The sequence below is a fragment of the Sebastes umbrosus genome, chromosome 16, assembly GCF_015220745.1.
Source record: "Sebastes umbrosus isolate fSebUmb1 chromosome 16, fSebUmb1.pri, whole genome shotgun sequence".
Classification (NCBI taxonomy): Eukaryota; Metazoa; Chordata; class Actinopteri; order Perciformes; family Sebastidae; genus Sebastes; species Sebastes umbrosus.
This window is the reverse complement of record NC_051284.1, coordinates 699,038-843,216: the sequence shown is the minus strand read 5'-3', so window position 1 is coordinate 843,216 and position 144,179 is coordinate 699,038. Positions and strand designations below refer to the sequence as shown.

The 144,179-nt window shown below is 42.5% G+C and overlaps 1 protein-coding gene and 1 long non-coding RNA gene across 4 annotated transcripts; both read left to right on the top strand.

Moving 5' to 3' along the window:
* Window positions 1-20,493: 20,493 nt before the first annotated feature.
* LOC119504419 lies at window positions 20,494-30,086 on the top strand. The gene is made up of 4 exons (XR_005210565.1): window positions 20,494-20,506; window positions 22,879-22,881; window positions 26,942-26,947; window positions 29,832-30,086. It is a non-coding gene; the product is annotated as an uncharacterized LOC119504419 (long non-coding RNA).
* Window positions 30,087-32,572: 2,486 nt separating this feature from the next.
* LOC119504417 (peroxidasin) lies at window positions 32,573-133,363 on the top strand. 3 transcript variants are annotated; one of them, XM_037796496.1, is made up of 23 exons: window positions 32,573-32,946; window positions 59,562-59,633; window positions 63,977-64,048; window positions 70,401-70,472; window positions 74,501-74,572; window positions 80,238-80,309; window positions 81,803-81,972; window positions 88,395-88,512; window positions 88,774-88,943; window positions 94,587-94,859; window positions 97,671-97,946; window positions 99,707-99,819; window positions 100,224-100,380; window positions 104,892-105,000; window positions 108,091-108,248; window positions 114,510-115,516; window positions 115,954-116,450; window positions 116,718-116,852; window positions 118,568-118,776; window positions 126,613-126,724; window positions 127,027-127,159; window positions 127,595-127,708; window positions 130,756-133,363. In XM_037796496.1, exons 1-23 carry the CDS (start codon window positions 32,759-32,761, stop codon window positions 130,897-130,899), a joined length of 4,443 nt encoding a protein of 1,480 aa, XP_037652424.1. In that variant the 5' UTR covers window positions 32,573-32,758; the 3' UTR covers window positions 130,900-133,363. The 3 variants fall into 3 exon arrangements, with proteins under 3 accessions (XP_037652424.1, XP_037652425.1, XP_037652426.1); XM_037796497.1 differs by lacking the exon at window positions 70,401-70,472; XM_037796498.1 differs by lacking the exons at window positions 32,573-32,946; window positions 59,562-59,633; window positions 63,977-64,048; window positions 70,401-70,472 and adding an exon at window positions 70,491-70,623.
* Window positions 133,364-144,179: the final 10,816 nt, after the last annotated feature.

The following is a 144,179-nucleotide window of genomic DNA, read 5'->3' as shown; positions in this document are numbered from 1 at the left end:
ATAACCCTAACCCACTATCCTAACCCTAACCATTTCATTTCAATGCCTAAACCTAACTATTTGATTTCAATGCCTAATCCTAACCATTTCTGTCCTTAGAGCGGTCTTAACCTAACCCCAACCTAGGCTCTTACCCTAACCATTTTGACTACAAGGAACTTAAGTTCATAATAATTATAAAATAAACAGGATCTCATCACCAAACTCAACAACACAATAACCCCAAAAATGCAGAGGTGGGGACTCGAGTCACATGACTTGACTCTAGTCAGACTCGAGTTGAAAATTTGAGGACTTGAGACTTGCTTGACCATTCTTAAAAGACTCAACTTGACTTTGACTTGGTATTCATGACTTGAGACTTGACTTAGATTTATGACGGATGACTCGAAAGGACTTGACATTTTTAATTTAATTAAATATTAAAAATGTTCTAGATATTGAGAAGTTACGTTTTGTTTTTGAAACATCGGGTGATTTATAGTGCAATGCGCGCAAACCTGGCAACCTACTAGGACGCAGCAGAGGCCAACGCAGGAGGCAGCGAGCTGTCATGGAGGGGCCGAGTATAAAAATAATAACATTTGGATTCAATGATTAGGTTGTCGGTGACGGTAGTAAGAAGAGAACAGCGGTATGCAGGTCTGCAGCTCAAAAATCAGTGACACGACCACCACAACATCCAACTTCATCCGTCACCACAAAACCCACAAAGAACGGTACGTGAGTGTGTCTTTTTAGCTAACTTATTGGCTGGTTAAATGTTAGCTAGAAAGCTAACGTTATGTTTAAGCTACGTTAGACTTGGCTTCAAATCGATTTTGCATTTTATTGAGAAGACATATCGTTAATGTAAAAGACAATCAGGGGACTGATTCGGGGCCATATAACCAGTTAAACTATGGGGGCACGTTACTAGCTAACACAGCTGTGTGCTCAATTTCACAGGTTATCAATGTGGGTGATGAAGGCACCGGTATTTTGGTGTGTTGTTTACGTTGACCAGACATCCCGGTTTGTCCGGGACTGTCCCAGTTTCAAGCTGATGTATCCCGAGTCCTGACAAATATCTGTAAAACACTCAAATGTCCAGGTTTTCAACAGTCACTAATAAATTGTCCCAGTTTCACTACAATTAAAATAACAATATTATACTTACATAGACGCTTTTCATGTTCCACTCATTAATTCATTTGTGCTCACGAGATAGTATACAGACAGCCAGCACAGCGCACCCCGCTGCTGTTAAGGCATAATTACACACGGACACCAACAGATCCGTTAGTTACATTTAGTGTAGTTTTGAACCATAGAACCCTCCGTGCTTATACAGTATGCGCACATCAAACGTGTCGTTTTGATTAATTATTCTACACAGTTCCTTCTGCTCATCAACAGGCATTTAGCTCCTCTTATAACTCCCTCAGGACCGTCCGTCCTGTCAGTCTTTCACCCGGACGGTGTCTCCATCCTGACCAAAATGTGGTCTGAGCTCCATATTTTTAATTATAATAGGCTGAGACTGTGGCAAGCAACATGATGTGACAGAGATGGTTCGGGTTCAAAAGTAAAGCTGAAAAATAATGTACGTAGGCCCAGACAACAATAAGTTTCCTCTGAGAGAAACTCTCTACAGGACTCCCAGACTGTCAGTGTGTCATGAGGGGGACAGGCCTGTGATTAAAGCCTTGTTATTTAGCTAGTATTTCATGTGTTTTCAAGGTACATTTCGTTTGATTTTAATGCTAATTCAATAATTTATTTGCATGCAAATTACGTTAATGTTATGCTAGATTTATAGTGGACCGGAGCTTATTATGCATATCTGATTGAGGTTATTAACAGACTAACGTTAGTAAATTAACTACACTGTGATAATACCCTAACTAAATTAACTCTGAGCCCGTTAGCTAACGTTATGTAAAGTAATCTATAGTGTTTGATATGGTGACCAGGCGTTAGGTAGATTAGCCACAGCACCAGGCAGATGGGATTACAGCCCAGGTGTTGATTTTTATCACGGCAGAAATTGCTTCATTCCTAATTACGATGCATTATTTTCTGATGATCAAGTTCATTGTTAAAAGTTTTTCTAAAAGTTTCTGAAAGGTATTCCTTTGTTGTTTTATAGCTAAGGGTTAGTTTATAGCCTACCAATGCACAATTAATAATCAGAAGAGGTTTGTAAATGTTTCATTTCAATATGTGATATTCCCATAACATTAGCTATTATTATCATTATCATTATCATTATCATTATTATTGTTATTATCATTAAAGCAGCATCCGGATCAAAATAAAAGTAAGAGAGAAGGAATGAAGAATACAGATTTTGTTAGCAATATTTATTTATCCTTAACTCAATATTTTCAAGGGACTCTTCACTTGCAACTTTTTTTTATTTGCCAAGGTGAGCATTTTAATTTGACTCGCCATGAGCCCTGTAAAGTATGTCTATAATCATCCTTTCATGACCACTGTCTTTGAACTGATTTTAAATGTGGAAACTGGGTTAGATCATCAGAATTTCGTATGGCTTGACTTGTGACTTTCTTGACCTGAGTAGTGACTTGACTTGACTTGCTTGACTTACAGCAGGGACTCGATTTGACTTGCTTGATTGTCACCACAATGACTTGGGACTTGCTTGAGACTTGAAGGTTAAGACTTGAGACTTGCTCGTGACTTGCACATGTGTGACTTACTCCCACCTCTGCAAAAATTTAATTTCTTACCTGAAATGAATCCACTCCTTTTCCGAGTTTCAGACACAGACCCAATACACTGGCCCCAGGACACCGCAAGAACCATCTGTAATTACTGGCAACAACAATTCAACTTTTAACTGGGGACAACTGTTCATATACAACTCCCCACTCATCAAATATAACTAATCTCTGATCTACATTTTCCCTCACCCACACACAGCTTACAGTTTTGGAGAAAGGACTCACCTTCATCCCAACCCCGGCTCCTCCCGGTCGGCCGGAGCTCCGAGGGGACCTCCTCACCTTCCATAGGCGACTAAAACTCTGTGAATGTTTCCGGAATGCTACACAACGAGCACCCATACCGTTCACTGGACTGTCCATATGGGAACCCAATTCCCATTAACCCATTAAAACCTGCAGATAAAGGAGGCCAAATCGTTTTACAGGATAGGAGCATTTACATATTAGAAGCAAACAAACAGTTAAATTACATCATTTATTACAAACCACTATTACATTCCCTTCAATTAGAAACACAAACATTAATCAGAAACATCATCAAAAAACGATACGATCAAAAACACCTTACAGCCAAACAAAAAACCTACCTGGACAGTCCAGATGAACCAAGGCCTCGTCTATTCTATCTGCTGCCAAATATGCAGTTAAATATACATCTACTGATTCACTTAGACACATCGTCAGTGATGGAACCTGGGATCATTGGGTGTTTCGGGTCTTTCAACATCATACACCCTCACCCAGGCGACCCAGCCGGGATTGATCAGGTCCCAACTTGTGTCTAGGTAGCATGTACCCACGGATCGCTCCTCTTGATCCACAGCCATCTAGAGGCCTTTTCAGCTGCCTCTGTGGTGTTCTTGAAGGCTTTTCTCTGGTGTGCACCTGTGATGGCCAGAAAGCTGTATGCTTTGCAGAGAGACCGAGCTGCGAAGCCTCTACAGCCCACCTCTATTGGCACACACCCTGCCCACCAGCCCCGCCTGCCGCACTCCTCCACTAAGTCAGCGTATTTGGTGCGCTTCCTCTCATTTGCTTCTTCCATCCGCTCCTCCCAGGGCACGGTCAGCTCCAGCAGGACCACCTGTTTTGATAAATCTGAGAACAGCACCATGTCTGGTCTCAGGGTGGTTTCCGCGATGTGCTCTGGGATCAAAACGGAGCTGCTTCCCCAGGTCAGCCTTAATCTGCCAGTCCGGTGCATTTCCAAAGAGTCCCACTGCCCCCTTTGGCTGGGGCTTGGGCTTCTCCCCTGCTCAGAGGAAGGCAATCGCCTGTCTTGCTGGTCGAGGAGGCTTGCTCTGGGTGATGCCGATGGAGATGGCTTCTGCTATTGCCTACAGCACCTGGTCGTGGCGCCATGTGTAGCGTCCTTCTCCCAGGGCTTTTGGGCAACAGCTGACGATGTGTTCTAGAGTTCATCTTCCGAGACACAAGTGCCCGGAAACCTGGACAGTCCCCTCGGTGGTTCCGGTCGGCCGGCCGATCATGAGTGATACTCTCCTCTTTACAAGAGACATCAACTCATTATACACCAACATCAAAACCCAACTAGGACTTTCAGCCATTAAACAAATTTTCCTCAAACATCCAGACACAACTAGACCGGACCATGCCATTTTACAGTTACTGCAATTAACACTTACTAGGAACGACTTTCAATTCAATGACAAATATTAGCTTCAAATGTGTGGCTGCGCGATGGGGAGAAAATATTCTCCGTCTTATGTGGACATTTATTTGGCCCAGTGGGAGAAATCGGCTATTGAAAAATGTAATTTAAAGCCTCTCCTTTACACCAGATATCTGGACAACATCTCCGGTCTGTGGGACAAATCAGAAGCGGAATTTGGGGAATTTGTTCAGATTTTAAACCTACACCACCACAAAATCAAACTCCAGTATTCCCTACAAAATTCTAGCATCGAATTCCTGGACACACAAGTTTTTTTTCACAATTTTAGTCACACATTTAAGGAACTTGCAACCAAAGTCTATTTTAAAGAAACTGACAGACACTGACTATTGCACAAAGACAGCTACCACCCTAAACACGTTTAGAGGTTTGATCAAGTCCCAGCTGATTCGTTTTAATAGGATCTGCACTTACCCGGAAGATGTGGAGCAAGCCACTAGAACCCTCTTTAGTGCACTGAGGCCGTGGGGATATTTGAAACGCTTCCTCAGTAGCATTAAAGCGGAGGTCAACGGCACCTTCCAGCACAATAATGCACCTGCTTCACAACCACCCAACCAAACCCTCATTCCCCTAGTCATCACACATTCACTCAGTACCAAAACTTTTAATACCAGTCTCAGAAATAAATTCCAGGAAACTCAAAATAACAATGAAGCGCTCGGAGGGTGCCGTATGATCTCCGCTTACAGGAGAAATAAAAACCTTAAAGACATTTTAGTACACACAGCTTTTAATCCCAAACGTCGAAAGGAAGCGCTTCACAAAGCTGATATTGATTTTATCCATTCACCCCATGTTTTTAAATAAATATGGTAAAGTGGGTATTAATTTGAAAAAAATATATATTGGAGAAACAAAAAAATGCCATAATACTCAGAATAAAACAACACAAATACATTATGGAATGGGGACATGGTAGTACAGTTTTATATCGACAATTTGAAAGACACGGCCCACACAACCTTCAATCCATGGGCCTTGAAAGCAACAGGGATTGGTCCACTGCTCAACGGAGGTCAGCGGAGAGAAACTGGATCTGCCTGTTAAAAACAATAGAACTTAAGGAAAAATATTAAGAAGAAAAATTATTCATATATTTTATCAAACATTTACAAATAATAAAAAGCAAGCACTCACCTTATTACAACTCCTAATGCAATGTTTTTATCTCTCTTTTAACCATAAAGCCCTTTTACTCCACAGCAATTTAACCTGCAGCAAATTTGTTTTTTTCCCCCCTTTCCTATTTATTCCTCCACAGCACCATGACTTGCACTCCTCGTCCATATTTAATATGTATTACTAACTGCATGTTTTTTCTTATTTACACTAATATATTTTCATTCTTTTCATGATATTTTAATTTATTTTATTATTCCCTTATGTTATTTACTTGTGTTCCAACATGCTACTTACTTTTAAGCACTAACCATTTTGTACAGGACGAGTGACGTTACTTGGTGATTTGTGAGGTTTTAATGGAATACCTTGCACTAAGATTGACGCCACCTGCAGGACGCTATATTAATAGCAGCTCACCCCTTCTTCGCACCATTTCTTATAATCTCACATATCTTTGATTTGTCTGTCTTAATAAAAATTCTTCACATAGACTTCACGCTTCTTTTATCTCACGTGCAGGTGTGTGCAACAATTCAGACCAATTCTCATCATTGGAGACTCAAATATTGCCAGACTGCCACGCATTTCAGATGACCGGATTCAAACTGACTGCTACCCAGGCGGCAACCTTAGCCACGCCACAAATCTCCTGAGACACAATACCCCAAGGTCAAATAGTGTGACGAAAGTAATTCTTTCCTTTGGCCTCAATAACAAGAACCAAGAAAACACCTCCCTACTCAAGAAAGACCTGCATGCCATGCTTGTGGCGGCCATAAATACCTTCCCACAAGCAGTTATCCTTATCCCACTCATCCACTACTCACAGGATCTACCAGAGAACATAAAAGCCAATATTAAAGTACTCAACCACCTCATCGAGGACACCGGCCACCAAATACCACGCATCAAAAAAGAATCCTTCTTCACGGAAAGGGACAACATACACTGGACCCCACAAACAGCACGCAACATATAGCAAGCCTGGGAGGCTTTTTTAATTTAAAGATGTCACAGAAGACTGAAATTAGCCACGTACTTTTGACCAACTGAACCCATCCAAAAAAAGCCTTTCCTACCCACATCTCTACGGGAACCAGATCCATAAAAAATTCCTCCGGAAGTGCTTACCCTGAACAAAATGGATCAACAAATGATGAACAACCTGTAACATGAAACTGATGCACCTAATCTCACACCACAAGAGGAAGCAGCACTACAGGAACTCAGGAGTAATACAACCATCGTCATAAACCTGCAGACAAGGGAAGCGCTACAGTTATAATGGATAGTACCGCATATGTCCAGGAAGCTCTATGCCAATTACAGGACAAGTCCTATTATATACCCTTGGAAAAAACACTGTTCGTGGAAACAGCAGATCTGATATCTGATATCTTGAAGACACTACAAGAACAAAAATGGCTTACAAAAAAACAGGTTTCCTACCTAAAAGGAGAAAGTCCCCCCAGCCCGAGGTGTTTTTACCTTCTACCAAAATTTCACAAACCTCCTGAAACCTAGATCGTTCAATATAGGATTATAGGATATAGGATCTCTGATTGTGGCTGTGAAAGTTACAGAACTGCGGAATAACTCGATTCATTCCTGACTCCACTATCAAACTGTCACCCAAGCTACATAAAGAACAGAGGACTTGGTACACCGTATACGCAGCATGCACCTACAGGAACCTTGCATTCTCATCATAATGGACGTTGAGTCTCTACACAAACATCGACATCTCCTTGGGCTGGGCAACCGGGAAAAAGTGGCTACAAAAATATCCATCCAAGGATCGACCGGACCATGAAATCCTACACCTTCTACACTTAAGTTTAACCAGAAACGACTTTGAATTCAACGGACAATTCTACCTCCTAATCAAAGGCTCAGCAATGGGCAAATGATTTGCTCCGGCATATGCCAACATATACATGGCAGAATGGGAAGAAACAGCCTTTCAGAAGTGTGACAGACTCCCGCTCAAGTACTTCAGATATCTGGATGATATCTGGGGTATTTGGACCCATTCCGAAGAGGACTTCTCAGACTTTGTCAACATCCTGAACAACCATCACACTCTGATAAAGTTGAAACCAATAACACACAAGATGGAAATCAAATTTTTGGACACAGTGGTCTAGAAGGGACCAGACTTTGATGACACAGGCACCCTTGGCACCAAGGTCTGCTTCAAACCAACTGACACGCACGCCCTCCTCCACAAGGAAAGTTTTCACCCTAAACATGTCTTCAGAGGGATCCTCAAATCTCAACTTTTGTGATTTGACAGAATCTGCTCAAAACAGGAGGATAGGGACCATGCCGTAAGACTCCTTTTCCAAGCTCTGAAACAGAGGGGTTATCCCAGATCCTTCCTACGGACAATACAAAAAGAGGTCTACAAAGAAAATCCAGATGTGACAAAACCATCAGGACATCAAATTATCCCCTTAATATCGGTTTACTCCAGCACACGTTACGATCCAATCACCAACTCAAGAGGAACTTCCAAGACCAACTGAAGGATACCACACTGATTGACGACTTCAGAGTTATCTCAGTCTTTAAAAGAAACCCTAAGCTGAAGGAGCTTCTGGTTACTTGCCTAACACTTGTCTCTTCTTTTATCACGGAACATTGCCATTTAATTTACCCAATTTCTTCAAAGAATACTCTTACAATATCTTGTCCAAAAACAACCTTACCCTTACTCACTCATGGATTACCTGCCTAAAACTTATCTCTTATTTAATCACGTAACATTTAATACTTACCATTCTAATCTTACCTCCAACCCAAAACTTAAAATACAATTGAATATGGCAGTGGTTCTCAAACTGTGGTACGCGTACCACTGGTGGTACGCTAGCTCTCTGTAGTGGTACGCGGAGGAATCTCTGAAATATATTTTTTTATAATTAATAAGAAATAGGGCTGACCCATAACTCGTATTTTCATCGTCATCGTGATATGAACATGTGCGATGAACACATCGCAAAAGGCTGTCTGGAACACGATGAATCAGAACAATCATTATATTTATGGATGGTTAACGCTGCTTCCTCTCCTCTGCTGCGCTGTCGGAGCTCTCCACTCACATCAACACACAGTCAGTCAGTCTGTGAACAGCTGATCAGAGAGGCCGCGGTGGAGACGGCTACAACTACTCCTTACTGTAAGTTCAATAAAACTTTGCAAGTGTAAAGCCAAGATACGTCATTACACCTGTTCAACAAGCATAAACATGATGAAACGGTTAAACATGGAGGAAAGCAACGTTTCAATATGCTCTGTCTGCAGTCTCTCATCCCTCCACCGCTTTAGACAGGCACGGTGCGTTAGCTAACAGCTAACAGTAAACACGTGTAAGTTATTGAGTTGAGTTGTGACTGACTTTAGTTCCCTGGTCAGCAGTGATCCAGTGTTCAGTGTCTGGGGAGTTTATTGTGAAGGAACGGAAGGCGTGAAGCGGTGAGACTACAGACTACGGAGCCTCTGTGTTATTCATTTATTACCTTCATAAAGTATCATAAACCCTCATAAACCCTCAGCTCCACCAGCTAAAACTAAAGCTGGCAGTAGGCTATGTAGTCGGACTGTTTAGGTTAGTTTGTCATGTATCTTACTGTGGCCGAAACACCCAATGATCCTGGGGCCCAGCGGAAAATTCTAAAAACCAGGTTTAAATATAGATCACAAGATTGTATTACAAACCATTATAAAACAATGGAGAAGCAACCAAATATAACTAAATAAAAGACAACTAACTCTCAAAGTCAGAGCTTTAAATTCATCTATGCAGAACTCTAAAATAAGACACAGAGAATCCCTGACTCAGCTTCTGCCTCTAGCTCCAGCTAGGTGACCCCGCCCACAGAGTGACTCTCTCTCCGTCCGCCTCGTAACTATAAGCAAAGTCTGCTCCTACTTCTGTTAGTCTGCAAGAACCAGCAGAAAAGGCTTCATGTACTTCCATCATCTAAATATAACATGTTCTTTCACAAAGGCTTTATGTAATTACACTGTTTCAACAGGTGATATGAAACATTAATTTGATGTCATGCATGTAGAAGGGTAGCCTACAGGTAGTAAATAGTGACTGTAAGCAACACAACACATTTCTGTTTCACAGTCAAACTTTATTTGAGTAGACAGATGACAATATTAATTATTCACAGCATTTTTAATTCCACCTGCAGTTATGTTGACATGGTACAGGAGAAAGTCTTTCAGCTCCGGTAAGCTCCGGTAAGCTCCGGTAACCGGTCTATAGTCATGGTAACAGATAGACAGCTTCTACAGTAAATAATATACCATTACTCTGATTACTTCAGTACGTTTATCAGGTGTCTTTTACCAAAAATAATGAACTGACTACTGTTTCACATCTTCTATTTTCCACCCTGATGTTCGCTGTGTTTACACACTGTCTCATGTAGTTACATACTAACATGTTACCTCTGTAATGTAGCTACATGCTAACATGTTAGCTCTGTAATGTAGCTACATGCTAACATGTTAGCTCTGTAATGTAGCCACATGCTAACATGTTACCTCTGTAATGTAGCTACATGCTAACATGTTAGCTCTGTAATGTAGCCACATGCTAACATGTTACCTCTGTAATGTAGCCACATGCTAACATGTTAGCTCTGTAATGTAGCTACATGCTAACATGTTAGCTCTGTAATGTAGCTACATGCTAACATGTTACCTCTGTAATGTAGCCACATGCTAACATGTTAGCTCTGTAATGTAGCTACATGCTAACATGTTACCTCTGTAATGTAGCTACATGCTAACATGTTAGCTCTGTAATGTAGCTACATGCTAACATGTTAGCTCTGTAATGTAGCTACATGCTAACATGTTACCTCTGTAATGTAGCTACATGCTAACATGTTACCTCTGTAATGTAGCTACATGCTAACATGTTAGCTCTGTAATGTAGCTACATGCTAACATGTTAGCTCTGTAATGTAGCTACATGCTAACATGTTACCTCTGTAATGTAGCTACATGCTAACATGTTACCTCTGTAATGTAGCTACATGCTAACATGTTACCTCTGTAATGTAGCCACATGCTAACATGTTACCTCTGTAATGTAGCTACATGCTAACATGTTAGCTCTGTAATGTAGCCACATGCTAACATGTTAGCTCTGTAATGTAGCTACATGCTAACATGTTAGCTCTGTAATGTAGCCACATGCTAACATGTTAGCTCTGTAATGTAGCTACATGCTAACATGTTAGCTCTGTATCTCCATGTAAATAGAACTATCTGCTCACAGCTAATATTTGCTTCTCCTCTGGGATGATTCTGTCGGTCATTTCTCACAGATGGACCTGTAAAGACAAACGTTAAAACAGAGTGTATGTTTATGGTTTACAGAGTTGATGCAGAACGTAAATACTGAGCTAACTAACAGAGCTATAAATAGTAGTATAGTTACCGGAGTTAAACCGTCAGGAAAACCTGGAATCCTGTTGGATCACCCTGCTTGTCAGTGCCTCCTGTAGTTGTGCAGTGTATTTGGAACACAGGAAATGTTTGAAGGAAGACATTCAAGAACTGACGGTGTTAACAACTGGTTTGTGTGGGTCAGGAGGTGAGTGTCTTTTTAATTTTGTCAATTCCTAACATATTCCAAATATGGTAATTTAATTTAATTCACTTTAATCTGGTTCAAAAATCTGATTTAAATTATTAATTAAAATTCTAAAACCAGGTTCAACTCCAGATTACAAGGTTTTTTATAACCCATCTAAAAAAGTAAAACAAAATAATATAAAACAATGATAAAAAAGAACCAAGACTTCAAGTCAAAATTTCTTAATCCTTTATTCCGGAATTTAACACAAAAAAAAACAGGAGGTTGAAATCCAGATTACAAGGTTTTATCATAACCCATCATGAACAACTAAAATAAAATGACAAATAAGTTTTATCATTAACCAACATTAAAAATTAAAAAGACCCAAACCGTAAAGCCAGACAATGAAATACAAAGACTATTCATAACTCTTATAAACTTTAATTGCCGACGGGGACACATCCCGAGGCGTGATCAACCTCGGGAGGGCCTCCCTCAGGAGAGGGTGTCTCTAATTAACTAATTCTGTCGCTGGTTCCCAGTGAGGATTACTTGGCCTCTAAAAGGGGGGACACCTGTAGATTCTGCGTTTTTTCACATTAAACTCTGTGAAATTACGGTTGAGTTTGATCAAAGCACACTTGGTGATTGTTGGAAAGACTATCGACGACGGTTAAGGTGAGTTTTATTTTGTTTCTGTCCAGTTTGAATGAAGTGTTTTACGATGCTCCGCCACGTACAGCTGATCTCAACATAAACAAAAATACACGTGAATGATGGCGCAAGCTGCACGGAGAGGGGGGGCAATCATACTCGGGCAGCTTGCCAGAGGTCTGCGCTCTCCGAGTGCCATTCTAGTTTCTGCATGTTATCAATCCTAATTTAATGTTAGTACCCGACTCCTTAAAAATCTTGGTATTGTTCTGGAGCAGTGTTAGATAGGCCACTTACCTAGGGGATATAGTCAAACCCAGTAAGGAAGGCAATCTGCTTCAATGATGAGGTGGTTGTATAATCTTCTTAACTAGTATTGACTTATGTTTGTTATAAATAGCATCACAATTGATATTTCGGAGGATGTAGCATCCATTGGTCCATTGGTTCCAACCATGTCATACTAGCTTGTCAGGAAGGAGGTTAAAGAACACTGCAAAAAAAATGGCCATTTTCAAAGGGGTCCCTTGACCTCTGACCTCCAGATCATTGAATGTAAATGGGTTCTATGGGTACCCACAAGTCTCCCCTTTACAGACATGCCCACTTTATGATAATCACATGCAGTTTGGGGCAAGTCATAGTCAAGTCAGCACACTGACACACTGACAGCTGTTGTTGCCTGTTGGGCTGCAGTTTGCTATCTTATGATTGGAGCATATTGTTTTATGCTAAATGCAGTACCTGTGAGGGTTTCTGGATCAATATCTGTCATTGTTTTGTTTTGTTAATTGATTTCCAATAATAAATAAATTATATACATACATTTACATAAAGCAGCATGTTTGTCCACTCCCATGTTGATAAGAGTATAAATACTTGACAAATCTCCCTTTAAGGTACATTTAAAACAAATAAAAAATGTGCGATAAATTTGCGATCAATCCCGATTAAGTATTTTAATCAATTGACAGCCCTAATGGTGGATATATATAATGATTTAATTTGTTTATTGTATAGAAAAATCATCATTAGTTCATCATCGTTCATCCTTCATCATACATCCGTCCTCCTTAATCCTCTTGGATCACAGTGTTTTAATGTACATACCAGCTAGAAGTTCGATGGTCCAATCGAACTAATACTCTCAAACAAGCGTAGATTAGAAAGACTTTTTTTTCAATGGTATTGCTCTCTATTAAGTGAGGGGATGAACATAAGACAGTTTACACAGAATCCTGCATGTCGCATTGAACTCAGTAGTGTATTTTAGAGAGGTGTATGACCCCAGCAGCAAATCAAATCATGGATGCTGCAGTTATGTGGGATGAGCTTTAACCATTAGGCTGCTGGGGCATCCCAGGAATTGTGTGAATACTTCTGCACTGTATCATTCCATAGTGGTAATAGGACAGGCAGGGAAAATATAACTTTACAGCCCCAAGTGTCTCAGTTTACAGCTGCTATGGGTAGAAATGGAGCAAATACACTGATCTGCCTTAACGTTCAGACCACTGCCAGGTGAAGTGAATAACATGGATTATCTCGTTACAATGGCACCTGGTAGTGAGGGGGGGGATATATGAGACAGCAAGTGAATATTTTGAACTTTGAACTTTGGACGTTGGAATCGGAAAAAATGGGCCAGCGTAAGAATGTGAGCGACTTCGACGAGGGCCAGATAGTGGTGTCTAGACTACTGGGTCAGAGCATCTCCAGAACTGCAGCTCTTGGGGGATGTTCCCGGTCTGCAGTGGTCAGGACCTACCAAAAGTGCTCCAAGGAAGGAGAACCGGTGAACCGGCGACAGGGTCAGACCCGAGGCTCATTGATGCACGTGGGGAGCGAAGGCTGGCCCGTGTTGTCTAATCCAATAGAAGAGCTACTGGAGCTCAAACTGCTGAAAAAGTTAATGCTGGTTCTGATAGAAAGGTGTCAGAACACACAGTGAGGAGCAGGTTATTGTGTATGGGGCTGCGTAGCCGCAGACCGGTCAGGGTGCCCGTGCTGACCCGTGTCCACCGCCAAAAGTGCCTACAACACGTGAGCATCAGAACTGGACCACGGAGCAATGAAGAAGGTGGCCTGGTCTGATGAATCACGTTTTCTTTTACATCATGTGGATGGCAACGAGTTGGAGGTGTTGACTCGGCCTCCAGATTCTCCAGATCTTGATCCGATGGTGCTGGACAAACAAGTCCGATCCACGGAGGCCCCACCTCGCAACTTATACAGGACTTAAAGGATCTGCTACTGACGTCTTGGTGCCAGATACCACAGCAGACCTTCAGAGGTCTAGTGGAGTCCACGCCTCCACGGGTCAGGGCTGTTTTGACGGCAAAAGGGGGACCTACCGAATATTAGGCAGCTGGTCATAATGTTATGGCTGATTGGTGTATATCCTGACAGTAGTGCATGAGACAGGTAATATGAAAAAAATCATGTGCCTCTGTGTCCTCCGGTGTCCTTTGGTGCTCCGAATGGCATCTGCCAGCATCAATCAGAGCCGAGCTGGAGCCTTGCCGTCTCTGAGCAGCTGTCAATCACTCGCAAACTCCGACCAAACGGTCAAACTAGGCAGCGCTGATCAAATATGAATCAATATTCTGTTACTGTAATGACTATTTCTCTCCTCAGATGTTCTCAGAATCATCTTGTAGTGTACTGTTTAGCTGTAAAATTAGAAAGCACCGCCCACCAGCTGGAGCACAGCCAATAGGAACGCTCTCTCTCTGAAATGACCTGTGATTGGTAAAAGTCTCCCGTCACGGGCTAGATGTTCTAAAGCCTGAAAACAGAGCCATGAGGAGGAGCAGAAGTCTAGTTTTCTCTCAGAACACTTGAATTACAATATGCTGAAAGGTTATTATGGACTTTTTGCCCAAAGATGCCAAAAACGTTCTGCCTACTGCAAGGTTCAGTGTCGATACGTTATAAAAATTCTTTAATTTACATACTGTGACTTTCCCTGTTTATTTTCAAAGTAAACATTGCAATGAAATTCTTTTCTCGAGGTCAACTTCTTGGTTCTCAACCTGGAAGATAATATCAGAAGGTCACCAGATGGCTGTGGGGAAAAAAATTAAATAACATATTTTAGACTGGGGGATGTTTTTTACATTACATCATCTGTACGCTACACCAGTGATATCACTTTCCTCAGAATAGATTTTATTGAGTGTTTGTGAGAGTTAAGTGTGCGTGCACATGAGTTTCTAATGGGGGATTTATATTTGTTATTGGACTTTAATAGCTATAATCCACAGAAGAGAATCCACAAAATGTGTACCATGATTTCTAAATATTTCAATATCCACAAACATGTATTTTTGTAATTGTGTTGTGTAAAGTCACATTCACAAAAATACAGGGCGATTTGCAAATACGCATAAATACTCTGTAAACACGTATATTTACAGTAGTTCCACACAAAAATGTTAGAAGTTTTCATGTAAAATGGTGTATACGCATTTGTGGATCCATTTGAACACGTGGAATAACATTTGCACATTTTTGCATCTCTTCCTGTCGGTCTTTGTGATATTTGTAACTTCCCTCCTGTTTGTTTACATAATTTCAGGTCAGGGGGGAGAAAAAGTCATGGAATGCATCAAAAATCCACAGTGCCTGGAGCCCATTGGACAACACCTAGGTGCTAAGCTGTTCAAACTAAACAAAACTCGCAAATACCAACCTAATTATACTGGGGGTCGCGAGAACCTCTGTCGTAAAGCACTTTCTTTGTATCTGTGAAAGGTCACAGGGCCTTGGGTGCTGTACTCTTTTTGGTATTGTTGCCTTTATTGGACAGTTGACAGTGTAGAGGACAACAGGAGACCAGGGGAGAGCCCGGGGTATCACATGCAACAAAGGACCACAGCCAGAGCCAAATTAGGGACACTGCGAGAATGTGGTATGCACCTTAACCATTTTGCTAGTGGGGTGCCCCAGAGCATAAGGGGGTAAAAGGAGGAGAGCTCTCTGGGGCCCAGCCACTAGGGGGGGGGCATAGAGGCCAGCAATAATCATGTTCATCCTAAAGCAATGATAACCACATTTTATTTTAACTAAAATATTCACCATTACTTATTAAAACAGCAAAAAAACATTGTTGTTATTGTTGCTTTCGTAAAATGTAGCCTGTTTCATAAGGAAACCCCCCTCTCTTGAAAATAGTCAAATTTTTTTGTGGGAAACCACATAACCTAAGAAATTAATCTTAACTTACTAGGGGTGTAACGATTCATCTACTACATTGATGTATCGATTTATATTCCTACGATACAACTACATGGATAGGTACTCGGCAAGTTGTCCTTCACGGGAGACGCATATCGATATAAAATCAATTTGAAACGCAAAAATCGATTGTATCGATATTAAGGATTTGCACCATGTATTTAAGGACGACAACATTATATCAAAGTGTTTTTTAGCACTTGTATTAGTGAAGAAATGTTAAACGTAACTCCGGTTCTCCAGACATGCGTCAGCTCTGCCATCTGCAGCGCGAGCCCGCATCCATGTTGTGCATGTAGACGAACGGAGCACTGGACTCCTCCTCTCTCACATGATAACGGCTGGAGGGAGATGAGCAGCGGTCTGCATGAGACGGGGGCGGCTTCACCCACAGGCGCTTTCCCCGTGCGCTGTCGGTTTTTCATTCAGAGAAATGACTTTCCTTTTCCCCGTCATGATATCTACTGTATCTGAACGCAGCATCAGCCTCACGTATCCAGCCGGAGAGCAGACGGTCCGCGAGGTAAAGTATCACGACGGGAGTAAAGTAAAAAGCAAAACAGAAATTCAACTAACGTTAGTCTAACATAGTTTTAACATGTTGTTCCAGATGTTTCCATGTATGAAAAGACCCTAAATGAACCCTGTAGGTGGACTACTGGATTACTATCAGCAGATTATTTAAACAGTGTTTGTATAGGAATGATTCTGTCCCAAGCTGTCTGATCACTATCAGCTGTTTGATCACTATCAGCGGTTGATCACAATCAGCTGTTTGATCACTATCAGCTGTTTGATCACTATCAGCTGTTTGATCACTATCAGCGGTTGATCTCTATCAGCTGTTTGATCACTATCAGCTGGTTGATCACTATCAGCTGTTTGATCACTATCAGCTGTTTGATCACTATCAGCTCGTTGATCACTATCAGCTGTTTGATCACTATCAGCGGTTGATCTCTGTATTATTGATCTACTGTTTATATTGAAAATGAGGACAGAAGCAGCAGGTTAAACCACTGTTCATTTAACTTAAATAGAAGTTGGTTAAATATTTAACTGCCTTGTATCTTGAGAACTGAAGCAGCAGGTCCTACAGTTGCACTTTTTATTATTTTCAAATAAAAGGTGTATGTATTTGCCATTAATCATTGTTTACTTGCTTATATCCATAATTAATTTATCCCTGATTCCCTTTCAAGAAAAACTTTGAGGAATCCTGACCTGTACTGTCCAGTATCCAGTTATTTATTTCACAGTCACACCAACTGAATTTTTGGCCAAAAAAGTTACTGTATCGATTTCAAATCATTGAATTGTATCGTATCGTATCACTCTAGATGAGCCAAATATCGTCCTGAATCGTATCGGAACCATGGAAATCGTATCGTATCGTTACACCCCTAAAACTTGCTATTGGCTAATGTCGGAATGAATTTCTTTATGCCTGAGTGTGTCTCTCTCAGTTTCCATGTATGTTTTGTAGGAGTAGGAGATGTAGGAGAGAGAGAGAGAGCATGCCCATGCGTTGATATGAGTGAAGCAGTTCTGAGGAGGGCCCATTCACTGGACCTGTTCAGGGGCCCGGCTATTTCTGTGGCCGTTTCTTTGTATTTTGAAACATTACAGAGTCGGCTCTAGCCCTTTTGGTGCCCTTGGCAAAATTTGGATTTGGAGCCCCTCCCCAAAATAGCCCCGTAAACCGCAACACACATCATGTTGTGATTCTGTTGGGTTTTTTTTTTATTGTTGGCCTGCTCTCTCTGTTCCCTTCCCCTCTGTATTTTTTGCCTGGCAGGGCATGTGTGTGGCAGGGGGTGTGTGCTCATCGGTTCTCACTCAACATCATCAACCTCACCATAAAAGCCTGGGTTGCGTTCGAAAAGTCAAATAATTACGTCCTAAAGTCTTTTCCTAACCACTTTTCCTTGACCTCAATGGAAATGAGGTATTAAGAGAATCCGACTGCTCTTTCACTAGGCTCCGTCATTATGATGTGACGACGGTGGATGTTAATGACGCAGGTCTGCTGTGGTGAAACTACAATGTTCTGAAGATGGATTACAAAAGGCAGCGCCACCACACCCCGTGCGTTTTAAATAGGTCTTTCAGTGACAGACTCCTTCACCCGAGGTGTGTGAAAGAGAGAGCTGGAACACTCTATCAACAGATAATAAAGATCATCTGACCTAACGTGGACAACCGGTGAAAAATATCACTTCATTACCAAGGTTGGAATTGAAATAAACAGGAATATGGGGGGGGGCATCTCCCTCACTGGCAAAACAAGGCTTGTCATCATTGAAGGCCATCTCAATGCAGTGAGATATCGGGATGAGATTCTGCAGCCAGTGGCGATCCCATATCTCCACAACCTGGGACCTAACTTCATCCTCCAAGATGATAACGCTCTCCCCCACAGAGCCAGGGTTATCACAGACTACCTCCACAATGTGGGAGTAGAGAGAATGGAACGGCCTGCCAAGAGTCCAGACCTCAACCCAATTCAACACTTGTAGGATCAGCTTGGGCGTGCTGTACGTGTTAGAGTGACCAACACAACCACGCTGGCTGACCTGCAACGAATCCTGGTTGAGGAATGGAACGCCATCCCACAGCAACGTGTGACCAGGTTGGTGACCAGCATGAGGAGGAGGTGCCAGGCTGTTGTGGCTGCGTATGGATCTTCCACCCACTACTAAGGCTCCTGACGGTGTATTAAATGAATAAAGTGTAAAATAGCCAATATGTCTTGTTTGTTCCTTGTTACTGATAGAGAGTTCAATCATCCAATCCACCAAACAACTCAAAACAAGAGTCAATACCAACAGGAGAATTCACTGTTTACCATTGACAGAGCATTTTGGCAAGTTTTTCTTGGGCCCTACCCACATAATCAGCTGTGCTGCTCATCCCACAAATGCATGATCCTTTCAAGTTGGACATCATTGTGAAGGTAATTAAACAGGCTTTCCAACGGTGTAAAATACAATGACCATTAGCATTGTAACAACAGAGAAATAATCCACCAAACACAAGTTTGCAAACTTTTTCTACCAGTTTATTTGACAATGGCACGGGGATGTCAACTATGTGTCAGTTCATCATCATGACCAGCACCTTGCCAGGAGATGACCTGGCAGTGTCTGTGTTTCCTGTCCTCCTCTGAGGCTTCAGTTCATACAAAGAACTTCAGGGTAGAAAGCCGAATAATTTGAACTAGCAAGGCATAAAGTGTTATATTGTTTCACTTGAGTCTCCAGGGCAACTCAGCCTGGAGTAGACAAGATTTGTACTCCATCAGTAATTCATGAATCTGATTTCCGTCTTGATGTAGAACAGCTTTGGGAGTACCATGGATCATTTATCACCTTGAAAAGAGGCTTGAATTATGACCCAGGGTGCTATAATTTGACAAATATACAGCAATGAATGTATGTATGTAATATATGTGTCATCTTTTTAGAATCTCTGTCCATTGTTTTGGTGGTTTGATTTAATGATTGAGATTTAAAGCTTCAGTAGGCAGAATATCTTTGCCGTCAATTCCATAATAACCTTTCAGCATATTGTAATTCAAGTGTTCTGAGAGAAAACTAGACTTCTAGTCCTCCTCATGGCTCTGTTTTCAGGCTTTAGAATATCTAGCCCGTGACGGAAGACTTTGACCAATCACAGGTCATTTCAGAGAGAGAGCGTTCCTATTGGCTGTTCATTCAACGGAGGCAGCTGTCAATCACTCGCAAACTCTGATCAAACGGTCAAACTAGGCAGCGCTGATCAAATATGAATCACTGTAATGACTATTTCTCTCCTCAGATGTTTCCAGAATCATCCTGTAGTGTACTGTTTAGCTGTAAAATGAGAAAGTTAGCTCCGGCTGGTGGGCGGTGCTTAGTATTTCCTCAACTGTTCTCAACATGGCTGCCAGGTCACAAACTCTCTCATTTTACAGCTAAACAGTACACTACGAGATGATTCTGAATTGGTCTCTGATTGGTTGTTTTCCTCCGGTCTGTGAAATCTTGCAGATGCCGTTAGGAGCACCGGAGGACACAGGAGGACAACGAGGCACATGATTGTTTTCAGATTACCTGTCCCATGCACTACTGTCACGATATAGTGACCGTTCTATAAAATAACTTCTTTCTAATCATATTTGCTCCATTTCTACCTGCTGCTGTTTTAGCTCTTTGAACTCTTGAAGTGATGGAGAACAAATGGCCTTTGTGAGAGGAAAACATATCAATGCACATTAATAGAATAAAATATTGCTCCCTGTAAATGAAATACCACAGTCCATAGAATATTCTGAAACAATGCCTCCACTGTTAATCGGTGCCTCCAGTCTGTCAGACTGTAGAAATGCTAACAATAGCATTGGGACAGCATTGGTGGAAATGCTAACAATGACACAATAGCATGACGGCAACAGCAGACACAACAACTACCGCTGTCACCCACACAATACAACAATCAGGAGCACAGATATGAAATGATACTGAGCAAAGCTCCAATCTGAGATAATAGAGCAATCAGGAGGTGAGCTGCTGCTGAGTAGAGGCTTAAACTGGAAAGAAACTACCAGTTACTACTTATAGGTTGTAAATAAAAGGTTGTGAGGAGCTCCATAATGGAAAAGAGGGCCGAGACTGCCAGTCATTGATTGACGTGTGTCAATGGAGCTTTATTCAGTAGAGCAGCTATCACCAGTTTTTCAGTTAAACGTGCAGTATGCTGTTTTGTTATTTTAAAGCCCAAACACCTTTATCTGATGTTGGTATTTACATAACACATTTTTCAAAAACACATAAAGGTAGCCTACATTTAAATTAGCCTACCGGCATTATGATGTATCATCATTCTGTGTGAGGACACATCAAATAATAATCAGGCTATATAGCCTATCATGTCTCAGGCCGGAAACCAAGTTCATTATATTGATATGTAGTGTTATTTCTACAATCACCAGCAGATGTCAGCAAACCCAAACTATTACGAAAGGAACACTGTGGTGGAGTAATGCTGCTGTAGGTGCAGGCTGACAGTCTGCATGGAAATCTTGCTGTGTTTTAAAAAATGTTGGGATGTCAACTGATTTTGATGGGTGACATATTTAAATGTTGAACATACATGGATGTATAAAGAGTTACAAAGCATACACATGGATGTGTGTTGAGCATACACACATGGTTCCCGTTCTGGCTTCTGATTGGTGCACCAGTCAAACACACAGTAGGCCTACATACTACAGTAATTATGCACACCTGTGATTAATTTAAAAGCGAATTAGCCCAGCGAACTTAACAATTAGCCTCCATTGTTCGTTGAGAAAATGGTAAGTCAATTTAATTTTCAGTCATATCATAAAAAGGAAATATGTTATGCGTTAGGCTGTAGACATAAACTAGTGGTAATGTAGTGAACGTTTTCTGATTACAATAATGTAGCTTTAGCCTACAATAATGTATAGACTAGCTCAAACTTGACCTTTTATTCTTGCTTGCCGGCTGTTAACGTTAGCTTAGCTAACATTACTTTTCTGAACAGGCCACCATTAACGTTAAATGCTTTTGGGACAAAACTAAAACACGCCAGGCCAGGGGCCCTCTAAACTAAGCTAATGTTAGCTAGTTAGCTAACTGAGAATGTAACTAAGTTTTCTTTGCATGCCTTTGTTCATTTTTGTCATAATTCCCCGAACGTTAAGCAATCCTTTGCATTTCTTTGGGTGGGGGCGCTACTACGTCAGAGCGACTCCCGACACGGCTCGTTCATTGTGTGTTTTCTGTCGTTCATTGTGTTTTATTGTGTGGTTTACGTTTGTCCAGATGTTAACGACAACAACAGTGTTACATCTAGCGTGCATCTGGCTTATGATCGCAAGTTTATGTTGAGGAAATGGACTCTGCTCAGGACCGGCAGCACCACTCTTCGCCAACCCAGGTAGGCTCACCTACTCACGGGACTACCTGTTGGAGCTGAGCCGCGTTCACCTGGAGCCATCGCAGGCATCACCCCTCCTCACTAATCAGATAAATGGTAAATGGACTTGCATTTATACATTTACACTACATGTCAGCATTCACCCATTCACACACACATTCATACACTAATGGCAGAGGCTGCCATGCAAGGTGTCAACCTGCCCATCAGGATCTAATCTAATCCTCATCCACTCACCGATGGCTATGCCTTCGGGAGCAATTTGGGGTTAAGTGTCTTGCTCAAGGACACATCAACATGTAACCCATAGCAGCCGGGGATCGAACCACCGACCTTCCGATTGGTGGACGACCTGCTCTACCCTCTGAGCATGCCACCCCAGATACATCCGGAGTTACTTCGAGGCCACAAGCGAAAGCGAATATGGAGGAAACCTTTACCTGCCATCACCCTGTCAAATGTCCGATCACTACGGAACAAGGCTGACGAGCTTTCCACACTTGTGAGGTTTGATTCGGACTATCGGCAAACCAGTCTATTCTGTTTTACAGAGACTTGGCTTTCCGAGGACGTGGATTTTAATCTGGATGGTTTTAACATCGTATGTTTTGACAGGGATGCAAGGAAAACACGGAAGTCAATTGGGGGCGGACTCTGTATGGCTGTCAACAATAAGTGGGCGACTAACTTAAAGGTGAGAGAGACTGAGTGTTGTAAACACTATGAATTAATGACTATGTCCTTTAGACCGCACTACCTACCATGAGAATTCTCCCAGATTACCGTAATTTGAGTCTATGAACCAGGGCCTGGCTTTACACTAGCTGCCGAGCACATAGCGGACAGTTATAATAGAGCTGTCAATTGAGCCTGGCGACCAGCCAGTATTTTCTATTTCTATTAGGGGAAAATATGACATCACCACGCTGTTGTCCAATCTCACCTATGTCACCAACGATGCTCTAACCACCAAACACAAAACAAAACTCGTCCGGATTATAACGCAGGCTGGCAAAATAATCGGTTCTCCCCAAACCCCCCTAACAGAGCTTTACACCCAGTCAGTAATCAGGAAAGCCACTGCCAGCCTGCCAAAGACAAATTTCTGTTACCTGTGACAGACAATAAAGTTTTTCTTATCTTACCTTATCTTATCTTATCTTATCTTTTGAGGCAGACATTTACGGACGACAGAACAAGCGCAGGTTGAAGGAACTGGCCTTCTACCTCCAAGAGGTCAAGGCCCAGTTACGTGTTGGTTAATCTTGTGTGACAAAGAGAATTTCCAAACAGATGAGTTAAAGCATAATGATTCAATTTATTCCGAACAATCAATGTTGCATAAGTAAAAATAAAAGAGTTTACAGATATCTGGATCCAATCTACGTGTCCCTGACAACATACAGTGCATGGGTCAGTTCGCGAAGTCTGAACCCCGAGCTATCCCTGATCCAGTCTATTCATGGTTTACACAATATTAATATTCATGAGATTATGACATGTGATATTTTTGCTGCATATCTTTTCTTTGTTATCTCCTTCTGACTCCTTCCTCTTCTTGACCTTGCAAAAAGAACAGCACTTGCCTCCCTTTCCTCGCAATCACTCCATTCACAACAAATCCAACAGTCAGGTTATTGCAGGTCATTGTAAGCACTTTTGTACATAATAAATCCAACAGACCCTCTTTTGAACTTAACTAAATTCACCTACAGATAATGTTACATACAGATATATTTATTATAAGCATAGATAATGTTACGTACAGATGTATTAATTATAAGCATCATCATGTTACGTACAGATGTTTTAATTATAAGCATCATCACACAACCTCTTCAGGATCAACATCTTCACTATCCTCCACCATTTCCAGGAGACCCTGTCTCTCAGCTTGGAACATGGCCATCTGATAAGAAGGAGGTGCATCCGGATGCTTTCGTTGCACAGCAGAAATAATCACATGCTCAGTGAGGTGGCGAATACATGGAATACAGCAACAACCGCATAATACTAAGCATGCACACACAGCAAGGATTGAGGAGAATAGAGATACCACCATGGACTTCCATTTCCCAAAGGTACGGTCTAACCAGTCGTTAATGGGGCTGTTGATACCTGAGTCATCGTGCATGGATTCAGACAGCGTCCGGAGCCCCTCTAGCGCCTTAGTTACAGTCCCGTCCGGCGCTGTATTGTTAGGGATGAAAATACAACATGAGTCTTGGAACATTGAGCATACACCGCCTTTCTCTGCCAGCAGCATATCTAATGCCATTCTATTTTGGATCACCATCAGTGACGTAGGAGCCATTTGTTCAGCTAGTCCGGCAATTGCATCACGGGTTAGATTAGTCAAACGGAGAACATTATAGTGGATGTAGTTAATGCGGTCAACATTTTTGTTAGGAGTGATAGGGATCAGAGCACTTATTAGAGGTATGTTTTCAAAGCCTGCAGCGATTTGGTCAGCTAGTTTATATTCATTAGGGGAGCTACCTCACTACATCATTCTTTATAATCTTGGTTTAGCCTTCCCCCCTTGTAGCCCACTCCTTCCACCCTGCTTCTGAGTGAAAGCATTGTCTATTGTTAAAAAGAGTTACTTGTGATTAGCCAGTTTTAGCAGAGTGCAGAGGCGAGGATGATAAGTAATGTATCTAAACTAGTACAGTCTGTGCTTTCCCAGGTTATTCAGATTTATCTGAGTACACAAATTCTACACAAGGGTCATGGTATTTTCTCTCACATTCCCTCCTTTTTTCATGAATAACTAAAATGGTAACTGAAAACACGAAAATACATGATGAATTGCATTAAGATAGTAATATGAAATGAAAACATTAAACATATATGATATATATAATATTAAAACATTATAGCTGAAAATATTTAAAATACATGACAAATCACATTAAGAAAGTTTGTACAGAAGAACGAGGACAAGAGAGGTAAACACAAATGCTACAACAAACGCTACTAGCAGTTTGCCGTACTGCATGATGCTTCTAGTTCGTTTTCCTGCGCGCAACTGAAAAACTTTTATCTGGTGGTCCTATTTTATACTGGTTTGGGAAAGGAAGTGAAACTTCTCTCTGGTGGATTCTCCCCACCCCTGGTTTCTCTTTTTAGCTATTTTAGCATTTATTCTAAGCAACAATTTTTAATACATTGTGATATATAATGTTTTTCAAAAACCACCTAGATGAGTCCACCTAAACAACCATGTTAGCCTGATTTAACTGTAAATACAGGCAAGACCTTGTAACCTTCTTTCCCTTATGTGTATCTCATCACAGTCACAGTTTATACAGTACATGAAAAATAAAAAATTATACGTGACCCTCTTTTCACGTAGCCTGGGCTCCTTGTGGGGCTGCCTCCTCTGCTTCAGGTCCTGTCCTGCTGCTGGAGCACTGTGTTAGGTGCCACCAGTTGAGTCCTTTTCCTTCAAGCTGCACAGCTGTTGCAGTTCTGGCCAGAACCTTGTGTGGGCCTGTCCAACGTGGCTCCGACCACTTCCTCTTTAACACCTTCAACCAAAGGTGTTCCGGGGGTCCAGGGTCAGGTCCTGGAACGTCCTCTGTGACAGGGGTGACAGGTTTGTCACCTGTATAGGAGAGAGCTGACACAAGAGCATTAACCTTCAAATAGTATGGTCTGTAACCGAGGTCAGGAAGGGGAGAGGGGTTTTGGGACGGCCCTGGGAAAGGTCGGCCACACGTAAGCTCAAATGGTGTGAGTCCTGTTATTGTGGATGATACACAGTGCCAAATTTGTGTTGTAGTCCCAGAGCCTTTTCAACAGATTGCAGGTCTTTATTTTTGAAATGTGAACCATTATCTGACCTGATCAATTTAGGAAACCCATGTTTCGGAATGTACTCATTCACCAGACATTTAATGACTGATTTTGCGTCCTCTTTTCCCGTAGGGTAGGCCTCAACCCAACGTGAAAATGCGTCCACAATTACTAGGAGGAATCTTTTCCCCCCCGCCCTTACTCCCATATCTGTGAAATCCATAAAGATTTCCTGTCCCGGGGCAGTGGGAGAAGGATGTGTTCCTGCCCTAGGAGTGATGGTAGGTCTGATGTTACATGTACTACATACATCACACTTAGTCAAGAAGTCAGTTATAGTAGCATGTTTCCGGGGAATCCACCAGTGGCGGAGATCTCGTAACATCTTTGTGGCTTTTATGGTCAAGTCCATGAGTCTGAGTCAATATTGAGGACATCCAACAGGGGGGCATAACTATTTGATCTCCGTTATACCATATACCATCAAACTGTTCTATAGCTCCCTTATCTTCCCAGATGGTTCGTTCTGCTGCTGTGGCAGATTCTTGAGCTTGTATAATGGAGAAATCAGTTATCTCAGAACCGAGATCTGCTGTGGTCATGACCATCATAGTAGGTAAATACCCTGCCGCCTTTTTAGCAGCTGCATCAGCTGCTTCGTTTCCTATACTCTCTAAGTCAGTGCCCTGACTGTGTCCTTTCACTTTGATCACAGCTACCCTCTGTGGTAACTGGATTGCTTCCAACAACTCTTTCATCAACTCCTCATGAGCCATAGGTTTATTCTGACTAGTCTTAAAACCCGCTTGCACCCAGCCAGACATATCTCTGTGAATTGCATTGCACACATACGCAGAGTCTGTGAAAATATTCACTGCCTTCCCTTCCGCTAACCGCAGAGCACAAACTACAGCCGTAAGTTCTGCTGCCTGATGTTTTGGAGCTATGGCTAGGGACACATGGGGAACAGCTTCTTCTGACATGCGATACCATTGTTCTTGTGCTGGGGTTAGTTTTTACTGCGGCTGCTACTCCTGCTGGTGCTATATAAACATCTCTTACCCCTATCCCCCAGGTTGTATCTAACAGGTTCTGTTGGAACTCATCTTGATACGTAAGATCATTATTTCTGTCATAATTCAGAGTGCAGTGGGGAGGATCGGGAACAGGGAGGTAAGGGTGTAGAGCCCTAATCCATGGTTGCCACATGTTGTAAAAGTCAATCAGAGGGTTTCTGTCGGCTAGCAGGGCCCAATATATGTCTGCACAGGGTGGTGGGGCATCAGGTGAGGTATCAGGACTCAACATGCACATGCGATCAGCACTGGAGGGGGAGGAGCACACCATTTCTTCTCCTCCGGGGAAACTCACTATCACAGCTTCTGGTGAACAATGTACAGAAGCCCCCAGTGCTGCCAAAACATCTCTTCCCAGGAGATCACGTGGACAATCAGGTGCATACAAAAAGGGGTGCTCCATCACCTGTCTCCCAAGCCGGACAGGAAGGGGAACAGTAAAAGGCAGTCTTTGTTCAGTGCCGGAAAATCCCAAAACGGAAACATAGTGAGAGGAAAGGGAACACATAGGTTCAGCTAAGGTGGAGTAACGTGCTCCCGTATCCACCATGAACCATCTTCGTTTTCCGTTCACTGTCAACTGGAGACAGGGCTCTGCCAGCCCCTGCCCCTCCATCTCCGTCGGGCACCCCTATGGGAACATTCCTGGTGTATATGGACCAGGTGGAGGTCCCTGCGCAGAGTACCCGCTGTATGCCTGCATTGGAGCTAGCTGTTGGTTTGGTGGATTCTGTATTGTTGGCTGATATGACTGCTGTGGAGGCCCTCTCATCTGCTGTTGTTGTTTCTGAAGACAGTCACGTGCCCAGTGATCCGGGCTTCCGCAGATGTAACAACTGCCTCCTCTTGGTTGGGCATACCCCCTCCCCCTGCCTCCTCCTCCTCTCCCTCTGCCTCTATTCCGGCCTTCATGATAAGGGGGCTGCTGATATGGGGCAGCTTGGTAAGGAACATGATACTGGGGTTGATACATAGCCTGTGGCGGGCCCTGCAGTGGATAAGGATTCTGTGGCGGGGCTGGAGCTGGTGTTACAATTTGAGCCATCTGGGTATCTTTCTCTTTACTCCTTCCGGAGCATGTTTTAACATAGCTATTCTGAACAGAGACTGCTGTGATTCTTTATCTGGGTTCACCCCCGTAGCCCCCGCCCACTCTGTCTTTGCTCTTTCTATGAACGTGCGTCCACTCTCCCCGTTCTTAATCTTAAACACCAAGCTGTGGAGCTTACCCGCTGGTATGGGATACTTTTGTCTAATAGCATTACCGAAGGAGGTAGCGTAGGGGTTAAGGGGGCTCCTATCTAACACCTGGGCTGTTCCGGCCGCTGCTTCTAATTCTTTCAGTGCCCAGTCCGAAACCGAGAAACCCAAAATAGCCCTGAGATCGCCCATAGCTAAAGTCTTCCCTCGGGTCTTGTTATACAGGCTCGTGAGCCACACTCCGCCTCCCTCTTGAATTCCTGGGAGGAGCTGACTCAGTGCTTGAACGTCACCTAAGGTGAACGGCTGATACTCGTCTCTACCGTTGCTTTTGGCTACAATGGGAAACATGCCAACGCACTGACTCCTCTGTTTGTCACCTTTGTCTTTGTACTTTCCATAAACTTTATGTGACCTAGTTTTGGGGGGTGTATATGGTCTCGCCTCTTCGTCCCCACCCTCCCGTCTCCTATGTATCCCTCCTTTGGAGTGCGTTCTCATGGTTCCCTCTATAGTGATAGGAATGTTTTCGTCTTCATCATCATCACCCTCCTCTACTGCTCTACTAGCCTCGTCATCAGCGTCCTCATCTACCTCTCCACTAGTGTGGACATCCTGATACTTTGCACGGGATCTCTCTGTGTCTCTCTCAGTTCTCTGCATCCAATCACTTATGTCTGGACTCTCTGTGTGGGGTTTAGGGGTAGATTGAGCTCTCCTTCTTACGTCTCCATTACGCAAGTCTGGTGGTAACATGGCTTGTCCTAACCTGTACTGTTCAGCCTGATCTCTCAGTTCTTCCCTTAGCCTGTCTATTTCTCTGGCTACATCAGACATACTACCCGCCTCTGAGGCTGAACCTGCTCCTTGTTCTTTTTCTATTTCCTCTTCTAGTTCCAAAGTACCACCTAACACTTGAAACAATGGTGCCATAACTTCGTTTGTATAATCACTGTCCTGTGGGGTTGGTACCGGACTAGGGGTAGGAGGAGGATAAGGAGGGGGGTCGGGATGTGGGCCAGGTGGGTACTGCTGATGGAGGGACATGTAATGTGGTGGCTGGCTAGTATGTGGGTTTGGTGGTGGGGGTGCGCTAGGACTGGGTGAGGGTTTCACTAGTGGTTTTGCTTCAGCGGTTTCTGCGTGGGTGGCTTTCGTCTGGCTGCCTAAGGCTGATAGTGCAGCCATCTGTATCACATTATATTTTACCAATTTACTTGCCAACTCGTCTTCTTTCTTCCTCAATTTCCTCCTTACAAACATATGTCCCTTTTCTTTGTCTTGTCCTGCTTGCAGCAGCTTTCTATGAACCACCTGTATTAATGCTCTCATCACTGGCATGAATTTGGCTTCACTTCCCGTGGCTGGAAAATGCCCTTCCTTCACTGTCATGTTATACCACTCATCTAGGTCTTGAGTCTCTTTATTTCTAGTCTTGGGATCAAATGTACAGATTACATTGGTCCTGACTTTAGCCCATTGCTGTCCAAATGATAAACGGGGAGGCCCACAGCCACCCCGTTCCTCACAGTCTTTGTCAAATTCTCCGTCCATTCTGTCCAGTACTATTTCACACAGGTTTATTCAGTTTATGACAGTAACTAGATTCAGAGTAAATGGGTCGCTATGCCCCTCGCTGTGATCCTACCAACATAAGCTTCTACTGGACACTTTGATGTTCCAGCGATGTTGGCCCAGTATCAACAGTAAGTTTTAATTTTCCTCTGAATACTAGTTATTAATGTACACTCATACAGGCGCTCCAAGCGCTATTTTTACTAAACTCTAACGTCCCAGACGTTACTAACAACTAGCGCTCCAAGCGCACTACTCTAGCGCTCCAAGCGCAGCGTTCCAAACGCTTTTCTAATGTTCCAAATACTTCTCTAACGTCCCAGACGTTACTAAAAACTAGCGCTCCAAGCGCACTACTCTAGCGCTCCAAGCGCAGCGTTCCAAACGCTTTAACAGAAAGTCTTTACTTTTGCAACATTTATCACTACAAAGGAGATTCAGCACAACAAGAGAGATAATTTAGAGTAAGCCAATATGCAGAGTTCGATACAACAGGTTCTGCTTTCCTTAAGATTTCAGGGCCCTTTCTCTCTCTCGCCGGTCTGTCCGTCCTTTGGACACGCTTCTCAATGCCGAAGATCACGTCGGGGTCACCAATTGAAGGAACTGGCCTTCTACCTCCAAGAGGTCAAGGCCCAGTTACGTGTTGGTTAATCTTGTGTGACAAAGAGAATTTCCAAACAGATGAGTTAAAGCATAATGATTCAATTTATTCCGAACAATCAATGTTGCATAAGTAAAAATAAAAGAGTTTACAGATATCTGGATCCAATCTACGTGTCCCTAACAACATACAGTGCATGGGTCAGTTCGCGAAGTCTGAACCCCGAGCTATCCCTGATCCAGTCTATTCATGGTTTACACAATATTAATATTCATGAGATTATGACACGTGATATTTTTGCTGCATATCTTTTCTTTGTTATCTCCTTCTGACTCCTTCCTCTTCTTGACCTTGCAAAAAGAACAGCACTTGCCTCCCTTTCCTCGCAATCACTCCATTCACAACAAATCCAACAGTCAGGTTATTGCAGGTCATTGTAAGCACTTTTGTACATAATAAATCCAACAAGGTATAGGCCTACCTAGCATAATACATATTTTTAATAATGGCTGGCTGCATTCCATTTAACCAACAGGTATGGCCTATGTAGCCGTACTTGCTGGCTCAGGAATGACTTCGTTGATGGAATAGTAACTACAGTAACTATAGTAAGTGCATTCATTCAAGTAGGCTGCTGTATTTAAGCAAGCTAGTGTTGAAGTAGCCTACTTGTATTTTACCTTCATATTTTTTATTTTTATACTACTTTATACATCTTCTCGATTATATTGAGGCATATTTACTCCACTTCATTTATTTGACAACTAGGACTAGCATGTATTAAGTATACAGTTCACCTAGCTAGACCAGATACAACTTGGGGGCGCTGTAATAGATTTAGCAATATGCTTTTGCAAATGACTTTTAGGTGCAAACAGCATCTACATAGGCCTATCTTTGAATAGCTAGTTGAGGACGAATACGTTTCTGATTGGTATTTGATGACATTAAAGGGACTGTTTGTAAGAATCACAAATGTCTTGTTAACAGCGACACCTGTGGCCGTTAAGTCAACGAAAGTCAGCATCCCGTTGCTTGCTGTTAGCTGACCAGACGAAGGTCTCTCCATGAATCAATGCTGATCCTAGTGTTGGCTTTTCCTGCCTCAGCCTCCCGACCGCGGCCGGAGGGAACAGGGGAGACGCCGGTGTTTTGGTCGGAGACGATAAAGTTTCTCTCTGCGGAGCCCCGTCACTTCACAAGACACGGGAAACCTCTGTTGGTCTGGAGGAGCTGCAGCAGTTATTTCTGCACAAACGTCCACTGTACATTCACTAGATATTCTCAGAGCTAAACTAACTCTTCTGCAGTGTGGAGTGTGCGCGCATGCACGTGAGAGTGGAACGAGAGAGTGAGAAGGAGCGTGGTGTGTGAGTGAAGGCAGGCAGAGGAGCAGAGACTCCGGCCCTGGAGACCAAAGCTACGGTCTCCCCCGCGTCCTCCGACCGCGGCCAACACTGTTTAACAGACGGGCTTCACTAGATACAACCAAGAGGTTTTGGTGCTTCACTGTAGTTTGTGTTGGAGTCTGAGTCTGAACAGCGTAGCCACACAAGAGCGACCATGAGACACCGACCAGCAATGATTTATACGTGGAAGAAGTTACAAACAGTCCCTTTAAGTTCAATAAATTCTTCCACTCATCTTTCTGTTGTCCATACCTTTTACTCCACTACATGTATTTGACAACTAGGCCTAGCATGTATTAAAGTACCCACAAGTATACAGTACACCTAGCTAGCTAGACCAGATACAACACTGATCCAATGACAGCCTAAAATAACACTTTATTTTTGGTAAACACATTTTACCTTTGCTAATTTGAATGCAGGACTTTGTGTGATGCAGTAGGCTATTTGTACACTTTTATTTGTTTCTTGATCTGATCTGAATATTCCACCTATATCAAAAATGTCAGGGACAACACATTTTGGGATTATGACAAATTGCAAAGGGGGTAATTTAATTCTCTACCACATTATGGGATTTGGTTGTGCTCTAAGAAATTTAGAAATTTGCTATAGTAAATGACTTTTAGGTGCAAACATCATCTTTGTAGCCTACATCTTTAAACAGTTGATGACGAATAGGCTACATTATAATAGATATTTCATTGAATGGCATTACATTCCATCATTTCTTCCATTCTCAGCTTTCCATTGGATTTCCTTTCTCTGTTTGTAACACACTGCCCCTCTCTCTCCCTCTCTCTCTCTCTGTCTCTCTCTCTCTCTCTCTGTCTCTCTGTCTCCCTCTCTCTCTCTTTCTCTCTGTCTCTCTCTCCCTCTCTCTCTCTCTCTGTCTGTCTCTCTCTCTCCCTCTCTCTCTGTCTCTCTATGTCTCTCTCTCTCTGTCTGTCTCTCTCTCTCTCTGTGGTGTGTGTGTGGAGCGCTATCTTGGTGCTGTTAGTCAGTGTTAGTGTGTGAGAGGGGCAGCTGGCGGTCGGTGTGCTCTCCTCTCCTCTCCTCTCGACTCTGCTCGGCTTTGCTCGGCTCTCTGCTCGTAATGGCGCTGCGGGCTGACCAGCTCTTGTCTCCGTGTGTCGTCGCGGTGGTGTCTTTGTTAATGCTCGCTAGCGGACCACAGTTTGTACTTTGTTGTCCGAGTCGCTGTTTATGTTTCCGAACCACCGTGAGATGTATGCATCTAAACCTGGAAACCGTACCAGCAGTTTCTCCTCAAACCACCATTCTGTAAGTAGCCTTTTTCTCCTTCAATGTACCGGGAAGCTTAACCCTAACCATAACCCTCTGGGCTCACTGGACGGGAGCAGCCCAGCAGCCCTCTGCTCTGGGGCACACACTGAACTCCTCCACTCTGGAGGCCTGCGGGGACGTTAGGACGACTGATATTCTTTGAGTTACAGTGTTAAAACAAACAAAGTTTTTAAAATGTTTAATCACTGATTTAAGTTGAAATTTAAACAAAGGTGTGTGTCAATCATAGGTCCTGTGGCAGTGCAGAGGTTATTACAATGTCTAGGAAAGTTTTCACAAAGTTGTGACACCTGCCAGTGAGTTGAGCTGTTGGTTGTAGAGGTTAATGAACAGGCTTTTTAGGGTCACACAGCTGGTGAAGTCAGCCACAAGCAATGTGGAGGGTCAGCCTCTTCAGTAGAGCTCCCTACATGAGAGAGCTTGTTTGAGGAACTACAGCAAGTGTTAACATCTCCTTTATGCATGCATTGATTTACTCTAATGATACAGTTAGACTATCATTGAGACACAGAGTCACGTTTGATTAGATCAAAACCACAGTCTTCTTCTGGCAGTCCAGACTTCATTGGATGTGTTGTTATGTTTTGGGGAAATGTGTAATTAGACTGTTATTAGGCTATGAAGTAGGCATTTTCAGTCGCTATAAGCCCCATAGATGTGGGTCAGTAGGAGCCTTCTACACTCACTAGTAGGTTTTATCATCTATTCACACAGTAGATCACCAAAAGAAGGTATAAAAGAGCACGACAGCGACCTCTAGTGACCGTATAATTATGACAGGAGCAGAAGCGACAGTCAGGCGCTGTAGTATAGACAACGGGAAACTCCATAAGGGAAGGAGGTTGGGGACGATGGATGGGACACAAGACACAGGCCATTCACCCAGAAGCCCAGAGTTTGCATCCCGTGTGAAACCAACAATGTGTAGTTCTAATTGTAGTTATTTTAACCCAAAACATGTTTTTCCCTAAACTTGAGAAAGTGTTTTTTTTTTTGCCTAAACCTAAAGAAGTTGTAGTTTTGTTGATTAAACTTAGCTGTTTTGTTTTGCCTAAACCTAAAGAAGTTGTAGTTTTGTTGCCCAAACCTAACGAAGTTGTAGTTTTATTGCCTAAACCAGTTTTTTTGCCTAAACCTAAAGAAGTTGTAGTTTTGTTGCCTAAACTTAACTGTTTTGTTTTGCCTAAACCTAAAGAAGTTGTAGTTTTATTGCCTAAACCTAAAGAAGTTGTAGTTGTATTGCCTAAACCTAAAGAAGTTGTAGGTTTGTTGCCTAAACCTAAAGAAGTTGTAGTTTTATTGCCTAAACCTGAAGAAGCCTTTTTGTTTGTGTTCAAAACGTGACGTTTCATTCAGTTTTACAATATGTTAGAACGTGTTGCTTTAAGTTTCACTTTCACTTTTACAACGCAGAAGGCATAGTAGGCCCCTAATGACCCACATCTATGGTGCTTATAGCGACTGATAACGCCTATTGAATGGCCTGATAACAGTCAAATCAAAGATCCTTGTTCAAGGTCAGGCTTGACGAATAGGCTTGCTTTTAACAATGGATCTTTACACCACATTGTGACAGAGACACAATGTAGAGCAGTTTCTAAAGCTGCTTCCTTATCTGTAGTCAGAAAAAGCGATCGTTGTGCTTGGATGGGTTTTGTTGCACAGGTTAAACTCCATGTTTGACTTTCCCTCTCTGGGATGAAAGGAAGGAAATACTTGTCACTTGACGAGCACTTGTGAATGCGTCCTAGTTGTCAGGAGCACTCAACTAGTCACCCAACTAAACAATCTCCTTTTTGATGTACTGCAGCTGGCCGCAGTTTCTCAGAGCTGCAGTGAGAGAACACAAAGCTCCAGATCTGTCCAATCTCCCAAATATGTGGCACCCTTTGTCTTTAATTGGCCAACGCAATCTTGTTGTGCATTTCAGTCCATAATGCACAGACCTATAAATAGCTTCATTCAGAATGTAAGCAAGGGGGACAAAGGGGCAACTCAGCCGGCCTGTACCACAGCAGCATGAATTAGCCTTGCCCTCTAGTCATGTGGGGTCAGCCCACAGCCTTGAAGGGAGCCCACGTTGCAGCCCTGCCCAGATACCCCCAACGGAAAGATGAAAGTCCACCCTTCACCACAGCAATGAAAGGATTGTTTAGGTCTCCTGTAGGATGTGTCTAAATCTGTTTGAGGGCTGTTCAGAGCAGCAGAGCAGGCTGTGGTTTCCCACAAGCTTTCATGCTGGTGAGCTTTGAAGCAGCAGCCACTTGTCGCTTTTTTACCCCCCCCGTTCGGTCGTCATGTCAGGACATGAATAAAGTTCCTGCTTCCTACCCAGCCTTATCTCATTCTGCTGGATGAAATGTTCAACGCATGACACTGGTTGTCTGCAGTGGGAAAACTCCTCTGCACCAAACTCAAGCTCAGTTGTGTCCTTGCAGTTTGTGGTCTGTTTGCTGTGACTGATCAAATTAAGCCTCACAACATGGTAGTCAAAGTGGACTGAAAACATGTCTGTTAACAGAGAGGTTGTATGTAGAGAGTGTACAGTGTGTTTCTCTCTTTTCCTTAGGGCTCAAGCTCTTCCTCTAGATCCTGACAGCTTTGCAGGATTGAGTAATAGTGGGGGAAGATTTTATAGACACTTGACCTGTAGTTATGTGCGGTATAGGTATAGGCACTACATTCCTCCTCCCACCTGGCAGCATGCCATAGGAATTTAAAATAATACTATGATAACAGTGTGAGATGATCCATCAGATTCCTTTAGCACACAGGTAGTTTAATCTGATGGAAAGGTAAAGCCACTTGCTGGGTAACAAAACATAGTTGAACATTAGTATTTTTTAACCATTAAAGATAAACTCCTACTTATCTATTTATTACATTTCTCTTTATTGGTATATTCTTATAGCTGTATACTCACTGGCATGATTTCATTCAATTTCATTTGTGATTAAATGTCCTTTATTATAATCCTTGAGTTGCGTACATTCTTGTGAGATCCAGATCGATCAGTTTTGTTTTCCCGGCCCAACTTAACACTCGGGGAGGTGCAGCACGGGGAGAGGTGTTGCTTATCATTGTTGTGTCTGGTGGATTTTTGAAGTTTATCTGAACAGCAATAAAGACATTTTCCCTCCTTTAGCTTGGGTGATCCAAAACACTTTGGTGCCTCACATTAGATTTCAGTAGACTGGGAAACTCCTGTGTTTGTATCCATCAAAAAACTATGTGTATATATGCATGTATACAGTATGCATGTTAATGATTAGAAAACACTGAGTAGTTTCAAACATTGGGCGTCATGCCAGACGAACTCGGGGTGTAAGAAAATATCAAATAAAATTGAATATCGCAATATTATAATTTGTGATACTGTATCGATTCACAAGAACACTGTATCGGTTTTTAATTAATAATTTACATGCAAAGATGAACTCAGTCAATACTTTGTCTTTTAAAAAAAAGAGATGCTCCCTCTCAGTTTGTGTGCCCCCTCAAAGTAGAGCTATGATGTTGGATGTTACAGGGACTGTGATAAATGCAAATACACCCTATTGTTCTGATGGCATAAAAAAGTACACTTTCTTTTACTCAGATTTTATGCATATGGTGGTGTGTTCTTTATACTATGACAGTTTGCCTAAAATTAGATTTAAAAAAATCGCAATATATCTCCTTGCTTACTGTATCGCAATATATATCTCAATATATTGAATGGTAACCCCTGTATTATGATACGTATCACCAGATTCTTGCCAACACACAGCCCTAGTACGAACACAATTTACGAGTGGTCCAGACCTGTTGTAGGAGTCATGTGCAATTAGTTAGTTCATTAAGTTTTACACTGACGGATTGTATATTTCATTACTTTGAAGTAGGGCTGTCAAAGTTAACGTGATAATAACGTGTACCAACCATGTCATACTAGCTGTCGAGAAGGAGGTTCAATAACACTCTAAACTTACACTAAATTTTGGCGAGGAAAAACTGTCATGTCCATTTTCAAAGGGGTCCCTTGACCTCTGACCTCCAGATCAGTGAATGTAAATGGGTTCTATGGGTATTTTGTGTAATTTGTCTAATGGTAATTTGTCTCTGTATAAAATAAGGTCAACAGGAAGTGTCACCATGCCCCGTGGTCAGGCACCGTGGTCAGGCCCTTCACAAGAGAGCGTGTCTTTAGACAGCGTGCTGATATATTGACAGAGACAGATGAATGGGGCAGGACGCGTAGCCTTATATGGTATCATAGAGATGTTAATTATGATGATTTACAATTCTCATGAACGCACGCTCCTTTATGCACAGGCATTTACACGGTTACACGGTTATCTGAAGTTAGGAGAGTTGCCTGAATCTGATGTGGCACACTCGTATTAGCCCACGGTACGAGAAAATGTAAGAAAAAGTGAAGATAAGAAAGTGAAAATGTCTTGCATGAGGCCCAATGAATGTTAGTGTCTCCTTCAACTTCTTGAAACTCCAAACATCTCTCTCTGTTTCCTCTGGGCCACTGCAGCAGAGAATAAAAAGTCTTGGCTCACAAGTATTACTGCACGTGGGCTTCGTGCCAAGAGATTTTCTACATGACACTTGGACCGAGAAACATGGAGGGTTTTTTTCCCGGATTTTTTGGGTTCTGTCTGGCCTACATTTGTTTTTCAGCTGTTTTCCCTGAGGACTTTCTGTTGAGGCATGATAGTAAATTGCATTTCCTCTCTGTAATGACACTGCTGCATATCTTCCCAGGGATTTGCTTGAGTTGGAGAAATGATTACTTTTACATTAGCACGATTTTGCCAACATCAAATATGAACTGTTTTTTCACTGGTATTACCTTAGCAGCTCGAGAAAAAGGCTCAACGTGACAAGTCTTACATCTTTGCAGGGCTCCAGATTACGTTTTTCACCATCATCCCAAAAAACAATCTCAGCCGTCCCAAAGTGAAAGTAAACCGTCCCAAAATGTTGTTTCTCTACTTTGTTGTTATCATCTATAGTTGTACGTGGTTAGTGGCATAATAAAACCACCATTAGAATGCTTGTTGCGTTGTCACAAACTACAGTTCACTCTATAATACTTCATGTTCCTCTGAACAGAAACCCTCAGTCCTGCTGTGTGTGTTAGCTCCGTTAGCTGTTAGCTCTGTTAGCCACACACACCGCAGGACTCTGCTGCTCACTGGCTGCTAACAGCTAACTAGCTCTCCTCCCAGTGATACTGTAGTAACACCATGAGAAAACGCGCTCCGTTGTAGTCATGTTCAGTTTGTCATTTGCTAAGCGATAGTTATACATACATACATAGAAAAATCCCTTTCATCCCAGGGGAGATCTCTGTTTTTCTAACGCGCCTGGGTAGGGATGCTACTTTTGAATGTTTTTCTAACTGATAGCCGACCCTTGTTAACCGGTTATTAACCGTTAACCGACAAGATCATTACGTCGCATGCAGCGGTGCTGTTTTTAGTGCCTAACAAGTCGCCCAGTTGCAACGATAAACAGGTTAAATCATCATTTATCACCAGCTGCAGTGTATGAGCAAAACAGACATCCGAGTCCCCAGTTCACTCGACAGGGAGAGTTACTGTAGCAGCTACGGTGCTGCGTGTGTTGTCGTGGACACATGCAGTCACTTTCCCAGTAAAAGTCTCCACCGCATCATTCAGTTTAGCTGTGAGGTTGTCAGCTGTGTGTCTGCCCGGCTATTTTATTAGCCCAGCATAATGTTAGCAAGTGTCCGACAGACCATGTATGTGTTTGTGCTTCGTTCACAGCTTCATGCAGGTCTGTCAGCCTGGCGTAACGTTAGCGATTGTCCGGCGATGAGTGTGGGGGTGTCGGTGGCGTTATAACTGTGAACGTAGCTGCGTGTGTGTACAGTTTATTTGTCGGTGAATAAAAGCTACAACTCGTCAGACCCATGGATGTATAGAGAGAACTGGAAACAGCGTTGGAGGCGGGGCCCTGTCCATTCCTATGAAAGTTGCTCAGTGGCACATGATGTCTAAATTGCTCGACTTCTGACTGGAAAAGTACCTGGATCTTCCGGCGATCTTCCGCGTTCATTGGGCCCATTGGACATGCGCAGTAGCGTCCGCTCGGTCACATGACTCGGTCACATGACTTGATCACATGTCTCGGTCACGGGGTCCCAACGTCACGCCGTCGTCACTGCTTGCGCTCGAGCCTCGGTCTGGGTCTCATTCACATGAACAGAGGAAGGGAAATAACTCTGGATTCAGCTATTAGTGTATTTTACAACTTTTAGGACCTAATGATTTAAATAAGGACTATTAGAGTGTTCATACTGGGAAGTTGATTCACCTAAAAAAAAATTATCCTCTGAGTTACAGACGTCTCTTTCCCAATGTAAGTCTATGGTGAAAAGTATTTTTAGCCGATGGCATCACGTGACGGACACGGAAGTTGTAGCACCGCCGTTTGGCCACTACGAAAATTGGCACCAACAACTTGCGCTCTTCCTGGGGGCTTGCTCAGACCCGAGCCAACTTCTTGTATCTGCAACAGGCTCAGACTCACTTAAGGTGGGCTGTTAAGGTGGACCAGCTTTTCTCCTGAAAGTGACATGCCTCTCCTCTGAGATTTGCTCAGCTTTTTATTTCATTTTTAATTAATCGGTAAAAATTCTCTTATGTCAGTTAAAGTGGCAGTAGTCAGTATATTTTTGGCATCGTTGGGCAAAAATCCCATAATAACCTTTCAACATATTGTCCGGAGAGAAAACTAGACTTCTGCTCCTCCTCATGTTTCTGTTTTCAGGCTTTAGAACATCTAGCCCGTGACGGGAGACTTTGACCAACCACAGGTCATTTCAGAGAGAGAGCGTTCCTATTGGCTGTGCTCCAGTCATGTGACCGGTAGTTTGGCGTTCTTTCAAGAGAATTCACAACGGCTGCCGCGTCACAAACTTTCTCATTTTACAGCTAAACAGTGCACTACAAGATGATTCTGAGAACATCTGAGGAGAGAAATAGATATTACAGTAACAGAATATTGATTCATATTTGATCAGCTGCCTAGGTTGATCGGAGTTCGTGAGTGATTGACAGCCGGCTCTCATAGACAGCAGATGGACAACAGATCTCAGTCAGCTCTGACTGCTTGTTTTCCTCCGGTCTGTGAAATCTTGCAGATGCTGTTAGGAGCACCGGAGGACATTTGGACATCTTGGCTGTTTGCTTATGATTTTCAAATCTATTTTTGTCTTGTTTTTATGGTGCTTTAAGTTTGGCATTATGTGACGAAACAAACAAGAAAAAAAGGTTTCAATATTGTTACCCTGGAGCCATATGTGTCTGCACAGCTGGTAACATGTTGTGAATCTGTTAATGCACTAGTTCAGTGCATAACAAGTGATTCCAGCATAGTGCTTTTATTCCAATGTATGCTGTTATTCAGTTGGTTTCTAATAAACAGTGATGAATCGAGTTCTTAAACACAGTTGCTGTAAACAACAAATTTACAAGAAGTTCAAAAGATGCCGTTTTTCAGTGCGGGACTATCTTTCAGTCCAGTAGCTGTGTGTGTTGGGTGAAGGGCAGTATTGAATGGATGTCCATGAGTTGAATCTGCTGTTGGTGGGTGCAGGAAGGCTGGTGAGTCAGTTCAGTGGGGGTTGGTGTCCCAGTGTCACCAGGTTGTTGACTTGACAGCATGGTTCTGCCTCCTTTGAGCTCAGCATGGATAACTACCTAGTGGTCAGCAGCCAGCCATTGTTCTCTGTCTAAATGTCTTAATGTGTTTTAGCCCTCACCCTGCTGCTCACGGCCCAAAACAGTGGCCTGGTCTGACTGAGTAACAGTGTTAGTGAGTCAGGGAGGAAAAGTGGAGTTCCATTGTGTGGAATTTGCTGCAGTCAGGCTTTGTGAGGCGCTCAGTCTCTGCAGCATTATGGAATGCAAAGCCAGAGATCCCCAAAGCTTTGCTCATTTGCACACAGCGATTGGGCCCAAGATAGTTGTTGAAAGGAACTCGACTAGGCCCATCCAGTGCAGGACAGCTGGTAACACTGGTTCACATTTCTTCTAAATTAGTCCCTAAAAATTGACCTTGAATAATGGCAGCCAGTCGAGTTATGGTTATTTTAAACCTGGACCTTATTTTATTAGTCATATTCGTAATAGATGGTGATTACATTTCAAAGACTTCGACAGAATAGTGTTCTTCATGGAGGGCCAAGGCAACTTCTAACCGAAGAACACAAAAACACACGAAGCACGTTATGACTCATGAAAACTGGAATAGTTTTTTGTTTTGTGTACTGATGCTCTGTCATTGTCTTATTAGTTGTATAAACTGTCCATAAAGCACTTTGTACTGTTACATGTTTCAGAGAAGTTGCACAGAAACGAGCTGTATAAAGTTATAATTCCCTCTTTTTGAGTCATGCGAGCGGTCATCTAAAAAAAGCAAACACGATATATAAAGAGAGTTTTTTTTCCTGATGTCTGGAATTATGGAATCCACTAATGCAGTCCAGTGCATTTACATTCAAAATGACCTGTTATAGTCTGTTATATGACCAGACGAGACAGAAAACCATCACCCAGTAAAGTAAGCTAAACAATGGACTGTTGTATCTATATGGCACTGTGATTGTGGACAGAGTTAATGGAAAAACTGTAAATGCTGTGAGTGTCATTGTGTTAAAATGATGCAACGTTTTGGGTTTGGGTCCTGTGGAGAGCAGTGTTGCTGTAGCCTGAGTAGAACATTGGCTAAGTGACGTAAGTGCATGCAACAAATAAGTAAGTGACATGATAGTGAGAAGTAGGAAAAAAGGCCAGTATGACCATGACTGGAGCTTGATTGTCTCTGACGGATGGAGCTATGGTAGAGAATGTAGATTATAAGTGCTTGAGAAAAGTCTTTCATGCATCACCGTTCATTTGCGTGGCAACTTGCTCACCATTTCCAGCTGCAGAAAGGATGTATCTGAGCAAACTTAGATGGGACAGTGGTTAAGGAAAGGCTCTGTAGGGTTTTGATTGGCTCTTGCTGTTTACCAGCACTCCCTTGACAAGAAACAAATCCTTGTCATTTTGACACAGGATGTGCTCTACAGAGAACCATCGCAGCCATGTTTGGAGATCCTGGTTCACTGTTCCTCCAACCAAGAGAGGAGCCGGCCATGTTCTTGTTTAAGAATGACTCACGCACGCCCGAGAGTCCTTGCCAAGCCAACTTGGGCATGTGTCACAAAGCCAAATGGCTCCCCTGACTAGAGAGGGAGAGAATGAGAGGAGAGGTCCACACATGGAACTCAGATGCTGGTTGAATTGGGCAGCGGCCAGGTTCACTCGTCGTCCTGGCTCAGACAAGAATTTAGAGAAACCTCCTCTGAAATATTCCTAGCAGCTATAGTCCCCTTTTCAACAGTTCAGCATCAGAGGATTTTTGTTTGCATTGTAAATACACAGAACAATTTAAACTTAAAGGCTCCCTAAATGATATCCAGAACATTAATATAACATCAAACAACTATTAGCTATGTAAAGATATAGAGGAGTAATGTCTACCTGAGCAGAGAATGAAGTCTCTCTCCCTCTGTGTGTGTTGGAATCAGAACTTCTCTGTGCTTTGTTTATGTAGTCGGGCCAGCCTCATGTGCCTTTTAGTGCATGTTCGTGCATGTGAGCGTGCCCCACTGGCTAGCTCACAGCCGCCGCTCTGCACTGCTCTGACACAGCGGTTCCAGCTGATATCGCTGTCCTGACCAACCATTGTGGAAGCATAACACCCACCCTCCGGTTCCCCCCGCAGGTTAACACTGTTAGTTCTGTTAGCACCATTAGTCAGCTCAGGTGTCGCCATGTTGAGAGCCGTGTGGAGGCAATAGAAATGCCCCTGATCTCGTACATTTTTGTGCCTTCAATTGGGGTCGTGTTTACGGTATTCACAAGAAGAGTCTGTATGTCACGAGTTGTGACGTGTTTGTTGACGTTGTCAGGAATGGTGGAGGCCATGGCAGTTCATTTTTCTGTGCATAAGTTAATATATTGTAATTTTAGTCATATATTGTTTTTCTTCATAATTTTATAAAATGTCTGAAGAAAAATTGATATTCCCAACGGCCTCATCTTTCTTATCTGTCACTATACCTTTGCATTGACTGCATTATGTTACCCACTTGCTAGCTTGCTACATTGTTAGCCTCTGTGGCTTCTAGACGCCGACAGTAACATTAATATTGCCGTTGCTTAGCAGCGGTGTTCTCATGACCTAACCACTTGAACGCCAAACATACCGTGTACATGACTTCTCATGTTCTAAACACGAGCTCACTAGTTTCATGTGAAGGCACCATTAGCACCTTTAAATGCCATGGTTCCAGATATGTCTGTATATCAGTGGCAGAGAGTCAGAGTGGTTGATTATTTAGCACTTGAAGTGCATTTCAGCTTTCCTATCACTTCCAGTGATTTCTGAGCAGTAACACAACTGAGCTACAGTGCACATTTTGAATCACAGGGTGATTGGTGATTTTTGTCTTTAACTATGATTCCAAAACTCCATTCAGTTTTTGATGTTGATGTTGGCCATATTAGTCTCATTCACACCACTATGTGCAGGATTTGGTGGACACATATTGTTGTTGCATGTCGGTCTTCACCTCACCAGTTCACTGTGGTACAGTAGAGCTATCTGCTGTTGGTGGTGCAACTGCTCACAGGTTCACTGGTTTCTACTGTTTTGTTGCTAGAAGTTCAAATCACTTGTGCTGTGTCCACCTACTTGAGCAGCATCATTAACCTGTGTGGGACAGCTAATGAACAGACAAATGTGAAATCAAGTAGAGCGGTGACTATTTAAATAGACTAGACATAGGTGATATCCTGGCAGTGCCACACAGAACTATGGCTCTTCCCTTTTTGTCTCCAGCATTATTTAACAATTTCAGAGGCTTTACTATCCTGTCAAGGAGAAGATCCTGGTAGTGAATCATTTCCTCTGAGGAGCCTGGCTAAAGAGCACATGGTTGTTTATCAATATCACTGACAGATATGATCATTTACTTCAATGAATCACTTATAGATTTGACAGCAGTATGTTGCTAGGGTTACCACTTGATTGGGGCTTGGGGCAAACATTCCCCTTAAAGTTCAAAAAGTTCTACAGGGGCATTAAATACAGGGCTCTCACATGGATGCATTTGGCAGATGAAGCCTTCTACTTTTTTCTCTGTGTTCACTGAATAATCTGTATTGAGCTCAACTGATGTGGATCTTTTCTTAATGTAACACGAGGACTAACAAATAAGTGATTGTTGTAAATGTGTCAACCCCCTGAGACTATATCCACATTAAAGCTGCAGTGGGTGGAAATGGAGCAAATATGATTAAAAAAAAAAAGTATTTTTTATAAAATGGTCACTATATCCTGACAGTAGTACATGAGACAGGTAATCTGAAAAAAATCATGTTCTCCGGTGCTCCTAACGGCATCCGCAGGATTTCACAGACTGGAGGAAAACAACCAATCAGAGCTGATCTGGAGTCTGCCGTCCAGTACATTTTGGCGAGGAAAAACGGTCATGGCCACTTTCAAAGGGGTCCCTTGACCTCTGACCTCCAGATCAGTGAATGTAAATGGGTTCTATTGGTACCCACGAGTCTCCCCTTTACAGACATGCCCACTTTATGATAATCACATGCAGTTTGGGGCAATTCATAGTCAAGTCAGCACACTGACGCACTGACAGCTGTTGTTGCCTGTTGGGCTGCAGTTTGACATGTTATGATTGGAGCATATTGTTTTATGCTAAATGCAGTACCTGTGAGGGTTTCTGGACATTATCTGTCATTGTTTTGTGTTGTTGATTGAATAATATACATAGCTTTGCATACAGCAGCATATTTGCCCACTCCCATGTTGATAAGGGTATTAAATACTTGACAAATCTCCCTTTAAGGTACATTTTGAACAGATAAAAAATGTGACAGGCAGCGGGGAACTGTGAGGCAGAAAAGTTAAGAAGACAATTTTCTGTCCTTTAACTTTTTCTGTAATCTCGAATTCTAAACGTGGATGTTGCTGACCATACAGCACAGCTCTTGTCATTAAACAGTATTTATGTTGATTTTGCCAGATGAAGTCTTAACTATGAAATAATGATTTGTCCAGCTGAGCTGCCGGCCCCACTGTTTACCAGATATTGGCTGCGATTCACAGTTTTGTTGTTTGCCAAGTGAAAAGACAACGATGAAGAAAAGATTCACATGCAAATCGTTTTCACACAAATACAGCATTTTAACATTGTAATGGCTTAATGTGGACATAGTCTGAGTAAAGTTGCTGGCTCGTTAAATTTGTATAGCAACACGTTGACCAATAAGTACTGTAATCCTTCTGTGTGGGGCCCTGTGTGAGTTTCTCTGTCCCTGAATAACCTCGTAGCACTCACTGGACCTGCGGCTCTATCTTAGACACAGTGTGCCCAAACACTGCAGGCAGATTGTCAGCATTGTCTAGTCTAAATAGGTCATTTTAATTATCGTCTGTGAAATGTAAGGCCTGAGTTTAGTTTATGCCAGAAAGCTGCAAGGCAAACAAAGGAACTTAATGATAAAAGTATGCATTCAGTCTTTTGAAAAGTACAGTAAGCTCTCTCTCTAGGAGTAAATCTTCATTTTTATTTAACCCTCTGAGACCCTAAATAGACCAGTTTTAGTCATTTTTAGGGGGGTCCAGGGGGTCTTTAGAGGGAGATAGCAGGTCAACAGTAGATGTCACATAGAAGTGGTGTACATCATCTGAAAGCTGGAACCTGAAGATTAATTTGAGATGCAGCTCAGCACTGTGTGTCAAGTTGTTCTAGTCATAAATCAGAAATAAACATGATTTAATTAGTTTATTGATTATTTAAAATAAATAGTGAAAGTGTATAAGGGCTTAGAACATAATGATGGAAGTATATGATGGTCATCCCCATGATCTATTATGTCTCATAAGTTGCTGCCGCAATTTTTGGGTTGATACCATTTGTTATACAGATTTGATGCTAAATTTAAGCATTTTCTATTACTTGAGAATTGATCAAAATTATCAATAATCACTCCAAAATACCACATTAAGACACCAAGACCTTGAGGAACACCAGAGAAAAAAGCCATGCTGTGATTTGGTATTAACAACTTTAGATATTTGGAGAGTTCTGGAAACTGCTCAGAAACCCCCTTGTTGTCAGTCTAGCTAGGAAAGCCATCCATCCTCTGAATGCTCTAGGTCTCTAGTTTGATCCATCCATCCTCTGAATGCTCTAAGTCTCTAGTCTGATCCATCCATCCTCTGAATGCTCTAGGTCTCTAGTTTGATCCATCCATCCTCTGAATGCTCTAGGTCTCTAGTTTGATCCATCCATCCTCTGAATGTTCTAGGTCTCTAGTTTGATCCATTCATCCTCTGAATGCTCTAGGTCTCTAGTTGATCCATCCATCCTCTGAATGCTCTAGGTCTCTAGTTTGATCCATCCATCCTCTGAATGCTCTAGGTCTCTAGTTTGTGGTTGTAAAGTTTCATGAGGCTGTGATTATCCTAGAGGTCACCACAGGTCATTTTATACAGGGAGGTCAATGAAATGTCTCCTATGGGGACTAACATCATCACACATGAATACAGTTGGGCTCATTGGATCCACCAGAGTCTCAGCTTTACAGTGATACCCAATTTATGAAATTCAAGACTGTTTAGGGACCCCAGTATGCAGAAATATTCAAAGACACCATTTTACAATAGAAAATAACACATTTATACTTCCTTCAAAAAGCTGCAGGATTTTTGTGGGGCCGGCAGCCCAGTTGAACAAATCATTATTTCATAGTTAGGACTTCATCTGGCAAAATCAACATAAATACTGTTTAATGACAAGAGCTGTGCTGTATGGTCAGCAACATCCACGTTTAGAATTTGTGATTACAGAAAAAGTTAAAGGACAGAAAATTGTCTTCTTAACTTTTCTGCCTCACAGTTCCCCGCTGCCTGTGACATTTTTTATCTGTTCAAAATGTACCTTAAAGGGAGATTTGTCAAGTATTTAATACCCTTATCAACATGGGAGTGGGCAAATATGCTGCTGTATGCAAAGCTATGTATATTATTCAATCAACAACACAAAACAATGACAGATATTGTCCAGAAACCCTCACAGGTACTGCATTTAGCATAAAACAATATGCTCCAATCATAACATGTCAAACTGCAGCCCAACAGGCAACAACAGCTGTCAGTGTGTCAGTGTGCTGACTTGACTATGACTTGACCCAAACTGCATGTGATTATCATAAAGTGGGCATGTCTGTAAAGGGGAGACTCGTGGATACCCATAAAACACATTTACATTCACTGATCTGGAGGTCAGAGGTCAAGGAACCCCTTTGAAAGTGGCCATGACAGTGGTTTAGCCCAACTTTGGAGCGTTATTTAGCCTAGCCTAACCGAGTAATAACATGGTTGGTACCAATGGATTTCTTAGGTTTTCTAGTTTTATATGATATATGTATCTTCACTTGCTCTAAAACCAAACCTGCTAGGGTCTCTGAAAGATAGTAAAGTCTGTCTCAGAGGGTTACAAATATTTTTTCTTTGTATCTTGGCTCAGTTCTTATCGGCATGGCATGTTAAATTAGCCTACCATCTTGTGTGGGTAAATGACAAATGTCTTTGTTTTCAAAAAGAAATCAAATGATCTTTTGTTCTGCTCTCACTGTATTGATGCTATTACCGTCACATTCCCATGACTCCTTCACTACTGAGCCAGGGAAGCTGTTCACTTTCAGGCTTTTTGTTTAGGCAATACCCAGAATAGTCCGTCAGCCCCTCTGCAGGGTAGTTCTCCCTGCTGTTTTATAGTTCCCTCTGGCACAGTGCCATCAAAACACATTCATGGGAGTTAACAGACTCATTTGACAAGTTCCGGAACAAATATCGTAAAAATGTTCAGCAATCTGTGCTCATTTTTTGTAAACACACCCCAACAGTCTCCGGTCGCTCAATGAACTGTTTCCTGAAGACAAAAGCCTTGTTTACTGAATGCCCCCCATACATACTTTATACTGTTGTGCTCTTGTTCCTTGACGGTGAAGCAGCTTTGTAGACCATCTCGTTCCACTGACAAAGTACTTCCTGTTTAATTATAGTGAAACTATTGTGGATTTTTTCGTTCATGCTTGCAACAGAAACATTTGTATTGGTGTAGTTCTTATGAATCATTATCATAAAAAAACCCTGCCTTATTGCTCTGAGTAGGGGATGAAGTGTGATTGGTGTAGATGTGTTTATGAAATAAATCATTGTCTCTGGGTTATGATGGATGGGCAGGGTCAGGTTTTGGCGCACACAAGGTTTTTATTAACAGATCCACAGACAAACACACAGTACAGCTCAGTGCTGCCATTCTGTGATTATAGCCGCTTTTCAGTCTCACTCACTGCGAGCCCGAGAGCACATGTGGGATACATCAGTGCTGATGTCATCAACCCAGTACTTCCAGGACACGCTGGTCAACTGAGCCTCTCCTTACCTTTCATCGACAGCTGATTCTTTAAACACACCCTGCTGCCACAGATAACACTCTGCTTGACCTTATTCAGCCTGCTCTACAAAGAAACATAGTCATCTCAACCATGAACGTTAGACCGAAACACACACACACACACACAGAGCCACAATAATAATGTCACCAATCAGGACAAATGCTTCAGGTAACACACTCACATTCACCCCACAGCAATCAATAGTGAGTGTAGTCCGGGTAATAGCTTTTAAAATCTGGGCAAAGCAAAAACTAAATGTGTTCTGAGTTTGTCACACCACAGAAAATTGTGTTGTCAACCACCCAGTTAAATTAGAATGATTCAAAAATGGCCAAGTATATAAAATTTCAACTTTCAAAATTCAACCATGAAAATAAAAAGTATTCTCTGCTATGAACTACTGGGGGCGTGTCCGCTGACGGCTCTGAAACCAGGGCCAATCATGGGTGAGGGTTGACTACATATGTACAGTCACATATACACCACTTCTCGTTGGCTATCTCACTGCTGCGTGCTACTTTTGAGCATCACTAACAGAGAGATTTCCGCCGGCCTCATGGGCTAACTTCCAGTTTAAGGCCCTGACACACCAAGCCGACAGTCGGCCATCGGACAGTTTGGGGCCGTCGGTGAGCGTCTGACGGCCTAGTTTTTGCGGTGTGTCCCACATCGTCGGCTCTAGTCTGCCCATGTCGGAGGTTTTTTCGGACGATTCAGTATGTTGAATCAGTGGCGGCGCCTGTTGGGGAGAGAAATCACTCTGATTGGCTGTTCAGCTTAAACGAAGAAAGCAAGCCAACGAGTACAGTTGAGAGGACACACACAGAAGTCTCTTCTCATGTTTCATCTTCATCTCATCTGATCATTCTAACACACGGATATTTTCACAATGACATGAACATCTGGAATGAAGCAAAGTGGTGAGTGAGAGTTGTGTGAAAATGTTTGGCAAACGTCGCTTTGTTTCATTTACGTATCATAACAACGGCTCGTATATCCGCCGTCCTCGGTCTCCTGGTTTCCCTTTTTGAATGATGAATACAGTCTAGCATCACCTGGTGGTGTGGAGAGTTATTTCCTCTCACGCAGGCGCAGAACGTACGTGCTGACTGGCCGTCGGCTGCAGTCTTTGCAGTGTGTTCAAATGCAACTTGTCGGCCAAGACAAAGGCGACGTGAGGCGACACAACAGTCGGCCTTCATCGCAGCTAGCTCTTCGATGTGGGCTTGGTGTGTCTGGGCCTTTAGCACTATGCATGAAGACTTTCCGAATGTTATCGGACAGAATTGATCAAATGCCGATAGTGAAATTAGTCATTTTGTGAGGGTTTCAATTTATCCACCGTTGTACAGCTGCTACACGGAGTAGTCTACAAGAGAGCCTATGACGTAAGCACTAGTTTAACTAACTTGGTGATGATTGGCCAGTGAGCCCAGTACTGGAACACACATACAGCACGCTCTCATGCTAAGGATGGCTCCAGTGTATCATCGAGCCATGATTTAATGGCTGTTTCAGGCCTGCCCAAAAAATCCCGAACGTGAAAATAGTGAGAAAACTGTTTAACTGTCTAACTCCATAATTCAGTTCTATATAGTACAGTCTTTTCACATGTTTCTGCACTTATTTTCTATCATTTATAGGGTGGAACGATTCACAAAGTTCAAGGTTGGGTTCATATCACGGTTTTGGGATCACGGTTTTTGGTTAGTTTCGGTACATTTATGTTACAGCGAGGAGATCATGTTCTGATTTCAACATGCTTTTCATTTATTTGGCAAAAATAAGTTAACAAATGTTTGCTTTAACAAAAGTATGGCTTCCATAAGGAACATAAACACTTCCTCATTGTCAAATCTTAATTGAAAGAATAGGTCTTCTATAGTCATTAGTCCAAACAAAAAATGCAACTTTGTTATTTTCATATAAATATGATGTAATTATAGACTAAGGCCATACATTGAAGCATAAGCTCAACCAGAACGATACAAAAAAAAAGAATAATAGTTTAATATATGTCTCAATTCCCTGATTATCAGCTCTTAATTGAAAGATGAGTTTTTCCACTCACAAAGTGCAGTATTTGGAGGAATACGGTTGGATTTCTTTGCCACTGTGTTATTTAAAAATATTTAATAAATATAAAACACATTACAGGGATTCCTGGTCGTGTCTGTTCAGGAATTACTGTGTTGCTTATAAGTGTATAGCGCGGCTCAAGTAACGTTACGTTAATCAAATGCTGAAATCTAGCGTCCTCCACGACTGCATAAGGCTGCATATCTTTCACTATAAACCTCCCCGATGCTGTAGTTGTGTTTTTTGTCTTGTCTGAGTCTGCATGTAGAGGCTGTTTAAATGCTGCGGGGAGAAGGCACCGCTACTCTTTCCTACCCGACTCTCTCCTCCTTACGCTAACGATGGACACACCGGAGTCTTCATAAATGGTTCATCATATTGGAAGTGTTGCTGCTAGCATAAACCACACGTGTTGCACAGTGCTCACACACTCGCCGTTTTCTCCACCACTTTTTTCTGTAATTTTCATGGTAACACTAAATCCGTAATGCTCCCATACAGTAGAGCCAAACGATGCTGGTGGATCCTCTAACTGGACTTTATCGTGTCCACTCGCCATTTCCTAAACTGACTGACAGCCGCACTCTTCACTTCATCCGTGAAGGAGGCTGGGTCACGCTTCATCAACACATGCGCTGTAAAATCTGGTCTGCAGTCGCCGAAATTGAACCAAAAGAAACGCACGACCGCAGCTTCAGTTACACTGCGCATGTGTTAAACCCCATATAGACCCATGTCCAACCGTGTCCCAGTTTCCTTCAATAGGCCTGGATTTCTAGTGTGACAATAAACGGGAGCCTAACTCTACATGAAAAAGATACACAATCGGCCTCATAACTTATTTCAAATGAACCGAACAATTCATATACGTCCCGAACCGTGACTAGAGAACCGTGACTAGAGAACATTGACTAGAGAACCGTGACTAGAGAACATTGGCTAGAGAACCGTGACTAGAGAACATTGACTAGAGAACCGTGACCAGAGAACATTGACTAGAGAACCGTGACTAGAGAACATTGACTAGAGAACCGTGACTAGAGAACATTGACTAGAGAACCGTGACTAGAGAACCGTGACTAGAGAACATTGACTAGAGAACCATGACTAGAGAACCGTGACTAGAGAACCATGACTAGAGAACCTTGACTAGAGAACCGTGACTAGAGAACATTGACTAGAGAACCGTGACTAGTGAACCGTGACTAGAGAACATTGACTAGAGAACCGTGACTAGAGAACATTGACTAGAGAACCGTGACTAGAGAACCGTGACTAGTGAACCGTGACTAGAGAACATTGACTAGAGAACCGTGACTATAGAACATTGACTAGAGAACATTGACTAGAGAACCGTGACTAGAGAACATTGACTAGAGAACATTGACTAGAGAACCGTGACTAGAGAACATTGACTAGAGAACATTGACTAGAGAACCGTGACTAGAGAACCGTGACTAGAAAACATTGACTAGAGAACCGTGACTAGAGAACCGTGACTAGAGAACCGTGACTAGAGAACCATGACTAGCGAATAGGGGTGTGACAATTCACTCAGCTCACGATACAATACGATACACAATATTGGGTTCACGATCTCAATACGATATTATAACAATAATTTTAACAAAACTTGAATGATGAAAATATATGACTGAAAAAGTAACCTTTTATTCAAAAGACATACAATGCAAAACAATGCTGTTGTTTGCCCTATAGTTCCATTTTCTATGGTATCAGTCCTTCCTCCTGTCCTCTGTCCCCCTGTCCTCTGTCTTCCATCAGTCAGTACCAGTCCTTCCTCCTGTCCTCTGTCCCCCTGTCCTCTGTCCTCCATCAGTCAGTACCAGTCCTTCCTCCTGTCCTCTGTCTTCCATCAGTCAGTATCAGTCCTTCCTCCTGTCCTCTGTCCCCCTGTCCTCTGTCCTCCATCAGTCAGTACCAGTCCTTCCTCCTGTCCTCTGTCTTCCATCAGTCAGTATCAGTCTTTCCTCCTGTCCTCTGTCCCCCATCAGTCAATATCAGTCCTTCCTCCTGTCCTCTGTCCCTCTCTCCTCTGTCTTCCATCAGTCAGTAACAGTCCTTCCTCCTGTCCTCTGTCCCCCTGTCCTCTGTCTTCTATCAGTCAGTAACAGTCCTTCTTCTGTCCCCCTGTCCTCTGTCCTCCATCAGTCAGTATCAGTCCTTCCTCCTGTCCTCTGTCCTCCATCAGTCAGTAACAGTCCTTCCTCCTGTCCTCTGTCTTTCATCAGTCAGTAACAGTCCTTCCTCCTGTCCTCTGTCTTTCATCAGTCAGTAACAGTCCTTCCTCCTGTCCTCTGTCCTCCTGTCTTCTGTCTTTCATCAGTCAGTAACAGTCCTTCCTCCTATCCTCTGTCTTCCATCAGTCAGTAACAGTCCTTCCTCCTGTCCTCTGTCTTCCATCAGTCAGTAACAGTCCTTCCTCCTTGTCCTCCTGTCCTCTGTCTTTCATCAGTCAGTAACAGTCCTTCTTCCTGTCCTCTGTCCTCCTGTCCACTGTCTTTCATCAGTCAGTAACAGTCCTTCCTCCTGTCCTCTGTCTTCCATCAGTCAGTAACAGTCCTTCCTCCTGTCCTCTGTCTTTCATCAGTCAGTAAAAGTCCTTCCTCCTGTCCTCCTGTCCTCTGTCTTTCATCAGTCAGTAACAGTCCTTCCTCCTGTCCTCTGTCCACCTGTACTGTGTCTTCCATCAGTCAGTAACAGTCCTTCCTCCTGTCCTCTGCTGATGTCCCTCACTGCTGCATGTAACGTTAGGGCTGGTAGGGGGGGGGGGGTTCTTTGTCTCAGCCAGCTGATCAGTTTACCAGTCAGATACATGACAAACTAACCTGAACAGTGAGAGTACACAGCCTACTGCCAGCTTTAGTTTCAGTCTTGTGTAGCCGAGGGTTACGCTGCTCCTATACTTTATGAAGGTAATAAATGAATAACACGGAGCCTCCGTAGTCTGCAGCCTCGTCAATAACAGCACGTCACCGCTTCACGTCTTCCGTTCCTCCCTTCACAATAAACTCCCCGGACACAAACACTGAAACACTGAAACACTGAAACACGGCTTACTAGAGGAACTAAAGTCATTCACAACTCAACTAAATAACCTACACGTGTTTACAGTTAGCTGTTAGCCACTGGGCTAACTTGCTGTTAGCTGCTGAGCTAACGCGCCGTGCTTGTGTAAACATAGTGGCTTGGCTTTGGCTTGGCTTTACAGTTGCAAAGTTTTTTAGCATTTACTTACAGCAACGAGCGTAGCGTCAACTCGTCTCTCCACCGCGGCCTCTCTGATCATCTGTTCACTGACTGTGCTGTGTGTGTTGATGTAGCCGTGCGTTGCGATTGGTTCAATTTCGGCGAGGGTAAACCAGATTTGAATGCGCATGTTTTGTGCCCCAAGAAGCTGCAGCCTCAGCCCCCGAGCCCGTATGTACGTAGTGCCTATTACGCCCTGATATCGCCATTCAGTTTTTCATCTCGACGATGCATATCGTCACGTTTTTATATCGCGATATTTCATCACACCTACTAGCGAACCGAACGGTTTGGATGTTTTACCTGAACCGTTCCATTCTGAATCATTTATAATGTGTTCAGAAACAAATCTCAGATTTTAATTTACCCAGCCTTTAAGGGGGTTTGAATACATATGATGACAATACGAGTTAATTAGTTTCTTTTAACGTGCTGCTGTTAGTCCATAGTGTGTGGGTAGGATAGTACTGTTTGAGCTCCTGTGAAACAAGACTGACCCTCAGCACTAATCACAAACATTGCTTTCATGTACTGTATGCACCACCTGAGATGGGTGCTGCTTGAACCAGCATGTAGCCCTGCTGTCCTGCCCCTCCTCCTCCTCCTCCTCCTCACCTTCATCTCTCAGAGCTGGAGGCAGTAAGGCAGGACAGCCCCTGCCTCAGCATGTCGGGGGAGTGCACTCTGCACCCTGGGCCCGTTGCCTGGAGAGAGGTGTTTTCCAACGGGTGCTGTACGTGTTCACCCGGCAAGGATCCCTGTTCTTTCCATGAAGAACTTCTACCCTCTCTCCACTTCAAATGTTTTTAACAGTTTGTTTTCTCGGTGCTCCCAATGCATCAAGCCTGTTGATGCTAAGCACTAGGGCCGTCCTCGACCAAAGAAATTCTTAGCCGACTAACACTCATACGGTTTATTCGACAAATCGATTAGTTGATTTAATCGACAGATCTGTAAAACTGAGTTTCTTCACAAAGAATCACACAAAAGCACCACTTTAAAGGTGCTATAACATTCAATCACTAGATGTCGCATTCTCCCTCCCCCATTCCATTGCTTCACTTCACAACAAGTGGTTGCCAGGCACTTACCGTCAAACTCAGCCAGTTTTTGCCACATTAACTGGCAACGTGATCACTGACGACACAGAGACACCACTGACGACACAGAGACACAATGTGATACCAACGTCGTTATACTATTGGCTCACAAGCCTTGTTAGAAGTGGGAACCCAACGTCCGATATTTTCCACCGAGATAAACAAAACATTAATTTTGGACCCGTCAAAATTTTTTAAATGATTAATTCACAGTCATATTTTTTTTTTAGCAAAAGCCATACTTTTATTTGGCACCTTTTGAAAAGCTCTGTGGATGTATTATATATATATATATTTTTTCTAAAATGTGTCTACTTAATAATAAGACCTTTAAATCTTGTGTTTACCAGAGATGATCAGAAGTTTCTCGGAAATAAGTCACTCAGCATGAAAAAAGCATAAAAAAACGTCAGGTTAGTCGACTAACGGACTAAGAGGGGCAGCCCTAGTAAGCACTCTTGTTTCAACTTTCTGGTTTTATGGTTTGGTGGTCAAAGCTGTTGATTAATGTGAAATTGTGATCAGCAGCGCTCCAGTTTTATTTTAAAGTCTTATCTTGACAAGAACTTAGTGACTTAGGTTCTCACATACTGAAGATCGTGCCAGAAACAACAACATCATCATAGCTGAAGGACGTTCCACACGAAGCACGTCAGTTCCAGAAAAGCTGAGTGAATTCCTGCACTAGCTCACAGTCTGTATGGAAGGAAGTCAGCATATGAAAATGTTGGACTCACTCAGATTTGATCCATATGTGCAGGCTTTTACAGAGCCAATGACCTATAAACATTTCACCGGTTATGAAATCAGTTGATACCAAATTATTTAGCCCTGATTTTCACAGAAATATAAGGAATCAAAAACTCAGGAATGTATAGCTTTATGGTGCCCTGCATGTTGTGCATAAAGGGAAATAGACAAGATGAATGCTAAGCTAATGGATAAATAGCATAAATTAAATTTGTTTGCATGGGTTGGATTTCATAGCAAGAAAGGTTGTGTCAGACATCATTTATCAGACAAAAAGCAAAGGTAAAGCTGTTTTTATTTTCCTTCAAACTGAAAAAAAAACCCACTGATCCCAAGATTCTCATCACCCTGGCGTCTTTACAGTTTTGCATAGTCATTGGAGTACATCATGTCTGTGTGACCCAGTCTCATAGTATTTACTTTGTAAGATCATTGGCTAACAAGAATGCCGGTAGACAGTCCAAGCTTTTACTGGGGGAGTTGGGCTTTCTAGAGGAGAACAGCTAATGTAGTTTCTCCCTTTCCTCAGTGCAGTGATGAATGTGCTCCGTGGTTCCACCCAGATGCTCTCTTCATCTCTCTGGCTGGAGGTGTTTTCAATAGACTTTTCTCTCAGGATGCCATGCTGGGTCAAATAATGCACAACTGTCTACCGTGGTAGTCGTTAGGGCTGGAACGTTTCACCTATGTCCTGATTCTATACTATCAAGATACTTGGGTGTCGATTCGATATGTATTGCGATTCGATATTACAATTTATTACAATTTTTGTTAACTTTCTTAACACTAGTCCATGGGAAAAAGTTGAATTATACACTTCTAGGGACTTTTACTTTGGAAAAAAATCTAAATTAATACAGTAAGAATGTTTGATTTTCAGCACGTCTGTAGTCAAAGATGTCCTGAAGTCAAATATATCAGTCATTGTCAGGAATTATTTATAAAAAAAATTCCAGTAAACCAAAAATCAAAGAATAAAGACATTTCCCTCATAAATTAGTGGTATTTTCTTTTTAATTTATAAGGGACATGTAATGTTTTATACTTCTGGTGAATATAATCCATAAATTTTATTTCCATAGATGTATTTAGTATATACAGTTCCCTTTGTTAACACCTTATTTTGAAAACCAAACGTAGTCCCACGTGTCTACTTCCTCTAACTTCTCCAAGGTGGTCTCTCCCGTCAACTCCGTTCTCTTTATCCATCCATGGTCAGCTCCATCGGGGCCGTTTCAATGCAGAGAACACAAATGTCAGTATCTGGGTGCTCTACAGTTGTAGCGTCGGCCCATTTGACCACGGAGACGAGAGCGACGGCCGGCTCCACTGCCACGTTACCGCCATACGATAACGTTTCCTGTCCGTGACAGAGTTAGCATGCAGCTTTAGCCGTGATGTCTAGCTCTGCTTTTCCTGCAATGTGTGAAACCCAAAGTGTTTCCATTCTTTACTGGATGTGTAGTGTTTACCACGCTGGATTTAATATGGAGGGTGCAGGTCGTATTGACACTGACCCTCCAACGTTTTTCTACTTTCTGAGGTTTGTTTTGGTTGACGGATACGGAACGGATATGACATCATGTTAGTCAGACTACAACAATAAAAGCGGTAACTTCCTCCTTCCTCCACAGACTCATATGAAGCAAATATATTGATTCTGGCATTAAAAAAAACAATATCTATATATATCATATAATTAAGATAACGATACATAGGGGAATCGTTTTTTCCCCACCCCTAGTAGTCATAGGTGTGGGTTAAAGCAGACCATAAAAAAAACATAAATTGGCAAAGTGTGTGAATGCTTTTAGGAATAGTGTGGGGCTTGATACAAACACTGTTTCTAAATGCACTCACTCTTTAGCGTGCTCTGAATCAGGGGTTCTCAAGCATATCCTTACCACTACCTTGTACTCTTTAGATGCCATTGGAACTACCTGTATTCTAAAACCTTTCACCCTAAATAATTCTAACTTGTTTCATAGTGATAAACAGAAACACAATTCAATTTGAATCATGTTACTGTAATACCACTTACATACTTTTAAACAGAAGGGGGATTTTATCCAAGTAGCATTTGGACTCAACTTGAGCATTTATACATTTGTTGGGGATTATTTCACAACAATGACCGGCTCACTGTACATTATCCCTTACATAATAACAATGACAGTGAAAAAAAAGACAATAATAAGATATAAATAACATTAATAAGATAGAAAGACAATGATAAGATGAAGTGACAATAAGTTGTAAGAAAAAAAAAGTGACATTATAAAAAAAAAAACAGGCATATTCCTAATAAATCCAGATATTTAAATTTACCAGTCTAAAGCTGACTCTCAGTAAGTGCTTCAACATAACGAGACTCGGTCTAAACTGAGTCTATGTCTGGACCGTGTACGGTCAATCTGTGAATTTGTGGCTAAATTGTTCGACTAATAGTCAGTGGTCATGTCTATAATGTTGAATCCAGCGCTACATGTCCACCTGGCCCGGCGAGGACAATAGGGGACGCGCTGCTTCACTCAACTGGCCGTCCGAGCGGTGATGTACCCTCTTGTGGAATCTACCTGATTGGTTCCTGGTTCTCTGCTTGCCATTTCAAACAAGAAAACAACATGGCGGCCTGCTCGTAAACTTTCTGTTATTCCGTCTAAACAATCCACCAAAATCTACTTCAGAAAACATTTTAAGGGAGGAACAGGCGATGCCACTGCTGAATCTGGTTTCATTTTAGAGCTAGATCGTCTAGTTTGACAGCTTGGTCCAAGTTTCGTGAACCGGACGCGTCGCCCTGGACAGACTCATTTACATAAAGGACTGTTCCCGCCTTTTCATTTTGAAAGTGCAACGGCTAATGAGGAAACTCCAACCCTCAGCAGACTAATCGTGTAACTTCTTCACTCAGTCAGTGACATATTTCTGCGTTTGTAGGGCTGCTGGCCCTCTACGGTCCAGACAAAAATACTGAACTTATTAATGTGTGTCACAATCATATCAGAGTTTCTATTGGCCCAAAGCTACAATACAATACACAATGTCCTTGTTTTATTGGTGCAAATGGTCCCCATCTGCACTTTTTTAATTATACAGCACGGTTTTATAATTCATAGCAAATTATTTGGCGGACCCCCTGACACAGTGCCACGGATCCCTGGGGTTCCAAGGACCCCCCTTTGAGAATCACTGCTCTAAATGCTCCTCATATGAATGGCTGGTTCCACTTACAGAATATATCTTGTAAAAATACATTTAGCAAATGGTTTAGTTTCAGATCAGATGGCTTATAGCCTAAGTTCCACAAACATAACATCAGCGTTCAGATGAGGCGGTCCAGTTTCACATAGTTTGTCATTCTGTGGCAGGTAAGAATGATTTTACCTTCACAGGGTTATTTGCGGTATTAGGGTCTTTAGCTTGTCACGTTCATGGCACGGCTCAGTCATTCTGTGTAAGACCAAGACTGATTAGTGCCATGTCAAAATATATTGTTATCATTACACAGCCTCTTTAAATTAGGAAGTTAAAGGAGAAAGACACTGACTGTTGCAACTAGCCTTGTGAGTGTTATCTTTGGGGCAAATGTTCTCTAAATCTGCCCTCATGATTAAAGCTTGACAAAGGCATTCTTGTGAAATGAGTAATGTGTCCAATTATCCTACAGGATTATTATGTGAAGGCTCTGCTGTGGACTTGAGTTCATGCAGATGTGTATTGCCTACATAAAGAAATCTTCCAAGTATAACTGTTGGATTCATGTACAGCGTTTCTCCACAATATACTGAATACTTTCCTTAATATGAACATGTTTCCTTCTGTTCTACAGAGACCTGAGGTTCAACAAAATCAAGGATTTACAACCAGGTTCCTTCAGACGACTAAAGAACCTCAACACACTGTAAGTCTTTGTCCCTGCTCTGGATCCATGATGGAGAACTGTTGTACACATATTAGTTTAATCTCCTTTAGAGGTATGACATTTTTCTAAATACAGCGGAAACCGCTTACAGTGATCACGTCTTTCCGGGTCAAATTGATCACTGTAATCCGGTGATTATCATAGGGCTGGGATGATCTCCCAATTCGTTACTATCGCGATACTTTGGTGCCGGTTCGATATGTGTTGGGATTTTTAAGTATTGCGATTTGATATTACGATTTATTGCGATTTATGTTAACTTTTTTAACACTAGACCACAGGGAAAAACACTTCTAGGGACTTTTACTTTGGAAAATATCTAAATTAATACAGTAAGAATGTTTGATTTTCAGCATGTATGTAGTCAGAGATGTTCTGAAGTCAAATATATCAGTCATTGTCAGGATTTGTGAAGAATAGAGACATTTCCCTCACTTTGTTAACACCTTATTTTGAAAACCAGACGTAGTCCCACATGTCTACTTCCTCTAACTTCTCCAATGTGGTCTCTAGCTCTCCCGTCAGCTCCGTTCTCTTTGTCCATCCATGGTCAGCTCCATCGGGGCCGTTTGAATGCAGAGAACATAAATGTCAGTATCTGGGTGCTCTACAGTTGTAGCGTCGGCCCATTTGACCACGGAGATGAGAGCGACGGCCGGCTCCGCCGCAACGTCACCGCCATACGATAACGTTTCCTGTCCGTGACAGAGTTAGCATGCAGCTTTAGCAGTGATGTCTAGCTCTGCTTTTCCTGTAATGTGTGAAACCCAAAGTGGTTCCATCCTTTACTGGATGTGTATTGTTTACCACGCTGGATTTAACATGTGCGGACCCTCCACCGTTTTCTACTCTGTCGTATCTGCCGGTTTCAGCTCGCTGCGACCGGCTACTGTTTGTTATGGTTGACGGATAGGGAACGGATATGACGTCACGTTAATCAGACTACAACAATAAAAGCGGCAACTTCCTTCTACCTCTGCATAGACTCAAATGAAGCAAATATATTGATATATAATATATTGCAATATTTTTAAGATTTTGAAATTGATTTATTTTTTTTATTTTTTAAGTAATTTTTTGGGGGCATTTTTTAGCATTTTATTGACAGGACAGTGGATAGAGTCTTGGAAAGGGGGGAGAGAGAGAGTGGATGCGGAAAGGGCCACAGGCCGGATTCGAACCCGGGCCACCGCGGTCAGGACTGAGGCCTGTTACATGGGCGTCCGCTCTACCAACTGAGCTAACCAGGCGCCCGAAATTGATTTTTTTAATAGAAAATCAATTTCAAAATCTTAAAAAAATTGCGATACATACGTGAATCGATTTTTTTCCCACCCCTAGATTATTATATAGAATTAGATCACCATCTAATTGACATTTGTATATTTATTACATGAATACAAGGTAATGAAACGGATTTATTTAATGGCTCGCTGCCAATTCTCCACCTTTTCCCTCACCAATGGTGAAGCATTGATGTTTTTGGCTGGCTCTGTCAGCGGCGTGGAGGGAGACCGTATTCTCATGTTTATTAACTATGGATATATAACTGGATCTACACGTCTACACGTCTTCACACGTTTAGAAATATATATAGCCTCACGTTGTGTCAATCACGTATACACACCGACTCCCAAACTTTTCGGAACTTGTTTTATTTTCTGTATTTTTTTCGCATCCGTCAAAAGGCAAAAGACGGTTGTTTGACCACTCAGAGTCACCGTTCGTTACTGTATGTGCTGCCGGCGCTGCGGTGCCGAGGAGCCGGTCAGCAGTTTCATTTTGGAGTCATTACGTGACCAGGCGTTCTCAATCCACTTGACGAGGGCGGCTTCAACCACGAGTGCTTTCCACGTGTGCATTCGTTTTTCATTCAAAGAAAAGGACTTTCTTTTCCCCGTCATGATATCTATGTGCACGCATCATCAGCCTCACGTATCCGGCCGGAGAGCAGACGGGGGCAAATTATTACGACGGGAGTAAAGTAAAAATCGAAACAGAAATTCACCTAACGTTAGTCTAACATAGTTTTAACACGTTTTCATGTATGAAAAGAGCCCAAATGAACACTGTAAGCAGACTACTTGATTACTATCAGCAGATTATTTAAACAGTGTTTGTAGGAATGATTCTGACCAAAGCTTTTTGATCACTATAAGCGGCTGATCACAAGTCCTGGTTGTATCACACACACACACACACACACACACACACACACACACACACACACACACACAAGCAAATTCTTGCTCTGTTCTGCTGTGGTTTCACACATGTAGGTCAGCTCGTAATCTATGAGGAATTTATTTTTCCACTTCCACCCACAGAGCTATTTATCATATGTCCAGTCTCCTAGACGGTGCATTGCTAAGCTAATAAAGCAAAAATGTTCCAAGTTTTTGTGTTTTTCATGGGCAGCATATTAGTTTAGCAACCTTGTGTGTATGCTTCAGCTTCTGTAGCCATATCAGTGTTTAGACTCCCGCTGACTGCTGGAAGAAATCAAACACACCTCGCCATATTCAGATATTTGCAAGCATTATTATAATATTATTTCTCATCCATGTCTGCTGTGGCTGCTGCGGAGTAAAGAGAAAATATGTGAAAAAAAAACACAACAAAAAACAGTACAGGTCTTTGCACACCTAGTTTGTTCTTTTCATGTGCGTTTTTTTAATCCGTCATCCGATAAAAAAGGCTACGCATAGAAACCTTGCACACTGAGTCTGATATGTTTTATTATTCTATTTGTTGCTAAATTTGCAATATGAGACAAAACTGAATTAATTACGTGGTGCAATGAATAACTCGGGGCTAATGAATGAATGACATTAGCAAGAAGCTATCATTTAGCTGCCTACAGCTCAATCTCTACCGTCTCATCTGATTCTGCAATTCACCTTCCACAATCTATCTTTAAATTCTGCATCTCTGTATTCTTTTATTTCTTTATTGTCAAGTGCTTTGTGCTGGGTGACAAAGTGAATGCTTATCATGCCATTTTGGATGATGACATTCATTTGAACGAACGGTGGCTCTGAGTGGTCAAACAACCCTCTTTTGCCTTTTGACGGATGCGAAAAAAAACACAGAAAATAAAACCAGTTCCGAAAAGTCGGTGTGTAAACGTGATTAACACAACGTGAGGCTGTATATTTTTTTAAACGTGTGAAGACGTGTAGATCCAGTTATATATCCATAGTTAATAAACATGAGAATACGTGCAGGGCATGGACCTAGTGGTTTAGATTTACTTTCAATGTGAAGAAAAGTCCCATAAGGCAGGAGAAAAGCCCTGCTTTTCCTATCAGCCAGCCAGCCATGCGGACTGTTGAGGGTTTTATATCCTGAGCAGCTCTCCATGGTTTCAGGCTGCAGTTCCACAGACTGAACAATAACACATCCTAAAGTCTATCAGTCTTTGAAGTACAGCGACATGTCCAATATTACTGTTGTACAGACAGAAATATGTCTGTAATGTCCGTTGAAGGGGAGTGTCTTTTGTGTTCTCTCAAGTTAAGTCAGTCAGTCAACATTTTTCATCTGTTTAAAATGTACCTCAAAGGGAGATTTGTCAAATATTGAATCCTCTTATCAACATGGGAGTGGACAAATATGCTGCTTTATGTAAATGTATGTATATATTTATTATTGGAAATCAGTTAACAACACAAAACAATGACATATATTGTCCAGAAACCCTCACAGGTACTGCATTTAGCATAATAAATATGCTCCAATCAGAACATGGCAAACTGCAGCCCAACAGGCAACAACAGCTGTCAGTGTGTCAGTGTGCTGACTTGACTATGACTTGCCCCAAACTGCATGTGATTATCATAAAGTGGGCATGTCTGTAAAGGGGAGACTCGTGGGTACCCATAGAACCCATTTACATTCACTGATCTGGAGGTCAGAGGTCAAGGGACTCCTTTGAAAATGGACATGACAGTTTTTCCTCACCAAATTTAGTGTAACTTTGGAGCGTTATTCAACACCATTGGTTGGTACCGATGGATTCATCAGGTGTTTTAGTTTCATATGATACCAGTGTCTTCACTCTAGCTTTAAAACTGAGCTGCTACAACCTAAAAATTGCAAGTTGTGTTAATGCTTTAAAGAAATTAGTGGTGTTAAAACAAATTTGCCGCATTAACTTTGACAGCCCTAATTACAGCTCAAAGTGAAATTGACCTTAAGAACCTCCTTCCTATCTGTACTGTGCCAACAATAGATATGGCATACTCCACTTAGAATTAGCCCAGAACAAACTTCCTGTCCATCATCTAACTATAAAATAACCCGTTTTCTTTCCTTCACAGCCTCCTGAACAACAACCATATACGAAGGATCCCCAGGGGGGCGTTTGAAGACCTGGAAAACCTCAAATATCTGTAAGTTTCCCTCATGTCAATTTTGTTTTGCTTTTGAGGTCAAGTGATAGATTTTGAGACAAAGTGTCAGTATCTTTGTTCAGTCAAAAGGTCACCGTTAAAGGGTTCAGTCTTTGTTCAGTCAACAGAAGACGAAGCATGGTGAAACATGTATTATTATTGAGTGTAAATGTGGAAGACAGCTGATGTTGCTAGACTGCTCACTCAGTGGACGGAAAATGCATCAATGAAAAGCCTCCCTTTGTCTGATCCTCTGTACTTATGTGTCTGGAAGTGTTGACCTGGAGGCAGAGCTGAGGACAGAATTTTGAGGCGTGTGTAACCTCAAGGTTTCTGTGGGATTGCTAGTTTGCTCCCTTTGTTAGTCACTTGTAGGGCTGTCGCGGTGAAGGAATTTCCCCTGCGGTGATAATGATTGGCTCGACAGTGCCACATACGGTATTATTGCAACTTTTTCATCACAGTCACTTTCTTTGTCCTGATTTTAATGCTATATAAATAAGTTGTATTTGAATATTATTAGATATATTGTTGCATTTTAAATGACAAAGATGATCGCTTTAAAACTAAATATTTGTTTATTGTTAAATGCGGAACACAGAAGGGCTGTGAGGCGCAGCGTTTGTTTGCTATAATACAGAATATGGGCACAAGGCAGAGTACCTGCTGTGGATGGAGGGAAGGCTGAAGCATGTAGGGAGAGCAGTGTTGTCACCAAACCAAAATCCTCTCTTCGATACGATACCCTGCCTAAACATCTCGATACCGATACTGAAACGATACCACGGCAAAAATCTAAAACATCAGGAAAAGTAATGGAATAATAGATGACAGAACATGGAGCTTCAAATTCTTTTTTATTCATTCAAATTTAAATGTAAAAATGTATTCATTAAAAAATGAAATGGTATATAATCTGATCTGATGTCCCTTATACTTAATTTTATGTGATTTCTTTGATAGTGAATTTTATATTTTCATTTATTTTTGATAATGCATGCATATTTACATTTCATCTCTATTCTTATTTCTATTTTTCTTCTAACTTCTCTATGTTTATATGTATTTTAATTCTAAAATGGAGCAACTGTAATTCCCCTCCTCCCCCCCCCCCCCGGGATCAGTAAAGTATTTCTGATTCTGATATCACTTATTAAACAGTGTTTAAGCCTTTTTTCTGGGAAACAGCGCCTCAGCCTGCGCATTAGTAACAGTTAAGGCAGAGAGTGGTTCTCCAGCACGGAAGACGACGAGAGGCTTCCAACAACAAAAACCCCCAAAACCATAATAAATTCTGATGAAGTTCTGAGAGAAGTTGATGAGTGAAAAGCTGCTAAAGTCAGGACGACACCACAGTAACGGTAGAAAGAGCTGCGTTGTGTCAAAGTGGTGTGAAGACAGAGAAGAGTCACTCTCACCGGACTGTTGTACCAGTATCGGTACTAATAAAACAGCTTATAATACCTTTTTAACGACAGGGTATCGTGATACTTTTCGAGTATTGGTATACCGTGCAACAATAAGCGAGAGGAGACAGACCCGCTGACCTATGTGTATTCATTTCTCCTCCATTGTTGTTGTCACGCACTTATAGCCTCCATCTAGGATGTGACGGTTGGTCATTGTAGAGTTTTACCCAAAATTGAAAATGTTTCAACTCTCGACGACAAGAAAAAAACTACCATACGTGCAGCGCTCAGCACAGCATAGACGCTCAGCGCCTCGTCACGCTGCTGCTAGCAAAGTGTCAAAATGCAGCACTCCCATCGCAAAGAATTCAAAAAAGAAAACCATGAACATAGCGGTTGTGGAGGTTGCTTGACATCTCCTGCGGTTGACTTGTCAATATTGCAATATTGTCATTGCGACAGCCCTTATCACTTCCATTATCATCCCAGTGGCCTCCGCTGTGCTGAGACAGTTGGTCTGTTTCCCCTGCTTGGACCTCAGAGGACCTACGTACAGTCCTCTAACGTTGGGACAAAACTTCCAGATAGGGTATATTTGCTTTATATGATTTTGTTTGTTTTGGGTGAGATGTTTAGTACATTTTGAGACTGAAGATGACATTATGTTCTAGGTTGTCTCTGATTAGGCAAAGCTAGGTGTCTGCATGATGGCTGATTAAGTAAAGTATACTGTAGATATGAGCAGGACCTACTGATACAGTCCTGTGTGTCCGGGAGAGAAGTAGCGTGACATCCTGTTACATCACTGCCTAGCTAATATCTTGGACAAGCACTGCACACTAGAGACAACATCATCCAGTATATATCAGCTCTAAGAGAGAGAGAGAGGAAAGAGGGGGTGAGTAGAAGGGATGTGGGCTTTTCTTTATTTCTCTCATCAGCTTACTGTTGCATACATATATGAACATTCACTCTTTGTGTTGTAATTGAATCCTGTAGCTATTTAGTAACTATTGTAATGCAGTGCCCCTCTCAGTTCAAAGCAGAGCTAATCTAAAGCCTGCATCATTGCCCAACCTTTGTGATTAGGGTAAAGTATCCCCCCAGCCCTGATTCAGTGTGCTACAGCTGGGGGCTAGATAGTATCTCCCGTCTCACCTCGCCACTTCCTCTGGAGCCAGTAAAGTCCACTCCCCGTCATCTTTCATGTCCTCCAAACCTAATGGGCGGGCGGCGGCTGTCTATACAGCCCTCTCTCCCACGACCACCCCCATAAACAAGTCCAACAGAGGTCACCACTCCTCTTTGTGGGAACCCGTCACTGTTTATTTGATCTGTCTCTAATTATTCAGTTGCACATCTATGTGTAATTGTCCATCAGTGTATGTATCATAGGAACACAGATTAAAGCTCTGTACATTAATAAAAGTGTCCTTTGGTACATACTGTTTCTTTCCTTAGTATGTACTGTATGTATAGCTTTTGTTTTCGTCCATGTCAATATAGATCATTTAATGAAGTGATCAGCAGCAAGCAGGAAAAACCCTCCTGTTTCTTAAACCATACATTGTAATAATACAAAAACAGTGATGAAGAAAATGAGTGATTTTGATTAGGGCTGTCAATCGATTTAAATACTGAATTGTGATTAATCGCATGATTGTCCATGATTAATCATGATTAATTATCTGTTCAAAATGTACCTTAAAGGGAGATTTGTCAAGTATTTAATACTCATATGCTTGCCCAAAACTGTATGTGATTATAATAGTGGGGATGTCTGTAAAGGGGGAGACTTAGAACCTAGCCCCCAGGAAGAGCATGGAGCTGTGAAGCAAATTTTTGGAGTGGCCAAACGGCGGTACTACAACCTCTGTGTCCGTCACGTGACGCCATCGGGCCCAAAAAGACTTTATCCCATAGACTTACATTGGGAAAGAGACGTGTGTAACTCAGAGGATACAAGCTTTCTTTTTAGGTGAATCAACTTCCCAGGATGAACTTCTAATAGTCCTTATTTAAATCATTAGGTCCTAAAAGTTGTAAAATGCACTAATAGCTGAATCAAGAGTTATTTCCCTTCCTCCGTTCATGTGAATGAGACTCAGACCGAGGCTGGAGCGAGGGCTGGGAGGAGGAGTTAAAGGAGACAGGGCTGGGAGGAGGAGTTAAAGGAGCGAGGGATAGGAGGAGTTAAAGGAGCGAGGGCCGGGAGGAGGAGCTAAAGGAGCGAGGGCCGGGAGGCGGAGTTAAAGGAGCGAGGGCCGGGAGGAGGAGTTAAAGGAGTGAGGGCCGGGAGGCGGAGCTAAAGAAGCGAGGACCGGGAGGAGGAGTTAAAGGAGCAAGGGCCGGGAGGAGGAGTTAAAGGAGCGAGGGATGGGAGGAGTAGTTAAAGGAGCGAGGGCCGGGAGGAGGAGCTAAAGGAGCAAGGGCCGGGAGGAGGAGCTAAAGGAGCGAGGGCCGGGAGGCGGAGTTAAAGGAGCGAGGGCCGGGAGGAGGAGTTAAAGGAGCGAGGGCCGGGAGGCGGAGCTAAAGAAGCGAGGACCGGGAGGAGGAGTTAAAGGAGCGAGGGCCGGGAGGAGGAGTTAAAGGAGCGAGGGATGGGAGGAGCAGTTAAAGGAGCGAGGGCCGGGAGGAGGAGTTAAAGGAGCGAGGGATGGGAGGAGCAGTTAAAGGAGCGAGGGCCGGGAGGAGGAGTTAAAGGAGCGAGGGCCGGGAGGAGGAGTTAAAGGAAACTCTACTGCTCCTGCTCTATGTGCCCAATGGATGAGGAAGATCGCTGGATGATCTGGGTACTTCATCAATCGGCAGTCGAGCCATTTTGGCTTCATGCATCACTGAGACACTCTCATAGGAATGGACAGGAGCCTCCAACGCTGTATCCAGTTCTCTTTATATATCCATGCATAGAACCCATTTTCAGTCACATATCTTGAGGTCAGAGGTCAAGGGACCCCTTTGAAAGTGGCGATGACAGTTTTTCTTCGCTAAGATCAGAGCTTTATTTAACCTCCTTCCCGACAAGCTAGCATGACATGGTTGGTACCGATGGATTCATCAGGTTTTCTAGTTTCATATGATCTTCACTCTAGCTTTAAAACGGAGCCGCTACAACGTAAAAATTGCAAGTTGCGTCAATGCGTTAAAGAAATTAGTGGCGTTAAAACAAATTGGCATTAACGTTTTATCGCATTAACTTTGACAGCCCTAATAATAACTAATCCATTGTGCAAAGGATATCATGAAAGAATGTCATGGTGGAGTTATTATGTCGTGAACTTTGACATTCCCAATTTTGATCCATATTTTCTAGTTAAAGGCAGGCTGTCAGAGCGCATACTGTCCACTTGATGATGAGTAATACCACTAAAGGATGTCTGCTCATTAAAGTGAAGCCCATTGAGATTTTAGCCCACAACTTCCAAATCCAGTTTCCCATCTAAACTCTGCACGCAAAGCTTGTGCATACACACACACACACACACACACACACACACACACACACACACACACACACACACACACACATAAGGCTGCAGTCCGCTGTGTTTTGTTCACAGGCTCCTACAGAGGATTCTCAAAAGTGAAGTTAGCTGTTGACATGTTATGTAAGTTTTCATTACCATCATCAGTTTGTACAGAATAGCTCTGCATGGCAGTTTGATAATAGTTTTGGATTGGTCATTAATAGTTTTTTACAATAGTAGAAGGTCATTTGGAACATGTCGTGTGCTTCTCTTCTTAGTTGTGGCTTTTAGCTCAGTTAGTTTTAATCATGTGTTACATTACATATGGTAAAGTAGTTTATTTTTCTATAAAGCTTTCATGTTCCATGGTGAGAAAGCCAATATGCTTTACTCAGACAGGTTAAAGGATTGAGATAAAAAGAGGATGTTTATTTTTCCATACGTTGCGTCACCTTTGCTGTGGGGAGATCTGTGTCTCTCATCATTTCTCATCATGAGTGCAGTGGTGGAGAGACGGGGCATGAAAGGACAGACAGCTTTAAGCCATTGCTTTTCTAGTGTCACATTTCGTTAGCATGTATGATGGAGCGAAAACGTGCACGTCTAGAGAATTTGTATTTTTTCTCAGTTTGCCAAAATACCATTTTGATCCTGTACAAGCTGCAGACTACTGCAGTCTTGTTCAAGGTCTAATGTTGAAGTCAGTGAAGAAAGTGGAGACATGGAGACACGGAGACTCGATCTGACACACAAGGAATCTGTGAGGTCACATGTATTGTTTGTCCATTGATGATTTGTATCTGATACACACACCATGTTAACAGCTATATATTGTTTCCTGAGCTGTGCACGCATCTAATGTTTGATTTTGTATCGTGAATGTTAACCTATACAATGAGATATTAGGACTCATTAAGTGAATGTAATATAATCCATGAGTGATATAGAGGTCTTTTTATTATTTTTCTGGTAAAAGTCTAAGAGTGTGAAATTGCTTTATTGTTGCCTATATTGACTTGAATACTGTGTGATGTTTGGCACATTTGACTGTAATAATGAACACCAAATACAATGATCTGTAAAATATTCCTTCACACCCTGTCCACAGCTGTCTTTGGGAGTATAGTGTATGTTTAATTTCTATGTGGTTTAGCACACGCACTGTAGATGTGTTAATAGCACTTGTAATGTAAAACTGTTCCAAATATTGGCTAGCTTGCCCATAGCTACTACTAATGATGTCCATGAAGCAGGGTAGTGTAGTGTATACTTCACTAAATACATGTAAAGTAAACCTACTGTACAAGTATTAGCACAACATGCATATCATTTTAAAATGGCAACTAAAGAATGGTTATTTGGTCAGATCCTTCTCTCATAATAAGCAGACAGAATTGAGATGATTCTGTGTGTGTGTGTGAGTGTGTGTGTGTGTGTGTGTGTGTTACTAATGGTACTGATTATCTCTCCTTTCAGCTATTTGTACAAGAATGAAATCCAATCAATTGACAGACAAGCATTTAAGGGGCTTGTCTCTCTTGAGCAACTGTAAGTGACCAACTTCCTCGTTCACCCTTTCCTTCTGCTCGACCAACTGCTCCTCTTCCCTCCTACTGTCTCTCCGTCTGTGAACACCTCTCCCCCCCCTCCTGCCCTCCCCTCTTCCTGAGAGATTGCTATAAACAACCCCTGAAGCCTGGTAAGGTCTATATGGTTAGACGTGATTTATAAGTCATATGTAGGGATGGGTACCGAAACCTGCTATTAAACGGGCACCGGTGCTAAACTCATAAAGACCGGAGTGTCGATAAGCTCCAACATTATCGCTACTTTTATCGGTACTTTTATTGGTACTTTTTGACGTTTTGGTGTGATTTATGATCACATTGCAGTGCGCATCTCCTCTGCTCTCTGTGTTGGGGCTGAGCTTTTCCAACTACATTCACACACACATACACTGCAGCGCAGCACTGGAGACAGCAACGTAAACCAGGTGACGTGAAGATAACTACGACAACTACGCTCGTTACTGTAAGTGCAATAAAACCGTCGCGAATAAAAAGCCAATACTTTATCAATACACCTGTTCAATGAGCATAAACATGGTGTTAAACAAGCTCTGTCCGCAGTCTCTCATCCACCGCCGCTATGGTTACACAGGCACAGCGCGCTGGCTCGGCTATACGATTCGTATCATGATACAGGGGTTACCATTCAATATATTGCAATATATTGCGATCTTTTAAAATCTAATTTTAGGAAAACTGTAATAGTATAAAGAACACACCACCACATGCATAAAATCTGAGTAAAACAAGTTTACTTTTGAATGTAATCAGAACAGTGGGGTCCATCCAACATCATAGCCCTACTTTGAGAGGGCTCATACACTGAGAGGGAGCATCTCTTTGCAAATTAAATAAAGTATTGACTGAGTTCATCTTTGCATGTAAATTATTAATTAAAAATCGATACAGTGCTCTTGAGAATCAATACATAATATTGCAATATTTTCTTACATCCCTAGTTACAAACAAGCTAAAGCTGTCTGTATGTAGTCTAACTGTTTAGCTTAGTTTGCCACGTATCTTAAAATTCTTGTAAACTGATCAGCTGACTAAGACAAAGCAGCCCCCGCTCCCTCTACCGGCGGTACCTGCAACAGTGAATCACATCAGCATGAGGAGGACAGACGACACCGACTGATGTCTGTGTTCTTCATTCTTTTTTAACTTCACTCAGGAATATTATTTATTAACTTATTTTATTTATTTAGTATTTTATTATTTATTTTATTGACATTTTAGATTAGTTTCCAGTGAGATTATTTAGTTTCTATAGTGACTTTGCTTTTGTCAACATCAGCTACTGTTGCTGCTGAAAAACAACATTTATTTATATTTAAAATAGAAACAAATTCTAATCCTGTTCTTAATTTATTCTTTTTTTAAATAGTATATTAAAAAGCAATTATTCAGTTAAGAAAAAGAACCGATAAGAGTATCAATAAAGAATCGAACCGATAAGGAGTATCGATAAGAGTAGTAGTATCGATAAGATCCTTATGATACCCATCTCTGTCATATGATAGATGGTATGATACACTAGTGACAGACATGTCACAGATGTTTATGATCTGTTATGAATACTGTATGACATGGCTCTGTAGGCCTTACACAGGTGTCATGGTAGCTCTGTTCAGTTAGTTTTCGTTGCAGTGACACCCTCTACCTCCACCCCCTACGTGCGCCCCTCTATCCACTTTTCCACCGCAACCATGCATGCCGTGTGTGCACCCACCCTTGTGTGCCGCGCTGACCCTCTTTGACCCTTTTGCATGAGTCGCATGTCTTGTGGTCAGGACAAAGAGACATTGGCCACCGCCATGCAAAGCTTAAAGCATGATGTCTAACCTTGTGCTGCTAGTAGTGCTAGCAGCTGGAGTCAGACTTTCTGCTATTTAGCAAAGCTTGACTTGCATTGCGTCTCTCCTGCTACTGCAGAATCTACCCTTCTGCTCCAATTTGCTCCAAGTGTTTATTTGTGAGAACCTTCCAGTGCATTATGTACAGTATATTACAGTAAGTCTGTGTGATCAAATCAAACTGCTTTCTGTTATGTTGCATTCACACCAATAGCGAAGCTACTGTTGGCCTTGCTTTACTCGCGTGAGCTGGACCGCTGGTATCCTTGTTGTTGTTGTTCTTCTTCTTCTTCTTGTTTCCACCTACTGTGGTTTCTACACAGAGTTTGTTTCGGTCTCTGTACAGATATGACGTACTATCGTAGCTCTGGGTGACCACAGACAGCTACAATATTATTTTCCTCCATTTCTGATTGAACAACGTCAGGACGTCAGTGACGACAGGAGAGTCCCAGCGCTGATGGGCTTTTGCGACACAGCGTCACGTGAATTTCTCGCTGGAGTTGAAATATTTCATTTCGTCACGTCATTCACGTCATTCGCGTCATTCGCGTCGCCCGGCATGAGTTTGCTTCCATTCACCTCTTTGCATTGACTCTGTATGTTATTGCAACAGTTGGCTTCGCTCTCGGTGTGAATGTGTCATTAGTCTTGACACACTAAAATCTTCTTTGCTACTTTTACAAAACACTCTGGCCCTGTTGTTTCTTTATACATGTGCATGTTTGAAGAGAAAAACACATTAGCAGTTGTTGATTGATGTCATAATAAATCTGAATTGTAATAGAATTTGTGTGACCACTATCAGCAGAACTGATCCCTGCAATATGTCGATTAGCCGGTGTGTCTTTATCACAACCAATATGGGAAGTTTTAGCAAGTTAAGCTGTCTGTGCTCTTGGAGGAGACTTCCTGTACCTCTCTGTAACCACATTAACAGAGAACAAATGGCCAATTCACCACGTCGAACCGGTTCCAACATCAGGCTCTGTGCCTGGCAGCTGTTTGGAGTTTTGCTACAATAATGAAGGGTTTTATATGTGGGTGACAAGTTCTGAACCAGATTGCAGATACTTTAATAGTTCTTCTACATCCCTGCTAGGCAACAGAAGCCTGAAGTCTCCTGCTTCTTTGGGGGGGAATACACACTTTAATACATGACCCCCCCACCACTCACCTGTTGGTTTTTTTTGTCAGCATGCCAGTGGGGTTGTTAGAGAGCATCACAGGAACACAACAACATGAATGCAAACTAGGACATCTTCTAGTCCTCTTTACACGGTTAAGACCATGGCTGACTGATTTCATGACAACTCCATCTAAACTCCTAACAGCTATACTGGATCACAAAGAGTTTTGAAGGTGTAACGACATAACCGGTGGGATGATGATTGATCCTAGAGGGAGATTAAAAATGAATTTACAACCTTTTCTGTCTTTAGATCATCTGTACTGTGTTGTGTTTTTCTCTTCTGGCTCCTCTACAACAAAGATTCTAGGCAACACCCAAAGACATAATGTTGGATGTCCAGTACTGCTTTAACAATAAAGCAACCAATCAACAGTTGAGATACGCTTACAAAACTAAAATGGATTTTCTTGTGTGGAAGACACCTGGAGGAATGTTGCATTTTATTTGACATTCTATGCTGCTTCAGTCGTTCTGTGTCTGTCTGTTTGGCCGCTGCAGCTGCTTTGACTGTTGCTTTCCCGCTGTCGAAACAAGCAGATACCCAACTGAATCCTGAATCCCAGTTAGCATTCAGCCATCAGTTGGATTTCATTCCCCCAACCCTGTATTTGTCAGCATATGGTGTGATTTATGTTTCCTCAGCTCAAAGGCTTTTGCGTTCCTTGAGATAATCGTTGTACTTGCTTTTCACCTGTGGGCAATCTCAGAGTCCAGCCATAGATTTTCAGACCCCATATATCAGCTGTCCAAAATGAATGCCCGATGTGTAAATTCTTCCATCTAGAGCTAGATATCACCTTTTTCTGAAACTGTTATTTCAGTGATATGAAGTGCCAGGGATGGACAGGTTCCAGGGGTGACTGGGGAACACCTCTACTAGGACAGTGAAATGGTATTTAGTCAGACAGGGAGCCCTAATCCAGTTTTACTGTGCTTTGTCTTCACTTTGTTCTTCTCCAGGTACCTGCACTTCAACAACATTGAGTCTTTGGAACCAGAATCATTCACTCACCTACCAAAGCTGGAACGACTGTAAGTTCATCCTGTCTAACCTTTCACCCAACGTTCCTATCATGTACTGTACACAGTTCACACACAATCCAATCTGCTATCCCCCCAACACCAGACGCCACTCACTTCACTAGATATTAGGGATACACCGATTTATTATTATTATTTATTATCGGACCATATTCTTCTCGTTGACTACCACCGGCCTATCGGCAAATAAGATGACATTTGCCGATAGGCAGTGGCCGATGTTTATATGTTGTGTTGCATCAATTTTTCAATTTTGTTGTGCTGCTTATTTGCGGTCGTCTCGTACAACAGTAGCCAGCTGCTGATTAGGAGAAGAAGCCACTGGCTGGACACGTTTCTGATGCACACGTGTGGTTTGTTCACAAATAAAAGTGAAGGGAAAAGTCGTCCATGTGGGAGTATTGCACTGTCTCAGAGAAACAGCCACAAGAACTTTGCAATGTTCAATGACAAATTAAGCAGTAAAACAATGACTTACAAAATTTCGTAAAAACACGGTACGTTACAGTGGGAACATCCCCCCCCGGTACGTTACAGTGGGAACATCCTCCCCCGGTACGTTACAGCTGGAACATCCTCCCCCGGTACGTTACAGTGGGAACATCCTCCCCAGGTACGTTACAGCTGGAACATCCTCCCCCGGTACGTTACAGCTGGAACATCCTCCCCCGGTACGTTACAGTGGGAGCAATCCTCCCCCGGTACGTTACAGCTGGAACATCCTCCCCCAGTACGTTACAGTGGGAACATCCTCCCCCGGTACGTTACAGTGGGAACATCCTCCCCCGGTACGTTACAGTGGGGAACATCCTCCCCGGTACGTTACAGTGGGAACATCCTCCCCCGGTACGTTACAGTGGGGAACATCCTCCCCGGTACGTTACAGTGGGAACATCCTCCCCCGGTACTATAGTGGGAACATCCTCCCCCGGTACGTTACAGTGGGAACATCCTCCCCCGGTACATTACAGTGGGAACATCCCCCCCCGGTACGTTACAGTGGGAACATCCTCCCCCGGTACGTTACAGTGGGAACATCCTCCCCCGGTACGTTACAGTGGGAACATCCTCCCCCGGTACGTTACAGTGGGAACATCCTCCCCCGGTACGTTACAGTGGGAGCATCCTCCCCCGGTACGTTACAGTGGGAGCATCCTCCCCCTTCCGTCTGGCTGGGACAGCTGAGCCAGCAGAGCAGAGCTCTCCATCCGCTCCCAGGCGGCATCCTGCCGCTACTAGTTCTCTAGTTAATTGATTGCAGATCATGACATTGTTCTCTTGGATGGATAAAAAAATTTAAATGAAAAATGCTACAATGGGTCACTATAATCAATATAGTAATAATATTGACATAATAGTCAATATACTTAAGCGGCCGTTTATATAAGGGCAGCCCGCCCAAGTAAAGTCTATGTGTGAGAAACACTGCTTATGTTTCTAATCGCTTTTACATTTACATTTCATTTATGTTTCACAAAAGTAATATTTTTAGGCTATGTAAATACTGAAACATTCTTCTCATTGAGTAGGTAGTTGTATAGCACCTGAAAAGGCTTTTGAAGCAGTTATTTAAAAAAAAAAAAAAAAAGTATATATATTTCATGTGACAGAAGGTTGTATTAAAAGTTGTTTCATAAATGTGTATGATTAAATTTATGCTCATTCAAAGATGGTGTAATGAAATACTGAATGACTTTAAAGGGACTGTTTGTAACTTTTTACACCGATAAATCTACCGGGTCGGGATCCCATGCGCGCTCGCATATGCGCGCGCACGCTCGTGTGTGGCCGGAGTCTCTGCCTGCTTGCCTTCACTCATACATCGCGCACGTTCGCGCTTTCTCGCTTTCTTGCTCCACCTCTACACGTGCATGCGCGCTCACTCCACACTGCAGGAGAGTTAGTTTGGCTCTGAGAATATCTAGTGAATGTTCAGTAGACGTTTGTGCAGAAATAACTGCTGCAGCTCCTCCAGACCAACAGAGGTTTCCTGTGTCTTGTGAAGTGAGGGGGCTCCGCAGAGAGAAACGTTATCGTCTCCAACCGGGTGCCGGTGTCTCCCTGTGGGCGCAGTCGGGAGACGATAACGCTTCTCGATAACGGTCTCTCCATGAATCAATGCTTCCTGCTTCAGCCTCCGGGGCTGAAGCAGGAAGCATTGATTCATGGAGAGACCTTCGTCTGGTCAGCTAACATTACTGCCAAGCAGCTGAAATATAGAGTGATATTGTGCTTTTAGCTGACGTGTGTCTCCTCACTGTGTTGAGCGATGCTCGTTCATGTCTATGTAGAGCGAGCACAAGCGCGAGCAACAGGACGCTGATTTTCGTTGACTTAACGGCCACAAGTGAAGCTGTTAACAAGACATTTCTGATTCTTACAAACAGTCCCAGTTATTGTTTTTATAATGAAGAGGTCTTTGTTCCCTGGTTCCACAGGGGGAATATGAAACAGCAAAAACAAAATAAATTAAAACAGGTATCAGCTATCGGCCAGAATTTTGCAATTGTTTTTTTTTGTGCTTTTGGGAGTTTGTGTTGCAGTCTGAGTTGTGGTGGGGGCTGGTCGTTTGTTGGCGTTAGCGGACTCCATTTCTAACCTAACGTTAGCTATGGTTGCACACTGTTAGCCCTGTTAGCCATGAGCGTGCATGATGTCACATCTGTTGGATTTTCCCAGAAAAAACGTCCCCCATTCTTCACATTAAAAGCAGTCTACAGGCTGATAGAGGATACCCAGGAAGTCACGGAGGTCTCATTTTTTAGGTTAGGTTACTAACTGTTCACACATCGGCAATAAAAAGGATAAAAAAACGTTTATATGTGTAAAAACTTACATACGGTCCCTTTTAAAAAAACGTTCTCAGGAGCAAAAAGCAGATTCTAACTTAAATGCTCACATAAATCAATGCATAAATGGATCCAACGGAGCAACTGGATTCACCAGGGCACTTGATGGAAATCAGAAAGCAATAACTAGCATTATGTACTTGGTATGGAATTAAAAGTGTCAACTCAGGCAGGTCCAGACGTTGCTTAGCATGACATTGGAATGAGCTACTGCAGCATCAGTACAGCCTCCTAACAAGCCTCTGAGGCTCATTGTATAGTAAAGAGATTCACACAATAATACAGTAACCACAGCAGATTGTGGGAGTTGATCCCTGACTTAGATTTAGTTCCCATGAGGCTAATTTCGAGCTGTGAGATGATGCAAGTGTTCCTTTCACTCTGCAGTTTATTTGTTGAACAGATAACTCCGACCCCTGATAGGAAATCTATTGGGTTTGCATTTTTTTCTAACTATACTGCTTCCAAAAATACTCACATTGGGACAATCGGTCAGAGAAAAAGAAAGCAGGGGAACTGAATGAGATCACAGCTGTAAAGCCAGAGTCCTGGATTGGACTAAGGAGTGAGAACACATCTTGTTCTCATTAAACACAGAGCTGAGCTAATTGCAACCACAGATAGGAATGTCACTCTGGACATGGTGTTCATCGCAGATCACTGATTATATACTGTAGTAATATTAGAATGGATTACTACAACTCTGTAGGATACTTGTAGTTCAATTATCCTTATTTACTACATGTAGAGTTGTCCCATGAAATCTGTATCTTAAAGCAGCAGTGGGTAGAAATGGAGCAAATATGATTACAAAAAAGTTATTTTTATAGAACAGTCACTATATCCTGACAGTAGTACATGAGAAGGTAACCTGAAAAAAATCATGTTCCTCTGTGTCCTCTGGTGTCCTCTGGTGCTCCTAACGGCATTTGCAAGATTTCACAGACCGGAGGAAAACAACCAATCAGAGCTGATCTGGAGTCTGCAGTCTGTGAGCAGCTGTCAATCACTCGTGAACTCCGATCAAACGGTCAAACTAGGCAGCGCTGATCAAATATGAATCAATATTGTGTTACTGTAATGCCTATTTCTCTCCTCAAATGTTCTCAGAATCATCTTGTAGTGTACTGTTTAGCTGTAACATGAGAAGGTTTGTTACCCGGCAGCCATGTTGAGGAAATACCAAGCACCGCCCACCAGCCGGAGCACAGCCAATAGGAACGCTCTCTCTTTACCTGTGATTGGTCAAAGTCCATGAGCAATGAGGAGGAGCAGAAGTCTAGTTATCTCTCAAAACACTTGAATTACAATATGCTGAAAGGTTATCATGGGATTATTGCCCAATGATGCCCAAACATTCTGCCTACTGCAGCTTTAAAGGGACAACATCATATTAAACAAAATGTTATCCTTTGTCAATAAATAATCAATCAGCTACGTTTGTAAATGATTTAAAGTTGTGGTTCTCTTGCGTATAGACTGCCATAATGTGTTCTATGCAGCCTGTTAGTCCCTACGAACGCTCTCTGGATATGAACCCTCTGGACAACGGGCAGATTGTGATGTCGCTCTGCTTCTAAAACTCTCCACCAGATGTCTAAAGGATGAAGAAAGTCCTGTTAAATTCCTCTTTCATTGTCCCTGTTTATGGGCCAGTGGCTGCCCAGTATATCCATACTTCCCAGTCACTGAAGAGGGACACCTGCAAAGTATGGGAGAAAGGGGAGGGAGGGAAGGAATTCCCAGATGCACCCTCTGAGTGGCTTGTTGGAGAATATCTCCATGGTCACAGTCAAAGCAATCACTTTGGTGAAGTGTCCAGAGAGCATATCTGTAGATCGCTTCCTACAGGTTGGGATAGAAGATGAAGATTATCTTGATTTAGTCATTTAAAGGTGCAGTGTGTAGGATTTAATGGAATGTAGCCGTAAGGTTGCTGATTGCAACCAACTGAATACCCCTCCACTCACTCCTACGTTCACAAGCGTCCCTAAGCTTTCAGGTAACGTAAAAACGTGAAAGGCTCTCTGAGCCAGTGTTTGGTTTGTCCGTTCTGGGCTACTGTAGAAACATGGCGGACTCTGAAGAGGACACGCTCACTATGTAGATGTAAAGCAAAGATCGTATATTGCCAAGATGTGAAAGTCAATTGTTCGTTCCATTGCAACATCAACGTCCAGCAGCGCCATTTTGGACTGAAAGCAAAAAACATCCGCCTACAAAGTGAAATAAAATTATTTCTATTTTATTGTCATATTTAATGTCTCTACCAAAATGGCCTGTGTTGAACAATAAAACATTATAAATATAATATGCGTTTTCAGTCCAAAATGGCAGCAGCGACTGTTGTCAAAAAAAACCGCGGAGTGTCGTCTCTTTGCTTCTATACTCTCTGTATGAGGGGCTCATTCTAAGCTAACCAAAACACAACCATTCTTAGTTGCAGGTGATTTTATAGCAATGAAAACATAGTTATGAATATTATATTCCATTCCTGCTAATAGATCCCCTGAAATGTTACACACTGGCCCTTTAAGAATGAATAGTTTTGGGACCCTTACAGAAACATCATCATGTTTTTTGTCCCATTTGGAAAATGAAATATGATATTAACAAAAGGCACATCCTCAATATTTGTTCCATTATTATCAGTTTGCTAAATTAATTTCAAAAATGTTATTTCTGAAAACTGTTTTCATTCAGATTACACCAGCTCCTCATGTTTGAGTGATTGATGGATTCTATAGCTAGCCGTGCAGTTGTGATCTCTGATGAATCATCTCATAGCTTTTCTCTCTCTCGCTCAGGTTTTTGCACAACAACAGAATCACCCAGCTAGTCCCGGGAACCTTCACTCATCTTCAGGCCATGAAGCGACTGTAAGTGGAAAAGTCCCCAACAACAGCTGAAGCAGATGTTAGAATGCATGTCTCCATCAATTGCTGGGGCTTACTCCCATGATGCCCAGTATCAAGTGGGGCCTGTTGTCAGCTACATGCCATGTAACCACACTACACTGTTCTCACGCCTCTGTGGCTGCAAGGTGGTTTCTTTCTCAGCCCAGTCCTTCCCATAGTTTCTCTATTTTCTGTTTGAGTCAGCTGCAGAGGAGATTGCAGGGTGGGGTGTGATGAGAAAAGGAAAGAAAATGAAAATTCGGATATCCATCTTGCACAAAAGATGCTTAATTTTCCCTGACATATGGGAATTTGGGGTCTTACAACATGAGGCCAACTATTTCTAATAGAGCTTCAGACATCAGCCAACAGACAGTGAAGAACAATCGTCAGTTTGGCCTCATCCCAGTGCTCTCTCCCCTCATGTCTCTGCCATGAATGACCTTTTAAGTATTTAGTTAGATCCCTGGCCAGCGCTTCAAAAGAGATACTAAGAGAAACTGCAGCAGACTCACATAGACTTCACTCTGATATGGCAATGATCACTTAGACCCTGAAAGGATACGTGTGACTAAAAATCTAATTTCTTCATAACACACTTTATCAAATAGAGCTTCAAAAATGAAAAAAAAAACAAACTGCCAGTTAAATTTCCTGAAAGGCATGTCATGGAAAATGGACACACAGAAGTGAGAGCTAGATCAGTTAGCAGAAGAGGAGGCCAAGCAGAGAGATAGTTTCCCACGGCAGGGGGAGAGCGTCTTCCAACATGGCCCTACTGAGCCCCACTGTTTGGACTGAGCCAGGCCTGGCCATGCCAGACCAGTTTTACTTCATTAAGTGCCAGAGAGGATTTACACGAGACTGCTGCATGCACAACTAGGCATGCAGTGATACCGGATCAGATATCGGGCCGATACTGACTCAAATAGCTGGATCGGGTATCGCTGACAATGGAGCCGATCTATTCAATTAAAATCAATGTGTATATACTCTATACATTATATACTGGAATTTTAATTCCTGTTTAGGTTTTGACCGATTTGTTGCTGCATTAAAAAGGTAATTTTGAAGATTGTTTAGCAAGTTGTTGGTAATTTATGTCTAATCATATATCTTATGTCTATTTATTTGTTACATTTTGATTTACAAAGTTAAGAAAGCAGTGTTTAAGTCCAGCCTGATGTTTCCTTACACATAACAGAATGATCCAGTCACTTCCACCCAGTGAGGCATACAGCTGATTAATTAAACACTCGGTATCGGAGCGGTACTCGGTACCGGAGCGGTACTCGGTATCGACCGATACCCAAAGCCCAGGTATCCCTATCGGTATCAGGACTAAAAAAGTCTGATCGGTGCATCCCTATGCACAACTCCACAGCTCCATGTCATATACAGTATGCTTTATGGACGGACTACAGGCCCATTTCTCACTTGCTGTGTGTCTGTGCATGTTGTCTGTATGTGTTCAGGCGACTGGATTCCAACTCATTAAACTGTGACTGTGAGCTGCTGTGGCTGGCTGACCTGCTGAAGCAGTACGCTGAGTCGGGCAACGCCCAGGCTGCTGCGACCTGCGACTACCCCAGCCGGCTGCAGGGCAGATCGGTGGCAACACTCACCGCCGAGGAGCTCAACTGTGGTACGCAGAAAACAGCCTGACCTCCCACTGAGCGTGAGAATTCAGGAATATCATGGAATGTTTATTGGCACATTGGAGACAGGGCCAGTCATGTATTTAGATTAGAGTGGGGACTCTGGGAACAGCAGGGTTTTAATAGATCGATCAGTTTAAGGTATCATGTAACATGTCATTTTAGGGCGCTTTCACAAGCATTTAGTCTATTTCAATCCAACTCTGGTGCGGTTCAACCTAGGGCTGCACAATTAATCAAAGTTTAATTGCGATCATGATTTTGGCTTCCCACAATTAAATGATCGACTATGATATTGACGTTAAAAATGCTCCACACATAGAAAACTCTGCTGCATAAATCAAGCACTTCCTGAACTAACAGCTAGAGATGCTCCACCGATCGAAGCCGGCCCCTTTTCAGCAGTCTCATATGCTCATATATCTAATCACACACACGTGCAGCTGCCACATGATGGTTTTATGTCGGCACACAGCGGCACAGTCAGTAACGTCTCACACACACACACACACACACACAGACACAGACACACACACAATATGTAGTCGGTGTGGAAGTTCTTCAGCGTGAGTGAAGACATAAAGCTGCAATTTCTCACAACTGCAAGTCCAAACTAAGCCGCGGAGGAACAACCTTAAAACAACCTTGGAACAACTAACTTCAGACACTTATTATATTGTGCTATCCAATGCTGCTCAGAGTAATCCTAGTGACCGGCTCGTCTGCCGACAGCACGGAACTTCATGTTACAGGATTGTGTGTTTTTTATGAAAATAACCACTATACAGTAGATGACAGTAACAAAGTAAAAGAATAACGTGGAGTTTTTGACGGTTGGAATGTAGCACGACATAAAAGTGAAAGCAGTGCTCTGCTTATTAAAATGTGAAATTGCAATAATAATATTTTGTCCCTAAAACCTATGAATAATTATGATAAATAATCGTGATCTCAATATTGATCAAAATAATCGTGATTATCATTTTGGCAAAAACCGTGCAGCCCTAGTTCAACTCCTGGTGCGGTTCGTTTGGGCGGTTGTGAACGCAGTAATCATTCTCTGGTGCACACCAAATCAACCAGACCGAGACCGCTGTCGATGTGGTCGAATCGTTTCCAAGCAAACCAAAACGCAGGCTGCCTGTGTGGGTATTTGTTGAGATGGACACAGGTAAACGACAGGTTAACATTAGTGGGAGAGGACTGACCTGGACTTCTGCAGAAGTCACATGTTTGCTTGACATCTGGGCCGAAGAGAACACACAGAATATGCAAAATAAAGTCCACAATAATAGTGACGTTGATGAAGTCAAACTGGAGGAGGAGGGATTGGTGCTCACAGTCGATCAGCGCCCAGTCCAAATGGAAACACTTTGACAGCATCAAAGTCTGTGATTCCCTGCACAGAAGTGGCAGCTCTCGATATGAAAAAGATGAATTCTCTCCTTCGTGTAACGCAACATGTCGGCAGTGTGGAAGTTAATTATTATATTTATTTGGTCCACTTTAATTTGTGCACTGTAAAACCGAACCAGACTAAATAGAAAACTAACTAACCAAGCTGACTATGGCTTGTGAAAGCGCCCTAAAACTTGTTTTCAGCTGTTCCATTGTATCGCACATCTCCACATCAGGACCAGCTGTAGTGGAAAATAGACTGATTATCTCCGTGGAACTTTAATGTGCTGCAACATTAATAGCATCAACAAGCCAGAGCATGTAAAGAAAGCACTCTGACTCAATTATTGAAACCTCATTAAGTTTTACATTGGGACGACTTCTGAAATTGAGAGAAATGCACATCTGGGCAAGCATACGTGAAGGTACACACATGGTTTGCATAGCAGCATGCATGTTCCTATAAACTCTCTCCTAACTTAAACCACAACTCAGTCCACATACAAACCCTGCAGCCTTCCTGCCAGCAAATAGCAGGTATGCATAGTCACCCTGTCTCACAAGTACTGACACAGACACGGGTGTACCCTCTCTTTGTGTCTGAGGTCTGCAGGCACCCAGCTGTTTCACTCCTCATGCACAACCAGATGTGACTCTGGTCGGGGTAAAATGTCAGTCAGGACCTCTTTGGCCTCTGGTCTCTCCAGTATCAGACCACCAGCAGCTGTTCAGTCTGTGTATGATATGTATGAATGGTGTGATGGGGGGTCCACAGCCAGGCAGAACCATACACTATACAACACTACCAGTGCACTGTTACACCCCACAACAACACACACCATGAGGGTAATTATCGGTATTGGTGATCATCGGGTTTACCTGACCTGTAAGGGGGAATCAAGTTTCAAAGTCAAAGACAAATACTTGGCGAAGGTTGGTATACTGTATGAATATGGTATATGAATATATACTGTGTGTATCTACAGTATACTAGGGCTGTCAATCAATTAAAATATTTTATCAAGATTTATCGCATTTTTTATCTGTTCTAAATGTACCTTAAAGGGAGATTTATCAAGTATTTAATACTCTTATCAACATGGGAGTGGGCAAATATGCTGCTTTATGTAAATGTATGTATATATTTATTATTGTAAATCAGTGAACAACACAAAACAATGACAGATATTGTCCAGAAACCCTCACAGGTACTGCATTTAGCATAAAACAATATGCTCCAATCATAACATGGCAAACTGCAGCCCAACAGGCAACAACAGCTGTCAGTGTGTCAGTGTGCTGACTTGACTATGACTTGCCCCAAACTGCATGTGATTATCATAAAGTGGGCATGTCTGTAAAGGGGAGACTCGTGGGTACCCATAGAACACATTTATTTTTCTTTCCCACTCGTCTCCCACACGTCCTGTTCTCATTGGGTCTAACTGTTGAAATTAGAGAAGTTAATCATCAACCTCTACAGACCTGAGACACCTGAACTGTTTGCCTGTCCCATAATTATAGTCTCAAAGTGTTCATTGAGAAATATGGAAATAATTGATCTTAATTGAGCTTACTGTTAATTTTCAATTTGGATTTCCCCTCTGAACTAAATACTTGTCAAAGTTAACACGATAATAACGTGTACCAAACATGTCATACTAGCTTGTCGCGAAGGAGGCTAAATAACGCTCCAAACTTATGCTAAATTTTGGTGAGGAAAAACTGTCATGTCCATTTTCAAAGGGGTCCCTTGACCTCTGACCTCCAGATGCCCTTTACAGACATGCCCACTTTATGATAATCACATGCAGTTTGGGGCAAGTCATAGTCAAGTCAGCACACTGACACACTGACAGCTGTTGTTGCCTGTTGGGCTGCAGTTTGCCATGTTATGATTGGAACATATTGTTTTATGCTAAATGCAATACCTGTGAGGGTTTCTGGATCAATATCTGTCATTGTTTTGTGTTGTTCATTGATTTACAATAATAAATATATACATACATTTGCATATAAAGCAGCATATTTGCCCACTCCCATGTTGATGAGAGTATTAAATACTTGACTAATCTCCCTTTACGGTACATTTTAAACAGATAAAAAAATGTGTGATTAATCACGATTAAATATTTTGAATCAATCAACAGCCCTACTAAATACATGTCCTCACTCAATGATTTGTGAGATGTCTGTAATATTGTGCTGCTGCCAGACAGCAGATGTCCTGCAGCTTTGAGGGCTGTATGGTGCCATGCTAGGCGGGATGCTAGGGCAGTTCTGATGCACAGTTTTTTTATGATTGTTTTTTGTAATATCACATGAGAACTTAATAGTGGCATTATGTAGCTTTGTGGGTGGGACATGATGACACCACAGTGAGGATAACATAGTCAGTTTGTTACTGTCCTTTTCAAGTACTCCCTCAGCCCATCCTAACTACCTTTACTTCCATTCCTCTTCCAGCCCCAGATCAACATCATACAGATACAAACCCTCTATCTCTAGGCAATGATATTTTCTTCATCTTTTTGGGGGGTAAATGTTCAGTAAAGAGGGGGAAACAAACAACATGACACACAAAGACAAAAATAACAACCCACAGAAATGCACATAAACAATTACTGTGAATATGATGATGTTTAAAAGATAGACTTTGGGTGGAGTATCACTTGCAAACTTTGTAAACCAAAGAGAAGTACTTTATGCTTGAGCACAGGTTGAAGTGTATTGATACTGTAACTAACACTGCAAGTAGAAAAGAAAGTCCACCTTTCACTGTTAGTCTGTGGCAGATTGTCAGTTGGTTTCTATAACAGGCGGTTAGCTCCTGCAGTAAATCCAGCCGTTTTAGCTCTGTGTTTCCTCCAGCTCCCACTGAATGCTCTCGTCTGAGCCAGGCAGGCAGCCTAGCTGGCAGCTGACTGTAACCCAACCACATTTAAATCTCAGCAGCTAATTTGATGGCACAACTTGCCCATTCTTGCTCAACATTACCCCCTCCAAGTAGAGGAAGAATGTGTGCTTAAAAACATGATGGAAGCCATCCACACACCTCCCTCCTTCCCTCTCTTGTTCTCCCTCTCTCCCCCTGTAAACGAGGTGGAACAATGCACGGCGGGTTGAACAGCTGTCAAAACAGCCGTCCTTCTTGAGATGCAGTGCGCCCCCCCCCACACAAGTAGTATCTCACAAGCCAGGCTTGCCTCACGATATAGGCCGGGTTACCACAAACCGGATATCCAACTACAATTACAATCCCCAGTGTTATTGTGGGGTCATTTGGTGGTAAAAAAGAGAGAGGGGTTTGGTCTACCTGCTGGTGTACACAGATATACCCCCATCCCATGGATTGTTCTGTATGTTAGCAGATTGGAGAGAAGCGTTTGAAAGAGTAGTTGTGAAATGTGTCTACCATATGTACAGTGAGTGTGTGTAGCAGGTGCCTCAGAGAGAGTGTGTGCTGCGTGTTGGCGGGTGTTAGTGTTAGAGCTTGACTTTCTATTGGGGTAGAAGTTAACTTGATGTGTAGCCTACAGTGTTTTAGATAGGGCTGTCAAAGTGAGAGTAACGCACTAATACGATTTGCGATTTTAAAGTTGTAGCGAGCTCAGTTTTACAATGTGTTTTAAAGAGTGAAGATACTGGCATCATATGAAACTAGCCGCCATGCGATACAGCCGCCACGCTATGCAGACGCCAAGCGATGCAGCCGCCACTTGCTGCAGCCGCAGCACACTCATGACGTTCCCAATGTGGACGAAACGTGATTCACGAGTCAGGCGTTCACACCAGCTGTGTTTCAGCTGCGTTTCTGCTGCTGTTAGCCCTTTCTTTCTACATAGAGTTTGCCTTTCATAATGACCATTTCATTTCATTATAAATATCATTTATATTTATTTAAGACAGAGAAAGTTTAAGAAACGTATGGTAATTAGTAAATAATAGCAATAATCCACAATTAAAACTCCGTACTTTATTCATTCATGGAGCTCTCCAAGTCACTGCATGTTCTACAACACTGTCCTGAAAATATTTCAGAATAAAGCCTTGTATTAACAAATGAAGCAATTCTGTCCATAGAAAAAACGCTTAAGGGCTTTTATTTTGAAATGAAAGCAGGAAGTGTTGATTTAGAAATAAATCTTGACTTTGTTTCATCTCTGTAACATATTCTACAGATGTCTAGACATGTAAACTGTAGTAATGTAGTTGGTATGATGTTAATATACAGTTAATAGATCACCTTCACTGTCTGTTGTTGCTGTGAACCGCGCAGCTCGCGTCAAAAATAGGCGAGACCTCGAATCTCTAGAAGAGACGCAGCTGACATGCAGCCAAGCCAACTGTCATTTCCCGGCGGGGGAGAGCAGTCTATGCTCGCGACACCGCGCAGATTGAGCTCAGGTTTAAGCTTCATTCGCCACAGCATGCAGCGCCCAAAGTTGGGCTTTGCTCGAAGCAGCGAAAAGCCGTCGTGCTGCTGCGCAAGCCGTTAGAAATAATGTGTTTTAGAGAGCAGTGGTGCTGTTGTCACGTTGTGTCTGAAAGGGGGAGAGAAGGAGAGAGAAATGGATAGAACTAAGAGAAAGAAATACTCAAGCAGGAGCAAAAATAACTAAAAAGGGATTAATATTAGTTTATGCTAGAGATTCACATGCCAAGTTCACACCAGAGGGGAGAATATTCCGTTTTCTTTCCTGGGAGTTAAAGGTCAAATCAAGTTTAACATAAAAATGCTGTTGCAGTGTACTTATTATTTAGTTATTTTCCCTCTTTTAAAGTCACCAGAATGCAGGAAACAGAGTGTCTGAAACTCATATTTTTCTGGTGTCAGGACCCCAGACCCCCTCACTTAGGTGTTGGAATCCGCACTTTTTTTTAAGGTCTCAAGCTTGGCAAGTATGGCTTGGTTCAACAGACAGCAGCATACAGGCCCATACTAATGAATGGACATGCATTTACACCTGTGTGTAATTATCTTCACATCCTTCTATGTGGCCTTTTCTAGAGGTACCCAGGATCACCTCACAGCCCCAGGATGTCGATGTGACATCGGGGAACACTGTCTACTTCACCTGTAGGGCTGAAGGCAACCCCAAACCACAGATCATCTGGCTCAGGAACAAGTGAGACACTTCATGTAAAGTCACCGAAGACTTCCCTTCGCTGACTGTTTTTTGCCAGTTTCAGATTGATTTTATACACGTGTTTAGGTCCCATAAATTACTGTCATTTATAGTAAATAAACAAAAGTCACCAAGTTCTGTCATTGCCATTCCTATTTTAGAAATGTTGGGATTATGTGCAGTATGTGAATAGACTGTATACATATACTGACTGATGTTTAACGGGTTGTGATGATGTGTATCTCTGTGCCTTCCTGCCAGCAATGCTCTAAACATGCGTGATGACAGTCGTCTGAACCTGCTTGAAGATGGGACGCTGATGATACAGGACACCAGGGAGACGGACCAGGGGGTCTACCAATGCATGGCCAAGAACGTGGCCGGGGAGGTCAAGACTTCACAGGTCACGCTGCGATACTTTGGAGCCCCCTGTAAGTGCCTGCCTTTAATCTCAGCCTCTGCTCATCATAGGCAACATGCTAACTACTAAAGCCGCATCATGCAGTCTTACATGTAGTATCTTAGTCATATCAATGTCCAGGCTAATTAACCTTCATTACAGATTGAAAATCCAGATTTAGGGCACTCACTGACGAAAGGTGAAGCTCTTGAAAAAACAATTCTTTCACTCCGTCCACTCAGACAGAATTTGTCCAGTCCAACTTGAATCTACTGCATTTGTTCATGTATTCATATGTTTGTTACTGGTGACATTTTCAGTTTGAAGAACACGAGCAGTGGCGGGTAGAGTAGCCAAAAAAGCATTCAAGTAAAAGTATAGTTACTTTGCCAAAAAAAGTATTCAAGTAGAAGTAAAAGTAGTCATCAAAATAACTACTTGAGAACAGTACAAAAGTATTTACTAATAAAATGACTTGAGTAGCGAGTAAATTAAATAAAACAACTTAAAAAAAAATAAACACCAGCACTCTACTGTCTTTTATTCAATGTGGATATCACCGGAATTATTCCAACCACTGAAGGTCTTCCTCAGGTAAAGTTCAAGAAGTTAACATACACCTTTTTATTTGTGATGAAATGAAGTCATCATCATCACATGATCAACCTGCCACACATACACCAGACAAATATTACCATATCTCTCCAGTGTGATCACAAAATATTACATTAATATTATAATCTATTAAGTAAACCAATAAGTAAAGATTTTTTAAAATGACATTCTTTGCTTGTTGTCTCCTATATATTATATGGTTTATATGATTCGGCAAATAAATCTCATATCAGATGGATCGTTTAGGCTAATTAGGATATGATGCTGTGATGTCCATTATGGAATGGAATGGAATGAACTTGCATTAATATAGTGCTTTTCTAGTCTTCCGACCACTCAAAGCGCTTTACACTACATGTCAGTATTCACACACACATTCATACACTGATGTAGAGGCTGCTAAGGCGCCAACTTTGCCCATCAGGATCTAATCTAAATACTCATTCACACACCGATGGCTATGCCTTCGGAAGCAATTTGGGGTTAAGTGTCTTTCTCAAGGACACATCGACATGTGACACGAAGCAGCCGGGTTTCGAACCACCGACCTTACGATTGGTGGACAACCTGCTCTACCTCTGAGCCACAGCCGCACTGATTATCTGTAATCGCTTATCTAATTCAGTGTCGCGGGGGGGCTGGAGCCGATCCCAGCTGACATTGGGCGAAGGTGGGGTATGCTGTGTAGTTTCATCATTAATTACCTTTTAAATACAGTTGTGTTCACTTCTTCACTTTGACCGGAGGAAGACCATCTGTGGTTGACACATTATATCAGTCATGTCCACATGAAATAAAGCACTTTGTCTTTTTTTTCATGTGCATAGTTTGATCTCTAATTTTCTGTCTCTCTTCATCAGGCTACACAGAGCACACAAATGCTCACTAGCTTGAACATTTACCTTACGACAGAAAGCAAGAGTAGTTTAGTTTTGAAGCATGATATACTGTGTGTATCAGTGGCGGCCGAGGACAGGATGAAAAACAGCTCACGGTGTCATGATATTTTATTAAGTTATTTCTCCTATTTTGCACTTGAACCTCCATTTTCTGTATGGACTCAGTGCTGCTTGATATACACACGTGGACAGAATTGTTGGTACCCTTCCGTTAAAGAGAGAAAAACCCACAATGGTCACTGAAATAACTTGAAACTGACAAAAGTAATAATAAATAAAAATGTACTGAAAATGAACTAATGAAAATCAGACATTGCTTTTGAATTGTGGTTCAACAGAATCATTTTAAAAAACAAACTAATGAAACTGGCCTGGACAAAAATGATGGTACCCCTAGAAAAGATGTAAAATAATTTGACCATAGGGACATGTTAAACTAAGGTGTGTCCTGTAAATAGCATCACAGGTATCTTCAAACTTGTAATCAGTCAGTCTGCCTATTTAAAGGGTGAAAAGAAGTCACTGTGCTGTTTGGTATCATGGTGTGTACCACACTGAACATGGACCACAGAAAGCTAAGGAGAGAGTTGTCTCAGGAGATTAGAAAGAACATTATAGACCTTCATGTTAAAGGTAAAGGCTATAAGACCATCTCCAAGCAGCTTGATGTTCCTGTGACTACAGTTGCACATATTATTCAGAAGTTTAAGGTCCATGGGACTGTAGCCAACCTCCCTGGACGTAGCCGCAAGAGCAAAATTTATGGCAAATTGAAGAGACGGATAATACGAATGATAACCAAAGAACCTAGAACAACTTCCAAAGAGATTAGAGGTGAACTCCAAGGTCAAGGTACATCAGTGTCAGATCGCACCATCCGTCACTGTTTGAGCCAAAGTGGACTTAATGGAAGACGACCGAGGAGGACACCAAATCATAAAAAAGCGAGACTGGAATTTGCCAAAATGCATGTTGACAAGCCACAGAGCTTCTGGGAGAATGTCCTTTGGACAGATGAGACAAAACTGGAGCTTTTTGGCAAGTCACATCAGCTCTATGTTCACAGACGCAAAAATGAAGCATTCAAAGAAAAGAACACTGTACCTAATGTGAAACATGGAGGAGGCTCGGTTATGTTCTGGGGCTGCTTTGCTGCATCTGGCACAGGGTGTCTTGAATCTGTGCAGGGTACAATGAAATCTCAAGACTATCAAGGCATTCTGGAGCGAAATGTGCTGCCCAGTGTCAGAAAGCTTGGTCTCAGTCGCAGGTCATGGGTCCTCAAACAGGATAATGACTAGAAACACAGCTAAAAACACCCAAGAATGACTAAGAACAAAACATTGGACTATTCTGAAGTGGCCTTCTATGAGCCCTGATCTAAATCCTATTCAACATCTGTGGAAGGAGCTGAAACATGCATTCAGAGAAGGCACCCTTCAAACCTGAGACAGCTGGAGCAGTTTGCTCACGAGGAGTGGGCCAAAATACCTGTCGACAGGTGCAGAAGTCTCATTGAGAGTTACAGAAATCGCTTGATTGCAGTGATTGCCTCAAAAGGTTGTGCAACAAAATATTAAGTTAAGGGTACCATCATTTTTGTCCAGGCCAGTTTCATTAGTTTGTTTTTTAAAATGATTCTGTTGAACCACAATTCAAAAGCAATGTCTGATTTTCATTAGTTCATTTTCAGTAAATTTTTATTTATTATTACTTTTGTCTGTTTCAAATTATTTCAGTGACCATTGTGGGTTTTTCTTTCTTTAACGGAAGGGTACCAACAATTTTGTCCACGTGTGTATGTGCTCTCATGTTCCTCATTTGATCCTATAGGGGGGCATACTTAGGATTTTGATTCTTTTCATTTTTATTCTGTAAATCTTTTAATCTGGAAAGAACTTAAGTTTGACAACTGTTATATAAATTATTATTATTATTATTACTGCACTAGTTAGCTACTTATCTCTACTTTCTTATGTAAAATGAAAAACTAAGCAGTAAAACAATGGCCAACAAGATTTGTTGAAACCAGTCAGTGCAGCCTCAGGGTGTGTGTAATATGTCACTAGAAGTCTGTCTGTAAACTGCTGCCCGTACAGCAGTCCGTTTCCCACACCGAGGTCCAGAGCAGTTTCCGTAGCTCCGCTCTGGGTCTAGCCCGGACCGCTGAAAGCGAGGCTGCACTCCCGGACTGGATCCCGGTATAGGCGACGGACTGCTGCTCCGGGTCCTTCAGGAATGCTACAACAAGCTAACTGCTGCATTAGCTAACACTAGTAGCTAGCTACAGCTCCATAAACAAGCCTAATTAAAAAGGATTGGTTTTGTTATGTGTTTAAAAGTAGTTCACAATTTACACGTTATAATTCATTTCCTAATAAGCTGCTGTCTGATCCTTTACTGCCAGTTCATCATATACAATACAGCGGTAAAGACTGAAGACGACATTTGGACATCATCATAGGACCAACCCGCTGTCAATCATGAGCTCTGCTGGTTGTTGATTGGTAACAAACTAAGGGAGGTTATCCTCCCTTGGAACGTCATTTGACGTGTTTTGTCCAATATCAAGATCAGCATGAAAAAAATGAAATGCATTGAGATGATAGAAGATGTCCCGCCCTAAGGGAGGACAGAGGGTCCCCGTCCTCCTGTATACCCCACGATGTCACAACCACTTCACACACACAGGCTGCCCTTTACCCTCTGACCTGCAGGGTCGCTGTTGAGGAGAAGAGAGCGAGAGAGAGAGAGAGAGAGAGAGAATAAATATTTTATAAATGATAGTAAGATTTGGTAATGGTTTATTTCAACCAATGACTCTTTTATATATTTCAATCTCCCTCTTGCCTCTCAAAAAAATCGAGGAGCAACCTCCTCTGCCTCTATGGACCAGCCTCCACTGGTGTGTATATGCTATTAAATCTATTAGCAACACAACAGACCCACTTACTGCTCTCTGTCAGCTCAGTGTCTGCCCGGTTCTCTGATATGCTGACTTGAGATCAGCGTCTGCGTTCACAGCTGTAGCCCGCTGCACTATGCGCCGTTAATTGGTCTGTAAATATTAGCTGCTAGCGCTATTTGAAAACCATAACGCTAACATTACTCCTGCTGGAGCTGCAGCCATGCTGCTTTGAATGAACTCATGTGGAGGCGTGGCTGCTGGATCAGCTGACCACCTCTTAACAGATAATGAATGCATAAAATAAATAAATAAAAGTAGCGCCATGAATGCATCCGAAGGTAACGGAGTAAGAGTGATGAGTTTTCTGTAAAAATCTACTCCGTGAGAGTAGAATGTATGCTGCGTTAAAACTACTCTGACAAGTTTAATTTACTCAAAAAGTGACTTGTGTACATGTAACAGAATAACTGTAACTTGTTGCTGCCCACCTCTGATGATGAGGTGGTGAAACATGATATGGTCTCTTTCTTTTATCAGAGCCGAGCAAGGTGTCTGCACTGTGAGCAGCACCTGGCTTAACCTCAGAGGTCAGCAGGTCAAATAACTAGGATGTCTCGCTGAGCCAGGAACGGAGCCCGTTGGCTTTCATGTCAAACTTTCCTCCCACATGCTTCCACAAACACACACACACACACACACACACACACACACACACAAGTACATTGTGTCCTCAGTCCCTGCTGCTCTTTCTCTCTAGCTTCGGCCCGACATACATGCAGTACACTCAGTACTCACATATCAATCAGTCATAGTGGCGATAGCTGTCGCCGTGGGAGATTAGCACGGCTGTCTCTAGATGACCCGGGGGTCATCGCCGGGGTGACGGATGGCCCTAGTGACGACCTCTTGTCAAGGTTAACAGTTTGTGAGAGCAGATGTTGTGCATTTCCTGTCTCTGTGTGATTGTAAACACCAGGCCTCTCACTGTGTACATATTTCCTCTGACTCCACTGTAATCACTGGCCAAATATGGACAGGACGCCACCATATTTAGTGATGCACGTAGGAGGCTGTTGTAGCAGTAGTCAAAGTGTTATTGACAAACATATACAAAGATGATCTTTGTGCATGAACTGACCTTTAAAATGCATGTTTTCTCAATTCTTTTGAACATTTTTAGACCCAGATGAAAACGGCATGACCTCTCACCTGATTAATCTATCCCATCTACCCCCCCCCTCTGCTCCTCCAGCACGGCCAAGCTTTGTGATCCAGCCCCAGAACACTGAGGTGCTGGTGGGAGAGAGCGTGACCCTGGAGTGTAGTGCAACAGGTCAACCGCAGCCCCGGGTCTCCTGGACAAAGGGTGATCGGACACCGCTGCCCAACGACGCCCGCATCAACATCACCCCTTCCGGAGGGCTTTACATCCAGAACGTGGACCAGGCCGACGGGGGACAGTATACCTGTTTTGCCTCAAATAATGTTGATACCATACACGCTACAGCGTATATCATCGTACAAGGTAGGGATCAGAATTCATCTGTCTCTGTTAGGTGAATAGTAGGGCTGTCAAAGTTAACGTGATAATAACGTGTTAACGTTGTTAACTTGTGATATTTAGGTTTAGTGAAGATACTGGCATCATCTGAAACTAAAGAACCTGATGAATCCATCGGTACCAACCATGTCATCCTAGCTTGACGCAAAGGAGGTTAAATAACGCTCCAGACTTAAGCTACATTTTGGCGAAGAAAAACAGTTTGCCATGTTATGATTGGAGCATATTGTTTTATGCTAAATGCAGTACCTGTGAGGGTTTCTGGATCAATATCTGTCATTGTTTTGTGTTGTTCATTGATTTACAATAATACATATATACATACATTTACATAAAGCAGCATATTTGCCCACTCCCATGTTGATAAGAGTATTAAATACTTGACAAATCTCCCTTTAAGGTACATTTGATGCCCTAATATAAATGTAACTGATCGCGTAAAATGGGCATATTACTGATCGTGTAAAATGGGCAAATCTCCCTTTAAGATACATTTTGAATAGATAAAGAATGTAAGATTAATTTGCGATTAATTGCAGTGAACTATGGACTATCGAATGACTGTACTAGTGAATAGACTTGGGCATTCGGATTTATTAATAAATGCATGCACTGAATTACTTTTTGGTGTTTTTCTCAGCATGAAAATGTGTTAGAATTCCTTGTAGTTTATATGAATTTTGTCATTGCCTGTAATAGCCTTTTGATTTTTTAATCTTGCATCTTGTGTTTTCAGCATGGTCTCTTTACTGTCCTTCAAATGTTTTAGCAAACCACAGCTGGGGACTCATTAGAAGCCATTCAAAAACAAAACATATTTCTTCATATAACAATACATTTCACGGATTGGGAAATCTACTCACAGACAATTGGGAAACAAATGTAGTGTAGTCTATTATCCTGATTCTTCTGAGACACCAGGACCTGTAATCTCACATGAACTCACCCAGTACAAAGTGAATCCACCTCTCTGTAAGGACAGAGCTCAATGGCCTCTCCATGCCACACAAATTTGATGAATTTCTTTTTTGCAACTCTTAAGGGCACTTGTTCCAGACCTTGCATGTAAGCTCATTGACTAACAATGTGTCTATTAGTGTGTCTCAATCATTTTGAGATTTTCATATTGACAAAATTAATCTTTATATTGCTCACATTACCCGTTAGGTTTCCCCTAACTGACTTATCCCCCGGTACTGTACTGTATCTTCAGCAGTACTGGTTGGGAATCAGGATCCAATAGCTCCCTAAGGGGCCATTCACATGCCTGGGTCTAAAACGCGCGGAAAACGCCAGCGGTGTCGTTTTTCTTTTTTTCTTCAAGGTGCTTGGGAGGTTGCGCCCCTGTCGAGCCTGCCGTTACTAACAGCCGGGTCAGACGGGGCACGTCGACAGCGCGTGGTGGCTGCCTCGCTGAACTGCTGCGTGTCTCACGTGTGTGGTGACTGCTGTCAGCCCTTTCTTTCTACACAGAGTTTATCTTTCATAATGGCCATTTCATTTCATTATAAATGTCATTTATATTATTTATATATAATATATATATATATATATATATATATATTATATAAATAATATAAATATAAATATATATATATATATATATATTTAGACGGAGAAAGGTTAAGAAGCGTGTGCTAATTTGTAAATAATAGTAATAATTCACCATTAAAACCCTGTACTTTATTCATTCATGGAGCTCTGCAAGTCACTGCATTTTCCACCACACTGTCCTGTAAATATTTCAGAATAAAAGCCTTGTGTTAACAAATGAAGGAATTCTGTCCAAAGAAAAAAAAAATGCTCGAGGGCATTTTGAAACAAAATCAGGAAGTGTTAATTTAAAAATAAATCTTTACTTTTTTCTATGTCTGTGACATATTCTACAGATACAGACATTGAAACTGTAGTAATGTTGCTTGTATAATGTCATTTTACAGTCAAAAGAACATTTTCACTGTCTGTTGCTGCTGTGAACCGCATGTGGCACGCGGTAAAATAAGCGAGACCTCAAATCTCTAGAAGATTTGAGGTCCCAGCTAAGCCGAGCCGTGCCTGAGCTCCGCATCTCACGTGGGCTGTGTGGCTGCTCTAACCTGTTAACATGGACGCTGAAATAAAATCAACAGGTTCTGCAGCCGCCACGCGCTGCTGACGTTCCCTGTGTGGCCTGGCCATAAGCACCCAAAACATGCGTGCTGCGATGAGGATGGAGTAGTGGTAATTTAGCTGGAAGCCTCACTGACTAAACTAAATACAAGCAAAACAAAGATAAATGCATTTCCAGCATGATGATGAGGGTAAATCCCTCACAGTATCCGTTTCTCTGAGTCAATTTGGCTCACCTTTCAACCGGATGTTATAACGTTCTGGGAGAAGACAGGAAAATAGTCCGTGGGACAGATGGTAAAGCTCTGGGTAGCCCTGCACTAAAACGATTCACTTCTCCTTCATATATTTACCGTAGACTGATAATTACTGAAGAAAGACAAGGTGTCTGCCGGCTGTGATTGGTTGTTCCTCATCAAATGACATGCGGTGCGCGCTGCAGCGTCCCGAAATATAGGTGCTTGGGAACGCTTGCGCGTCACCCACGCGTTTGAACACGCCTGCCTCACGACTACATTGACAATGATGGATTTGAAAGTGAAAAAGACGCGCCATGTGTACGGCCCCTAATGTGTCCTCAGCCTGCCATGGCAAGTAAAGGCTACTATGAAGCAAAATTTCATTGTCATACAAAATGAAACTGCTGTTTTTCCCTTCTGCCCCCAGCAATCCCCCAGTTCACGGTCACGCCACAGGACCAGTCAGTCCTGGAGGGTCACACAGTGGACTTCCCCTGCGAGGCCAGTGGTTACCCCCAGCCGGTGATTGCCTGGACACGTGGGGGCAGCCCGTTACCCCTAGACCGCCGCCACGTGGTCCTGGCTTCGGGCACTCTCCGCATCACTCGGGTGGCGGCCCACGACGAGGGCCAGTACGAGTGTCAGGCGGTCAGCCCTGTGGGGACCGTGCGCACCGCCGTGCAGCTCAGCATCCAGCAAAGAGGTGAGGGTGTAGGGCAGAGCTTCAAAATCACCAGGTGTACTTGAAGCAAAAAGAGTTCACGTGGGAGAGAAGATCCAACATAACATAACGGTAACACGGTAGCCAACGGTAACGGTTCACATGGTAGCCAATCTGTTCTTTAAGACAGATGACTGAATAGTGTGGCTGAGACACTGCTGTTATACACAGGCTGTTATTCACAGGCTGTGCGTGCGTGCGTGCGTGCGTGCGTGCGTGCGTGCGTGCGTGTGTGCGTGCGTGCGTGCGTGTGGTTCATTTGTGTGGGTAGGTTTTTAATATTGTTTTGCATATACTGTATTTGCAATGTAAATGTGCTGTACTATTGCACTGTACTGTAATACATTCTACATGTGCTGATGTGTTTGCATGTGTTTTTGTTCAGAGGAAAGCATATAGTGGGTGTGGCTTCTTTCTTGTGTGCAGGTGTGTGTGTGTGTGTGTGTGTTTGTGTGTGCGTGTAGCTGAAATTACAGGCCTGACATAGCACAGGAAAGCATGGCAGTCTGTAATCCTGTGATGACACCATGTTTTTCCATGTAGTAATGGCTGTTAACATGGCACAAAGTACACGTTGCATAATGGCCCCTCAGCGCTGTACAAGCCCACAACCATGCTGGCAGTGTGTGATGGCTGCCTCATTCTGAGAGCGCTGTGCAGAGGAATAGACAAAGCTTTGGAAGAGAGTGAAAGCAGGGGTTGACAGGATGTGTAGCATGTCTCCATTCCCATATCCCTCTGAACTGTTTCGGAGCGCCGATTCTATTCCAGCCAGGGACCCTTGTTGCATGTCACAACCCCCTCTCCCCCTCCGCCTGCCTCTTCACATTTCCAATAAAGGTGAAAATGTTGTTTGCTGCGTTCCCATCCCAGATTTAGGTAGTGGCAACACATTGCCTGCAGCTTTGCTGCTGTGTACTCTACACTGCATTGAAGCCTGTGTTTTACAAAGTTCAACTTTGATTTAAAAGCAGTTAATTAGTGTCAGACTACTATGAAACTGCCTCCCACCCCACATTGTGTTTGTAAAACTTGTAGGATTTTCCCATGGCCAGGTGGCTCACTGCTGCCCGCTGCATGGGAACCACCAAGGAATTTGAACACGGTGTGTGGGGGGGGAACATCCACCCTCTCCCATCCAACACCTCAGCTGAGGAAGGGTTGCAGTATAACACAGTGACTCACTTTAGAACAATGCTCAATACCGTGTGTGTTTGTGGTGGTAGGGGGAGGGGAGGTTAAGTGACTGCTGACCTACTCAATCTTTGTACACAGCTCTTTTCACTTCATGTAATCAAAAAAAGGCGTGTGTCTGTATATGTCTCACGCCTGTGTGGTAAAGTTCATCATTTAAAAACCAAAAAGTGATGGAGGGAAAAAACCCTGAAAACCAGTTTGTGAATTGCAGCATAAACTTGTTCCACTATGCTGCCACATGAAGCGATGCATTGTCCTGCAATTCTCCTTTCAAAATACACTATTCCTTCATCCTCCTTTGAAATCCACAGCGACTTTAAGATGTTTAACGTTCTGCAGCTCAGTAATAGAGGAAAGAGAAATAGCGACTGCAGTGTAACACAAACACTGTGAGCACATGCAGGACACTAAAGATACGTCTCAGGGTTTCATTTCTGCTCTGATGGATTACAAAATGCAGTTGTTACATGTACAGTACTTTGAGCACTGGTGCATAATCATTAACACATGCGTATTTGTGTGTGTGTATGTTTTAACTCATTCAGTAACGCCTGTTTTCACAAATGCTCCAAGGGACCTGACGGTGGAGTCTGGCCAGGACGTCCAGATTCCCTGCAGCGCTCAGGGCCAGCCACAACCCGTCCTCACCTGGAACAAGGTTAGATGATAAGAGAAGGTCCTGTTGGCTGAGTCCCCTCGTCACCACAGAGGTCATGGGGTTAGACAAGAGGAAAGGGACTGGGCCAGGAGATGGTGTGGGGTCACTTTATTTGTCATTAATTCAGATAATGACAATAAAGTAACTCAGTGATTCATATGTTTAAGTTACTCAGCTTTTCTTAGATACAAGTGGGGAGGGGGGGACTTTAAGGAAAATAGTTAGAGCACCACTGATGTAAACTAAACAGCTCAGTGGACTGACAGAACAGGTCCCATCTGTGAGGCTCTAAATCTCTGTCTCGTAGTCTGCTACACACCTCCGCATGCTAGCTCCCAGGGTCATGACCTCTACCCTTTGCCCCCCCCACCCCACCCACCACCACCACCATTTCTGTCTCCCAGGATGGTGTACAGGTGACAGAGAGCGGGAAGTTCCACATCAGCTCTGAGGGTTATCTAGAGGTGAAGGACGTGGGCACTGCTGATGCTGGACGCTACGAGTGCATCGCCCGCAACCCCATCGGCTACCAGGTTGCCAGCATGGTGCTGACTGTCACAGGTAAAACACAACTGATGCTGGCAGCTCATACGCACTGCTGCTGTTCTTTTTCACATTCTGTTTGAGGGGCAGGTTCATTTAGTTCAGCTCTTCTCAACCACTGGACGCAGGGGGTACTGTTAGATGAACCTCTTAAAACTCTGTCGTCCAGAGGTCGTAGCGGGTTCAGTTTTAAAGCTAGAGTGAAGATACTGGTATCATATGAAACTGTAGAGAACCTGATGAATCCATTGCTACCAACCATCCTAGCTTATCTGGAAGAACGCTAAATAACGTTCCGAGGTTCTGCTAGGAAAAACATGGCATGACCATTTTCAAAAGGCTCCCTTGACCTCTGACCTCAGGGTATCTGAATGAAAATGGGTTCCAGGAGTCTCCCATTTACCGACATAGCTAACGTTCTTGGATGCAGTGACACAAAATAGAGCAGTTTTTGGAACAAAAATGTGATGTTGAAGACAACCCTCCACCAGCAAAAGCTCCGAAACATGTGGTGAGGAATTCTGACGTTGGATTTCTATATTGGCATGCAGTGATGGGTGAGGATAAGCTCAATATTCATGTTGGTCATTACAGCTGATAGTGGCATAACACATACAGTGGAGTTAATAAGTATTTGATCCCTTGCCGATTTTGTAAGTTTGCCCACTTACAAAGAAAAGAACGGTCTATAATTTTAATGGTAGGTTAACTTTAACAGTGAGAGACAGAATATAAAAAAAAAATCCAGAAAATCACATCATATAAAAGTTATAAATTGATTTGTATTTTATTGTGGGAAATAAGTATTTGATCCCCTAGCAAAACATGACTCAGTACTTGGTGGAGAAACGTTAATGGCAAGCACAGAGGTCAGACGTTTCTTGTAGTTGGTCACCAGGTTTGTGCACATCTCAGGAGGGATTTTGGTCCACTCCTCTTTGCAGATCATCTCCAAATCCTTAAGGTTTCGAGGCTGTCGCTTGGCAACTCGAAGCTTCAGCTCCCTCCACAGATTTTCTATGGAATTAAGGTCCGGAGACTGGCTAGGTCACTCCATGACCTTAATGTGCTTCTTCTTGAGCCGCTACTTTGTTGCCTTGGCCGTATGTTTTGGGTCATTGTCGTGCTGGAAGACCCATCCACGACCCATTTTCAGTGTCCTGGCTGAAGGAAGGAGGTTGTCGCCCAACATTTCACGGTACATGGCCCCGTCCATCCTCCCTTCGATGTGGTGAAGTCGTTCTGTCCCCGTAGCAGAGAAACACCCCCAAAGCATAATGTTTCCACCTCCATGCTTGACGGTGGGGATGGTGTTCTTGGGGTTATAGTCAGCATTTCTCTTCCTCCAAACACGGCGAGTCGAGTTGATGCCAAAGAGCTCGATTTTGGTCTCATCTGACCACATCACCTTCTCCCAAGCCTTCTCTGAATCATTCAGGTGTTCATTGGCAAACAGACGGGCCTGTACATGTTTCCATCTTGAGCAGGGGGACCTTGCGGGCGCTGCAGGATTTTAAACCATTACGGTGTAGTGTGTTACCAATGGTTTTCTTGGTGATTGTGGTCCCAGCTGTCTTGCGATCATTAAGAAGTTCCTCCCATGTAGTTCTGGGCTGATCCCTCACATTTCTCATGATCATCGATACCCCACGAGACGAGATCTTGCGTGGAGCCCCAGACCGAGGGCGATTGATGGTCATTTTGTGTTTCTTCCATTTCCGAATAATGGCACCAACAGTTGTCTCCTTCTCACCAAGCTGCTTGCTGATGGTCTTGTAGCCCATTCCAGTCTTGTGCAGGTCTACAATCTTGTCCCTGACGTCCTTAGACAGCCATTTGGTCTTGCCCATGGTGGAGAGGTGAGAATCTGATTGTGGACAGGTGTCTTTTATACAGGTAATGAGTTGAGACAGTTGTCTTTTATACAGGTCACGAGTTGAGATTCGGAGTACTTTCTTAAAGCGAGAGGACTAGTCTAACCGGTCTGTGGGGGACAGAATTCTTGTTGGTTGCTAGGGGATCAAATACTTATTTCCCACAATAAAATACAAATCAATTTATAACTTTTATATGATGTGATTTTCTGGATTTTTTTTTAAATATTCTGTCTCTCACTGTTAAAATAAACCTACCATTAAAATTATAGACCATTCTTTTCTTTGTAAGTGGGCAAACTTACAAAATCGGCTAGGGATCAAATACTTATTTCCTCCACTGTATGTATAGCCCAGTTTCTCTCTTATTTGGGAAGGTGGTCCTCAGTTGTACATCAGAAGTGGGCTTTAAGGTACAAAAGGTTGAGAACCCCGTGCCGGTACTCCTGTCTGCTTCTCCAAACTCCATCTACTGTAGGTACTGACTATGGAGAAGTACCTCATACAACCCCACTTCAAAACAATCCCTTTAAATCCTGAGTCAAGTTAATAAGAATCATTTGACACATGTTAACATTACCATCAATATTGCATGCAGAAGACACAAATTCGCTGCAGAATGAAAATACAGCACTGAACTTTACGCTCAATGTACAATTTAGTGACACTCCCTCTTTCCATGCAGCACTAATGTGGGAAATCCATGTCCGAGCCATTATCTTTGATTTCTGTGTACATATCTTCCAGTCACAAAGACGTGTAAGTGAAGCAGGAAAGTGTGAAAGGAATGGTTAAGCTGTGAGACAGGTCAGCTCTTCCCTGTGTGTGTTGGTGTTTCCTGCTGAGAGTTCTCAGGTCTGACCACAGCACTCTGCTGGTGAACCATAAACTGTGTCCTTGTGTTCAGTTGTTGTTGGACTCTTTTAGTCCTCACTGCAGAATCTCACTGTGTCCAACGGCACACTAAGATGAAGGAGCGTGCCAGAAATGTGTTCACTCCAACTTCAGGAGGGAAGCTCCAGTGCAGCACCTTAAAAGGTTCAGTCCCTTACAGCAGAGGTTTTCAAAGTGGGGTCCTTGAGGGAGTTCCAGGGGGTCCCCAACAAAATGGGGAGTCATTTATTTTCATTATAGTTACATCCATAAGTTACACAATAACAGAATGTATGACTGTTGTGGTCATGGCTTTCGTACTCTTTCTGAAATTAACCATCTAAAAGCATAAATGCTATCAGATGGGGGACTCTGAGACAAAATCGGATCAAATGGGGGTCTAATTTGTGTCAGTTTAGAGGTCCTTGATGTAAAAAGGTTTGGGAATCACTCACTGACAGTAACCTAAGCTCTATGTCCTGACCACTGTTAACCTCATGTATGTATGTTAGAGCAGAGAATGTAGTGGCACTGGGTTGTGTAAATAGCAATAATACTTAAAACTATGTTTTTTGTAATCAGTTAAAGGTCCAGTGTGTATGATTTCAGGGGGATCTATTGGCAGAAATGGAATAAAACATTGATAATTATGTTTTCTTTATTGTATAATCACCTGAAAATAAGAATGGTTGTGTTTTCGTTAGCTTAGAATGAGCCGTTTATATCTACATAGGGAGCGGGTCCTCTTCACAGAGCCGGCCGCCAGAACAGACAAACCTAACACTGGCTCTAGAGAGAGCCATTCACGTTATCACTAGGGCTGTCAATTGATTCAAATAGTTAATTGCTATGAATCGCAAATTAATCACACATATTTTGATCTGTTCAAAATGTACCTTAAAGGGAGATTTGTCAAGTATTTAATACTCTTATCAACATGGGAGTGGACAAATATGCTGCTTTATGCAAATGTATGTATATATTTAATATTGGAAATCAATTATCAACACAAAACAATGACAGATATTGATCCAGAAACCCTCACAGGTACTGCATTTAGCATAAAACAATATGCTCCAATCATAACATGGCAAACTGCAGCCCAACAGGCAACAACAGCTGTCAGTGTGTCAGTGTGCTGACTTGACTATGACTTGCCCCAAACTGCATGTGATTATCATAAAGTGGGCATGTCTGTAAAGGGGAGACTCGTGGGTACCCATAGAACCCATTTACATTCACTGATCTGGAGGTCAGAGGTCAAGGGACCCCTTTGAAAATGACCATGCCAGTTTTTCCTCAGCAAAATGTAGCGTAAGTTTGGAGCGTTATTTAACCTCCTTCGCGACAAGCTATTATGACATGGTTGGTACCGATGGATTCATCAGGTTTTTTCTAGTTTCACATGATACCAGTATCTTCACTCTAGCTTTAAAACTGAGCCCATTACAACCTAAAAGTCACGAGTTGCATTAATGAGTTAAAGAAATTAGTGGCGTTAAAACGAATTTGCGTTAACGCGTTATCACATTAACTTTGACAGCCCTAGTATTCACGGTTTCCGTCGGTCCCTGTAGTTCTTCTACACGCCTGGCACATGGGAGAAGTTTCCGTTGGTTGCAATCTGCAACCTCAGCTCTCGATGCCGCTAAATCCTACACACTGCACCTTTAAATGAGCAGTTTAATTGAACTTTAGAAAACTGACTGATGACTGATGACTAACCCGAATGACTTGTATATGCCCCAATAAAGTCTAATCAGCCTGTCTGTGTTCCAACAGTTCCTGCAGTCAGCAGAGAAGGGGACACCTTTGTGAGCACATCCATAGAGCAAGCCATCCGTAATGTGGACAGTGCTATTGAGTCAACAAGGAGACGTCTCTTTGATGGGTAAGTTATGAGAAACACACACACACACACGCACACGCGCACACACACACTCGGGTCTTTACACTCAATTCCCTCAAGTGAGTGAATCATCAGCCATGTTGTTCATTATGTGCTAGCGGTAAGGAATAGTGTAAAATGAAAGTTGCACATCCTATTGCCAACATATGTAATGGCATACGTAAATCTGATAGTAACATTTTAGTGCACATTAAGATTGTGCTTAATATTTACATTTCACAGCACACACTCACATTCCTCCATATGATGCCGCATTTCCACTTGGCACATGACTTGCATGTTCTAAGTCTGAATCAGAGCATTTGGTGAAAGAGTGTGGCCATTCAGAAGGGCCGCTAATATTGCTGCCCTTTCCTGTTTCAGTGCCAATCAGAATGCTCCAATTAAAAGCGGTGCTTAGGGACAGACATTCAGTCCCAGATAGTTATTCTGACAGCTGCAGTGGCTGCTTTTTAACAGCTTTTCATTACATCTTTATCAATCTCTTCTTCATCAGTGCATCAACGTAATCGGGTTTTCGGGATGAAAGTGATTGTGAAGTTTTCGTTGCACTCTGTCACTGTAAGAGATGGAGGTGGTTTCAGTATAGCTCAGAAGCGTTTCCATCCTGTTGAATGATGTGGTTACCAGCTGTGTTTTTCTTGGCATGCACTCATATGCACTCTGCCCACACATGCATGCACAAATACAGTGCACAAACACACATAGACACACATGAAGAAGAGAAATGAACACACAGCGGTAGCCTGAATTGAAATGAGGGGATTTCCAGCTCTCTTTAATGACTATCACAGATTAAGAGGCAGCCTCCTCCTTGGCTGATGGCACCGGGGTCTTTAAACACGGTCTGGAAATAACAGAGAACCTGAATGACACCGGAGAATGAGAGCATATGAGGAGAAGAGCTAGCAGCACTTGTTACTCTGATCATAAAGCACATTGGCTGTGGTGCTGCTCAGCGTCAGACTGTTAGACCCTGAGTGTTGTTTCTTGACGGCAGCAGCTGTTCATTATAGAAACAAATTGCATCTGTGTCGGCAGCTTTTTCAAATTATCAAATGTGATTAAGTCATCTGATTTCCCACACGACAAAATCAAAGTGCAAACACACCTCTGATCAGTCTTGGCTAAAGTTCTCCCAGCTTCACACTAATGATGGTGTTATCAGCTGTAGGAGGAAGAAACATGTCATTAACCACTGAAAGACTTCATGTAGAACACTCCAGTCCTGATCTGCAAATACTGTGTGTGCTGATAAAATAAAGATGTATTACACTACACTATGATAACGTTTAATAGAATATCTATTTATATCTTTATATTAGGGCTGTCAAAGTTAACGCGATAATAACGTGTTAACGCAAATTTGTTTAAACGCCACTAATTTCTTTAAAGCTAGAGTGAACATACTGGCATCATATGAAACTAGAAAGCCTTTTATTTTAGACAGAGAAAGGTTAAGAAACGTGTGCTCATTTGTAAATAATAGTAATAATCCACAATTGAAACCCGGTACTTTATTCATTCATGGAGCCCTGCAAGTCATTGCGTTTTGTACAAAACTGTCCTGTACATTTTTCAGAATAAAAGCCTCATGTTAACAAATGAAAAAATTCTGTCCACGGAAAAAACATTTGCACGCTTTTATTTTGAAACGGAAACGGTAAAAATAGGTGAGTCCTCAAATTTCTAGAAGAGACACAGCTCCGCATGAGCCACTGTATGGCTGCTCTAACCTGTTAAAGTGGATGCCGAAATAAAAAAAAAACAGGTTCCGCAGTGTGTCCCGGCCGTAAGGAATCCATCGGTACCAACCATGTCATACTAGCTTTTCGCGAAAGAGGCTAAATAATGTTCCAAACTTATACTAAATGTTGGCGAGGAAAAACTGTCATGTCCATTTCCAAAGGGGTCCCTTGACCTCTGACCTCCAGATCAGCGAATGTAAATGGGTTCTATGGGTACCCACGAGTCTCCCCTTTACAGACATGCCCACTTTATGATAATCACATGTAGTTTGGGGCAAGTCATAGTCAAGTCAGCACACTGACACACTGACAGCTGTTGTTGCCTGTTGGGCTGCAGTTTGCCATGTTATGATTGGAGCATATTGTTTTATGCTAAATGCAGTACCTGTGAGGGTTTCTGGATCAATATCTGTCATTGTTTTGTGTTGTTAATTCATTTACAATAATAAATATATACATACATTTATATAAAGCAGCATATTTGTCCACTCCCATGTTGATAAGAGGATTAAATACATGACAAATCTCCCTTTAAGGTACATTTGGAACAGATAACAAATGTGTGATTAATTTGCAATTAATCCTGATTAACTATGGACAATCATGATTTTAATCGTGATTAAATATTTGAATCGATAGACAGCTCTAGTGTTGAATATATGCATTTGGAGTGTGTTGCTGCTGTACCAGATATCCAATAAAAAGCTACTTAGCTCAATAGATTTTTGCCAAAAAAACAAAACCCATTAAGATGTCAAATAAAATGTTCATATTTCAATAGTAACTCTGCTTACATGTGCATTTTGTCATGATCTAAATGTGCTTGCCAAATGAGAAAATGTATGTTTTTAGCTTTTCCTCTTGATCTGGGTAGAACACCTGTGGATCTGGCTCGGGTTTTAATGGTTTGACATACCCTTAGGTCCAAGTTGAATGCATGTTTTAAAAACTAGCTTTAGGTGATAGTAAAGCAGGCCATTCGACTTCAATATGGAACAACACATAGTCATGCACTTAAATTCAGCTAGGAGTGAAATGACTGAGATGTTTGTGCCTGTTTTGGGCTTCTCCTTGTTTGAACTCTGACCTGCTCCAGGTGCAGTAAAGACATGTTGTGGAGCGTCAGAGAAAGATCTGCCTGCTTTTCCTGCCCTCGAAATAACAAGAAGAAATGTACCCAGAAGAATGTGATTTAAACATGACATTTGAAATTGATCCTTTCTTTACACAAAACCTCATATTCATTGTCTCTTCATCTCTCTTCATCACTCTTTGGTTCTCTCCCTGCTCCCATCCACCATCTCTCTATCCCTCATCCCTCCAGTCAGCCTCGTACTCCAGGAGAGCTGCTGGCTCTTTTCCGGTACCCACGTGACCCCTACACAGTGGAGCAGGCCCGTGCCGGGGAGATCTTCGAGCAGACTCTTCTGCTCATCCAGAACCACGTCAACCAGGGCCTCACGGTCGACACCAACGGCACCGGTGAGTCCAATAACCAAATATTCCAACCAGGCTGTCGTACCTTTTGTTACTTTATACGTGATCACATGTCTCACTGTGCATGTGTCTGCAAATGTATAAAGGCTGTAACTATTATATGATTTAATACGTCCGATCTGCTGTGTGAAACGTGGCTCTACACACTGACACATAAAGGACTGATAAAATGAAGCCAATCGTTAAAGAATCACAAAAAAAACCCAGTAAAGGTACCACCTTTTATCCAGATTTTTAAGTATTGCGATTCTACAAGTATTTTGATTTGATATGATGATTTATTGCATTTTTTGTTAACTTTTCTAGTTAACACTAGACCATGGGAAAAAGTTGAATCATAAACTTCAAGGGACTTCTTTATCTGACGGTTTCTGCTCGCTACGGCCGGCCGACTGCGGTTTGTTTTTGTTGACGGATACGGAACGGATACGGAACGGATACGGAACGGATATGACGTCACGTTACTCAGACTACAACAATAAAAGCGGTAACTTTCTTCTGCCTCAGCATAGACTCAAATGAAGCAAATATATCGCTTCTGGCATTAAAAAACTATATCAAAATTGAAATCGAGAAAATCGGGTTATATAGGTGAATCGATTTTTTTGTTGGCTAGAGAGAACAACAGCGTAAGGGAGATGTGACGGAGATGACAGCATGGAGCATGAAGCTACTGACCTGCTACTTTCTGCTGCAGACTGTCTGAGACTGTTCTCCTTGGCTGACAATAAATCTAGTTGAAATGATGTGGAAATGCATGTTGTTGATTTGATTTGATAGACGTAGGGGTAGGCTATAGCAGTGGTTCCCAACCTGCGGTCCGGTCCACGCCAAGAAGATGTGCCAGAATTTGTCTGCTCTGAGGTTGTCAAAATTAGATTTGCACATGTATAACTAAAATCATTATGCAGAAGTCTGTATATATAACTATTTAAAAAGATACATACTGTATATATTTTGTTACTTAGTAGGCCACATTGTGTTTGAATCCGGTATTTGTGCACAGTTGCAGATAAAGATCAGACTACACTTATATAATGAGTATTATACTATTTGTTGAATTAGATTCCTGTGGTGGCTGCATAGGATTGTTTCTGACTCGTGTGATCCAAACATTTCCAATAACTCCAGTGTTGTAAAGTCCAAGAGTCAAAATGTATAGAAAAAACAGAGATGTAATCATTTCCAAAACTCACAGGTTTTTATCTAAAGAAATATTCTGCCTTAATCCATATTTGTTGGCGTTTAGCCTTTCAAAACAAGATTTCCACTGTAGTGTAAAACTGTTCTCCCACTCGCCGAGCACAAGGGGAGGCACGCACCTGTATTAACAGGAGGGTCTAGCAGCAATCTAACAACACCACAAATGACATTTTTATAACCACAATAACAAAAATCTATTTGAGCTCTAATATTATTATAATAAATGAATTAAGTCATTAAAAAAAGATATCATATAATGCATCTGAATTCGTTTGGCAAATCTGTGAAGACGTCATCACTTTATTTATGTTGACGAAACTGACGAGATATATACATTAAAGAAAGTTGATTCATTAAAAAAAGGCTAACTCATTTAATACACTGAATAGTTTGGAAACCACTGGGCTATAGGGTGCAATTTAGACATTCTGAGGCTCAGACCGTTGCTGGGAGGGAATTCTAGTAACTGGACCTCTTTGAACAGTTATTGAATACCCCTGGTGTAGAGACAGGAGACATGGAGATGGATATGACATGCAACAAAGGTCCCCAGTCGAAATGGAACTGTGGATGTTTCAGTTATGTGAAACATTTTGCTATCAGGGCACACCAAGCTATGTCTTCTCTTTTACATTAATGATTGTGAGAAACCCTTCCCTCTAATCAAGACACTATAGATCAACTCTTTTTTGCACGTTAAACCAGCCCAGTTGCTGTTTGTTTGCTTTATTCACAATATTTTTTGAAATTGTCAAACTCCATATTTAAGTTTTCTTGATAAGTTTGCTTGTGATGATTAAATTCACACTTGGGCTTAGTGAGTGACACAAATGAGCTTATTTTTCTACACAAACCAAACCATGGCAACCACGAACAATGAGCTGTTGTGTAACACCGACCTTCTAAATTTCAAAACCACTTTGTTTAACTTGCTTCCTATGAAGGAGAGTGTCATGTCCTTCCAGGCATCCTGTGTCTGAGCGCTCTGTAGCTGAAGAAAGCAAAGCACTGCTACTCTCTGGTCGGGGTGTGAACGGCCCCGGAGGGCCCATGGGAGTCTGCTCTCTGGTTTACTGCCGTTGCAGGGTGGAGCCTTTGGCGCACAATTGCTGTTAATTATGCTGCATTCATAGCATGGGGAATAACCACTGGAACAACTTAATACATGGAGGAAATGATTAATATGTTTGCATTTGAAATAGTCTGATGTCATCAAGACAAAATTCATCTTGTTTTCTGTGGATCAAGTTGCTCCTGAAAATAGAGGTGGAAGCAAAGTAGCAAAAGAAAATTCACTTCAGGTTGCGATGCAAATTTGCATCTTCAGATTCGCGTGGAGTTCAACTTTGGTGAACTTTCAAGCAAATATTGCCACCAAATATTACCCTGCAGGAAGGTGGCGTATTGTCGGATTTTGAATGAATGCAGCAGAAGAGGCTTCATCCTGTCTTCTCTGCTTGGTGTGTGTGCCTCGGTCAAACTGACACATCGATAACAGCACACAACAGCCACTGCACAGCAGAGGAGAGAGAGGAGCAGGGGAACACTGATTAAAATCACCCAGCGATGTAACAACCTGTTCTCATCTGTCAAATAGGTCTGCTTTGTATCTGACAGAGCCAGAGGGGGACTTGCGCCTCAGTATCAGACGCCGAGGGTCGTGACAAAGCGGTGGTATTTGACAACCTGAACGGGCTGCATGCCCTGCTTATTGGCTGGGGGTTACACCCTCACGTGGGGCCTAAAGGCTGTTTGCTGACGGCCAGAAGAGCAAAAGCAAAATAAGAAGAAAAGAGAACATCCAGGCAGAGGCCTGCAGGGTCTCTGCAGAAACAAACACCACCACACACTTCTAGTGGGGCATCAGTGATGATTGAGAGTAGGGATGCACCGATACCACTTTTTTTCAGACCGAGTACAAGTACTTACATTTGGGTACTCGCCGATACGAGTACTTCTCTGTGCCAAAAGACCCTCGTTAACAACCAGCTGGAGGGTGTGAGCGACACACGGCAGGCTGGGGAGTCCCGCATACGAGGCGGTGCGCCGCCACCGGCTCTAGGTCGGCTTGGAAAGGCTCGCAGCCGCAGCTTTACAGCGCTCTCCGCCCGGACCTCGCCGCACCGTGGACAAAGGGCCTGCTGCGACCTCTCTCCTCGCCGGGGAGGGACGGGGCCCCCTGCTCCCGTTGCGACTGTTGACCGTGGCGGACTGTCCTCAATGCGCCCCAACCGCGTTGTGCCGTTGAAACACAGACCAAGGAGTCTAATGCACGAGCGAGTTAGAGGGTCCAAGCAAAACAATGTCCCCCGCAACCCTCTAGGATAATCAGATGTAGCTAACGAATGGATGGATGGATGGATGGCTGGATGGATGGAACATACAGCATTTTATTAAAGTCTCACTATGGATTCAGTAAGAAGCTCCCATCCAGGTTCCTAAGCAAAGTCCCATGCAACCAGTAATTCAATTCTCAAGCGCTCTATGAATTACCATGTTATTGTGAGCAACATTTGGCTGAGGATAGGCCCTCCATCTGTATGCCATTTTCTCTAAAGCATGACCCGGGGCGTAGAGACATAATCATGGAGCAGTTGACGAGGAGCCCGTAAACACTTTTATTAGCTCTCTGTCACACCACACTACACTTAACCTACAATCACTGCCGAGCAGGACAAATTTTGAGGTGGTGTGTGCCGGTGTACAGATTGTCTCAATTATGCATGCGTGTGGGGAGATAGGGAGAGCATGTTTATATGCATAAGCATCTGTTTTTATTTGCGTTCATATATGCGTGGAAAATGGCTTTATGGTGCATGAAAGTAGTCATTGTAATGGAGGGTTAAATTGAACAGCACAAAGGTCAGATTGGCTGCTTGTGCACAGAGTCTGTTTTGGGGGATGATGTCTCATATGTTTGGAAAATGTTGGCTGAATCAAAGAAACAGAACAGATTTATAAAGAAGAAGGAGAGAACTAATAGAATGAAAAAGAAGAGTTGCAGGTTGTCAAGAGGGTGGCAGTTAGTGTTGGAGGAAAAAGAGAGGTAGGGGAAGAGAAACAGCTCTGTGAAATATGAACAGAGAGAGAGAGAGAGAGAGAGAGAGAGAGAGAGAGAGAGAGAGAGTGTGTTTTCATTACTTATGCCAACAACCAAGTGTTCATTGTTGCACTGGCCCCAGACCAGCAGAGAGCTTTCTGCCCGTCAGCAGAAACAAACCTGCTGTTTTTATTGGATCTCTATTTTATCTGTGAGGGCAACGCCACAGTCTCCCCATTCTCTTCATGTACACATTGACATACAGAACCACACACCAATGAAGTGTAGAAAGTGAGACAATAGGTGTGTGTGTGTAGGAGGGTTGGAGGGGGGTTGAAGCTGGTAGCGGGTTTTGCCATTTAGACAGGAAGTCGCACCTAACCCTCATTGAGGTCGGCCACACACACGTAACACTTGTTCTCATGTATAACCATAACACCATATTGCTAACACATCACAGACCTACACACACACACTCATTGGTATGCTGCACATTGGGAGCTTTCACAGAGGTGCTCTCACATATCAGAGCAAGTCAGGGCAGGTTAGTGAAACACTGCAACTTGTGCCCTCAGGACAAGAGGTTCTTTCTGCTCTCTGTCTGCCATTAAAGTGTTTGATGCATGTATGTCAATCATATTAACAGACACTAGGTTACTGTATATCCTAATTGATGGCTTGGATGATGTTGTACTTGAAATATTTGCAAATCAAAATTAATTTATTATCACTAGGGCTGTCAATCAATCAAAATATTGAATCGCAAATTAATCGTACATTTCTCATCTGTTCAAAATGTTCCTTAAAGGGAGATTAGTCAAGTATTTAATCCTCTTATCAACATGGGAGTGGACAAATATGCTGCTTTATGCAAATGTATGTATATATTTATTATTGTAAATCAATGAACAACGCAAATCAATGACAGATATTGATCCAGAAACCCACACAGGTACTGCATTTAGCATAAAGCAATATGCTCCAATCATAACATGGCAAACTGCAGCCCAACAGGCAACAACAGCTGTCAGTGTGTCAGTGTGCTGACTTGACTATGACTTGCCCCAAACTGCATGTGATTATCATAAAGTGGGCATGTCTGTAAAGGGGAGACTCGTGGGTTACCCGTAGAACCCATTTACATTCACTGATCTGGAGGTCAGAGGTCAAGGGACCCCTTTGAAAATGGACATGTCAGTTTTTCCTCGCCAAAATTTTGCGTGAAGTCTGAAGCGTTATTTAACCTCCTTCGTGTCAATCTTATTTGACCTGGTTGGTACCGATGGATTCCTTAAGCTTTCTAGTTTACTATGATACCAGTATTTTCATTCTAGATTTAAAACTGAGCCGCTATAACCTACAAATCACAAGCTGCGTTAATGCGTTGAGAAATTAGTGGCATCAAAACAAATTTCCGTTAATGCGTTATCGCGTCAACTTTGACAGCCCTAATTATGAACATACAATTGAATTTCAATTTTCTATGAAAAAAAAGTTCAAAAAATGTTTGTCAATACTGTCAATTCTAGCCCTTAAGGCCTTTACACACTGGAGCCGTGACAAGTAAACCACACAAAATACTCTCCTGCTTATGTCTAAGGCTTTTATTGTGAAAGGTAAGAACAGAAGGAGTTCATCTGGTCTGCTATGTCTTTATCAAGGTTGAAAGGAGTAATAAAGTTGACCATCTCGGTTGGGTCTATGGAGCCTCCGTGTTAGCTAGTATGACATGGTTGGTACCAGTGGGTTCCTCAGGTTCTTGAGTTCCAGATGATGCCAGTATATTCACTCTAGCTTTAAAACTGAGCCGCTACAACCTCCGAATGATTGATTGCTTTAATGCATTCATGAAATTAGTGGCGTTAAAATGAATTTGCGTTAACACGTTATTATTGCGTTATTATTGCGTTGACATTGACAGCCCTAATTATCACACATGTAAAGCCTGTTAACTCTTCTGTATCAGCCTCTGCATGTGTTCAATCTATGTTGCTTTCCCACAGCCTTCCGCTACAACGACCTGGTGTCCCCTCACTTTCTGGATGTGATCGCCAACCTGTCCGGCTGCAAGCCCCACCGGCGCTTCAACAACTGCTCTGACATTTGCTTCCACCAGAAGTACCGCAGCCACGACGGGACCTGCAACAACCTGCAGCACCCAATGTGGGGCGCCTCGCTCACCGCCTTCGAACGACTCCTGAAGTCGGTCTACGACAACGGCTTCAACCTGCCGAGAGGCGCCAATGAGCAGCTGCATAACGGATACAGGCTGCCTCTACCCAGGCTGGTTTCCACCGCCATGATCGGAACGGAGACCATCACGCCTGATGACCGCTACACTCACATGCTGATGCAGTGGGGTCAGTTCCTAGACCACGACTTGGACTCGACAGTGGCGGCCCTCAGCCAGTCGCGCTTCTCTGACGGCCAGCTGTGCACTCAGGTCTGCACCAATGACCCGCCGTGCTTTCCGATCCAGTTCCCAGCCAACGACCCACGGCAGCTGCGAAGCGGCGCCCGTTGCATGTTCTTCGTCCGATCCAGCCCTGTGTGCGGCAGCGGGATGACCTCTCTCCTCATGAACAGCGTGTACCCAAGAGAGCAAATCAACCAGCTGACCTCTTACATCGACGCTTCAAACGTCTACGGCAGTTCACGCCATGAATCTGAGGAAATCCGTGATTTGGCCAGCCAGAGGGGTCTGCTCCGGCAAGGTATCATCCAACGAACAGGGAAGCCTCTTCTGCCTTTTGCTACCGGACCACCCACTGAGTGTATGAGGGATGAAAACGAGAGCCCAATCCCGTGTTTCCTAGCTGGAGATCACCGTGCCAATGAGCAGCTTGGTCTGACCGCCATGCACACGGTGTGGTTCAGGGAACACAACCGCATAGCTACAGAGCTACTGAGACTGAACCCCCACTGGGACGGAGACACCATCTACCACGAGGCCAGAAAGATAGTGGGGGCCCAGATGCAGCACATCACCTACAATCACTGGTTGCCAAAGGTAACAGCTGTCATCTTAAAGCCCCCCTCTGGGCTATTTTGACATTTCTGTGATATTTCATTTTTTTTTAGTCGTTTCCTGACTAAGTTTATTAGACAAACTGTTTGCCAACATTGTTTTGACAAATTACTTAATTTTGTGCTCAAAATTTAAAAAAACGGCGGACCACGGCAACATGTCAACATGTCTATCCGTTCTCCGGTGCGCTGTGACCGGTGTGCGGCGGTGCGGCTCCTCGGTGCAGCATCAGTCTGTTTCTCTGTTATGATGCTAAGTCTCTTGTTATCTGATTATATCCATGGTTAAAACACAAAGAAAGACATTCATTAATACTGATACTGTAGTAGCAATGAGAAGAAGAAAGACATTCATTAATAGTGATACTGTAGTAGCAATGAGAAGAAGAAAGACATTACCTTCCCTCTCCTATCTCCTAGATCCTGGGTGAGGCAGGCATGAAGCTGATGGGGCCGTACACTGGTTACAACCCCAATATCAACACCGGCATCCTCAACGCTTTCGCCACCGCTGCGTTCCGCTTCGGGCACACCCTCATCAACCCGATACTGTACAGGTTAGACGAGGACTTCCAGCCCATCCCCCAGGGACACATCTCCCTGCACCGGGCCTTCTTCTCCCCGTTCCGCATCGTGAACGAGGGCGGGATCGACCCGCTGCTTCGCGGGCTCTTTGGTGTCGCTGGTAAAATGCGGGTTTCCACACAGCTGCTGAACACAGAGCTGACGGAGAGGCTGTTCTCCATGGCCCACTCGGTGGCTCTGGACCTGGCTGCCATGAATATACAGAGAGGAAGGGATCATGGGATACCACCGTACAATGACTACAGGTCCTTCTGTAATTTGACCTTGGCTCACACCTTTGATGACCTGAGGAATGAAATTAAGAATCCTAGTGTCAGAGAGAAACTGCAGAGGTAATTATACACTCAAGATGATTATTAGAATTTTCCATAACTTGGCTTGAGACCAGTTTCCTACAAATGAAGCCGTGTGTTATCTGTGGGCTATGGTCATGCCTGTGAACCGTCTAAAGACCGTCTTTATACGGGTCTTGTCGTCATTTTGAGACAAATCATGGTTGGACTGATATTCACTTCAGGGAAGCATGTGCTCCGTAATAATTCTGGATTGTAATATCTTCACATAGTTTCTTGTCCCTGACTGTTTTCCCTGTGTGGCAGGCTGTATGGCACTCCTCTGAACATCGACCTGTTCCCTGCACTGATGGCTGAAGACCTGGTCCCTGGCAGCAGAGTGGGGCCCACCCTCATGTGTCTGCTGGCAACTCAGTTCAAACGTCTGCAGGACGGAGACAGGTACAGTAAGATCACAGCACATCTTCCCTCAGCCTTTACAAACACGGTGGCCTCGATGCCCCCCCCACCGCACTGCCCCAGCTGATCCTTTCTACGCCTCTTTCCTGTCAGTATGGTTTTTAGACACCAGTGTCTTTTGTGGAGATTCTGTGTTTTTATTGGGCAACATCAAGTGAACCGCTGTGCACATAACCAGTTCCATTTGGAGCCTGGTATGAACAACTGTAAAACCAGGCAAGTGTTTGGGCCGTGATGCGGCTGCCGGAGCTGATCTCGGCCACTCTGGATAATGCTTGTGATTCTACCAGACCTGCTGCAGTGCATTTCAGAAACGTCTCTCTGCTCTGCTTCGCTAAAACTACACACCTGGTCCAGTGTGGCTCCTTTGCTGGTTGAGCCAAAACCGGCTCCTTCACCTTCTGCACGCCTTCTCTTACTGTATATGAAATATAAATGAATAATTATGAGAATGGATGAATTTTAACAACTAAAACAGCCACAAATCTTGATCCATATCGTTCATAACTGGACTTTTACGGTATTAACTTTGTCTGTAGGCGACAGCACAACAAAGTAGGAAATAACAGCAATAAACAACTTACAAATATTGGTAATTTGTAGACACTGTTTACAAATCAATTGGGCTGTCAACTGATTAAAACATTTCATCGTGATTAATCACATGATGGTCCATAGTCACAATTGATCGCACATTTTTTATCTGTTCAAAATGTATCTTAAAAGGAGATTTGTCAAGTATTTAATCCTCTTATCAACATGGGAGTGGACAAATATGCTGCTTTATGTAAATGTATGTATATATTTATTATTGTAAATCAATGAACAACACAAAACAATGACAGATATTGTCCAGAAACCCTCACAGGTACTACATTTAGCATAAAACAATATGCTCCAATCATAACATGTCAAACTGCAGCCCAACAGGCAACAACAGCTGTCAGTGTGTCAGTGTGCTGACTTGACTATGACTTGCCCCAAACTGCATGTGATTATCATAAAGTGGGCATGTCTGTAAAGGGGAGACTCGTGGGTACCCATAGAACCCATTTACATTCACTGATCTGGAGCTCAGAGGTCGAGGGACCCTTTTGAAAATGACCATGACAGTTTTTCCTCGCCAAAATGTAGCCTAAGTATGGAGCGTTATTTAACCTCCTTCGCAACAAACTAGTATGACATGGTTGGTACCGATGGATTCCAGCTATAACCTAAAAATCGCAAGTTGCGTTAATGCGTTCAAAAAATGAGTGGTGTTAAAACGAATGTGTGTTAACGCGTTATGATTGCATTAACTTTGACAGCCCTAGTAAACACCAATACATGGTTTTGTTAGTTATATTATATATTAAAAATAAAATCATCCATAACCCTTAAGTTAAATCTATTCTTTCTGTGGTTTTGTGTGATGGTCTTGCTGCCCTGGTATTTGGCCATTGTGGCCTCAAAAAATGTGATACACCCAAGGCCAAGTGGCTTAGCCCCTAAAATGATGACATTCCAGGCCTGGTATGAATTAATATATCTGTTACATTTTATTGAGCTCATTTATTTAGCTGATCCTCTTAAATGAGTGCAACAGTAGAACACCCTGCTCTGACATCATCTCTTTTAGGAATCAAGTCAAATAAAAGCCGTAGAGCATCCTCACCAGGTGGCATCATCTTCCCTTTTTTTCTGTCTGTCTTGTTCAGGTTCTGGTATGAGAACCCGGGCGTGTTCTCTCCTGCCCAGCTGACCCAGTTGAAGCAGGCCTCTCTGACCCGGGTGCTGTGTGACAACGGGGACAACATCACCCGCATCCAGCAGGACGTCTTCAGGGTGGCCGAGCTGCCCCACGGCTACGGCAGCTGTGACGACGTCCCTCAGATCGACCTGCGCATGTGGCAGGACTGCTGTGAAGGTCAGAGCATTTTACATGATCATGCTTTATGTCACTCTAACATCTCAATGTTTTGTTCAACCCCATCTGCATACACAAGGATAGATGATTAGAAACACCTTTCAATATGAAGCAGTCTAATACAACACACTAACCTCAAACATGATCATGAAACAACTCAACAAAAAAGCTTGACAAGAGGTTATTATTTTGGATTACAATTAGTGCACCGACTGGAATTTTCTTGACTGATTCCCGTTTCCGATGTTTTAAGAGTCTGACCTGTCAAATTCCGATTTTTGCCCCCCCGTTGTGTTAAAGCCTTAAGGGCTACAATTGACAGCATACACAAACATTTTTGTAACTTTTCTTTCATGGAAAATTTAAATTCAAATGTATTTTCACAATAAAACAGTTAGTTCTTCCAAATGTTTTTAAGGTTGTTCCTCCACGGCTTATTTTGGACTTGCAGGTGTCACAAATTGCGAGTTTTATGTCTTCTTCACTCACGCTGAAGAACTTCCACATCCACGACATGATGTGTGTGTGGCGCTGTGTGCGTATTGTAAAACCGTGATACGGCACAATAATATAGGTAAGAACCTCACAGCTCATAAGAATAACATCGAGCCCATGCCTGTCATACTTGACATTTTGTTTTACAAAGTTATGAAAGTAATGTTTAAGCCAAGATTGATGTTGCCTTCCACACTAAAGAATGATGTCACTTCCACACAGTGAGGCATACAGCTGATGAATTAGATAACGGTATATGGGATTGGTACTCGGTATCAGGACTGAAAACGCTGGATTGGTGCATCCCTACTTAATACTGTTAAGAACCTTTGAACATCCCCTCCGCTTGATACGAAACCATGGTTACGAAACGTTACGACAGTTTCCGTCATGAGAAGTTCGTCCCAAAACTAGTTGCTGTATTTATACCGACACCTTTAAGAAGGCTGCTTCATTCAGCTGTGAGTGGGACTACAAACAGAGTTCACTCCGTATTGGAGTAGGAGTGGGCAGGGTCTGGTGTGAGAAAGGCCCGTAGTTTAACAGTACAGGAAGTGGCCTAGATGCTTCCGTCACCGGCTTACACTGGTCCAGGATCTGGGATGTTATGTCAAATTAAAGCCATACAATATCCTCAGCCTTTGTTTCCCCTTGATAACATCTTCCTCAAGGCAGCCTGGCCTCACAATAATCACCTGTTGTATGCTGCAATTTAGAACCCCCCCCCACCCCCTTAAATAGACTGCAATGTACTTGACAGCGCTCCTGTCTGCACAGCTCATGTCAAATAGATGTCACTAGTGTGAATGTTGCTCGACTGTGTATGAAACTTGGAGGAAGAGATGAAGAACAAACATTGTTTCAGGCTTCAGGACCTCATAATGAAAAGGAGATTTGACTGTGGAGAAACAGCATCTGGGATCAGTTCTCTGTGGCCTCAGAAAGGCAAACTTCCTTCTGTCAGATGTCCATTTTGTCGTGTTGTGAAATCAGCGTCAAATAAAGTTTGAAGTCAAATGCGGTGAATTGTCGTGCCGTTGCTACCCTGCTGGATCGCCCCTCCACTGAAACACTCATGACATAACCAGTGTTGTACTTCTCACAGACTGCTCCCGCTAACTGTACGCAGAAGAGATTGTATTTGGAGTTAAGTCCTGGATGTTTAAACATTCCACCCGTGGGTGCAGCTGACAAGGAGATGAATGAAGAGGCACCCCCGGCTGTTATAATAAGCATTAGGGTTTCTACTGATTGTTTGCCTTCTATCATTTATGTGGAGATGTGATCAGTTGTGAACTGAGCAGATTAGAATAGATAATCTAAGGAATTTAATTAATTAAATTTTAGGAACTAAAAGCTGTGCAATGACGTTTTACAAAACTAGTGGTTCCTGTCTCCTGTCTCCTGTCTCCTGTCTCCTGTCTCCTGTCTCCTGAGCTTTTAGGAGCAACATGATATACCAACATTGATTTCTTAAACTCAAGATGTCAGTAAATTGTTGATGTTTTAAAAACAGCTCCAGTATCTTCTGGGTTGTTAATGGAAAATACTTTTCAGTGACATAACTTTTGACTGTAAAACATGCAGCCACAGCCTCCCTACTGCACATTGTTCCATTTAATCACGAAAGAAGTGTTGAGTGAAAAGGAGCAAACAGATCACATGGCTGAGTATGCCCTCCAGAGTCCAACCACAAACAACTCTGATTTCATATATATGGGCTTCAGCCACCAATGTTACTAGAGTCAATAATATTCACACAATGACCACTTGACGTGATCATAGACTGTATATAAGAAGTGGACGTAGTCACCGTGTGACTTCCACATCCATTGGGCCCATGGAGCAGGCGTAGTAGCGTCCACTCGGTCACGGGTCACAGCCGTCACGCTGTCTAATGATTTAAGTCTATTCCAGTGTTTGTACGGGGAAGTTGATTCACCACAAAAAAAGTAATCCGTTGATTTACAATGTAAGTCTATGGGGAAACAGTCTTTTTGGGCTCAATGGCATCATGTGACCGACATGGAAGTTGTAGTACCGCCGTTTGGCTACTACAAAAATTGGCATTAACGTGGGCCGCTGTTCCTGGAGGCTTGGTTCGAAACCTCGAGTTTGCCATTTTGGCTGTCACCATCTTGGTTTTTTGCAACCAGAAGTGACACAAGACGGTGGAGCTAATGCTGCATTCCATTTGAACTGGGATGTCGGAATTTCCAAATTCCCAGTCGGAAACTTCTACTGGAACGCCCACAGAAGTTGGATTTCCGACTAGGAAAGTTGGACCAACATCAACAACCCCAACCTCAAAATCCAAGATGGCTGCATCAACAATGAAAAAGCTGTAGTAATATATTGTTTATTAGAACTTCTGTCTTATTTGTGTCTCATTAAATCAGTCGTATACACTGTACTCTCCAACTTCTATCTGTGGACATGTTGCAGCAGTGTTTCTATGCCCAAAATATGGGAGTAATGTGTTGTTATCAACTGTTATTGCTAACAATGGCTAACCTGGCTGGAGAAAACTCTCACTAAGTTTTACGACTTGTTGTCCTGGAACACGGTTAACAAGATTTTTAGGCGACCAAAACATCCTAATTAACGTTTATGAACTGAAAACCCACCATGAAAGGATTAAAGTTCTAAAACGAAAACACAGATGTTACAGGGGATGGAAGGAGTAACAATGAATTTTACCCAGGAAAGAGAGATGGGCAACGAATGTGTGCAAACAATAATGATATAATATACTCTATTAGCAACAAATGGAAAGTGTTGGAAAACGACCAACTTAAAACTACTTTCTAACAGAAAGCATTACTGCGAAAATGCCGCACAGTACTACAACTATAAACACTCTTAATTCACTACAAGAAAAGCACTGCCGACTCCGGCACACACGCCAACCACCGGCGTAACCACAAAACACACAGTCTGGCCCACTGGCCCTGTCTGCTCCTCTTCTCCATACTACGGCACGTAACAACAGATAACTCCCAGACCGGACAACGCCGTGGTAGCGACCTGTCAATCACCAGGTAGCCCCACCCTGAAGCATCCCCTGCTTTATGGTCTATCTGACTCTAAATGGGACCATCATTTACTAAATGAACATCATGCTGTATTGAAGACTTGAAACTAGTGATTAAGACCATAACCTCATGTTTACAATGTTTACTGTGGTAATAAATCAAGAGAGAAATAAACTAATTTTCTCATAGACTTCTATACAATCATACTTCTATACAACAAGAGGAGTCGCCCCCTGCAGGATATTAGAAAGAATGCAGGTTTAAGGCACTTCAGCACTGGCTTCACTTTTCAGACCCGGAGGATGATGCCTGGACGTGACATGTAAATGTAGCATCAAATTCATACCCATACCCATAGAACCCATTTTCATTCACATAACCAGAGGTCAAGGGACCCCTTTGAAAACTGTTATTTAGCCTCTTTCGCGACAAGATACCAGTATCTCCACTCTAGCTATAAAACTGATCCAGCTACAACCTAATAATAGCAAGTTGCGTTAATGCGTTGAAAAAATGAGTGGCGTTAAAACAAATTTGCATTAATGCGTTAATATCAAGTAAACTTTGACAGCATTAGTATATAATACTTTATGCAGATGTGTGTATTTGATCTTCAGTCACATCTGAATGAATGATTTCAGCCAGTCTGTGTACATCTGAAGTAGGCTTGGGCGATATAACAAGATTATCATTTGACACGATACTGATTGGCCACGATAATGGTCCTGAGATATTGGTCCATAGATATTTATATCTAGTAGGGATCGACCGATATGTTTTTTTTAGGACCGATACCGATACCGATTATTAGTAATCCAGGAGACCAATAATCAATATTTTGAACCGATATACATCTGCGGTGAAAATGAAAATCTTGGTGTCAAAAATGGGAATAACACAAAACTTTGTTGAAATGCCTTAAAGTATATGTTTAATTAAAAGAGAACTTTTCAACATTATCTTAAAACAAAAAGGGCAGGGAGCTCTCAGCTTCTTATAAAGTTACCTGAACATTTTAATAAATAAATAAATAATATCTCTCTGAAGTTTTATTAAGTGTAAAAATAAATAAAACTATCAAAAGTTAAATTTGTGCTGGTTTCTATTTATTTATAAAGCCCTTAACATGCCATCATATATTACATTACATATTACTGATATTATAACACATCTGCCAAAAGTCCGAGCTGCTTCAGGACAGACTCAGTAACGTTAGCTAGTTCATTCTCACTGTGCAATATCATTTCCCACTTGTGCAATTGTGTTAATAGTCTGTTTATTGTCAATACTGTATATACTGCTCCTATTTTTATACTTCCATCTATTTAAATGGTTCATATTTTGTTTCACTTTGTTTAGCTCTTTTTTTACTGTGTTAGTTGATGCTTCTTGTTTTTTGCACAATATCCCCTTTGCTGCTGTACACTGCACATTTCCCCACTGCGGGACTAATAAAGGAATATCTTATCTTATCTTATCTTATCTTAGTTAGTAACATTAGTCCTGGTTGAGACTGAGAAGACCAGCCGATCAGATGTTTTTCTAGTCAGCTGACTAAATTATGGATCAACAAATGAACGTGTTGACGTTTGCTATCGCATTCAAGCTCTACGACGCTCAACATCAGCTCACGTTGTTCATGTAAACGTACATGTAAAAACACCAACACATCATGCGGGCGAGTAATGGTACATTTGCAAATGTAATGCTAAAGCAAGTTTCAGTTCCAGTGTGTAACTGGTAAACAAGGCATGCTTGTCTTCATGTAAATAGATCATAAGATCGTGGTGTTTTTGAAACTTCAGCATAGAGGATTGGGATGTTTATTGGAACTTACACAACAATATCTTCCTTCTTACCGAGAGGACTCCGTTCCGCTCGCCGGAGCAGCTCCGTCTGTCTGTCTGTTTTTGTCTGCACGTCTGAGGCATGGTAACCCTCAGTGTTAATTGGTTATTGCTGATGGTGTGTAACCAATCAGATAGTGCTGTGGGCGGGACATTGAGCTAGACTGCACAGTGGAGAGCACTGGCAGCAGGCTGACACAGAGAGGAGGCTGATCAGAGCCAAAGTAGCGCATTTATAAATGAATTCATTTTATCAGTTATCAGTTAAAAAAAATGGCGATACCGATAATCGGCAAAATGCTGAATATCGGCCAATAATATCGGCCAGGCCGATAATCGGTTGATCCCTAATATCTACATGCGTCTCTCTTCAGTTTTTTTTGGACGATAATATCGTATATCGACTTTTTTCTTAAAGCAATATCATCAGTAGGGAAATTTGAATATCGTCCAACCCTAGTCTGAAGACTGTTTGGCTTTTGTGTTCATTCACAATAGTTTTGACTGAATTCTTGTTTGATGTAGAAGCTTGAGGAAAATGGTTCCAGTACACTCCCAATATTCCCACTCGTGATGTGTTGGCCGCGGTGTAGTTTTAGGTCTCAACTAAACTAAACTGAAATGAGGCAGCTTCATCGAGTCATTGTCTTTGGTGAACAAGCTACAGCATATAGGGATTTAAAAAAACAACATTTTAATAAGAGACACATGGTGCCTCTTAATTATTCTCCTTTCATCCCAGATTCTGACCCCGGCATTTACCCTTCCTTCACACAATGTACAAGGGAAGAGCTAAGCTAATAAACAGAGAATATCCTGCCAGAAAGAAGAGGGAAGGGAGGCAGGGAGGGAGGGAGGGAGGAGGTTAATGTCTCTGTCTGTCTGTCTGTCTGTCAGTGAGGCTGATTCACAGTTGTGTTTTGCTCCACTAGGAGAGAGGACACTGCTGAGAACGTCAGTGTGTGTATGAGCTTGCAGCGCAGCAGGGTGTGAGCGAGCGTCTGTGTGCTCATGTCAGCATGAGATGAGGAGTCTTGTTGTGTTTACAGTAGATCGTTTCTGTCTTTAACAGAACGTTTACAGATAAAGGTGAAGCCCTTCTAACTACAGGACCTCATGCCATTCATCTGTCCTTCCTCACATTCATTATGGGCCGTCTCTCGCTGCTCTTTGCTGATGCCCAGCATGCTCAGCGTGCCCCAGGTGTGTACTAGAGCAGGAGCAGGGTTCTGAGTTAGTGTGTGTGTGTGTGTGTTTGTGTGTGTGTTACTCTCTTTAATCTGGAAACAGTGATGGCAGCCTGAGAGTGACTCATGGTAATACAATAAGCCTCAGAGTCTCAGATCAGCACTTTGAAGCAGAGAGAAAGTGGCATCAGCAGTCGTGGTTTCCTGCTTCGTGTGTGTATGTGCATGAGTGGGTGGCTGTGTTTCTGTTTGTGTGTAGAAGGAAAAGATTAAACTCATTTGCATGTGTGGTCATTAAGTTCTTAATTGTTGCTATTTTATCATATCGAATAACAAAGTATGAGTTGATCCTGAAAAGCCATATGGTACTAGGGGTGTAAATCACAATTTTCATCACGATACAATATTATATTGATTATTTGGACAATAAAACGATATGTGCTGATATCACAAAGTGTGCTACGATACGATTTTGATTCGATTCAATTCATGGGCTTGCGATCGATATGAGACAATATAATATGCCCATTTTACACGATCAGTTACATTTATATTAGGGCATCAAATGTACCTTAAAGGGAGATTTGTCAAGTATTTCATATTCTTATCAACATGGGAGTGGGCAAATATGCTGCTTTATGCAAATGTTTTAGCGCGAGTTTGGAGCGATATTTAGCTTCCTTCGCGACAAGCTAGTATGACTAAAAATCAAGAGTTGCGTTAACAAATTATATTAACTCTGACAGCCTTAGCTAGCTAGCTTTAAAACCGAGCCCACTACAACCTCCGAAAGATCGATTGCGTTAATGCGTCAAAGAAATTAGTGGCGTTAAAAGGATTTTGCGTTAATGAGTTATCATCCTGTTAACGTTGACAGCCTTAATTTATATCAACTCACAAAAAACAACTCAAATATGTTTTGACAATTTTATAACTGGGCTCTTCCAGCCATTTAAATCAAAAAACAAACTACTCTTTTTGATAAAAAGAATAAAGTAGACCTGTTGTTTAAGCACTGTTTGAATGTGTAGGAAGGAGGACGGGAATGGTTACAGACATGCCACGTCAATTTCATAATAAAGCCGTCATCTTAAAGATGACAATCTATATGGATGTTTTCACTTTGCATCGGTGACATTGGATCGTTGATCATTGAATCGATACATCGCTCCATATCGTTACACCCCTACATGGTACAACAATAAAGATTCCTTTTCTTGTCAGTGTCAGTGATTGAACCAAAGTGTGTTGTTTTGTGTTTGACCCCAACAGACTGCAGAACCAAGGGTCAGTTCAACGCCCTGTCATACCACTTTAGAGGACGCAGATCAGCTGAGCACAGCTACAAAGAGGAGAGTCCTGCCAGCAGCATCCAGGAGACCAGGTAACACAGCATGACAAACATCCAGAAGTAATGTCTGACTTGAGGACAACAAATGTTCAGAAAGACATTGTGGTGTCAATACTGTATGTGACTCTTATGTTACTGAAAGGTTTACTCTATAGCAGAAGCTTTTCTCTGTGTGTCTTCAATTCAGCATTGGCAGGTACAAATATGTTTCAAGCAACAATTTAGGAAGTTTATAAATGGTATACAGTATATTTAGTTTATATAGCATTAGAGAGACTATAAAGAGATGATAGTTGTATGATGTTGATGATGTTTTTTTACATATCTCTTTGCAGCCCAGTGGAGGACACCGTAGAAAGTCTTGTAAATGTTACTGTGACCTCCAAAAAAAGCACTGAACCATCAAACAAGGACTTCCAGGACTTTGTGTCCGACATGCAGAAAACCATCACAAGTTTACGAAAGCAGGCGAGTCTCATCTCTGAACGCTCTGACACAGTCAGAGCCCCGTGCGTACAGACAGGTTTTACATTAACATGTCAGTTAATTCCTCAGGATGGGGCCCAGCATTCCGACTTTGTCTTCTGGTCTGCTGCAGCCTTTATAATGTAGAGCCGCTGATAAATAGACAGTTACAGTAAAGGTGTGTTTTTATAGGGTGCTGTTTGGTTGTGTTTATAATTGGGGACATGTGTTAGAGGGGAGTTTTGTAGTTTAAAGAATGTAGTATGCTTCAATATCTTTCTTTTGACACTGTACTCATGCTGTATGCACACTCTCATGTATACAGTATGTTCCAGTATTGTAAAATGTGTTGCGAGGGAGAGAGACGTGTGTCAGTGTTGATGTGACCACAGACAACTGCTCGTCTGAGTGAATGTTGGTGTCCTTGTGTGTTTGCAGATTAAAAGACTTGAGGCCCGTCTGAGCAAGACTGACTGCACTGATAATGAGGCACGTGAACGGACGGATGGAGAGCGGTGGAAAAAGGACTCCTGCACCATATGTGAATGCAGAGTATGTTCAACACATACATCAATACAGTATGCACACAAACACATGCACACAATTCTTAATTCACATTACAGGGCTTAATGCTCAGTTCCAATTTTTTGCCCAGATTCAATCTTTGTGCCTTGTCTGTCCACATTCATGATTGAAGAGATCCATATCTGACATCAGTGTGAACGGATCTCTGCCCTGAAACGCCTCACATGCATCCAATAACGTCACACACATCGGGGACCGCCGTCCGGCCCATTATTCAGATATACACGCTGGAGTTGTTGGAGTCCAGTGACTGCCAGACTCTATTAACATACGTATTGCTCAATTCAACAGATCTGTGTTCCCCGTTACACAGATGTGACTCCTAAGTTCTAACGTATGACTTTGTATGACACCTAAAGAAAGACTTTTCATTTAACTTCAACAGCTCTTCTATGAACTAAGTTAAATAAAGTAAAGTACGATGTGTGACGTTACTGTTGGACATAAAGAAACACCACCAGTCAGCACGTACACGCTATTTTATAACATGTGATTTCATTCAATCAGAGTTGTGCTCTGTGAAACATGACGGATTGATCAGAAGAACTGAGTGAATTGTGAAAAGTCTGTTTGATAAGTTCATTTACATTTGAAATGACTGACGAGGGAAATAAAGTCTTCAACTGTTTGCTACTGTGGGAGCAAAACCTCTGCTAAAATATAGTTGAATTTAACTGGGCCGAGCTTACAGTCAAACATCTACTCCTTCTAAAAAATAGTTTATGATTTCATATAAATCATAAACAGACACTACAACACAGTGAACATGATTTAACATAATTCGGTATTCATTTTAGCTCCATGTAAAATGAATGAATGTGATGTTTCCCAGATAAAGCTCGTCACATTTTTGTAACTGCTGATTTATTAAATCTGAGATCTACTGAGGGAAACATAACGCTGAATTTAGCAGAAGAACTCGGTAATATTGAAAATAGTCCTAGTTCTGTGGAGAGAGAGCAGAATACACAAACGCCCTTTTTCCAATTTCTGTATGGGCATTTGGGACAGAAAGCATAAAGAAGTCCTGAGAACGCAGAGGGGATTGTCCGGCAGAGTGGGATGAGGACACATGGGTAGAATGGGAGCAGACCAGGAATTGACTTCTATATAAAGATGTACTAATGATAGAGTGTACAGGTGGCCAGGGCAGGCCGTCCCACCTGACAGATAACTCACAGTGGTGAGTCGGAGCTTTACACTTGGTAAAAGCATGGCCAGTGATTGGATATATATATGCTTTAGGACCACATATGAAAGTGTCCCAGACCTGTTTGGGAAAAATCTGATTTCTGTGTCCACACTACTCTGAAAAAATCAGATCTCTGTCACATGAGGGTAAAAAAATGTGGGCCATATTTGCTTCTAATATGAACGTAGCCAAAGAAGCTGATGGAGTTTTGGTACCTCCATGTTGGCTGTCCAGCTCTGCCCAGTTTTAATGCCCCAGTTTCTCCCTGTCTGGTGCTCTTGCCAGTGTTCCACCTCCTCCTGGCAGCAGTGTCTCCCTCCCCACAGTGTTGTATGTGCCGGCCACTTCTCTGCCTTTCATTCTTTATCTTTGACACTTTACTCAATGCCAGGTGCTGGCAGAGGTGACAGCAGCTCCATGCCAAACCTGGCTGCCTCTGATCCCCCCCACTCACCTCCTGTTGTGCTCCCCACATCTGACAAGACACCTGTCACTTTCTTTTTTATCTTTCTCTCTTTACCCTCGGCTTCCCCAGAACTATCTCTTTCCACCTTCCACGCCTCGCTGTAATTGGAGGATTTTTTGTTCTAATTAGATTTGGCAGGCAGAAGCACAATGAGAAAGACTGTCTGGGAAAGAATGGTTGGGTTCAACATGTTGTTGCTGTAAAACAAAGCAGCTCATTGTTCTGCTCAGCCATGTCGTCAAGCACCTTACTAGAGGCAGAACGTTTCACTGTCTGTTCTGTGCCAGCTCATGACCACACACTGAAATCATTCATTCACACATTTATTATTCATATTATGTTCTATATCTGTGAAGTGATTCTATTTCTTATTGAGACACCTTTACTGAACAAATACATATACATCAGTTTCATCTGTATTTTCTTGTTAAATGTGTTTTTTATAGGGCTGTCAATCGATTAAAATATTTAATCGTGATTAATCACACATTTTTTATCTGTTCTAAATATACCTTAAAGGGAGATTTTACAAGTATTTAATACTCTCATCAACATGGGAGTGGACAAATATGCTGCTTTATGCAAATGTATGTATATATTTATTATTGTAAATCATTTAACAACACAAAACAATGACAGATATTGTCCAGAAACCCTCACAGGTACTGCATTTAGCATAAAACAATATGCTCCAATCATAACATGGCAAACTGCAGCCCAACAGACAACAACAGCTGTCAGTGTGTCAGTGTGCTGACTTGACTATGACTTGCCCCAAACTGCATGTGATTATCATAAAGTGGGCATGTCTGTAAAGGGGAGACTCGTGGGTACCCATAGAACCCATTTACATTCACTGATCTGGAGGTCAGAGGTCAAGGGACCCCTTTTAAAGATGGACATGACAGTTGTTCTTCGCCAAAATGTAGCATAAGTTTGGAGCGTTATTTAACCTCCTTCACAACAACTCTGTCGGATTCCGATTCTTCAGGTTTTCTAGTTTCATATGATACCAGTATTTTCACTCTAGATTTAAAACTGAGCCGCTACAACCTAAGAACCACAAGTTGCAATAATGCTTTAAAGAAATGAGTAGCGTTAAAATGAATTTTTATCAGTGTGTTATTATGGCATGAACTCTGACAGCTCTAGTATTTAGTTCTGCTGTGTATAATAGTTCTATAATAGTTCTATAATAGTTCTATAATAGTTTCCAGTTGCTCTGTTCTTGTCTCTGTGCTGTTTTGTACTGCCTGTATCTTGATATCTGCAGCTGGCCAGATCACCAACATTCCATCCAGTCTAATCTAATAAGGGAACTGACCTGTTGCCCCTTCTTTCCCCCCCCCCCTGCAGGACACCCAGGTGACCTGCTTTGTGGAGTCTTGTCCATCAGCCGAGTGCAAACGGCCCATCAAGCTAAAAGGCGCCTGCTGCCCGGTGTGCCTCAAACAGGCAGACGTTGGGAAGCGGCACAAAGCAGACACCCACCACGAATGACCCTCAGGACCCCCCCGACAAACACACTCTAGTGGCTGAACGTCACCCGCAGACATCCAGACAGAGGATGGGACTCATGAAGGTGTGGCAGCCACCAATAGCCTCGATAGACCCAATAGCCTCAGTTTTTGTTTTGTTTCATTTTGTATTCTTTTTCGTTGATATGGGGAGGGGGGTGATTTTATTTTATTTCTGGATTGTTGCCCCCACCAGGGCCAGCAGCCTGAGGCTCGGTTTGAAATCCTCTGGCGAGCAGCCGGCGATCACTAAATGGATTGATTTCTGAACCGACGGGTGGATGGATAGATGGATGAATGGGTGGATTGTAAACACGACGGACAAACCTCTTCTCCTCGCTCCGAGGCTTCTGAAGTGTAACAAACAGCCACTGTGTTTGAGCTCCTGCGAGACAAATCGCAGGGCCACTTGCCGTCGAGAAGCAGGAAAGGGAAGTAGAACGAAAGGCGGCAGCCATTTTGTTGTCTCACAAAAGTTTCTCAGGTTAGAGATGCCTCAAACTGGTGCTATTTCCCCTTTTTATTAATCACTAAATACAAACCTTCAAAGTATTTTGTATGCAAAGCAACCTATATACACTCAACATATGCCTTTTTATGATAAATCACAATGGAGAGGATGGTTGTATTCAAACTAAAAGACTTTTGATCTATAGATTTACTTCATCTTTTAGCCAAGCTTTTTTTCCTCCCTTTTTTGTATAAGAATGCTTACGTATGAAGATAATGTGAAGCCCTAGAAACATGTCTGTAACACAAAAGAGATGTCTACTGATTACTGCTCCTCTCTCCATGGACAACTTGTTAGTTGACTTCCTTCTTGTCTCTGCTGGCCTGTCCTGAACTTGAGTGAGGTGGAGCCGTGTAGAACTCCCCATTGCAGGACACTCAAACCAGCTCTTGCACTGTCGTGCTCCTTTCCAAGTTTCATTTTTGCTTTCAGAAAGCAGTGAAAGAATATCCATCTTTGCCACTGTAATGTTGTGAACTTTGTCCCAGTATTTTCCTCAGTTTCCTAAAGCCAAATGTATGATTTAGTTCCTTCTAAAATGACATAAATAACACATGTGTGTATGAATGTTTTAGCCTTTGGTACTGCCAACTCTACCACAGCAGTATTCTCCTTCTGGCCTGCATGTACAGCCTTTAGTCCACACACTATACACTATTGAAGGACTGTTGCCTGTTCTTCTGTGTTGTGGTGGACCTGCAGCTCTCTAGCACCAGTTTAGACAAGGACACGCTTGCATGCATTCCTTTGTCAAGCATCCACTTTGACTCCAGCTTTTCCCTCTTTAACTTTTTTTCTCATGTGTGTTCAGTGTTTGGATATTTCCCCCATGAGGACCGTGTTCAGTGTTGATATAGGTTAGGAATGCTCATCCCGCTCATGTTTCTTTGCCGTGTCGAAGATTTTTGAGCCCGGGGCTGACGTCACTCAGCAGAGCATGTGTGGAGCGCAGGCTCCTCCAGCGCTCTGACCCTCATTCCGCTGTAATGGAAGCCATATGAGAGGGGAAGCTGTGGGTAATGCTGGGGGGAGGGGTGCTCATGATCGGGATACAGTGTCAATCAAAACTCCACAATCTCGCTGTTGTGAGATTTATTCCACTGACCCTCGTCAGCTGGCCTTAACCATGTACTGTACTCAGACCCCCCACCGTACCCCCTGCACTGGCTTGCCGAGTGTAACATAAGTCACGTTTTTGTTTTCCTGTTTTGCTCTTCATTACGGTGAAGTGGCTGCAGTCTTCCTTTCCATTGTTTTCTTTATGTGGTAACGTCCTGAGCGAGCAGCTGTCACTAAACAGAAATAACGCTCTACGGAATGTTCCATCCAGGGTTCCACATGGGTTACTGGGCTGGCAGTCGCACTGCTAAATTGGTATCATATCATGTGTTTAGATATACTGGACAGGTTTGTACATCAAACTGTGTTTACAGCCCTATTTTTCTCTTCCAACAATACCTACATGTACACATCCTATTCATGTGCTCCAATGTGTTAATGAATTTAGTATTTTTGATATATTCTCATAAACGTGTTTGAATGAGTGTGTTCGTCTCATTCTCATTAGTGCTAAATGCATTTTTGGTTCCAAGGTCTGGCTGTCGAAGCACTGTGAGGTCTCTTCGTTACCAGTCTTCTTATGCATATATCTGTTGTATTAATTCATTTTTATTATTTTCTATTTTCATCATAGTTCACTCTCTTTTTTATTTCCACCGAAAAAAAACTCCCCAAGTGTCAATGGAATGCACTGCTCTGCAAGACTGAACATGCTTCACCTACACTGTCCCTCAACCAGTGGTCAATGTGGATATAATAGTACCTATCATGACATTTGTATTGTACGTTTGCCAAAGAATGGTTTGCACTGTAATGTATGCCTCTCGACAGTAATGATAAATAAATAAATAAATAAATAAGCCACATTTGAATTATAGTAATGCATGTTGGTGCCTGTTGTTTTTCACCTCCTGTGCCTGACTGAGCATCAGTGAGATCAATCTAAAAGATGTGACTCGTCATCAGCTCATTGATGCTCAGACATTTGGGGATTTTTATTTTGCTTATAACAAAAATAAGTTTTGCACTGAACGTCAAAGCCATCTAAAAACCATGCAGTTTTGTTTCATTAAGTTGGCTGTGTCTGGTCTATACGACTACTCTAATATTTTACAGTTGACTCACATTTACTTTGTTAGTAGTAGTAGTTCCTGCACTTCCTTAGGAGCCTAAAGCGCCTTTTGATATTTGCAGACTTGATCATACTTCCTAACTCCTGGTTCTCTTTTGTTAGCCGTGCTAGTGGCATGGCTACGGAAGCCATGAGAGGCAAGTGAAAAAAAAAAAAATTCTGGTGATCCATTTTCTAAATCTGATCTAAATTATTTTCTCTCCTGTGTTTATGACTTAAGAACCGGTGGGAAAAAAAAGTTTTGACAGGATTATCTTTCTCAATTTTTTTTTTTTTTGTCATATGTGAAAACAAAAAAAAAAGGTTTTGGTGGGTGAGATTTTTGTTGTTGTTGTGTTGTGGTTGCAATACTCATTTCGGCTACAAGAGGCTGAAGTGCTCCACTACCCCAGGTTCTAAATAGGACTATAAGCATTCATGTCTTCTCTAATTGCAGATTGGCAGATTTCCAGCCAAAATAAAGACATGACAGTAATGTTACATAACTTGCTAACTCACAATATACTTTATGTAACTTGTGTTTAGAGTTCATGGAGAAATGGGTGAAAAAATTATCCTGGCAACGGGCGCTCCGATAGTTCTCTGGTAGAGTGGACGCTATATACCGGCCCAGGGTTCAGATCCGACCCGCGGCACTTTGCTGCAAAAAAGCCCCAAAAAATTATAATAAAAAAAAAAAAATGATCATAGCAAAACTTTTTTTTCACCTGTTCTAAAGTCATAAACACAAGAAAAACACAATTTCGGTTAGACTTGGAAAATACTTAGCCAGATTTATTTTTTCTCACTTGCATCTCTGGTCTTCCGTACATGGCTCTAGGGCGGTCACTGTATTTAGGTCTCATTAGCAAATGCTAACACATTAAAAATCTAAGATGATGGTAAACATTATACCAATTTAACATGAGCACTTTAGCATTGTCATTATGAGCATGTTAGCATGCTGACGTTAGCCTCACAGAGCTGCTAGCATGACTGTAGACTCTTGCGGTGTGTTCCAATCCGCGTACTTCTGTACTTACACTCACTATTTTGAGTGCATAAGTGCGTTCCAATTGGGAAGTACGGCAAAATGCAGTGCACTCAAAGTACCCGGATGTTGTACTCAAAACGGTCAGATGGTTGAGTGTGGAACGCTGGACACTTTCCACACTCATTTGCCTCCATCTTGGCTACGTAGTGGAAGGGGCGGAGCCACGACCACTATTCAAACATACGTAGATAACAGAATAAAACAATACAATACGTAAACATACCGGTGCATTTTCAGCCAACAGGAGGACACATCGTAGGCGTAGGCGACCACGTTGGAAACGTAATTTCCACTCTGCTTTAATTTTTTTCAGAAGATATTTTGGCGGGTAGCGAGCCGCGGTCAAATGTTGCGATCGTCATTTCCGGTCAGTGCGCCGCAGAGTATTCGATTTGAGACGACCCTACCCCGCTGAAATTTACACACTACTTAAGTCGGTACAGAGTGCACAAAGTGCACTACATTGAAGTGTACTTCTGGAAGTACGTGGATTGGAACACATTGTTAGTCTCGTTCTCCTTTGTATGGTTCTCTGCTCTCAGCCAGGTCTTGGACATGAGAGACATCACTATCTAAAGCAAGTGGATCCAAACAGAAAGCAGCTGGGAAGTGTTTGGGGAAAGATATTTGCAAGGTGAGTAATCTGAGGCCGGAGCTGAGAACATTAAGCATGTGAAGTAAAGTCTCTGACTCTTGGTCACGTTTTGTCTGGCACAGAAACCCATAAACTGTTTAATACCTTGTCTTGTGGCTAATCATTTATGCTCTGGAATTAGTTGCTTTCAGATAAATACTAAAACACATTTGTGTTGATCAGGACTGACCATAAACTGTATAGATAGACCAGGTGTCTCCACTTCCTCCCATTGTACTAAAGTGAAGCCACGTCTCATCTCCCCATTTATAGCATCAAATAACTCATTAAAACCAAACTTATCAGAAAAATGAACACTTTATTTGACGTGTACTTTGACTTTTTAGTTTGGCCCATGTCCCATCTGCTAACATGGAGGGGCTGGGACTTTATGAGCTATACTGCAGCCAGCCACAAGAGGGCCATCCAGATGTTTTGGCTTCACCTTTGGGGAGTTGTCATGTCGTCCATCTTTATATACAGTCCATGGTACTGTTTCAGAAACTGTCTCAAAAATAATACAAGCTTCCTCCCGTTTATCTGTTTCCACCCCCATACTTTCTTTCCTCCATCCATGTCCCTCCTCTAGTCCTCTAGACTTCTCCCTGTAGACTCAACACTGGGCAGTGAGCGGACCGAGGGAGGCTCTGGAAAGAAACCCGGACCAGGAAATGAGGTTTCCAGTGGCTGCACAGATAAAAGCACCTTCATCTTCTGGCCAGGCAGGAAAAGACATTATCACCGTGACAACAAGGAACCTACCTTTAGGTCTATTCCTGCGAGATACAAACATGAATACACACACACATACATGCACTTCCTCTGGGTTATTCTCATATCTGCTGCAGAGCTTCCCTTCCCGGCTGCTGTTTGAATGAAACCTTCTCTGTTTATCTTGGAGAAAGATGGACGATCCGATTATGTAAGTAAGGTAGGAGCTGTAGGTGTCTGGAGACAATACGACACAAGAAAACATCAGAGCACAAAGTCAATCGTATTCAACTGAAACAAAAGCCTAGATCTGAAGATCCATCCAGCACTTTTCAGGTCTTGAAGCAGACTCCAGAAAAGAGGCAGAGGATTGTGGCTTTCAGGGTTTGGACAGGACACGCAAGCCAGCAGCTGCACAAGCCTGGCTACCCAGCGAGACTCTCACTTCCCACTCGTCACGTAGCCTACTGGAATTTCATTTAGTCAATTGGCTCTCCACGCTGCACCTCTCACTGGCCAAGGTGGGGAATTCTTTCCCCTCGCTAGTGGAACGTCATTCTCATTTCCGGAGCGAGGCGGATGAAAGAGAGAGAAGTGATGTCCCGCTGGGGGAAAATAGGTTTGGCATCCCGGGACTCAAAGGACTGCAGCGATGGCTTGTCTCCCCCAGTAGGTGTGGTATGTCATGAGATGGCTTCCTGCTAGTGTTTTTGGCACTGATACCAGTCAAGTCCACTGAGTTTATACTGCAGGTGTTTGCACAGGCAGTTGCTGTATGTGTAAAAGGGCTTGGGAAGGTGACTGTCTTACCTGCTTGGAATCACAAGAGATGCACTAGCAAACTCAGCAATATAATATTTTACTATGAGTTAGTTTGAATTACACTGTATCTTTACTTCATGTCATTTACAGGATATGAGATAGTGGAGCTTGGATGTAAAGTTTGATGGTGACACAAGAGGAAAGCTGAACAATTGTCCAAAGTTGAAAGGCTTCATCCTTGGGAGTGCCATTTCCTTAAAGGCCTTTACACTTTGGGGACGTGATGAATAAACCACACGAAGATATGAAATACTTGCATGCTAATATTATATGTTTAGGGCTTTTATTGTGAAAGGTAAAAGCGGAAGGATTAGATCTGGTCTGCGCTGCCTTTGCCAAGGTTGAAAGGAGTAATAAAGTTTGCTATCCTGGTTTGTAGGGGTGTAACGATTCATCTACTACATCGATGTATCGATATAAAATCAATTTGAAACGCAAAAATCGATTGTATCGATATTAAGGATTTGCACCATGTATTTAAGGACGACAACGTTATATCAAAGTGTTTTTAGCACTTGTATTAGTAAAGAAATGTTAAATGTAACTCAGGTTCTCCAGACATGCGTCAGCTCTGCCATCTGCAGCGCGAGCGCGCATCCATGGTGTGCATGTAGACGTACGGAGCACTGGACTCCTCCTCTCTCACATGGTAACGGCTGGAGGGAGATGAGCAGCGGTCTGCATGAGACGGGGCCGGCTTCACCCACAGGCGCTTTCCCCGTGCGCTGTTGGTTTATCATTCAGAGAAAATGACTTTCCTTTTCCCCGTCATAATATCTACTGTATGTGAACGCAGCATCAGCCTCACGTATCCAGCCGGAGAGCAGACGGTCCGCGAGGCAAAGTATCACGACGGGAGTAAAGTAAAAAGCAAAACAGAAATTCAACTAACGTCAGTCTGAAGTAGTTTTAAAATGTTTTTCCAGATGTTTCCATGTATGAAAAGACCTTAAATGAACCCTGTAGGTGAACTACTGGATTACTATCAGCAGATTATTTAAACAGTGTTTGTATAGGAATGATTCTGTCCCAAGCTGTTTGATCACTATCAGCTGTCTGATCACTATCAGCTGTCTGATCACTATCAGCTGTTTGATCACTATCAGCTGTTTGATCACTATCAGCTGTCTGATCGCTATCAGCTGTCTGATCAGTATCAGCGGTTTGATCACTATCAGCTGTTTGATCACTATCAGCTGTCTGATCACTATCAACTGTTGATCACTATCAGCTGTTTGATCACTATCAGCTGGTTGATCACTATCAACTGGTTGATCACTATCAGCTGTTTGATCACTATCAGCTGGTTGATCACTATCAGCTGTTTGATCACTATCAGCTCGTTGATCACTATCAGCTGTTTGATCACTATCAGCTGTTTGATCTCTGTATTATTGATCTACTGTTTATATTGAAAATGAGGACAGAAGCAGCAGGTTAAACCACTGTTCATTTAACTTGAATAGAAGTTGGTTTATTATATATAGTGTTAAATATTTAACTGCCTTGTATCTTGAGAACTGAAGCAGCCTGCAGTTGCACTTTTTATTATTTTCTAATAAAAGGTGTATGTATTTGCCATTAATCGTTGTTTACTTGTTTATATCCATAATTAATTTATCCCTGATTCCCTTATAAGAAAAACTTTGAGGAATCCTGACCTGTACTGTCCAGTATCCAGTTATTTATTTCACAGTCACACTGACTGAATTTTTGGCAAAAGAAGTTACTGTATCGATTTCAAATCATTGAATCGTATCGTAACGTATCGCTCTAGATGAGCCAAATATCCTCCTTGAATCGTATCGGAACCATGGAAATCGTATCGTATCGTATCGTATCGTTGTAAAAACGTATCGTTACACCCCTAGTAGTTTGGTATACGGAGCCTCTGTGTTGCTGTTTCATAAATATAGGTGTAACCATGGATGTATAAAGAGAACTGGATACAGCGTTGGAGGTGGGCTCCTGTTCATTCCTATTAGAGTGTCTCAGTGGTGCATGAAGCCTACATGACTCGACTGCCGAGTGATGAAGTACCTGGATCTTCCGTCGATCTTCCTCATCCATTGGGCCCATAGAGCAGGAGCAGTAGCGTTTACATTAACTCCTCCTCCCAGCCCTCTCTTCACTTTCCCAATGTAAGTCTATGGGGAAAAGGCATCACATGACGAACACGGAAGTTGTAATTCCACCGTGGCCACTACGAAAATTTGCTTCAAAGCCCAACGCTCTTCCTGGGGGCTTGGGTGCAACTCAACTTGTTCCGCACAATGTGATTTGTTGATGCCTTTATTCGCGGTCCAAAAGCTCAGAAAAATCGGCCTCATTCGGAAATGATTTTTTGCCGAGTGATATTTGTGTTTTGTGTGAAAGTATTCATGACAAAAACAGCAATACAAATATATTGATGTGGGAATTAATCGCACAGGAAAAAAATGCCCGCGGTGTGTAAAGGCCATAAGCCCTGTGGATCTCTTTTTTTTCTTGTATTTCTAATTCAATATACTCACAAGTACCTCCCACCTTCTGACTTTAGCCCCAGGCACCTAGCCCCCCTCTGTCTCTTCCCCTGGAACCCACATATAATTATCACCTGACTTAGCAGTAGGCTAACCCTATCAGTAGTCGGTGTTCGTGGTGTTACACGGTATTCGTGCATACACCGATTACACACCGTTTATATTACTTTCCCGTCTGTCATTTTGCTTTGTTTTAAATAGAAATTAAACCCATTTAGTTCATTCTCACATATCAGCATCCATGTTCATAAAATAAAAAAACTCTTAATTTTTTAAATACTAAACGTGTTATCAATACTTAATCGGAAGACGGATGCTACAATTAGCCTAAAGTATCCGCTCCGTTCTACACAGTGGGCATCCTCCGAGTCTAAGAGGTGAAGCCAATGCTGAAGAGCCTTAAACCTGCATTTTCTCTAACAGCCAGCAGGGGGTGACTCCTCTGGCTGCTAAAAGAAGTCTGATTGTATAGAAGTCTCTGAGAAAATGAGCCTACTACTCTCTTGATTTATTACCTCAGTAAACATTGTAAACATGAGTTTATGGTCTCAATCACTAGTTTCAAGTCTTCTTCAATACAGCATGATGTTCATTTAGTAAATGATGGTCCCATTGAGAGTCAGATAGACCATAAAGCAGGGGATGCTTCAGGGCGGGGCTACCTTGTGATTGACAGGTCGCTACCAGGGCGTTGTCCGGTCTGGGAGTTGTCCGTGTTTTTGTCTCAGAACTTTAACCCTTTCACAGTGTGTTTTCATTTCATCAAAGTTAACTGTAACATTTTGATCGTGTAAAAATGTCTTATTCTTGTTCGTATAGCTCCACCCTCTCGTGTCACTAAATATTGCAAAAAAAACGGTCCACAAACCAATGGGTGACGTCACGGTGACTACGTCCACTTCTTCTATACAGTCTATGGTTCATTAGCAGCACAGAGTCAGATTTCCTTTCCAGTGTCTGTGAAGACTCGTATATCTAGAAGTGCTAAGTCAAAGAGAACTGGACAAACAAGTCCAAGTAAGACTCAGCATTTTTAGATGCAGTCTTTCCAAGCCACCATGTATAATTTTTGTGTAACTGTATAATGTACTGAAGTCCTCAGAACCCTCCAAATTCAAGATGGTGGGCACTTTACTGGGCCCAGAAATGCCTCTGCTCAGGTAGCATTCCTAAAACAGCATTTTAAGCTCTCACAGATACAATAGAATGCTTGCTTCGGTATTATGGGCTGTAACCTTGAGGGGTCGGTAATAAGGTTTAGGAATTGTCTTTCAAAATACCATTGGCACCTTGCTGTGATTGACATGTTTGACTCCTGCTAGGTGTACACATACATACATTCATCTGCCTCATGGTTCAGTCATTAACAGTATAGAAGTTTATGTATAATAGCCATCAGTAAGCGTGTGACTGTGTGTGTGTGAATGTATCAGTGCTCAGCACTTCCACGCCTATCAGTCCCTGATGTCATTCTCAGCTTTTGTTGTTTCCAACTCTCAGCGTTTGAGTTACACTAATTCGATTTACGGCTGTAACTCAGCGCCAAATAGAGTGCTACGTTTGATCCCTCCTCCCCCTGGGGGGACTCTCTCCCCCATATGAAAATACCAAACTCCTTTCCCAGGTCTATTAACTGGGACTGCCAAAACAGAATGGACGGTATCGCTGAAATATAGACAAAACAGGTCAGCAGATAAGCGTAAATCATCTTCTGTGTCATCCAGCATAGATCCAGTATGATCATGTTGGATGTGTGTGTCTGCGTGTTAGAGCTGGGCAGTGAGTTGAGAAGAACATATAGTTCTTATACGGTGTAATTGTTGCCGATAGAAAGCCAAGCTAATCTCATGTGAGTACTGGCTGAGCGCCTCGCTGGCAAATGACTGACTGGCAGATGGGATGACTCAGTGCGTGACCGACTGATAGGCTCACTGGTTGATTTGCCTGCATTCCTCAGCGGACACCAGCAGGGTACAGTCTGACCCAGCGTGATAATCCCCTCGCTGCCAGGACCCCTAATCAGCTGTCCTCCAGACCTGAAATGGGCTAGCTAATGGGGGAAGCCAACCTCACACACTGAAGGAATGTATGTTGACATGCACACAAAGACTGCGGCGCCAAAACAGAACTACTTGTCTGCAAAACATCTATAGCGTCCTATATGAAAGATATCCTGGACAAAACTAATGGCATTTTCCTCCCAGAGGTTGGGAAATTTTATTTTGAGTTGTTTGAAAAGTGCGTTAAAGAACTGGAGAATTGAGTGCTTTGGATACACGGCAAAATCAAAACATGTACACAAAGATTTGTATCGGGGAATTCACCTAATATGACATGAGCCACAACTCCAGCTGTGAGCCAAACACTTGGATTGATAGCAGGCACAAAACAAAGGGGAACCCCCTCTGTTGTGATATTCAAGATACAAAATCTAATCTTCGAGGACTGCTGTGTGCTCCTGTTATATGTGCTGTAGTAGCTAATGTTACCACGATGTACACATTAAATATATAGCAAGTATAACCAGGGTAGTTTACGCCTCATCGAACACAAGCCCCCAGGAAGAGCGCCGGGCTTTGAAGAAACGTTTTGTAGTAGGTGGTACTACAACTTCCGTGTCCGTCATGTGATGCCACTTGATAATTTTGTTTAAGGTGAATTAACTTCCCGGTACGAACACTCTACCAACCTATCTATAACTAATAACTGTATTTAAATCATTAGGCACTAATAGCTGAATCCAGAGTTAATTCCCTTCCTCCGTTCATGTGAATTAGAACCAGACCGAGGCTGGACTGCGGGCTGGGAGGAGGAGTTAAAGGAAACGCTGCTGCTCCTGCTCTATGGGCCCAATGGATGCGGAAGATCTCCGGATGATCATGCGCCAGTGAGCAACTCTCATAAGAATGAATGGGAACCTGCCTCCAATGCTGTATCCAGTTCTCTTTATACATCCATGATCAAACCTAGATTAGAGTCCAAACCCCTATTTCCTACTTACAGTAGATACTCTGCACAATCTTTAGAGTACAGGTGTATACAGGGTTACACTAGGTATTGCAGGACATCCTGTCATCAAGCAGACATTAAACACTTAAACATATTTAGCAATTTATGAACTTCTTCTTAAAGGCTCTCTATGTGATATCCAGAGCATTAATACTGTATAGCATCAAACAACTATAATCTATGTAAAGATATAGAGGAGTAATGTCTACCTGAGCAGAGAATGAAGTCTCTCTACCTCTGTTTGTGTTGGAATACGAGTTTCTCTGTGCTTTGTTGACATAGCCGAGCCGGCCGTTTGTGTCTTTTAGTGCATGTTCGTGCATGTGAGCGTGTCCCACTGGCTAGCTCACGGCTGCCGCTCTGCACTGCTCTCATACGACGGTTACAGCTGATAACACCGTCCCAACTGACGTTCTCTAAAACCCACCCTCCGGTCCCCCCCCCCCCAGGTTAACACTGTTATCTCTGTCAGCAGTGTTGTCATTGTTAGCACCGTTAGCTGCTAGCTGCCAGCTCGGTCGTCTCTAGAAGGTAACCCTCAAATTGCAAAATCTGATCTGAGATCTGCAAAAACTCTCGCTGCCGACGACCTATCTTAACCTTGACTATTCCAGCTCAATGCCTAACCTTAACCATCTCACGAGAGTTTCCCCAACCTGTGGGTTCCCTTCTAGACCATGGATGTATTAAGAGAACTGGATATAGTGTTGGAGACGGGCTCCCGTTCTTTCTTATGAGAGTTGCTCAGTGGCACATGAAGCTAAAATGGCCCGACTGCCGAGTGATAAAGTACCAGATCATCCGGCAATATTTTGCATCCATTTGGAGCAGAGGCGTTTCCTTCAACTCCTCCTCCCAGCCCTCACTCCAGCCTCGGTCTGGGTCTCATTCACATGAACGGAGGAAGGGAAATAACTCTGGATTCAGCTATTAGTGCATTTTACAACTTTTAGGACCTAATGATTTAAATAAGGACTATTAGAGTGTTCATACTGGGGAGTTGATTCACCTCAAAATAAATGATCCTCTGAATTACAGACGTCTCTTTCCCAATGTAAATCTGTGGTGAAAAGTATTTTTGGGCCCATTGGCATCACGTGACGGACATGGAAGTTGTAGTACCGCAGTTTGTCCACTATGAAAATTTGCTTCACAGCCCGGCGCTCTTCCTGGGGGCTTGCGCCCAAGCAGGAAGAGTTAACAGAGTTTGGTTTGTCCGTCCTGGGCTACTGTTGAAACACGGCGGTGCAACATGGCGGAATCCGTGAAGAGGACCCGCTCCCTATGTAGAAACGGCTCATTCTGAGGTAACGAAAACACGATTCTTATTTTCAGGTGATTATACACTAAAGAAAACACTTATTAATATCATATTCCATTACTACCAATAGATCCCCTACACTGTTCCTTTAAATGGTTTATTAATTGTATGTAGCACAACCCCTCAGACCACACTAAAAGTTCCCGTTCCATTGACTTTCCTCAGGTACTCACTCACACTTTATTCGGAAATGTGCTTAACGCTCGAATGTCTTCATCGATGTCATCTATATGTGTCAAGCATACATGTAGCATTTCCAACCAGGCCGAGCCACAAACAGCAGTATGTCTGTTGGCCAAGCAGCAAATGAATAATGGATTGAAGTCTGGCATCATGATGTAAGCTTGACAAACATTTTTCTCTCATGTTTTCCTCGTCAGATCTAAGGTGGGGAGTCTGGACAAGTCACACAATTGGACTATTTGCCATTGTTCTCCAACATCTGGTAAAGGCATTGTTATCTCCAAACAAAGGTGCTCACAAAGAGATGAACAAAAACACATTTAGCA

Coding starts and splice junctions, on each gene's coding strand:
- LOC119504417 (XM_037796496.1), top strand. CDS start 32,759: ATGGCGCTGCGGGCTGACCAGCTCTTGTCTCCGTGTGTCGTCGCGGTG. Junction 74,573..80,237: donor CTACCAAAGCTGGAACGACT/GTAAGTTCATCC, acceptor TCTCTCGCTCAG/GTTTTTGCACAACAACAGAA. Junction 88,513..88,773: donor ATCATCTGGCTCAGGAACAA/GTGAGACACTTC, acceptor CCTTCCTGCCAG/CAATGCTCTAAACATGCGTG.